The 144,179-nt window shown below is 46.7% G+C and overlaps 1 protein-coding gene across 2 annotated transcripts; it reads left to right on the plus strand.

Moving 5' to 3' along the window:
- The first annotated feature begins 6,703 nt into the window (after window positions 1-6,703).
- Window positions 6,704-110,620, plus strand: KLF7 (KLF transcription factor 7). 2 transcript variants are annotated; one of them, XM_075528955.1, is made up of 4 exons: window positions 6,704-7,269; window positions 56,014-56,635; window positions 95,495-95,618; window positions 105,043-110,620. In XM_075528955.1, the coding sequence occupies exons 1-4, from the start codon at window positions 7,168-7,170 to the stop codon at window positions 105,092-105,094; spliced, it is 900 nt and encodes a 299-aa protein (XP_075385070.1). In that variant the 5' UTR covers window positions 6,704-7,167; the 3' UTR covers window positions 105,095-110,620. The 2 variants fall into 2 exon arrangements, with proteins under 2 accessions (XP_075385070.1, XP_075385071.1); XM_075528956.1 differs by having other exon boundaries at window positions 6,707-7,269; window positions 56,014-56,632.
- Window positions 110,621-144,179: the final 33,559 nt, after the last annotated feature.

Genomic DNA, 144,179 nt, shown 5'->3' on the forward strand with positions numbered 1-144,179 from the left:
TGTTAAATCCATAAAACGTTTGCAATTGAATATCTCACTGGCTTTAAAATTGTATTTATATTTCTATCATTATGTAAAAAACAAAACATTGCCGTAGGATCAACTCAGAGTTACCCTATCTACAGATTCTGAGGCTATAAATCTTTCTGGGAGGAATGAGCCTCATCTTTCTCCTGTGGAGCAGCTGGTGACTTTGAACCACCGACTTTGTGGTTAGCAGTCTAGCACTTAACCCAACAGAGCCACCAGGGCTCCTTTATCATTATGTAGTTAAAGTAATTAATTATTTTGTTAAGTCATCAAAACGTTCACATTTTCTAGACCAGTCTCCTTCCCAATACCTTTTACGGAAATCCCTGCATAGTTTGTGAAATTAGCGAACCAGGCCCAGTCATGGAGACTTGTACCAGTGTCTTCTGGAATCATTGGAAGAAGTGGGTCTTTCTCTTGGAAGTAATATTATGGAGGGAAGCAATGGATTTGATGAAGGTTGGATAACCCACCCACCCACTGCCATGGCATTGATTCTATAGGGCAGAATAGAACACTTTCCTAGGGTTTATGAGGCTACTAATCTTACAGAAGGATACTGCCTCATATTTCACCCGCAGAACAGCGGTAGGTTCGAACTACTGACCTTACAGTTAGCAGCCTAATGTATAATCCACTACACCTGCATAGTTACTTGAAGATTGGACTAAATACAGATGAGTAGCTGTTATCACAATGTTGTTAAATGTAGGACAGAATAAGCATTTTAATAAACACTGAGTTTTATTTTCAAATAAAGTCCCTAGTGAACTTTTCTCTCTCTCACTAATTACTCTGCTATTTTGCCTCTGCTGTAAGTAGATTTATTTTGAGGGTTTTTAAAAAAAAGTAGTATCAGTCATACTTAGATACTGGGGATTTCCTGTACTAATGAAACAGAATTTTAAATTTGTAGGAACTGTCCGATGCTTTGGTTATATTTATTCACATATCAAAATTTTATTATATTCCTGTTAAAATAACTTCATTTCTAACTTGTTGGGGGTTACTTATTGCTGACTTTCAGGTATTTTCTACAGGATTACATCCAAAGTGTCCTGCTAGTAAAAATAACGTCACTGTCCCCTAAGACAATGCATGTGGTATTTCCCACATATGCATTCCTTCTCTTGTTCTCCTCAGACAAAACTTCTGTCTCAGCGCTCCTCGGGGGGTTCCCCACTCCTCCCCAAACACACACAACCACAAGAGCCACTGGAAGAGGAAGAGGAGGCCTTCACAACCAAATTAGAGAAAGACTTCTACTTCACTCCCATCTTGAGACACTTCAATAAAACCTACGGAAACCAGAACCTGTGTCACACCTGTCAGAGAAAGTCTGTCAGATGGAAGACTGAAAGGAGAGAAAAGTGGTCAGACTGCACCCTGTCAAAGGCAGAAAACTTGTGAGATCTCGCCTTATCTAAAGAGCCCTTCCTGGTGGCATTGCGGGCTGCTAACCAAAAACATGCTGGTTCAAACTCACCAGTGACTCCAAGAGAGAAAGCTGAAGCTAACTGCTCCTGTAAAGATCTGCAGCCTCAGAAACCTTGTTATCGGTTGCTATGAGTCAACTGTGAGGATGGCACAGGACCAGGAAGTATTTCCTTCGGTTATGCACAGGGCTGCTACGAGTCAGAATAGACTCAGCACCTAACACCACCACCACCAACAACAACATGACTTGGAATCCACTAAAATAAACGAAAATCTCACCATCATCCAGTGGATGCCAGCTCATGTGGGTTTCTGATGCTAGCTCTCCACAGGAGTTGGCAGCCTCATCTTTCTCCCATGAGGGTGGCTGATGGTTTCTAACTGCTGACCTCATGGTTGATAGCCCAATACATAACCACTGCACCACCAGGGCTCTGGCCAGTATTTTGTTTTGTTGTGCCTAGGGTTTCTATGAGTCAGCGCAGACTCAACAGCCCTTAACAACCAGCACCACCAGCACCGCCACCGCAGGAGTCAGAATTGACTGGGTGGCAGTGAGTTAATCCATCAGAAGTGAACCGGATCATCTCTTCCTTATTCCTACTCTGTTTCTCCTGTAAGCTCTCCTGAATCCTGTCCACCATGGGTGACCCTGCTGGTATTTGCATTACCATTCGAAATACCAGCGGCATCGCTTCCCGAATCATAGCAACAAGCAAGCTATGCTGGAAGCTATCCGTTAGTATTTTAAATCCCTGCAGGTCATCCATGATGAGCAGGTTTCAGTGGAGTTTCCAGACAGAGACCAGGAAGAAGAAAACGGCATGCCACTTCTGAGGTATTTACTCACTGCCATCAAGGCCATTGCCAACTCACAGGGATTCTAGGGCGGGGGGGGGGGGGGCAGGGGGTTTGACAGCTCGGTCTTTCTCCCTCGAAGCAGCTGGTGAGTTTGAAGGGGCAAACCTGCTGTCAGCAGTCCAATCCTTGCCCAACAGCACCACGGGCCTTACTGCTTGTAGTGGAGCTTGATTTGATGAAGTGGCAGAGCGTGGAGCCAAGTCTGATACAGTGGCAGCTCCTCACATGGGAAGGCACTGAGAATATGACTGACTGGGGAAGAGCTGCCCCTTCAAAGTACACTCAAGTTTCATGGCTTTGAGGGAACAAAGCTTTCAGGACCTTCATTTGCTGAGATGGCATGATACACAACAAAAAGAAACAGGTGGAAACATCCACTAGTACTCAGAACAGGCCATGTCTAAAGTCTAAGTATAGGGAACTAGAAAGTCATCAAAAATAACATGGGACACGAATAGTGACATCATAGGCATTGGTGAGCTGAAATGGATCAGCATTGGCCGTTTTGAATGAGATAACCAAATGGTTTACTCTGCCAAGATTAGCATATGGAAGAGGAATGGTATCACATGCATTAGTACAAGTGATATCCCAGGCTCTATCGTGATGCGCAGTGTTGTCTGTGATAGGATACTTTCTATGTGCCTTCAACGAAGTCCAGTTAATAAGACTATTATTCAAATTTATGTCAACTGCTAAAGTCAAAGATGAAGAAATCAAATAATTCTGCTAAATTCTGCAGTCTGTAATCGTTCATACCTGCAATCACGGTGAATGGGTAATTAACTACTGGTGAGTGGAATGCAAAAGTTGGGACTGAATAGGAAGGGTTGGTCGTTGGAAAATGTGGTCTTGGTGTCAGACGCGATGCTGAAGATCACATGAAAGAATTTTGTAAAACCATTGAGTTACTCATTGAAAATACCAGTTATGAACAATATCAACAGTAGGTAGCATGTGGACCTCACCAGTTAGACCGCCCAGAAACCAATGGACTATACCTCTGGAAGGAGCCCTGGTGAAGTAGTGGTTATGCTAACCACAAGGTTAGCACTTTGAAACTACCAGCCACTTCACAGGATAAAGATGGAGCTTTCCACTCCCATAAGGAGTTACAATCTTGGAAACTCACGTGGGGAAGTTCCTCTCTGTCCTATAGGATTTCTATGAGGCAGCATCTACTCAATGGCAGTGAGTGAATGTGTATGGGTGTGTGTGTAAAGAGATGATGGAGAAGCGCGACATCATCAAGAGAATAAGGCTAGAGGCTATATGGGGAACAGACCATTAATTGCTTTTATGCAAGTTCAACTTGAGGCTAAAGGAAATTAAAATCTAAGCCAAAATATGACATTGAGTATATCACCCCTGTTTAGAGACTATCTCACATTCAGATTTGCTGCACTGAGCACTAATAACCGAAGGCCAGAAGAGCTGTGGGATCACATCAAGAACATCCTACACGAAGAAAGCAAAATGGATGGCACAGGGGACTCTGAATCTTGCTCTTGTTATCTGAAGCCAGGAAACTATGTAGATTATAATAAACATCTGAAAACATTTTGAAGAATGGCAATTCTAGAACACGTATTTGTGCTCATGCAGACTGTCCAAAGACCAAGAGGCAGTTACTCAAACAGTACAAAGGGATATTGAGTGGTTAAAAATCCGGAGAGGTGTGTGTCTAGGCTGTGTATCCATTCGCCATCCTTACTCAATCTATATGCTGAGCATGTGATAGAAGAACCTGGCTATTTGAAGATTTTTGACAAATGGATTCGAGGAAGGCTTATTAACAATTTATGACATGCGGATAACAGAAAACCTTACTTGCAGAAAGCAAAGAGGACTTGAAGCACTTACTGAAGACCAAAGACTGTGGCTTTCAGTATGGATTACACCTCAACAAAAAGAAAACAAAGTTCTTGCAAATGAACTAATCGGCAACCTGATAAACACCATTAGAGAGGGAAGTTCTCAGGATTTAAGTTTATTTTCATGTACACTCAACACCCATGGAGCAGCAGCCCGATAAAGAAATGATGTACTGTATTAGGTAAACCTGCAAACCCAAAACTCACTGCCATTGAGTTGATTCCAGCTCATAGAAACCCTATAACACAGAGTAGAACTGCCCCTGTGGGTTTTTGAAATGGCAGGTGGGTTCGAACTTGTGGTTAGCAGCCCAACATTTGTCCACTGTTACTGTCAGTTGACTTAGACACTGCCCAGTCCTGTGCCATCTGCACAATTGTTTTTGAGCCCATTCATTATTGTAGTCATTGTGTCAATTCATCTCACCAAGGGCCTTTTCTTTTCTCCTGCCCCTCCACTTCACCAAGCACGATGTCCTTCTGTAGGGAGTGGTCTCTCCTGATAACCAGTTCAAAGTATGAAGTCTTGCCATCTCTGTCTCTAAGGAGCTTTCTGGCTGTACTTCTTTCAAAACAGATGTTTGTTCTTTTGTCAAGAGGGCTCCTTAAAGCTGCACAAAATCTCTTTAATGTGTTAAATAACAAAGATGTCCCTTTATAGACCCAAGATGTGACTGACCCAAGCCATGGTATTTTTAATTCCTTCATATGCATGCAAAAGCTGTAAATGAAAGGGAAGGCTTAAAAATGATCAACACACTTTAGTTATGGTGTTGGCTAAGGATATTGAAAGTACCATGAGCCACAGGAAGAACACAGCTGTCATGAAGTACAGCCAGAATGCTCCTTAGAAGTGAGGATAACAAGAGCCTGTCTTAGGTACTTTAGAATTGTTATCATGTGGACCAGTCGCTGAAGAACCCATGCTTGGTAGAGGGTCAATGAGAATATGGAAGACCTTCAGTTCAACCTTCCTAATGCCATGACCTTTTTAACACAGTTCCTCATGTTGTGGTGATGCCCCAACCACAAAATTATTTTTGTTGCTACTTCATAACTATAATTTTGCTGTTATGAATCAGGCGACCCTGTGAAAGGGTCTTTGGACCCACAGGCAGAGAACTGCTGAGTTAGCTGGATTGATGCAGTGGCTGTAACAACTGGCTGCAACACAGGGATGGTTGTGTGGATGGCACAGGACCAGGCCATGTTTTTCTGTTGTACAGAGGCAGTTATGAGTTGGAATTCTATGGCATTTAACAACAAAAACCACGTAAGGTCAAGCCAGTGACTAGTTTCGCAACATGTTGTGCAGGGCTTTCCTCTCAGAGCGAACAGGATTTCTATCCACATAGCTCCATGTCCGGTTGTGGAATACCATCCAGTTCTTGGGCATGCCCATAGCAAGTGTGCACCAAGGAAGGCACAGGGTGTGAGCCTCGCTGAAATTGAGGTGAACTGTCGGTCCAGGCTGGGCCCCAAATCTACTCATGCTCCTTCTATGCATTTTTATACCCAGGTTAAATGGTCCCTTCCAATCATCCCTAAAGGATACATGGACCCCTAGTTCCTAAGCTTTTCCAGCTCCGGAGGAGAGCGCTGGAGGCGGCGCGCACTGGGACGCGCGCCGCTGGGGCGGGGCGTGCGCTCCCCTTTGTTCTGCTCCATTGTGCGCTGGGTCCTCCTCCGGCGCAGCTTCTCCGCACCCATAGGGGCGGGAGGTGGGGGTTGTTGTTTCCCGAAAGCCTTACTGGTGTTTAATTTTTTTTCCTAGCCAGTTGGGACCTCCTTGGCCGTGCCTTTCCCTCGCCGTTCCTCGCCCGTGCTAAGGAGGGAGGCGGAGCGGAAAGCGCCCTTTTCCGCGCCTCTCCCGTCCCGCTCCTCCTCCAGGAGGCATCCTAACCCGGCCACTCGCACAGTCTCCTCCTGACAGCCTGCGCCGTCGCCGGGAGGGCCGCTCGCGAGCTCCAGCCTCCCGAGAGGGGGAGGCCCCGGCCGCCCGCGGCTCCGGCGAGACGCCAGGGCGAAGGTCGGAGCCGGCGCGTAGCCGGAGCCGAGCCCGAACCCGAGCTTCCTACCCCGGCATCCCGGGAGCCGAAGCGCGGCGGCCGAGCCCTCCCCGTCCCACAGCTCGCGCTCCCCGGCTGCTGCGCGACCGCCCCGGCCCCCTTATATAGCCCTCTAAAAATAGCTCGCCTCGCGCCGCCTTGTAAGGCAGCAGGGAGATCCACAGCGCGCCAATCGACGCCGGCTGCCAAGGCCAGGCCCCGCCCCAGGTCCCACTCCGCTCTCCCCATTGGTCCTCAGTGACTTCATGAGCCCCCTGTTTACCTTACATGGTCACACGCGGGCTAATGGATGCCCTCCTCCGAGATCCCACGGCTGCGCGGAGAACCGGGCAGAGGGAGGGAGTCTGGGGAGGGGGGAAGAGCAGGAGGAGGAGAAAAGGGGGGCGGGGAGGAGACTACAAACTAGCGAGGATGGGGTAGGGGGTGGGGAGGGAAGGGTGGGGGGAGAAGCGATCGCGAGAGGGAAAAAAAAATTGCAACCTCCCAAAATAAAGAGCAAAGATTGCATTAGGAGCGAACAGCGCTGCAGAAATAGATGGCAGCTTCGTGTCAGTGAGTTTGCGTCCCCCGTCCTGGTCCCCGAGCTGGAGTGATTAGCGCCTTGGAAGGAGATTGTTACTCCCGTGGAGAAGTCCCCCTTTCCTGGCAGCCGTCTGCACTGTACACGCTGGACGCCTCTCTCCATCCACGCCACTCAGCCTCTCCTCTCTCACCTCCTCGCTCCCTCTCTCCTGCATTGATTTTTTCCCCCATTTTTAGTTGACTGAAACAAACAAAACAAAAGGGCCACTGGATGTCTGCCTTCCTGGGGGGTGAGCCAGACAGACTGACAAACAAACAGACCCAACTGTGTTCAGGGGAGGGTTTCTCCTCCCGTTTTGCCCGGCAGCAGCAGCATGGACGTGTTGGCTAGTTATAGTATATTCCAGGAGCTACAACTTGTCCACGACACCGGCTACTTCTCAGCTTTGCCATCCCTGGAGGAGACCTGGCAGCAGGTGAATGATTTAAATTACTTGTGTAAATCGTGTGGTGGCGGCGGAGACGCAGGGGCTGCGTTGGTGTGGGGAATGGGCTGTATTTTCCCCCCTTTTTTTCTTTTTAGTTCCCTTCTTCTTTTTTTCTCCCTTTCTTGGCTGTTTGTTGTTGAAAATGTTTTCTGAAAACATGCGCTTACCTCTCTACCACCACAGCCTCTTACTGTGCGGAGCTCAGCAGTGGTTCCAGCTGCCTTGCGTTCACTCTCCAACACACACACCCTAGCGCTCACATTGTGGGGAGCACTGCCCCCCAGCAGAGACCCTGCATAACTTCTGGGGTTCAGAGGAACTGAGTAGGAAGCTGTTTATTTTTTTTTGTTGGGGGGGGGGGCAGGGGATGTTGGCTTTACCAGCGATTGCTGCCATGAAACTAGCAAGTCCCTTCATCCCTGAGTTCTACCTATTGGGTACCTGAAATCAGGTTCACTTCTTTCAACTGGTGCTGGAGATTGTCAGATGCTGGGGAGGCAAGCACAAAACGGAATCTTCCCAGTGATTATTTGCGAGTGTCAATAAAGAACAGGGGCTTGGTTTTGAGACTGCAAGGTGGGCCAAAGGGACAGGAGCCTAGTGACAAAAGACCCCCCCCCCTCCAGGAAATCAGCAAGGAGGTCAGGTAGGGGTTTCTTAGGCTGACAATACCTTGTAGGTTTCCCCTGTCAAATGGCTCCAGGAAGAAAACGCTTGGCTTGTGTCCTTGTTATTTCTTTTTGTTTGGGGTCCCTGGCCGCACAGCCTCCCACAAAGGAGTGGTCTGTGCTGGGATGCCCCCTGATTTTTGCTTGGCGGACTAGTTAAGAAACTTAAGCTGCTGAACTGAACAGCATGGATGCCAAGTTGGCTCAGCATTCCAGTGAGGGGGAGCCTGGCTGGTGACAAGTTCCCTGGGCTTTGTGAAGTGGAGTACAGAAAGTGCCGGTCAGTGGAAAGTGCTGGGTCGGCTACGGAAACAGTGGTGGTTTTTTCTTGGTTTTGTTTTGTTTTTCAGCAGCGATTAGGAGCTGCGGATGGGAACATTCTGCAAGAAAATGGTGGGTGGGGGTGGGGAGGGAACACCAGCTATTCTTGAAAAATTGGACCATGTGCACGGTGGAAAGTCTGACAGGCCGGTCTGGATTTGCACGTCCGAAGTGTGAACTTGTACAGTCGGTCCAGGAGAAAGGCACCCGGCTGCCCTTGGGGAGGGCTGTACAAGAGACTCGGTGTGTGGCTGCTCATGTAACTTCTCCTCTCTGTGACAGCAGCTTGTTAAGGCTAATGAACGGCTGAATGTCCTCTGCCAGGATCCAAAGCGGGGATTTGCCAGCTTGAGGCTGGGACGTAACAGTTGCTGCCTTAGCGAGTGAGATTTGATTTCTTGCTGTACAAGAAGCCCAGTGGCAAAGCACTCGCTGCCTGTACCTTTGTTACTGGGTCTTGTTATCCGCGTATTGGAGGTTGCAAGTTTTCCTCCAGGAAGGGGTTTCCAGTGTCGTGTGCACATTCCTGTCCAAGGATGCTGGCAGCCCCACCCCCTACCCCCCACCAGACTTTGTCTCCTAAGACACGCACATACCGTTCATACATTTTGATTTTTTTAGCCCAAAGCATTTCTTTGATGCCTCTTTCTCTCGTCCATAACCAGACTGTAGCATGAAGGAGTCTCACTGGGTAGTCTTCTGTTTATTACCCATATGCTAATTAAGCCAAACTGCTGTCAGCATGTCATCTGCTGAAATAGCCTTCGCTTCACACACCATGTCAGCCTACTGGCCTCAAAGAGGCTGTGTTTCAACAGCCCTCTATGCAGGCTAGGGAAGGGAATCTGCTGATTTAGTCAGCCAGCCCAGGGCAGCCCTGTTTGTGACTAACTGTTGCAGCAGTGTTGGAGGGAGGGAAGAAAGTTGGCTTTACTGGTTACAGCGTTCCCTCCTGATGAATCACACAACTTTGTTTTGGTTCAAGTCTTCCCGGTAGTAAAGCCTTCTTTGGGGAAAGACCTCTCCAGAGGAAATGGGCTTTTGGAGCTCTAGCTTCACTCGAGATCTGGGAAGTAGCATCACTGGGTTGACAATTAGAGACTGCATGGGAGCTATTGTTTCCCCTAAAGCCTTCTCTGCTTTTCCTTCTCCCCCCTCCCCCCTTTTCCTCCCCCTCTCCAAGGAACCTCTAGCTTAGTCTCTCTCCTACTAGTCCTCCTCCCTGCTTACCTTTCCAACTGCCGACCAGCCTCACCGTAAACCCCTTTGCCAAGCCATTTCAGAAGCATTCTCATTGTTCATAATGAACCATAACTCACGGGGAAACACTCGTTAAATACGTTATCGCTGCCAAGAGCTTTCTGCTCTGGATTCTGGGCACAATTGCTCCATGTAAAGTTGACCAAGACCCTCCTCTCGCAGGGATGACCGAGGCTGCAGCTCGGCCTCTCCCCTGCCCTGTTGCTGCTTCCCAGTGTAACAAAGTGGTTGGTGGTAGTGATATGCAACTGTTCCTTCAAACCAGCCATCAGACGCCTTTGCTCAGAGCAGCTCAAGAAGGTTCCTACAGAGAACCCCAGGCAGGAAGAAGCCTCCTGATGCTCTGTGCTAAGCAGGTTGTAGCGGTCAAATGGGGAGCAATTATTAGATGTTCGTTCTTAAAGTCAACCTGGCCTCAGAGAGAGGAGCAAATAATAATCCAATTTGGTTGGTAGAGAAAGAGGAGCTTCTCTGGCGAATCAAAGACTAGGTGGGCATTTGGAAATTGAAGATGGGCTCCAATGACTTGGGGAATTTATTTTAGATTTTAGCTTTCTTTGGGGTTAAGGATGAGGAGAAAGAGCCACTGTGCTTGCTCTGCTTCCTAGTCATGGGACCCAGTGACTGGCCTCGTGTCTTGGGGAACCATCATTCTGACATTGGGTTTTCAGCATCTCAACCTCAGTAACATACCGCTCCAACCCTGAAAATCACGGCCTGTGCAATTTTAAAATCCAGGTGGACATCTTACATTAGCGGTTCTTCATTCCTGGGCACTGACTGCATACTTAAGCACTTGGCCCAAGTCACATCATCTCTGCCTGTCATATAACTGTAAATTACACTGTGCTTATGTGGTCTATTATTTTATGGAATTCAGCTGACGCACAATTCTTAAGGCACCAGTCCTAAGCTCTTTGGAAACTTGCGGGAACATTCCCGAGAGCTTTTTGAGCAAAAGCAGGAAAGCGTCAAAGGTGGGGCAGAAGCTGGAGCTGTTTGTGGGTCCCACTTGATGGTGGAGAAAGGGAGACTCACTCATGACTTCTGTTGCCCATCACTGCTTTCTCTGGGCCCAGGGCTAACTTCAAAAGCAAAGATTGGCAAAGTTCTCCCAGGAGTTACAAATGGATTTTGGAATTTTGAACTATTCCTTTACCAGGTCTACTACTTGCTGGATGCAGGTCAGGTAGTGATGTGTCCTGAGTCTTATCTGGACTTGGCTCTGCGTCATGGTATGCTTGAGGGGCATGGTATGCTTACTTGGAAACTCTTAGGGAATCATGGAGATTCTTAATGCTGATTCATAATTGGCAGGTGGGGTCAGTTTCAGGCCTCCCTTATGCTCGGAGAAAATTTTCCATTGCTACTGGAAACAAATAAATAAATCATAGAGCATTCCTCCCCCTCATTGTTTTAAACTAATAGCGTACTTGGCTTCTGTAAGGACTGAAGTGTCCTCATAACGCTGTAATTTCATTTTTGTTTCAGGCACCCTGAAACATTTTTTACAAGGGCCTTTAGTACAAGGCATCTCTAGGGGACAGCTGATAGCAATGGTTGCCTTCCAAGAACAGCCTCATGGTTCAGGGATGGAGTATGGCCTGGGACGCCACCTTGGTTCTCCTCTCCAGGGTGAACTTGCCTTCCTTCAGCCTCGGCAGCCAGAAAGACAAAAGCAAACTCTAGTGTTTGTCCATCCGCAGGTTTGCCTCTGCCCCCAATTTGCAGAAAACCTGGTCATGAATCAGAATTTCTTGGCAACAGCACCACCCAGGGAAATGTGTAGACACAAAGGAGCCTTGCTAACCACACTGAAAGGATGAAATAGCTAGCTCTCTCTTTTCTTTCTGCATGTAATTTTGTGTACCCCTCAGTTACTCTAAGTCTTTCTTCATTCGAAAGAGGGATGAGGCAGATGAAAGAAATCAGAGCTACCCTCGTTATCTGGATTTGTTTCTTTATAAGGATACAATCAATAAAGGAATGTATCTTGAAAAATGGAAGCACATGGGCATGCCATCAATCACGCACTGAGCCGTTCTTGAATAGATTCACTCCCACCTTTCAGGAGACGAATCTCTGTGTAGATTCCGGGGCTCTCTGATGTTACCCTTCTGCCTACCTGGCCTCCGTTGGCCTCCTGTAATCAGTGAGTTTTCCCGTGCAGTTATTTTTACTGTATCTGCATGTAAGAGGGGAAGGAAAGCACTATTCTTTGTTCTCCATGAAGTTCCTACCCCCACCCCCGACTCCCTACTCTGAGGAGAAGGAGATGTTGGGGTCCAGTCCATTTAAAGGGCAGCACAGAAGAGGCATGTGACAGCCTTACCTTGACATGATTTATGTCTGGCTATGTCAGAGACCTTACGCGTTCAAGTGTGAGCTCTTGAACCTATTTTAACAGAAATGCCAATGGGAGCTATTTAGGTTTTCACTTACATGTGGATAGTCGTGAGAGAGGGTCCTGATATGGCTTTAAGTGATTGCTCTGATGGATCTTCAGGGTACTTCTCTTGTCCGTGTATCTGAACTTTCTGAGGACCAGAAGGCGTTGCAGCTGTCTTTAGGTCACGCAGTATTCCCATGGGGAAAGAGTATGATGGCTAGCCCCAACTGGCCCCCACTGACAGGAGCACTGCTCTGGTACCAGACCAATTGGTGGGCGGGCCCGGTGTCTCTCCTTTATGACCTTTCCTGGACCCCAGGCCTATGCAGAGGGAGATTCTGTGAGTCTGGTTCACCGCATGCCATCAGCTAGCATGTGGCTTGGAATTGTGAATTGCTGAAAGTTTAGGACAGCTCCCCAACTCCATGCCTGTGGTGCCTGAAGGTGAGGGGGAGAGAATTTAATTTCTTTCCAGATGCCTCTGTTTTCCCAAACCAGCCCCCACTCTTGCTTAGGCTAAGCAGGTGGGACTGTTTCACATCTGACCAAGTAGAGCAATTAGAAAGCTCTAAAGCTTCTAATGATGTGACGCTTGGTGGAACAAGTTGCAGTAGCAAATGATGTTACGTTGACAAGTTCAAAAACATTCGCTCTCACTCTCAGCATTACTTGGTAGACTCAGTTGAGAACAGTCCCCGGAGAAACAGCCCTCCTTATTCAATTTCGTGTGAGAGCTCCCCAAATAAGCAAAGCGCTGCCATTCCTCAGGCTTGCCTTCACCTACGGTTGTTCATGATTTTGCCTTGCCACGCCACTTTGCAGATTTGTGTCTACTGCCTGGAGTTCTTTTTGAACAAAATATTTCTGTGTAGCCCGAAGAACTCGGTCCAATGCTGTGCATCCTGTCGGTTCAAGCGTCTCAGAGTGAAGTGTCCAATTCCACCTACATGGTTGAAGTACAGACGCTTGGAGGTGACCTTGGGCTGTGGATCTCTGATCAGCCTGCTTGGGGTGGGGGTGGGGGTTGAGTGATGATACCATTCTTGAATGAGCTGGGAGATGGACTTCCTCACACCTGGTGGAATTTTCTTGATTTATATTAAAATATTCAAAATGTTCCACAGTAACTACTTTGTTTCTGAAGCCCTTGTTAAGAGCAAGCCACTATATTTGGGTAATGCAGAGTTAAATTGGATGAACGTCTATATTCGTTCCCTGAGGAACTGATGCTTGAGTGGAGGAGGGAAAGCATGCTCCAAATTAATACAGAAGAAAACAAAGTTGCCAAAGGGAGTGGGGGTAGGGTGCATGGGGAAGAGGCATGATTGCTCTGTGGCCACTTATTTTGAGCATTGATCTGTTCCGATCTGTATTTACCTACCTTGTTAGACCTTTGTTTATAAAATAGGCTCAAGATTGGCCAAATTCTATTCTGGACCTGATTTTAGCTAATGACCTGATGGGGGCTGGGTCCTTTCAGGCCAGATGAGTGGACAGTGTGCTTACACATGTCCGTAATGGCCAGGAAACATCATCCATGTCTGTGTCATTCGGAAATGATTAGAGGCAGTTAAAATAATTAATGTAGCACCATATGCGATATCCATTTCTAAATACGGGCACATTGACGTTTGCTGAGGGTCACATTGAAAGTCAGGCTAGGCCGTGCACCAAAGCTAGGAGCGTAGAATCTTAGAATTTCAAATCTTGAAAGCGCCTCGGCTGCCCCCTCTCTTACACACTAGGGTTGGGTCAGGTGACCTGAAAGACAGACAAGGCATCAAACCTTCCCAGGTCACGTAGTGCATTTCTAACCCCACGGTTCGGGGGTCCAGAACCTTCTAATGGCCAGATGACTCTGCTTACGTTCCATCACACTGCTGACACTACGAGTTTCTTGCTTGCTTCTTCCTTCTTCTCCTCCTCCACCTGCCCCCTTAAAGGGAGGGAAGAAAACCCACCCCTCTTTTTGTTTGAAAAGTATAAGCGCATGAGATTTTGGAATAGTGCGGGCCCTAAACCAAGCCATTAAATATCTTGGAGAAGACTTATTGGTGCAATTCAATCCCCTTCCCACTTTTAATGTTGTGGTCCTGGAAATGACACTGTGCTGGAAACAACAGGAAACGAAAACCCTCGATTCGAAGTGTACATGAAAGGACTGTCACTTAACAACAAACGGGCTAGGGGCAGGAAGGTGTGTGTCAGGGCTGGGTTGGAAGCTAGAACTGGGGCCCCATGTAGAAAGCGCCCAATGACGCGTTGGCAACAAAGGAGCCGTGTGAAACTTACAGCACTCCAGGTTTCACTGGATGAAAACCTCTTTCTCAAGTGCCGACTTTTATTTCTTACTCTTGAGAGGGGTGGATGGGCAGTGAAGGGGTACAACTTTACACATCTTTTCGATGGAGAAAGCAATAGTGCATTGTAATAAACACTTGGGAAGAAATTCATCCATTGTGAGGCCAAGAAAGGGGCGGTGGTGTGTGTGTGTGTGTGTGTGTGTGTATGTGTAAAGTCCTTTAAACTTGGAGGCTGAGCAGGTCTAATTTTCACAATGTCCCCGAGGGAGGAAATGCTAAAGGGAGAGATCTGTAGACTCCTTTGCTCCAGTTTCGTTCTGCCCTTTCTAACACCTCCCAGCCCCACCCCTCACTTTCCGAGAGTCCTGGTGAGAAGTCTCTTATGGAACATGACTCCACAGGGCTGCCTCCTTCCTCATCCCACTTTTTCTCCATAATCTGCAGCTCCAAATCCAGACCCGTTTCTGAGTTCCAGACACACATATCTGAATTGGAAAGACGGGATTTTCAACGAAGATTTCTGGGCTTGTCTCAAACCCTAATCTTGCCAACTTCTACTGTGGGTCTCTTCCCGGTCCCAACTTCACTAGCCCTTTGATGAACACAGTCCCTCTTCCTGTGCTGGATCTTTCCAGCCATTTTTGCTTCTTTTCTCCCCTCATGAATCTAATCCACTGATTGAGCTCCTATCACACTGTAGAACTGGTCTTCAACTTTTTTGGCTCCCTCTGGCTGTTGCCCCTTGTAGCCGCCATCATCCCTTCAGGACTTGTCTTTCAACTTCCTCCACCCAGCACAGAGGCTCTGCTTCCCAGCTGTCGATGGGTAATTACACACAGAAGGCCACCCGTCTGAGAGTCAGTGTTCCCAGATGGGGCCTGGGCAGTCTCCTCAAGTTTTCCTTCCTTTCAACATGTAGTAAATGCCGTCCAGAGTGGTGACTCACTGCATAGCTATTTTTCCTGCTTCTGTCTTTAGTTACACTCTTTCCTTCAACCCATGCCTCCTGCTCCCCCTGTAATTCTTTGTTTAGGTTCAACCCATTCTTTAGGTTCACCAGATGGTTTCTCGTGTTTTGAGAAAACCTCCTTTCTTTCCCTCAGCCAACAGTAATTGCTGCTAGTTCTGTATTCTTGTGTAGAACTGTTTAACATCCCGAAGACACTTTCCAGTTCTATGTTATAGAACAGATCCCAGCCCACCCTAGCTCCCTTCGTTCTGTTGTCTTATTTACCTCTTTAGTGCTGAGTCTATATCTTGCTTATTGTGTTATTCTGGGTAGACTAGAGAAATAAATCCAGGGAGACTCGTGTGTGTCTGTAAAAAGAGGTTTATGTACAAGAGCAGTTGAATATTGAGAAAACATCCCAGCCCAGTCCAGATCAAGTCTATAAGTCCGATATTAGCCCATGTGTTCGACACCAATCTATAAAGTCCTCTTCAGATTTGTGAAATACATGCAATGATGCTAAATGTAGGAGGATCACAGGCCAGTGGGTGGGAAGTCTTGTCGATCCAGTGGCATTGTGAGCATTGCAGGGGTTTCCAGGTCCAGGATGCTGGCTGCATCAGGGTAGGTCCACGTGGCTTCTCTTCAGGATGTCTCTCATGGAGTCAGCCTTGTCAGTAGAGAGTCTTCAAGGAAGTGAGCCAAGAGAGAAGTGCCTCTGCTGCCAAGGAGGAAAATTCAGATTTCCCAGAATTCTCAGGAGAAAGCCATGCCCATACAGAGGCCTCATTGGCTGTGATCCGATTGACAGACTAGACTCCACCCCTTCACTCTTAATCCTCTCTAGTCCCAAATTGACAGCAAATTATGTAACTACCACACATCATTTCAATAATATATTTTTAATGTATGACCCTTCAGCTTCTAAGAGAGCCTTTTGTACAAGAAACATTCAATTGATGTTTGGGAAGCGGATTAAGGTTTTACTATGTGTACAGCACTTGTTCTCAGCGGTGATCGTGCCTCAGACCAGTTAAGTTAGTATCCCTGTGGGTAGGACCAAGCGATCAGAGTTTCAAGACTGTCACGTGATACCGATAAGCTGCCAAGTCTGAGAGTTGGCTTCTAAAGAAGGATTTGGGATACAACAGAGTGTCAGGGGCTTCCTCCTTATACTGAAGGATTTCTTTTCCTGTCTGACTTGAAATCAAAGCATAATGGAGGGTTAGAATACCGACAGGGCAGTGTTGGTGGATGCATGGAATCCAGCAGCTGCCCTGCCATCGTTAAATCCTTCTTCTTTGTTTTCCTTGACTCAAACATGTCTACGGCAGCCCTGTTGGCTCACGTTTCCTCTGACCTACCAGAGGTTTGTCTAACCTGGCCAGGTTCCACTTCTGTTACCTCTGTGGTATTGGGCACTCAACTCTAGCCTTGCTGTGCTTCAAATGACTCATTCTCTAGACCTGTGGCCATGCTTTCCTGCTTACCTCAAGCTGCTCTGGTTTTAAGGGGCTGGATGCATCCACGGGCATCTGTCAGATGGGTGCCAGACAGGCGTTGGATAGCGGCTGTCCATATTTCTTACTGACCTCACTGTTTGGATGTAGACTCTGTTTATAAAGAATTTCAAAGGAAACATCTTTCTAGTAAGAGAAGCAAAAATAAACTGTGGAAGAATTGCTGCTGAGGGCATTCAGGCAACCTGGTGGCCTTCACCTCCATGGGAGGCTTAGTTCCTGTGGTAATGATCATGAACATGCGGTGATCTTACAAAGAAAACCTGAGACATGTCTCTTTTTCAAACTGTGATGTGTGCAAAATTGTATGTGCCCTAGCTCCTTCTTTTCATATCTAAACTGCCTTTGATGGGTGTATGGTTGGCAAGGGGGAACATCAGGAGAGGCGCTCAGAGCTCAGTGTTGAAGGATGTCTTTGGAAAGCTCAACCCAGCTGTGAAAATGGCAATTAGCTGTGGAACAATTGCCCTGCAAAAGGGTTGCCTGTCTGCTCCTGACCTCGCTCCAGTGTGGCCAATCTCACACTCACTTTCCTGAGCGGAGATAGCAGGAATTCAGTGGAGTTGGGGGTAGTGTTGGCTCTTAGATGTTTTTTTTTACAGGTGGAAAATTTGCTTAGTATACAAAGGAGTGGAAATAGATTGTCCCACCCTCAGCTTCTACCTTTTGAGCTATTAGTGTTTGTTCATCTGGCCACTGTGTTGTTCTGGCGTTGGCTCTGACTCACGCCAGCTTTATGGGCGAAAGAAGACAATGTTATGATAGGCCCTCACCATCTTTGGGAGCATTGATATGTTTGAGTGCATTGCTCCATTGTTATGACTAGTGTGTCAACCTATCACTGATGGTTTCACACATTTTTGTTGACCTGCTACTTTATCAGACACTGATGTCCGTGTCTAGAGATTGTTCTTTCTTAATGAAGTGTCCAAAGAATCAAACCAAAGTCTTGTCATACTTCCTTCCAAGAGGCATGGCTGTATTTCTTCTGAGACTCATTTGTTCGCTTCTCAGGCCTTTGCCCGTATAGTCCCTGTGACTAGAAGAGCTGAGGTCCTGCTTGTGGTGTTGAAGGATGCCTTTTGTGTGGAGGCCTCTATGCAGAACACATTTTCTGGTGAGCACCTTGAGTTGTACATTTTTTTCTCTTTATGTTTAGGGTCTTTTTTCCATTGTATGGATGAGCTACTTTTCCATCTCTTCTGGTGGGAACTTATGTTTTCTTTTGAGCATCTAACAAGCTTCCCTCTTGAGCTTTTGTTGTTGTTCTGAAGACATGGTGCTTTGCAAGTGGTCCCCCTTTCTTGTCACATTGTAAGCAGGGCCCAGGCAGGTATTACAGAATCCCCACTCGTGATGATAAAACTGGGGCAAGAAAGTTGCCTTAATACGACTGCAAAGCAAATGGCACTGCAAAACCACGGGTGGTACTCCCTTTCTTCTTCCCGATTGGCTCATCTTTCCATCGTAATAGACAAGGGGATATTACCTGTCGCTGTTGAGTCAGTTCCAAATCACAGTGACCCTATGTACAGCGAAGGAAACCCTGCCTGGCCCCGAGCCAGCCTCACACCTTTGCTCCACAGCCCCCATTGGTTCGCTTGAGCCTCTTGTGGTATTTCGGTGTCATTCAATCATTGAGGGTCTCCTGGTTTTCGCTCATCATTAGTTTTCCCAGCCCGATGTCTTTCTCTTGGGGCTGGTCCCTCGTGATAACATGTCCAAGGTTGGTGAGACCAAGTTTCATCATCTTTCATCTAACAACCCTCTTCATTATCCTTCTTTTGAGACAGATTTGCTTATTCTCTCGACAGTCCATAGTATGGATGTGGATAGTATTTTTCACCAACACCATCATTTCAAGGTATCAATTCTTTTCTGTTCTTCCTCATTCCTAGTGCATATTGCATATGGTTTGTTGAATAATTTTGGTATCTTTCAATTCCATTTTTCCAAGAACATCTCGAAGCCCCCTTGTATATTAAGTACTCCCTAAGGAGGCTTTCATTTGAGCACTTCACATATGTTATTCCATGGAATTCCCCCAACCAATCCTGTGTGATATGTGCTCTACTTATTCCATTTTACAGATTGAGAATTTTGAAACTTAGAGGTCGGAAGTGGTTGAGGCAGGATTCCAACCCAGCAGGATGCTCAACACTCTTTAATTTTTTATTGATCTTGTCTCCTGCTTAGAAGGCGGAACCACGGCCAAGCCCAAAGAGAGTAGATGGGCAATCAGTAGCCTTTATGGACTGAAATAGCACTCTAGTCTGTCTGCTTTCTGGGCCTGGGTTTTCTCATTTGTAAAAAGACTGGGCTTCGTTCAGTGCTCCTTAAGGCCACTGTGTATTTGTGGACCTGCTACATGGAGACTTGGCAGTCAGGCAGGTGGATGTTTTCCTAGCTGGGTGACTTCACATCAGTTAGCATCTCTGAGACTTATCATCTGTGGGTTGGGGTTAACCATTTCTCCCTATATAAGACTGTTGTAAAATTTTAGTAAGATCAGGTGTGTTGACTCTCTGCTCCTGTGCCTAGCAGCAGGCATCCACTCAGCAAATGCCCTTTCCTTCCCCATCTTCAACCATCTTTCCTCTCCTCCCTAGCAGAGCAAAGTAGCACAAACACTCTTATTTTTTTTCTTTCTTCCCTAACCCTAACCCTAACAAACACCCTTATTTTTTCTGAAATAGTATCACTGTATTCTCTAGATCCCAGTGAGTCTGGAGCGTCAAGTCTAAGAGTTGGTAAATGAGGGTAGGCAGAGGAGGCGAGAGTGTTGTGGACTGGCTTTGGTATTCTTACATCCATCCCACAGGAGGAGATCTCCTTCAGCAACGTGTGTTTGCTGTTGCTAGTGGCTGTGAAGCTGCCCCTTGACTCCTGGGGAAAATGTAAGATGGGCGGAAATGTTGCCTGCTCCGTTGTTATCCCCCAAATCCACTGTGAATGGGACTCTTGAGATCCATTGGTTTTCCACTGGCTGATTTTTGGAAGTAGATTTCCAGGCTTTTCTTCCTAGTCTGTCTAAGCCGGAAAGCCCCACAGAAACCTGCTCAGCATCATAGAAACACGCAAGCCTCTGCTGACATTTGGGTGCTGGTCGCAATTGAAGTCTTGGGCACGGAAAGTGGGAATTCTACCGTTGAATCTCACTGCCTCCAACTCAGACTTAGAACTGGGGGAACACTTGCTGTCCCCACTGATCTTGGACATTGGGTCTGGTTTAATACCCTTGGACGGTGCATGGCTGGCTCATGCAAGTATCCAACCTGCACCTGTTTTTCTTTCTTTCCAGCCTTACTGATGGTTTGCATCTCCTCACTTTTCTGCCATGAGAGGAGTACAAATTCTTTTAAGAGTCCAAATTAGGCAGTATAACACAATGCAGTCCTGGTTTCTACACCTGCCATTTCTGCCTTACCTGATGACTGAGCTTACAGCGGCTTATGAGAGTGAATCAGGTTTTTATGAGACCTATAAATATCTTGGATAGGATTTTTATTTCATTTTCCCCTTCAAATCAGACATAATGGAAGCACTCACATACACAAGGAATATTATTTCTGTGATAAAGTAGGGCATTTTTGAATTGGCCTCTGAAAAGCAATAATTTGATATGATGTTTGGTGTTTGGAGTTTGATGGGGGGGGGGTGGTGGGCAGAGAGGCGAAGCATGCATGCATGCATATTCAGTGATAACGCCTAAAGACACTATCCTTGTGTTTAAAGTGCAGCCCAGTACCTGTGGAGAGATTTGGTTCCAAAAGCTGGCCCTGGGCACACAGGGCAGCTCTCCTTCCAAACTCTCACTGGTGTGCAGTCCATGCTGACGCCTAGTGACTCCCTGTGGGTCTCTGAAGACGTAGCTATTTATAGGAGTAGAAAGCTCAGTCTTTTCTCCCGTGGTGACGTTGCTAGTGGTTTAGGATTGATCCAGCCATGCGATCGCAGCACCCGGAAGCACCATCCCTCCTTCCAGGGCACCTGTATTTGTGTTTCCTGAGACTGCCTGGAGACCAAGGGGAGGAAGGCTAGCACGAGGTGGGTTGGTGAAAGAACCTTTTGAATTTTTGTCCCGTCAGCTTTCAGCTGCCCAAAGAAGGTTGTTGTCACCCTTCGCCCCACTTCAAGGCTTTTCCCAGGAAGGGTTCTCACTGCTTAATCTAACTTGGTCAGGTTTCTGTTTCTGTTTTTCTCTCCTGGAATTATAATGAACAAAATAATGAACTCACCAAATTTCTTAATAGACACTAACCAATACTAAGACTAGAAAGGATACTTTTTTACTTTCCTCTTTAAGGGCATTTTAATAGGAACCCTGAACACATAAGTTAAAAAAGAAAAATAATGTATTAAGAAACAAAACAAAAACCATTGTGGTTTTTAGTGCCTCAACTTTTTCATCTGTAAAATAAAACACACAGATTCCAGGTACTACTTAGGGATTACTCAGGGCTGTTGTGATAAATGTATCTGCAGTTTTAACCAATGCTTCTGGAAATTCAAATTTCCGACACTCCTATTTAGTTTAGTACACACACACACACACACACACACACACACACACACACACACGGTAGAACAACTCCCCATGGATCTTCCCTGGGGTCTCAGTAGTTTGTCTTCAGTTAGATGATAATTTAATTCTTCCTAAAAAATAATTGACCCTGTGAATTTAGTACACCTGAACCCAAGCCAGGTGGGGGGCTGTGGCTTTAAAACCACGTGATTTTTTGATTCTCTTTGACATCATCTCAGGGTATAACACACACCTAAACAACTATGGTTCTGTTCCATGCAACAACTGTGCTGTGCTTATCATCAGATGGTGTGACTCTCCTAGTCCTCAGTTTCTTCTTGAATATTGCGGCGTGGGGTGGGGTGGGGATGTGGGGGTAGGGTGGGCATGGGGGGATGGAGGGATGGGGGTGGAATAGGCTTAGGAAGAGGTAGACTAGCAGAGACCATACATGGGAAGCTCCTAGGCTGATCTGGCTTGAAGATGTGCTTTATTTGGCCTGGACACAAATGTCTTTTTTTCTTTGTAATTTGCATGTTTTCAGACTGATCTTGCACTTGTCAGTTAACCTTGCCTCCCCCCCGCCCCCTCCCCCCGTTTCCACCTCACTTCATTTCTGAAATCCGAATGGCGTGAGATCATTGGGGTTTGTGACTCCCTGACTAGCAGTTCTCGAAGGCACCTCCCCCTCCGAAAATGATTGATTTGAGGGTGACTTTTACTTCTCTACGACCGTCTGAAACTGGCTTGAGCTCTCAGCTTCCTTCCGCTGGGAAGCTCTCTGGCTTACTGAAGGCCTTTGTTTGGGATGCTGTTTTACAAAGCAGCCTCCAAGATGCAGCTTCCCTCTCTGTCGCCCAGGTTCTGTTGTGGATGATGGGAATCTGGGAAGGAGAAGACCATCTGGTTCCCCCCTCCCCCCTGCCTGAGCTCGCGTTTGCTCCTCAGCATATTCAGGCTCTAGTGGTCTTGGCCATGGTTTCCAATTTGGAAGCTGACTTGAGTTTTCTGATCCTGCAGCTTCTCCTTAGTCAAACTGGGAGTGGAATGGGACAATACCAATTTTTTTTATCCCATCAGATGCTCCTCCCTGGTGAAAAGACTATCATTTCCATGGGGTTTTTTTTCTTCCTTTTTTTCTCTCATTCAAAGAGGCCCATTGAGCAGGGGTAGGAAAAACAAAATCCCTTTTTTTATTTGTGAAATCAAAGCATGCAACTAGTTGTACATTTTCTTAGTCTGATACATCAGCGTGTTGTACAGAATTCCATTAGATGCTTCTCACCCGGGCATATGTTTATTTTGGTAAATGTCCTTTATAGATTATCAGATGATCTATTCGACCAAGGAAGTGATACTTTTTGTGTGAAGAACTCCAGGGAGTAATAATCAAGCTCTGTTTCTTTCTTCATACCCTTGGCATTCAAATACTGCCAGCAAGGCTCTTGGCCTTGATGTTCTGTTGTTTTCAGGATGCTATTCTACATTAAAGCCACTGCCAAAGAGTCCATTCCAGTGCACAGTGGCCTGTATTGGATTCCTGAAACTGTAAATCTTTCCAGAGCAGACAGCTTCCTTTTGCTCCCGCAGAGCAGTGGCTGGTGGGTTTGAATTGGTGACCTTGCAGTTAATAGCCCAACACTTAACCCACTGTGCCAGAAGTAGTTAAAATCATTTATTCTATTATATTGGCTCCTTTACATGAATAAGGATATTATTTGAATAAGGATAATAATATGGTGATTTTCAGGATCATTATTTTCCTGCTTAAACAAAAAAAAGTCTTCCTTTGAATTCCGTGGTGCCGAAGGTTCTTTTTCTTCACTTCCTCTTTCTCTTCTTCTTCTTCTAATTCTTCTAATTCTAATTCTGAGTATTGCGTAAAGGCCCAGGGTTGGAGATACGCACATATACACACACAGGGGGATTAAATTCGTGGAAATTCGTGGAAACATCGAATTAAAGAATAATGGAAATTTCACCTGAACTTTTTGAAGGCTCCTCGTGTGTGGATCCATAAAATGTGTGTACACTGGCGCATACGTACATGTACACACACCCATCATGCGTAAACATATTGAAACAATAACTGCTTCCCTTCCCTTGCGGGTTTGCGACTGTTAAAATGCTTTAAGGAAAGGAGGGAAAGAAGCTAAGAAGCACAGTGGACCGCAGCTGTCCCACACGCACGGTTTTCCTCGTGGAAGAGAAGCAGAACGCAAACCATTTGTCCTCCGACCCAAGACATGTCTGCCTACTGCCGAGTCCAGCCTTTGCATCTGTGGTTTTTCTTTTTACACTGTACCCTTACAGACACAGAGCTGATTCTGACCCACCGGGACCCTGCAGGACAGGGTTCGAACCCGCCAGCTGCTGGGAGGCAGGAAGATGTAGCTATCTGCTTTTGGCAAGGCCTTCCCGTCTGGGAAACTCTGTGGGGCAGCTCGGCCCTGTCGGACTTGACTTGATGGAAATGTCTGTGCTTTGTTTGAAGACTCACTAATATGTTCAGTCCTCTCTTTTTAGTCCCCCATTTCCTTAATGAAGACCTAGGGTTTTTAACTGGAAAAACATCCAGCTGAAAATGAATATTGTCATTTTCGTTTTATTGTTTCTTCGATTGGTGGCCTTTTACAGGGAAAAAATAGTTTATATGACATGCAGTCTTTATGCATAATGTCTTAGTGAGTCAATTACAATGAAATAATACAGACAGGATTGTACAGCTGAAAGGCTGATTTGGTTAAAATTCAAGAAGGTGCAATTAAAATCAACATGGAGACACACTAATGGGTGGAGAGGAAAAGGGATCTAGTAGTGACTTATAAGTATAGACCAGGGCAAATTACTGAAAGGCATTTTCCCAACTGGGAAGTGGGCATTATAGTACTTGGATGGTTATTACCCAGTGGTCTATGGGGGTGGAAGTGATTGTGAATGGTTACATGGGACAGTGTTGTGTTGTGTCCTGTCCCGGGTGGGCCAGCTTTTTGTGTCCAGCTTGATACGTTGCCTTCTTGTGGTTTTCCTCCCTCCTTCTTGTGATTTCAATTCACGTCCCAAGTAGAAACTTCGTTGACTCTTATTTGTTCAGACTAAGCTCCTAGTTGTGCCTTTGAAAAATTCCCCCCTGATTGTCGGAAAATGGAGACCTAGAATTTCTTAATTTATTATGTGTATGTCCTAGGTGTTTTTCTTTTTTAGAAAAGAAGAAGTCTTAATAGTATATAATATCTCAAATTAAAACTGCCAGATAAAGATGAAATACATTTGTCTGACATGCTTATTGTTAAGATCGATATTTAATGATTGAATTTTTTCTCACTCATGAAATAATTGCGTGTCTCCTTGCAAGTGTGTGCGCTTGTTTGGTCCCCGGGGTTGAAGGAAAGCTTGGTTTTGGGTGGAAATGAGAACCGTGGGGACATATGTTCTGGAAAGTGGAATTCCGCGTGGCTACTGTGACTCATTTACTGGTACATTGTCATATGTTTTTAGATGATAAGAATATGGGGATTTACCTCGATAAGAAGTTCTGGACTTACCAGGGCTACTGAGCTTGACCTTCAGGGACACTTGCCAGTTTAGGGCATAGAAGTTTGGAGTGACAGAGCCTCCCTAATGTTCGCTAGGATGTGGGCTCCAAGACCGCCCTAGGAGGATGTAACTGGGGCTAGGAATGGAGACAAAGCTTTCTGTGAAATGAGGACATAATGCTGGCCAAGTCCCATAACCACGAACTCGTCAAAAGAGCTTGCTCTACAATCTTCTTCAGATGGCGCCATGTTGGTGAGGGCCTTGGGTCTCAAAGGTACCCTCCCATCCATTCACCCAGATCCTGCCGTGGTTGAGCTCAGGGAAGGATGCATCTGGCTCTGTCTATGAGAGGACCCTGCTGCCAGTAACCGTGGTATGCCTGCGGCATCCACCGTGAACGGGGCATAGGAGCAAAGAGCCAGCCAGGACGAATCATGAGCTACTTTATGGGCTACCTGCATCCTTTCTAATAGAGCAGACATGGGACAAGACTGAGAGGCAGGTTCAGGAAGCCATTAGTGTGTTATTCTGGCCCCTCGACTGAACCTCAGCTGTGGAAAATGCTAGAAAAAATGCGTTTATCTTAAATTTAATTTTAAAATAGGCACTGAAAAATTACAGAAATTTTGACCACAGTTGTGTGTGTGTGTGTGTGTGTGTGTGTTGGTACACTGAGGCTGACAAAAACAAGGCTCCTGGCAGTCAAGAGCAGAGCGTGCAGGAGTCTTGGTTGTGGTAGAGTGTTACTTTTGACAAATTCTGATTTTGTTTTCCCCTCCCTCTGAATCATTGAAGATCCATCTCCAGAAAGGAAAACACGCCAGTTACTTGCTCTTGACTACGAAATTAACCTCCCTGGTTGGCACTGGGGAAAAGACAGGGATTTGTGGGGTCCCTGGGGGCTGGATGGAAGCTGCCTATGGTAGATAGAACAAGGAGCTGGGTGTACGGAGGTAGCTCTTTGTTCTTCTGGTCTTGACCCAGAGGAAGGACCCTGGAGTGAGACTAGTGACTGGGTATTTTGACTTCGCCTGTCAAGTGCATCGCAAATCTTGAAAATGGGGAGGCAGTGGAGAGGATGGAGATCCCTCTGCCTGTAAAGCAGAGATTGACAAAGAGGCAGTGAGGATCATGGCTTGGCTAGGACGTCCCTACCTGGTCAGTTCTTGGTCTTACCATTCCAGGCAGAGTCAAGGGTCCCTGAGACCACCAGCTCCCGGCTTGATCTGGATCCAGATTTCCAAGGGGAAAAGAGGTGGAGAGGGTGGGCAGTGTCGACCTCTTGCTCCGCCGCTGGAGGCATTTGCGGGGACATAGCTCTGCTTCAACTTCTCCTATGAGAAAGGCGGTTCTGGGTCAGGAAGGCGACAGATGCTTGACTCTGCAGCAGGGTTTTGGCATCAGTGTGGTCTGTGGGGATGTGTGGCCCTAAAATGCTGAGATCAAGAACCCCATCTAGAGAGTGGTCACTTTCTCTGAAAAATTAAGTTTTTCGGTCATTGTACAGCTTAGCTTTTATTTCGGCAAAACAAGACGGAAACATGCTCAACTGTTTAAACAAAAAACAGTAACAACAAAGCAAGAAGGAAAACATGAAATGCTTTGGATCAGGTGGTAACATTCCCAGTCCACAACCAATAGTAGCTTTATTGGAAAGTCTTGTGTTTGTTCTTAAACTCATACACACCCCCAGAGCACTGCACGGACGGGCTGCTGTTACAGCCCCAGTCAGCGGGGCCTCGCAGAGCAGGGCTCAGGTTAGTGTTCACGTTACATTATCAGTTAGGGACATCCCTCTGCCCCACCCGCTCTGGTTAGAGTGCCTTCTCTGGGACGCTCCCATCAAACACTGACATTGCATTTAGGAAACGCTGTTTTTAAAATAATAATAATTGTCATGATCATAAAAGCTAGGAGCTGTTGAATTGACTCTGGCACACGGAGGCCTCGTGTGTGTCCGAGCGCTGTGGGGCCCCGGGTCTTTGGTGACCGCTCTTTGGGTACACATCGCCAGGTATTTCTTCTGAGTGCCTTTGGGCCGGCTCCAACCTCCCACTGCGGGGGTTCAACCAGTTGCACCATGGAACTTGAGAATAAATGGCGACTCAACATGAGTTCTAAGTACAATTCCAAAGTGTTCCATGAATCTTTCATCCAGCTTCCCTCCAAGGCGATATGGAATAATGCTCTTGGAGGACTTGCCTCATTACAAGGCACTTCTTGTGCAGGAGCTTTGCTGGGGCAAACAGTTAAGCACTTGGCAGCTAACAGAAAGGTTGGCGGATCCAAGCCAACTAGTGGTGCCATCGGATAAAGCTGTGGCTTCCATAGAAACCAGAGTCAAGGACACCGTGTGGGGCAGCCCTCTCTCACTCCAGGGTCAACTTGACAGCTCCTCCTAAGAAGAACCGCCAGGAGAAGGTGGGCTGGGCATGGTAAGGGTGGGGGGGGGGGGAGGGGCATGGTTAGCTAGGTAAGGTTACCAGAGGGAGAAAGGTGGGGCGAGAAGGCAGTCTGACCTCCCCCCCTCCAGCTTCTGCACACCTGGAGCCTTTCAGCGGTTAAAATGAAAAGCCAATTATGTGCTGTGCCAATGGGAGAACGAAAGGAGGGATGAAAGTATCTATTCTGTGTGCACATATGCTGAGCTGTGTGATGTTTTCAATAAAAGGGTCTGTAAGAACCTGTTGACACTCTGGGGGAAGGCGTGGCTGGCAGAGCTTGCTGGGAGTCAGGAAAAGGGAGGCTTAAGCTCTGACTACCTTTCCTGTTTTGTTTGAATGTCTTTGACCTTTATGCACATTCGCTACTTTTCAATGTCTCAAATGCAGCCAGTGGATGGAATTACAGGCTGTTGAGGTTTTTCTGGAATCCCAGGGTTCTGCAAATGGTTACCTGACGCACCTGGCAAGAAAGACCTGGACACTTACTTCTAAGTACCAGCTGCTGGGGACCCTGTGGGGCACATAGTTCCACCGTGACACATAGGCCACCATGAGCAGCAGTTGACGCGATGGCGACTGGCTTTATGTTTTCATTGTATTTTTCAAGCACACATGTCCTATCTGCTCATTTAAATGGTGTTAAGCTTCTTGAGAGAACTGATCAATCTGACTGCTAACACTATGAACAGGTGTCTATAAAGGTATGGCAGGACGACTAGTTTCAGCAGAAACAACAAAGTAACTTCCTTCTCCCCTCCCTAAACTGCTTGAGAAAATTGATACAGGAATCAGTCAGGGAGCAGTCACGTATCACCGTGACTACTGGTAAAACTGGATTCCGAGCCAGTTGAGAAGGTCCGTCTCAATGAGCCCCGTGGCCTTCTCTCTTAAAGGGCTACTGGATTCCTGTCTCCTGCCTGGGCCCCTGCCCCTGGCTGTGCCCTGGCCCCACCCGTATTTTCTCCACAGGAGGGACCAGAGTAGAGCTCCCCCGGGAAGGCCAGGGCGTGAGAGCTGAGTGGAGCTCTGCACTCTGTTTTCCCTTCTATTCGCTCTCTGGGGTAGGCGCTGATGAAGGGAGTCACAGGAAACCTGCAGGCTTTCCTTCCTTCAAAGGCCTTGACTTCTGGGAGTGGAGATCCTCAGGGAAATACAAAACCAGGGAAAGGCCCCAGCTTGGATGCAGAAGATGGACACTGCAGATGCTGAACCACTCAGGGAAGCAAAGGGACGGGGTTGGTGCAGGAGGATGGAGTGGGACAGGCCCTAGGGGCAGAGAACACAGCACCTGAGTGAACAGGCAAGGTGACTTAACCCCGTCACCTCTGAAACAGTCAGAAGGGGTTCTCACGCCTTGCTTTTACGGGCTTCCCTAAAATGTGCTTACTTTCCCCCTACCCTGAAAGTTTCCAGATATATCATTCGAAAGGCATCTACAGTGGAGCACATATTTGCAGACGCTCACAACCTTTAGACATCTGCTTTTCATTTATTACTAGTGTCTTGGTGGGTTTTAGAATTTCTCTTCTGTTTATCTAGCTGGGACTTTAATTTTGTAAAGCAATAAACTTGTCGCATGCCGTATCCTGTGCATATTGTTAGCGTTGAGTAATGCATCATTGTTTAAGGAGTTGTTGTTTCTAACCACAACTTACTTTCTCGTAGATTTATGTAAGTGTTCTACTGAAAGAAATGAGAGAATGAAGCAAAAGGCAAGGCAACGGATCTTTCCAGGTTAGCGTATGAGGCAAGACGTGTTGAATGAGCATATTGGTTAAGGTCTGGATGGTATATTACGGAAGAGTACTTCACATGTGTAAGCTAGCAGTTAGTTTATGGTCACCAAACAGTCATTGTTTGTTTTTAACATAGGTATAATGAGCTCTGCCCATGCTCTCTCTGGTGCGTTAACATGTCTGTCTCACTGTTGACAATGTTGAACAGCATAAATAAATCCATCAGGCTCTATTTGTCCGCTTCTGACTTGGAAAGTGGCTGAAAGAAGGAAACTTCCCAAGGAAGAGCAATGCTTCTCCAACAGCGAATGAATTCAAGTCCAGTTTGCAACGCAAACTCAACACGGGGTTTATTGGTTGCAGTTTTTCTATTTTCATATTAGGAGACCATTTTTATTCCAGTAAAAGCAAGCGGTTCAAGTAAGCCAGGAACCATGAAGCATATGGGGAGAAGAGGTGGGAGAAATATAGATTAAACCATCGGCTAATCTTAACTTGATAGATTTGAACCCTCATTTCTCCCCCCCCCCCATTGCTTAGGTCAACCGATGGCAGGTCACAAGTTGATCTCTGCCCCTCCAATCAGTCATATCTTTTGAAATTCAGGCTTGGTAAGCCTGGCTTCCAAGAAGAAAGAATGGATTTACAACTTTGGGGGAAAGAAAAGCTGCTGGTGGATTAATTTGGGCTGAGAATTTCTTTAAAGTGCCTGTTTGGTTTCAGGAGTCAGTAAGCCCCTCCAATTCAAAGGACGATGCCTGCCACCAGTTTTTCTCCGACAATATCTAGCTAACAACTTGCACGGAGTCTCTTTCATGTCAGCAAGTTTGCAGCTTCGCAATGACATTCTTGGCACTCCGGGAGGATGCTGGCAGGTCAGTGGAGGGACCCAGGCATATCTTCTCTACGAGAGGAAAGATTAAAGAACAGTTCATCGGGTGGGCATGAGACTTGGCGATAGAGGCAGTTGGGTTGAGTAGCATAATTCATGAGACGTACACGAGGGGCGAGCGAGGGCCCATGGCCAGCTAGGTGCACACCCACATGCTGGCTCCTGTGCCAGCTGAGAGACCTAGGAAAATCAGAAGAACACAAGCATTGGATGAGTGCTTCCATGCCATATAGCCACAGCAATGGCTCTTGTTCAGCTTTGGGAGTTCAGTGGGAGAATTCTCGCCTTCCACATGAGACATCTGGGTGCATGCCGAGGCAAAGCCCCTCCTGCCCAATCAGCACTCCTCTCTCAATGGCGGATTGCTTGTGGCTCGGACACTGAACAGGTTTCGGCTGAGCTTTCAGGCTGAGACAGACTTGGACACCATGCCTGGAGATCTTCTTTCAAAAGTCAGCTCAGGAAAACCCGACGGAGCACAGTGGTCCGATCCCCATTTGATCGCGGGGCAGGCGCAGGGCCGGAACACATTTGTCGCGATGTGCATGGGCCTGCCCGGGTTGGGGATGGACTCCGTGACAGTTAGCAACAACACAGCTAGAGTTCTGTAGTGTCCCTTGGCCCCCCAAATTAGAAAGCACCCATTTGTGGTACTTAAAGGTGGTTTGAAGAGACCTGATGGTGCAGTTGGGTAAGGACTAACTGTGAACCCCAAGGTTGGGGGTTCAAAACCACCAGGCGTCCTTCAGGAGAACGTGGACGTTTTCTGCTCCAAGAAAGCTTTACAGCTTTGGCAACCCCAGATTGGGTCCATAGGAGTTGGGCTTGATTTGATGGATTTTTATACATGATACATACCTCTCTCCTCCCTCAAAAAAAAAAAAAAGGTGGAAAATAAATGGCAATGGATGCTTAGATTCTTTTTTATTGAAAACCAGAGCTGGCCACATTGGGCCACATTCATGGTATGTATTTTCTCTATTGCCCCATCCCTGCTGCTGCATGACTTTATCCTCATTGGCATTTCGGAAGTTGATACCAAACAACTCATTACTACGTAGACCTTGCTTGGCCAAGCTGTCTCCCCCCCCGCCCCACCCCCCAACCTGCTCCTGTCCTGCTATGAAAACTCTTAGACCAGGGGCAAGATTTGTATGGGCGGCTGTCAACATTGGGTTCATCTGTGCAGCTCATGCGGCAGCCCTCCCCAGAGTTAAGACTTTAATGAAGCATCATTTCCCTTGGAGCCCGCCTGCCCCTCCCTCCCCCCTCCCCCCACAGCCCTCTCTTATGATATTGCAGAGTTAATAATGCTGCTCTATTGATTTCTCAAGACTCGCTGTCACGGGGGAGCGTGTGGGGGATGGGCCTACGCAGGCCTTGTGCCTGCTCCAACTCTCTTTCCAGACCCGGAGCTTTTGTTTTGAGTCTCTGGAAGCTTCAGAGCAGGGCCAGATTTCCAAAGGTCAAATGTGCCTGCACATTTTGTCCTTAATGAGTTAGCTGCGCCCCGGAGCCCTCGCTGGACTTGCCAGCGCTCAACCTGAGCAGCCTGGGCAGCTTCACAAGCAGATCCAATTGCTTGACACTCTGCCCTTGAGAAGTGCTTCAAGGAGCACGGAGGGTTACTGGCCAGGAGAATGTGGTCATAAATGCATGGGTGAGGTTTCCTCCTTGCTTAGAAAGCCAGAAAAACATCAACAGAGAAAACGCTACAAAGGAGAAAAACATACCGGGCCCAGAACCTTCGGACTCCTCATGGACCAAACACTGGATGATTTTCCAGGGGTGAATTTAGGTTTTGCGTTTTGAAGCAGAGGGTGGGAGGTGGACAAGTTGGGAAGGCAGGGTTGGGTTTGGGGTTTTTTTTTGCCCATTGGGGAAGGTGTTTCCTTCTTTTGTTCTTTCTTCTTCACGCCCTAGTGTTCTTCCTCCCCTCCACCACCACCCTTCCCGGCTTTTGGCTGGGACCATGGTGGGCACAGATGAGTTGATCTTGGAAGGACCCAGGTTTTTATTATTTATTTATTTCTATTGGATGCCGAGAATTTCTTAACTCACCTGGCCTGTTTGTTTTGGTGTGGTTTTTGCTTCGACTACCGGGCAGCTCACTCAGGGCTACAGTCTTTGCTATTGGCTCTTTAAGTTAGGAGACTAAATCCAAAATACAAAGCTCCTTACAGGATTTTAAAAATCAACAACTTGATCTCAGAACCATTATGACGTTGGCTGCTGGACCTCACTAGGACTCTCTGAGCTCTTAATCTTTCCCGGAGTCAGGAGACACCGCCATGGCCATTTAGTAAGGCGACAATTGGAGTGCAGCCTCGATCACACCAGCAATACGATCATCACCAGCAATATCGGGCATTTTCTCAGCCTTGAGACTGTAGCTCTCGCTGGCTCTTCCCATGCAGGGCTTCTTGGATCAGGATCCCTAGCTTATGCATCATCTAAAGACACAGTGAGCTCTCGTGCCTCTACACTGTGTCTCGTGTTGTGTGCCCTTTCTGAAATGTCATGCTTCCCTTTTAACTCGGACCTTGAATAAGAAGGGCCAATTTTTAAGGAGCAGTGTCCTTGAATTGTGGTACTGGCAAAGAATATTGAATATACCATAGACTGACAAAACATAATGAACAATCTGTCTTGGAAGCAGTACAGCCAGAGTGATCCTTAGATGTGAGGATGGCGAGATTTCATCTCTCGCATTACAAGAGACTGTTCCCTAATGAAGGGCATCATGCTTGAAGTAGAGGGTGTGTGGAAAAGAGCGAGACCATTAGTGAGATGGATCAACTTAGTGGCTCCAACAGTGGACTCGAACATAGCAAGGATTGTGAGGATGGTGTGGGACGGGGCAACGTTGTCCATTGGGTCACTGTGAGTTAGAACCTCACAGGCAGCACTTACCATAGATACTCGAATATAAGCCGACCCGAGTATAAGCCAAGGTACCTAATTATTACCTGGGAAACCAGAAAAACTGATTGACTCAAGTTTAAGCCTAGGGCAGAAAATGCAGAAGCTATTGGTGAGTTTCAGTAATCATAACAAATGAAAATAAAATTACTAAAAATTGAGACATCAGAAGGGTAATGTATTTAAATATTTATTTTAAATAAAAACATAAATAAAAGGACAACAAGTCACTTAACATTAGTAAACCAGCAGAGTAAGTGGAAAATAGGTTGAACAAAATCAATAAGGTATCAACAATGATACCTTAAGAGTACTATTCCCTGAGCTCAATCAGCGACCAAGCTAAACTGTAAAGAGTTAAAATCCTTCAAAACTGGGTTCCTCATCATCATCCGTATCCCAGTGCAGAGCTTCAGCTAGTGTGAGGTCATCATAGACGCTGTCCTCACTGAGATCGCCGTCATCACCATCACTGCTGTCATGTTCATACAAAGCGCAGTCTTCACTGCCATCTATAGCATTACTAATACTACATTTTTGGAAGGCACGTCACACCATGTCTTCTGGAATGTCTTCCCATGCATCTCGAACCCACTTTGCTATTAACTCTATGTCAGGCTTCATGAGATTTCTTCCTTTTGTTAGTCGGGCTTGACCAGATGACATCCATTCATGCCACATCCTTCGCACACGGTCTTCAAAAGGCTTATTCAAAGATGCACGCCATAGAACGGCTCTGATTGGTTAGATGTGAATAAACAAACATTCAAAGCCCTGCTGTGTCAGCGGGGCTTTGAATGAACAGCAGAGAAACGGTGCTCATCCCGTTACCTGGGGGGGGGGGGGGCAGTGAGATGTTACACTTCGCTGGAGTACCACTGACCCGTGTATAAGCCGAACCCCGGTTGTTCAGCACATTCTTTGTGCTGAAAAACTTGGCTTATACACGAGTATATATGGTAACTACAACTCAGCCAAAGCCCACTCATTTGTTTTTAGGTCTCTTTCAAATAGCATTTTGTCATCTGGCCTCCGTGACTCTATCCAGGAGAGTGTGTCAGTTCCTTCTCTGTCTCTCTCTCTCTCTCTCTGTCTCTGTATTAAAAGATCAAAAGATCATTTTATTGGAGGCTCTTACAACTCTTACAACAATCCACACTTCAATTGTATCAAGCATATTTGTACATAGGTTGCCATCATTCTTTCTAGATAATTACTTTCTCTTGAGCCCTTGGTATCAGCTCCTCTGCCCTCCTCCCTCTGCCATGTTAGCTGCTCTTACCTAACACCACACAGCTGGACTCTCACCGCAGTCATGGAAGCTCTTGCCTGAGAGATCTAGGAGGAGACGAGAGTTCTGACCAATAACAAAGAGCCACATATAGGGCCTTGCTTGTCTTAGTTATCACTCAGACATACACCATCTAGCCTTTAATTGTACGCATTCCTGTCCCTCTGTCTCCACTGACCATGAGTACCAAATAGGCAGACTCTAGGACTCCTGACGTCTCTAGCAGTGTCTAATATAAAGTGGGTCATCGGTAAATAACTGTGGAGTTAATGCAAAAGAAGTACTGGGGAGATTTCCCACCCCTGAGAAGCTAATGGTATTTGAAGAGGTCTCCCTCACCTGATGAACCCAGCAGAGGGGTTCTTCCCCCGTCGCTACTGGACAGATTTACCAAACTGGACCCGCCCCAGGCATCCCAGAGAGGAGCCATACAAAGAGAGGGAGAACAGTGGCATCTTCAATCAAGATTTAACTCAGAGCTTCAGAAGTATTTTTGAGCCCCTACACTGTGCTAAGTACAAGAGAAGTTGGAAAAGTGTTGCACCGGCCCTTCCCCTCCCCCCCCTCCCTGGCTAGGGAGCTTGGCCAGAGCTCTTGTCGCTTCCTCACTGACATTTCCGCCTCTCTGCAGGGCTCCCAGGGTTGTTTTGAGCTGCTTCCTGTGAGTAGTGAGTGGTGTGCTGTTAGGCATGAGTAGCTGAGCGACAGAAAGCGCTGCTAGATCATGAATCTCTCCTCAAGTGAAGAACTTCACAGGAAAGCCCTGTGCAGGGCTGTGGTTTCCCGGCTGTACCCTTCCCTAAGAACTGAATGTCCGCAAACATCCCTCACATCCTAATTTGGGTCCCTCAGGAGGAAAGAATTGCCCACATCTGCCTCTGTTTTTCCCTTTCCTTCTCTTTCCATTTGGAATAGAAATCACAAAAGGATAGCTGTGGGCCCGTCACTTGTCTTATAAATTGTCTCAAAAATTTTTTTAATAGTAGCTACCACGTTTTTAAAATTCAGGGGATTTCACCTAAACTTTTTGGATTTGGGGCTTCTATTAAAAAACTGCCAACTGCAGGTCTCCATCCCCTACATGATACTCATAACATGGAGTTATGTGGTATTTTCACCTTTTAGAGAGTGGCTGTTAGTGCCCGATCCTCACCACGAAGACCGAACAGTACACTCGGGTTCCAGGTCATATGTCAGCCGCCTTTTCCCACATCACATGTACTGAATGTGTCTCTTCCATCCGTGAGTGGCTGCAGACAAGCTCTCTAAGCGATACCTGCTTTGTTGCCACAGAACAGCAGTGGCTGCCGAGGGGATCAGCTGGGCAAGCCGAATTCAAGCCACGAGTGTCAGCTCAGCAGATTATAGTGGCTATTTCCTGGAATCCCCAAGGGGCAGTCTTGATAGGTTTCCTTGAAAAACACCAGGAGATCACAGGGGCTTCTTCAGAAGACGTTTTAGGAAATTTTTAAACTGCTCTGGGAACAGGAAGGACAGGAAAGTTAGACTAAGCAGTTTTCCCCCATTACAGCAGCACACCTCCTCCTCCTTCAAGGGTCGCAAGGGCTCCCTGTGAGAATTTCTTCAGAAAGCCATGCCCCATTCACCCACGGTCCTGATCTTGCCCCGTCAGATTTCTGTTTGTTCTGAAAACTCAAAGAATATGGAAAAGTTTGCTCTGAAAATTCCAAAAATATGGGAAAGGAACATGATTGTAGTGCCCCGAGCATGGCCCCCCTGCTGCTTGATATGGGTGAGTGACAGAATGGAAGACCTCACCAGTCTCCTGAGAAGGGCTAGAGTGACGGCAGCTCTACCTTCAGGTGAGCACAGACTAGCTAGGTAGGTGCATGTCAAGAAACAGTAGCTTCACGTTTTTATATTTTTGTCTAATAACGATTTCTATGATTTGTAGCAAATTTTAACTTACTTTTGTATTATTCCGTGACCACTTCACTAACACATATTACTTTCTTTGTCCACCCCCAACACACTGCCTTCCAGTAACTCTCCTCATAGTGACCCTGTCGGAAAGAGTAGAATTGTCCGTGTAGGTTTCCAAGGCTGTAATTCTTTATAGGAGTGGAAAGCCTCATGTCCCTCCCCCCAGGAGTGGCTGTTGGTTTTGAACTGCTGACATTGGTGGTAGAAGCCCGATGTGTACCCCACTGCATCACCCAGGGCTACTGTCCTCCATGTAGGCATTTGGATTTGTGAGTCATAGTTTAGATTTGTCAGAAAGGGCATCGTTAGTTTCTAAAGGAGAGCCTCTTCAGCAATAAGAGCAGCCGTTAATAACAAGGTCCTAAAGGAGCCCTTGTAGCACCAAGAGTCGGGGGTTGGGCTGCTAACCAGAAGGTCAGCAATTCAAACCCACTAGCTGCTCTGCAGTAGAAAAAGGAGGCCATTTTCTCTCATGAAGATTTGCAGTCTCTGAAATCCGCTGGAGGAGTTCTACTCAGTCTAATCTGGTTACTATCGGTCGGGATTGACTTGCTGGCATTGGCTTCGGTTTGGGGCTATACTCAGGAGCACTGGTGCTGGTTACTCATTGTGCTGCTAACCGCAAGGGTAGCAGTTCAAAGTCAGCAGCAACTCTGTGGGAGAAAGATGATGCCTTCTACTCCCATAAAGATTTGCAGTCTCAGAAAGACTTGCAGTCTCAGAAACTGACTGGGACAGTTAGTTCTATGCTATGAGTCAGAATTGACTCGGTGACAGTGAAATTTGTTTGTTTGTTTTTGAGGATTTGCAGTCTCAGAAACTGACTGGGACAGTTCTATGCTGAGTCAGAATTGGCTCGGTGACAGTGAAACTTGTTTGTTTTTGAGGACCTTGAAGAAGACCATATTGTGGGACTTTGTCTAACACTCTGGGAAAAAAATTATAGTCCAGAGTCTGAAATTGAGATAGCTGGAAACCACACAGTAGTTTCTTAGGCAGGAGAAGTCCTGCTTGCATAGTCTGTGGGTTAGGCAGAAGGTTCAAACTCCACTGGAGAAAGAAGAGGTAGCTTATCTCAGGAAAAGACGTACAGCCTTTGGATCCCTGTGGAGCAATTCTGTTCCCTATGGGGTTGCGGTAACTTGGGATCAACTCCACGGCAGTATGTTTGGTTTGCTTTTTTCCTTAGGCAAGCAAGATTTGGTGACAAGAAATTTACTGTATTCATAATTTCAGTGGTTTCACAGCGAGAGGAAGTGACTTGCAGAAGGTCGTATAACTAATTCTAGAGGAGGAGCTGGTGCATGTCTGCTCTGTGCTGATCCTGACTCCGCCTTGCTTTTGATTTCATATGGCTCTAAAACGTGAGCAATGACCGTGAGCGGGGCACAGGCCCCGGAGTGTTGCCTTCTGCCCCGCAGAGGGTCTCTGTGAGTCAGAACCAACTCGATGGCATCTCATCACAGTAACACAGAATGTCTGGGCACTGCTTTCCAGAGAGAGGAGTCCTGGTTGGCATAGTGGTTACTGCTTACGCGTTGTCCCGCTAACTGCAAGGTTAGCAGTTCAAAATCACCAACCACTATGAGGGAGAAAGACAGGGTTTTCTACTCCTATAATAAGTTCTCAGAAACCCACCCAGAGAGGTCTACCCTGTTCTATAGGGTCACTATTGAGTCAGCAACCACTTGATGGCAGCTGTAGAGGCCCAGTGAGATACTACATTATCTGATTAAAAAAAAATATTCTCCACCACTATATACTTCGGAATTGCTGTAACCATTCCTTACCAACGATCTTCCCGTGTTAACCTGTTACTGCCAGGCCATTACAGAGAAAAATATTGTAAAATTAATGTTTCAATTCCATAGAGCAGGTTCAAGTGTAAATTTTACCCTTGAGTTGATCTGCTGCCCAACGTTTGATGGGTTCCTTGGTGAGAGGTGTGTTACCTGTTAGGAGCTAGCTATCCAGGACTTTGCATAGGCATGAGATGTGTGCTATTAGTCTCTTTATTACCCACTGTTCTTCTTTTTCATTCTCTTCTTCCTGCTTCTATGTCTTGAATGTCCTTTTTTCCAGCGGAATTTTCTGTTTGAATCTTAAACAAAAAGGGTGGGTGATTAATACTACTGGTTTTGAAAATGAGCCAAGAACGATTATTTTGAAGGACACTGGTAAAAGGAGAAGTTGAATCTGCTTTAGTTAGATTTTAAAAAATGTATTAAAATTGAGAATTAAAAGAAAATGTCTGACAGTGGATTCCTATTCCTTCTTTTTAAAAAAGCATCTCTTTTCTAGTTTCTATGCAGTTGGCATGAGCCAAATAAAATAAGTTTCTCAGCAAACTGTGTATATAAGCTCTATTAGCTTCAATCTGGAAAAAAAAAGTTCTGTTTTCCTCTATCTCAACAATTACACTTGATGTTGACAGGTTAGAATGGCTGCGATCCCATTTACTTTTAACACTCTCACTCAGCCAGAGAAAGAATTTAGCAATCTTCTAAGAAAGGGTGTTGTCAAAACTGAGACTGTGTATCTCAGTCACCCACACCAGGAGAAGTGATGGTGGAGAAACCACAGAGAGTAAATGTAGCTTACAGAGTCTGTGGAAGGAAGCTTGAAGCCCGATGGTGTGTGTTGTGGGAAAGGGCTCCTCTCTTCACCAGCAATTGTTTCCCTCCAAGGTTTCTAAGGGTTGATGGCTTGTTGACTTCTTAGACTGTTTTAAGATCTTTGGATGCAGATTGAGAATGGAACCAGGGAAAACTTAATTTCTAGGAAGCAAGAAATTATTGGTTCTGTTCTTGGTCTTCCTGGTAGCATAACTCCAAGATTGTGGAAAGCCTAGTATTCTTTTTTAAAAATCATTTTACTGAGGTATCATACAACTCTTACCACAATCCATCCATCCATCCATTGTGTCAAGCACTTTTGTACATTTGTTTCCCTCATCATCCTCAAAACATTTGCTTTCTACATGAGCCCTTGGTATCAGCTCCTCATTTCCCCTTCTTTCCCTTCCCCCTCCCCCATGAACCCTTGATAATTTATAAATTAGTATTATTTTGTCATATCTTACACCGTCCAAGGTCACCCTTCACCACTTCTCCGCTGGCTGTCCCCCAGGGAGGAGGTTCTATGTAGATCCTTGTAATCGGTTCCGTCTTTTCCCCTCACCTTCCCTCCACCCTCCCGGTATCGCCACTCTCATCACTGGTCCTGAGGGGGTCATCTGTCCTGGATTCTGTGTTTCCAGTTCCTGTTTGTACCAGTGTACATCCTCTGGTCCAGCGGGGTTTATTATCAAAAGATATAGCGTCTGGAGTCCTATAGGCTGGAAGATAAACAAGAGGCCATCTAACTGAGAAACAACAGAACCCACATGGAAGAAGCACACCAGCCTGTGAGATCACAAGGTGTCGAAGGGATCAGGTATCAGGCATCAAAGAAAAAAAATCATAGCATTGTGAATGAGGGGGAGTGTGGAGTGGGGACCCAGGGCACCATCTGTGGGATATTGGACATCCCTTGCAGAAGGGCCGCAGGGAGGAGAGGAGCCAGTCAGGGTGCAGTGTAGCAATGATGAAACATACAATGTTACTTTAGTTCTTGAATACTTCCTCCCCCTCACTATCATGACCCCAATTCTACCTTACAAAGCCTTGTGTTTTTTACTGAGTCTGGTTCCCTGTAAATACTTTGGGTCTCACAGGGAGATGCCAAGATTGGTAAATGTTGCGAAGTGCTTTCACATTAGAGTTCTCTGACTAAAGTGGAAGCATTTTAGCTCATGGGTTGGAAAGTCCCAGTGTCACCTGGGCGCTACAGTTATGGCTTTGCTCCCAAGTCTCTCAGTCGGTTTAGCAGAGAAATTAGGGCAGGTCTGCAGACCTCCGACTCCGTGATCAGAGTGTGCCTTTAAGCAGCATGTGGCTAAAGCGCTCCTTCCATAGCTGACGGGAGCCTTTCATCCAGAGCATTGCTCACACGTCCCGTCCGCCTGGCTGGGATGCTATTTTCTTTTCCCAAAACGCCATGTGCAGAGAGGAACTGAAGTTATTGAAAGTGTAGCCAACCTGACCACAGTTCAAGGCCTCGCTCAGACCTAGACACAGACATCAAAATATCCTCTTAATTAAGGCAGTGGCTCTGCTGGGGCCCACATTCCAGGATTCTCAGTAGAGAAAACATGTTTTCTTTATAGGGGAGTTTTATTAGCAGCAATGTTCCGGTATGTGGTTCAGGTTAATTAATGATGTCGTCACGCTGGTGTCTTGCCATGAATTTATTCCAGTAAGTAGGGCGCTGGAAAATTGTATCGGCATATCCTGCCATGCCAAGAAGGACTCCTTAGTTTGGACTATTGAAACTTGTCACCGTGGTGGTCTGTCCACAAAGAGAGGGTACGCAATCTTAATGTGGACACTGCCTTAAACAGAGGCCATTCACCGTGGTCCTAAAGTCCAAACGGCAAAGGGCTTCAGTGACTCTATCCGGTTCTCGAATTCTTTGTTGCCTGGGATGATTGAGACTTCACAAGCCCAGACCACCCGCAAGCTCGACTGGAGGGGAGCTTCTTTGTGTGAGGAGATTTGTCTCAAGAACCACTTTTTCCCCAGGAGAGTTTATTTATTTAATATTATTATTAATTTTAAATCGCACTAGTGTTTTAAAACTTAATTCATGTTGTGCATATGTAGCAGCCTTCCTTGGAGGGTGAAACAACAAAGCCACTGGGTTGGAAATTAGATTTCCCCCTTTCTGCTGCTAATGTAGTTCCTCTTCCACTGGGATTTCCCCTTTGCACGGGCTGATGATTTCTTTGAAACTCTATGGAAATTGGTTGAGACAGGAACAAAGGGGAGAAGGGCTGGCAGTGATGATTCAAATTAGCGTCTCTTCTTCAATGAGTCTGGTGTGCTTGAAAGTGCATGTCATCTGATCGCAGCTGAGTCGCTTAAGGTAAAGCGGGGTGTCAGAGCTACGGGAATGCAAACTTTGGGCCCCATTGCTGGCCTCTGCCTTGTCCAGTTGGGTGGAATTGTTCATTTGAGACCTGCAGCATCTTCGTGTGGCTCCAAAGTGGGCCGCGCGCCTTCGCTCTTCATGACGTGGTGGCCACCATCTCTTCCGTCCTTCCTCCTTCATCTTTCCCAGCCAGCGTGTGTGAGATTCCACGGGCCTGACGTAGCGAGCAAGGAAGGGAACAGCTTTGTGGGGCTGGGAACCAAGGCAGGTTTGGAGAAAGGCATTTGAAATATGAAAAAAATCTACATTGCATTGTTTGTGGGCGGGCACACCTATGTAAACACACACGCACGCATGCACACACACTCATGCACTCCTAAGAACCCCGGATAGCTTACGGTCAATATTTCCACCCTTAGATCTGGTGTAGTTCAAACGCCATACCCTCTTAATTGGATTTTGGCTCACTTCCAGGTTCAGCGTCTGAGGGCTCAGTATCTGTGAAATAATGATTCTGAAATAAATAGCACCTCTCAGTAGAGATAGCTTTTTATGTAAAATTCTTAAAGGGAATGGAGAAATGCTTCTGTGGTTAGGAATTTGTGGGAGAGTCGCCGGAATGGGGCCACAGCAGGAATTCCGAAGGCCCTCACCTGCGTAAATGGAGCGTGGAGTGGTTGAGGTTGATTCTGACATCCCGGTCCTGGTGGTACCGTGGGGAAGCACTGTGCTGCTAACCGGTGAGGTGACAGTTCGAACCTCGCAGCCGCTTCACAGGAGAGGCCTGTGGCAGTGTGCTGCTGTCCTAAAGCACAGTCGTGGAGCCTCCTGGGGCCCTTCTACTGTGTCCAACTATGAGTTGTAATCTACTCCAGAGCAGTGGGGTGGGGGTTGGGGCACTGCTAGATGTGAGTGGACCCTTTCCTTTCAGAGGAGGAGGGCATGCTAACACGGTTGACCAACTTGCTACGGCCCTCAAGGACTTTGGAGACCAGTGGGCAGAGCTGTCTTTCTTAAGAAGACCCTCGTCAGCGATAGAAATGGGAGTAGGTGAGACAGAGTATGCCGACCCTTTGTCTTTAATCTAGTCCCTCTGGAAACCAGTTAATAAGCAGCTCGTGCAGAGGCCTGGAAAGGTGAGAATTTTGTTCTTCTGCGCGCACTCAGAGCACATGATGCAATTCAGACGGCTGGAAAGAAATGCCCTTCCGGCATCGTTTGAAATGGGAGGTGTGAGCGTCTTGGAGTCTTTGTCTGGAGAAGAGGCTCCATTTTACTCCTGCCTGATGCCTTTGATCAACAAGTGCTAAAATCTGCATGGGAGAGAGAAGAGGATGGAATCTTTTGACCTAAAAGTTGGTCATTTGAGCATAGATTTAGCAGCCGAAGAGTCCAGTTCAAGTCTTCCCTAGAATTCCAGGACTGGTAAATGGTTTCATTGATTCACTTAACTCATCCAACTAGTATGACCTAGATGCCCGCTTTTAGGTGCTGTGCTGAGTGCTTGGAATAACGGGCATAAGATCAAATCTCTGCTCCTTTGGAATTCACCTTCCAGTAGGGAGACAAAGACAATAAACATGCAAACAACGAAATTATTTTGATCTTTCCGGAACTTGGTAAGCAAACAAACAAGGCAGTTTAATAGCGAATGAATAGGATCTTTGGGCCAGTATTTACAGGCAAGTCAAGAAAGAGTCTCTGAATAGGTGGTGGTTATGCTGAAACCCAGTAGATTATAGGGAAGTTGGTATACAGTGATCTAGAGGGGGTGCATTCTAAAATTTAAAAACCACAGTCACATCACCTGAGAGCAGCGGTTCTCAAACTGTGGGCCATGACCCCTTAGGGGGTCCAACGACCCTTTCACAGCGGTCACCTAAGACCATCAGAAGACGCTTATTTGGTCTTAGGAACCGAGACACTGCTCCTCTATCCGTCTCCAGGTGGGTCCCCCCACATGCAGATACACCCACAGACGAGACACCCACATACGGGTACACAGTGTGAAGACTGGTAACCCATGCTACACGACAAAATTTCATGTATTTGTCATTAGAAATATCTCACAACATAGAAGTACATATTGTTTGTGTAATCAATCACTGTGCTTTGATTATGTTCAATTTGTAACAATGAAAATACATCCTGCCTATCAGATATTGACATACGGATTCATAACAGTAGCAAAACGACAGTTATGAAGTAGCAGCAAAAACGATTTTAGGTTGGGGTCCCCACCACATGAGGAACTGTCTGAAAGGGTGGCGGCACGAGGAAGGTGGAGAGAGGTCTGAGGGCTCTGGGTTTGCGGTCAGGCAGACCGTCCGGTGAGGCGGGTCTGACTGAGCAGAAGGGGCAGGGCTGTGGAACGGCAGGATCGTGCTGCCATGTCTGGTTTGCCAGGGTCATGAGAAAGGGTGCGGACAACCCACTCGGGAAGTACGGGCAGGACCCCGGGTCCGAACGGAGCCGTTGAGAGCGTGGCTCAGTAATTTTGCGAAGATGGCACCGATCCTGCTCTGGCTCCAGTAGGTTGGTGGGGAGATTGAGGGAGGCAGCGGAGAAAGGCGGGGAGACAAGGGTATGGAACCCAGTTCACAGGCCAGCATTCTCTTCCGCGATAAAAGAGATTGACAATAACGTGTCTGCTTGTCTTTATTGCTTCTCATGGTGGTTTCTGGAGGAGGAGTGAGGAGGAAGTGACAGAAAAGAGAGAAACGCTCTGTGGGCCAAGACTTTTCTTTCCAATACACGTGCACACTCTCAGGGCTGCCTGTGGCCTTTATAGACCTGAATGTGCCTGACTGTTTGGGTATTTGATCTGCCCCAGACGGTGGTATTTCCTCCAGTACCACTCCAATTTCCCCAATCAAAAAGGTAGAAGAGATAAAAACATATTTCGAGGAGGGGGCTTCAAAAAAGTTCATGAAAAAAAAATCCATTATGTTAGCATCTCGTTTTTCCATAAACCTCTTAAAGCCCCCTGGTATTTCAATCCTCAAGTGGTGATTTGGTGGAGAAGAAAGATTGGTGAGGAAGTAAGTGTGCATTCTTTAACTGCTCTTGTGAAGCTTTGGGCCTTCATCATCAACTTATATTTGGGCTCCTGTGATTATTTTATAGCATTCAATCATTTCAGATATCTCAGAAATCTAATGCCTCACAGGTGAGGCAACTGAGCCAGAAAGGCAAACGTCACTCGGGTACATACTCCTGTAGTCTGAGATGATCTTCCTGACTCCACCCCTGCTTACTTAACCTTTATGCCCAAAGAGTTACTGTGTTGGTGATTTATTTAGTATTCTGGATGTTCCGTGTCTGTGCCCTTGATAGGTTTATTTATTGTCTGCTTGGAAATGTAATGAAAAATGCCACTGGTTACGTAACAGCTACCACTTAGCCCGTGCTTCAGAGCTTGATGTACATCTGGTGATTGCTTCCTCAGAGCGTGGCTGTCCCCTTTTACAGCTGAGGAAACCGAGGCACAGGGGTTGGCTACATGTCAGCGGTGCAATCTGATTTTGAATGCAAGGAATCCAGCCCCATGGGGCCCTAATACTCAACAATACCCCTGCATTGTCCTGTCTCCCATCGGGCCCCAGGGTCACCCCGTCTCGTCAGTGGGGAGTGCCACACCACATCCACACGGTCACTGGATCTCATTTGGGAAATGCATTCCACGTATCTCAGATCCAGGGAAAGTTCAACCAGCTGCTGCCAGAAAAAGCCACCTGGGGTTGGGTCTCCCTATGTTTTGGGGACCCCTCTTTGGCAGTCTGAGCAGAACCAACACTCCTCTTAGCACCCTCACATTGGAGCCCCCAGTGTGGCGACCAGCTTCTCGTCTCCGTCCTATCTTGTATCTGACCCCGAGGACGCCGAGGGGACTGGGGCCTGTTGTTCTTGGGAAATCCAAGCTCCATGTGTGTGTACATGTGCACACGTGTGAAACTGTGTTTTGGAAGAAAAGCAGTTGTAGAAACATATGCATTTTAATGGATGTGTAGGGGAGAGTACATTCAACCAACCCCGCCAAGTAAGACTTAACAATGTTTTAGGAGGGAGTCAATGAAATGAACTTGCTTTAAAAGGAAAAAAATAATCCTTATTGCCCAAGTCAGTCTGTGCAAGTGATTTGGGAGAGGAAGGGGAGATGATGTCATGGGTTCAGCATGTTTCCATCTTGGCCTCTAAGTGCAAAGGGGCCCAGGGAGTTTGGGGGTGGGTGTTGGCTCTGTGTGTGTATGTGCACTCCAGAGTGCAGTGTTAACAGGAGGGGCTGCAGGGGGGGGGGCGGGCAGTGGTTGTAGAGTGGGCTGTAAGACAGGATTAATAACCCCTTGTCAGACCTTTCCCCGATGCTGTGTTTTTCAGTAATTTAGGATTGAATGCAGGCTCTCTAGCCCATTAATGTTTATTTATTTCCTTTGGCAAGACTTTGGGGGAAGGGGTGGAATCAGTGAGCTTCAATGTTGTTGTTTTGTTTTCCCATTATGGAAGAAGAGGCTAGTAATGTGCGTCTGGGTGTTCAGTGAAAGCTCCCTCCCCCTCACCTCCCTTTAGGAGGCGGGAGGCAAGACATGGCCAGCTGGTGCCTTGAACTGACACAGGTGCAGAGGCTGTGGGGGGTGGGGAGCCAAAAATAATGACAGGTTTCGGAAGCATCAGGCCCTGCTTGACACAAGCACTCGTGGAGAAGACTGCTCTTTATGGAAAATTGATGGTGAAGCTAAGAGCGCATCAGCGCCATTGTTGTTCATGGGAAGCCAGCCCTCCTCAGAGCGAGGCGTCCTCCAAAGTGCTGGTGTGTGAGAGCCTGGGGGAGACCCCCTCCTTCCCAAGTAAGGTCCAGTTGGCCCTGCGAAGGATCACCGTGAGTTGTTCCTTAAGAGTGTCTCTTCATTTTTTCCTTCTACGGTTCACGGTCAGCCCCGATTTCCAACACATCATAGGATTCTTTTTCCCGTGGACGTGGAGGCAGCAGAAGTTCCGTGGTAGAATGCTTTCCTTCTGTGCAGGAGATGCGGTGTGGGTGCCCGGACAGTGCACCTCGCGCACAGAGGAGCTGTGTTATGATAAGGGACCGGTGTCAGTGTCTTTCAGAAGAAGTCAGGTTAGGAAGAGAGGTCAAGGGTGTCCTTCTGAAAACCAGCCAGGGGATCACAGACACCCTATCCACAGTCGTTCATGGGAAGAGCCCAGGACCAGCAGGTCCTGATTCTAGGTGTGTAAGTAACCTGGTCACGAGTCATGGCACTCAATGGCAGCTGACATCATGAAGGTTTACATTTCATTTTTTTTCTCATCAAAGTGGAAGGACCAAAGCAGGGGCAGCTAATAAAGCTTATTTCCAAGTGACCAGTCAACATATGGGATTTTCTCCCATGTGTGTCAAACGAAACAGAGGTTTAGTTGGGGAGCTAAGGTGAGAGTGGGTCCACGCCTCGTAAAACGCTCCTCCTACATCACCAGCCGGCACTTGGCGTCAGTTACGGTAACAAGAGACTCTTCTCAAGGCTCATGGGGCAGCTGCAGAAGTGATGGGTAGAGATTAGAGGGATAGACTTCAAATCTGTCTGCTCAGGAAAGAAACATCTGGAAGAACAACACTGGCCCAAGTAGGAAAGCCGCTCTGGGCCTGGGCCATCCCGTCCATAGTGGGCACTGTTCATTTTGTGTGAGGAAAGCGCATTTCCAAGTTGTTGGAAGCATAGGGGCCCCAGGTGATATCCCTCAGAGGGAAAGAAGGCCTGGACCTCAAACCCCAACAGGACCCCGCTTATGTGACTTAAAAACTTGCTTTGACATTTCGTTCCTATTTAAGTTGCTTTCAGAATTTCTTTTATGAGTCACAACTCAGGGATCCTTGGAAGATGAAAGGGGTTGTTTGAAGCTGTTTTGCATCATGTGCTGTGGTGGGGGTGGGGTGGGGGAGTCATTTCAAAGACATCACCCTCTCCCCAGGCCTTTAATCTCAGCTGCCTTTTCCCCCACCTCTCAAAGGGAAATAATATATAAATACAAACAAATATTGCCTTTGTATGTGGAAGATAGTTTAGAATGGAGAAATGCCGAAGAGATTGTGACAGAAACTTCCCGACTTCCATGTTTGTTCAGAAAACAATCCATTTTCCACAGTGCTTTCGCTCAGAATGTACAAATTACTAGAGGGAAATATTTAATTTGGTTTCAGCTCCAGCAACCAGTTGATAAGAGAGACAGTGGAAAAGCATACGAACTTAGACTGGTAGGAGAACATGGTTATTTTGTGGCGTTCAGCAGATCTGACAGTAATGTGTAATGCTGTTGTACCTCTGGGGTGTGCTATTGATGTAAGCTTTTTTTTTTTTTTTGTAACCTAATAGCTAAGAAACGCAGTAAGGATTCTCGCTTGTATTTTCTATGTGTTTAAACTACATCTTGTAGATGAAATGCATGCTCTCCTAATTTTATACCCTAGTATTTTCCGGTAGTGTGAAAGTCAAGAAAGAGTGAACATTTGCTTAAAGTCGTAAGCCCTTCGTAGGCGCACAAGATTGAGTCTTGTCACGGATTCATCATTCCTCTTTGCCTTGAGATAAATTTAGTATTACAGTCCTTGTCCTCAGACCTATTTTTAGAGAAGACAACCAGAAAAACGGGAAAGTAGGCAGGGAAGTTCAAGTGCTTAGTGTCTGAGGTCTTCCCTGCACGTACTGAGTCAAGTAATCCCTGTTCCCCTTTCTCCTCCTCCACGCTCTGAGGGCCATGGAACCGGGACACCTGGGCCCATTGCTTGCCTCTGTCTTTTCCGTCGTCCTGCTGTGACTTGGTTTTCAAAGACTAGAAACGAACCACCACCATGACTGTTCAAGGGCGCAGACACTAAGAGTTCCAAGATCCAGAGGCATCATGTTTTTACTAAAACGTGGGAAGTGAAAGGTCGTCTAGTCCTGAGCTGGAAAGGAATGCGCACGTGAGCGCCCTCTTTCAAAGAATCAAAACGGAAAGGAAAACAGCGCCCAACAACCCTACCCGCTGTAGCTTGCTTTGTGTCACTTTGAACTTTCCATTCCGGGATGTGCGTGCAGATTTCAAAGCATGAGAGCCTAATTAAGCTTTGAGGTGCTCCCAGGAGAAGGGGAAGGCACTCGTTGCCCTGTTTCTATGCTGCAGACTCTTTGGGGACGGTGGCTCCATGGTTAGTAGCATGTGACCAACCCACACAGAATTAATGTCAGGATGGGCCTCCCACGGGCAGACGAGTGCTGCGCACCTGCGACCTGTGAGTATTCTTTCTGGGAACCAGAGTTCACCCCTTTCTCAGCAGAAACATCGTCATGAGGTCAAATGCTGATCTCTGAAGCGGCATGAATTTGCTTTGTCATGCCTGGGTGGCTCAGAGAATTAAGCACTTGACTACTGGTAAAAAGGTTGGTAGCTTGAACCTGCCCAAGGGTGACTCAGAAGAAAGGCCTGGCAATCACTTCCTAAAACTCACAGCCTTGAAAACTTGATGGCACCACTCTGTGTGCCCCACACAGGTCTCCAGGAGTCCAGATCAATTCGACGGCAGCCTACAAATGGCAATGATGTAAAGTTGAATTTCCCCATATTGTTCTCATTGGCCCTCTTTTCCTAATTTGTTGAATTTCTTTGTACTTTTAACTCTTGGCCGTCTTAGGCGAATTGAGCTCACTGAACTAACTGCCATTCAGCCAATTTAACTCCATGACCCTATCTAGGACGCAATAGTGCTGCTTGCTCCTTAGGGTTTCCAAGACCGTCTTTATAGAGCAGGCAGCTCTCTCTCTCTCTCCGAGCAGCTGGTGGGTTTGAATCTCTGAGCCTGTGGTTAGTGGCACAACACTTAACCTCCTGCACCACCAGGGTAGACTTATTGGGCATAAGGGGCCCAAAATGGCCCATAATGGAGTATACACATAGGTAGTAGTGGGTGACTTTTCATTTCTTGGGCCCTGTAGTATCTCAGAAAAGTTTAGTTGCAAAATGCAATTCTTTTAATTTTTTTAAGACTCTCGGTAAACACGCGGCTAAAGAATCCCAATTAATGACTCATAATGGCACCTTTACTGAGTGGTGGCAAAAATATTGCACCCATGTCGTTGTCTTATGCCCAGAAGACACATGTGTTAGGCTGGGCTGTCTCGAGGAACAAATCCAGTGTTGCTCATCTATGTATAAGAAAGGGCTTGATGTCAAGAAGTAGTTTTTGCTCAAGAAGCCATCCCAGCCCAGGCCAGCTAAGTCCTTAAGTCCTATGCTAGTTGCTAAGGCCCTCTTTAGACTCACAGTCACATGCTGGTGATGCAGAATGGCGATTGAGGAAGCAGGAAGATCACAGGCCGGTGGGTACAGAGTTAGGTGGAAACACGGCTGTGTGCCAGCAGTTCTCAGGGTCTACTGTTCCACATGGGACCACCCCTGGCTTCAGACACAGAGTCCCAGGGAAGTCCAGTGAAGAAGAAGGTGAAGAAGAAAGGCAGTTCTCAGATTCCCTCACTGTCATAGGCCACACCCCTAAGGAGGTGTCATCAGGTGACCACTTGATTGACAGGCTTGACCCTACCCCTAGCTAGGAGTGTCTAGTTGACATAAAATTGTCCAACTACCACAACACAGAAATAAAAACTACAACTGTTTCCAGTCTGAACACTTGGTTTGTAAAGAAGTGGCCTTGAGGACCTTGCACTAGAGCTACAAAACGGAACAAGGAGCAGTTATTGTGCAGGTGATGATGGATGGGGGCTGTGAGGCGATGTAGACATCTCTCTAGGTGTCGCTTGGCCGCTGATAGGACAGAGATGCAGGTTTAGATCCAAATGATTCAGTTTACTGTTTCAGACCCCACACGTTACAAGAAGTGGCGTCGCTGCTTTTAAGCCGCTCATCATCCAAACAAGCCAGGCAGGTGCTCCTCTCCCTGTGAGTCTATGGACCGGAGATACCCTTTGGTGATACTGTTTAATTGTCCGAGCATGAGGAGGGTGTCTATCCACCCTTTGCAGAAAACTGACTCTTTTGACTTCACTTCTTCTAGACCGGGCTTCCTGAAAGAGAGAGCGTTTGTGTGGAATTTCCAAAGTAAGGGTGATTTGTGAGAGGGAAGGTGAAAGATTGCTTCACACATATGGGCATGAGGGAAAATGAAGAAAGGAAGCATAGGTTTTGAAAAGAAAAATTAGTGAACTGTTAAATTGGTCTGGGAAATGGCAAAAGGGCCACGAAATGTTTGCAGTCCAAATGGGGAAATCCGGTGTCGTTTCTAATGGGAGAAGGACAGGTTGAAGGAAAGCCATTTGGTAACCCACCCCCCGCCCACTTGATTCTGTGAAAGTAAAGACTTCTTGCCAGCAGCAGGGAGATTTTGGTAAATGTAATTTGTGCTGTGAGATTTGGATAAACCTTTTTCTTTCAATTTCTGCCTATGGCCTCTTAGAGAAATAATAGGTGTGGAAATACAAGTTTTAAGCTTTTTAAAAACTGTTTAGCCAGATCTTGGATTATCACCTTCAACAGCATATTTCCTTAAGTCATAAGACTAAGAAAAAAAAGGAGACAGTATTTTGCAAAGGTTTCAGGGTAATCAGGTCAAAAAACAAATTCAGGTGGTATTTATTGGGAAAATTGGAGATGAAGAAATCATGCATTTCAAAGTTAAGCTTTCAGAAAGACTTCATAAAGCTCATTTGTGACTCATAAATATATAAGGAAATCACTTTGTGCTTGGGAACATTTCCTTTCTATTGCTGACTATAATGGGTTTTTGAAAGAGTCGGGGGGGGAGGGGTGATCCAATGGCTGAAACCTTAAGTTGTATTGTGAAGTAGACCAAGGGAGGCCTTCTATCGCCAAGGTGAAGGACCAGTCAGACATAATTTATGGAATTAAATTGACATCTGCTGACTCAGATATGGAGTTTACTGACGAGAGTGTCATTGAAACAAGTAAATCGGCTTCTGGTGGAACGAGCATTTGAACTCTGTGTCACATTCACCATGGAGACACCTCGCCTGCGGATGGCCGCGCTTGTTCTCTGTTTCTGCTCTCATTCTTGGAAATAACTTTTGACTTAAAGGAAATTGCAAAATCAGGACACACACCGAGTTCCTGTCGAAACATTGCCCAGCTTTCCCTCATGTTACATAACCGTAAGTCCATTTGTGAGAGTCAGAGAAGCATCGTTGGCACCGTACCATTAATCTATACGCTGCATTTACATTTTACCGCGTTCCTATCAATGTTCTTTTCCTGGTCCAAGATCAGGGCAGGATCGATTGCTTTTTTTTTTTTTTAAGTTGTCGTATCTGCTCAGTCGCCTGTAATCTGTGACAGCGTCTCAATCTTCCTTTATTTTTCACAAGCTCAGATTAAAAAAAAAAAATACACGAGCCAGTCATTTTGTAGAATGGACCTCGGTTTGGATGGGTTCAATGTTTTTCTCATGATTTGATTTAAGTTATACATTTCTGGCAGAGATTCCACGGGATAATCTACAGTGAATCACGTCAGGAAGAGATGATGCCAAGGTGTCTTATTACTGGGGAGGTTGACTTTGAGCACACCATTAAGGTTGTCTCGCCCAGTCTACTTTACAGAAGAGTTATTATCGCTATCTTTGTAGTTAGCAAAGATCTTGCAGGAGAGATACCTTGAGACAAAGCAAATATGTTTCATCTCATCATACTGTCATCTACTAATTTTAGCATCTACTGATGATCCTTGCCTACACTCATTGTTACTTTGTTGCTTGCCTGCCAGTGATTTTCTATTTCCATCATTTCTTGTCATTTGACTGTAAGGAAGTTGACCCTTCACGTCTTTACTTGGTCAGCAATTTAACTCTGTCAATAGGGACCTTCAGATATTTCTATGAGATAGAAATTTCTTCTCCTCCTCCACTCCCCTCTCCCTCCCCCTTCTTCTGGATCACATTGCCCAGATGCGTCTGTGGAGAGCCCTGTGCAAATTCTCAACTGAGTCTCATCAGATCATTGGCACTTCCTTATCTTCCAGGGCCATGAGGTGTTCCAGGTTCCACTTGGATTTCCTTTGCCCCAGCTCCCTTTGTCGAGTTTTTCTTGATATGTGAAAAAGACAACAGCTGTATGCTAGCTGTGTGCTCACTGCCACTGTGATGTCTTTGTCAGTCACCCCAGTGGACATAGCTAGGAAACAGATGTATGTAAGCTCATACATGCATACACAGTTACTCCTTTTTCTCTTCTGTGTGTGTGCATTAAGACCCATGAATAAACACCCAAACCTCAGACTCTTATGGCGGTTCTTGTAATCGTTTATATTTTCTTTCTCTTTGGGATGGAAATAATAAAATGTCATAACCCTCCTCTTCCTTAACATCTTATCTTCAGCATTCCACATGAGGAAATTAAGCCTCTTATCATTTTCCAATAGCCAACAACCACTCCATTTACAGTGACACTTTGGGGTAAGCTTTGGACTGATAACAGCAAGGTCAGTGGTTCAAACCCCCCAGCTGCTCCTTGGGGAAAAGATGAAGTTGTTTGCTCCCCTAGAGATGTATGGGAAACACTGTATAGGATTTCATGAGTCAGAACCCATGGCAGTGGATCGGTTGCATTGCCTGGAAGCTTCATCCTAAGCAGGCGTTATAAGAAGCAGATTCCTTGAGGAAAACAACCAACCAAACAAAAAGCCCCAGATTTCTTAAAAATTTCACAAGACTATCCACCATATCCTGGGTACTACTTTTCTCTAATTCTCAGATGGAAGCAATCTTGTCTTTCACCAGGACCTCTTCGTTAAAGAGGCCCACTTTTCCAACGGGCGGTATCAGGATCCTCCCATTATCTACACGACCCAGGTTCTCCTAGGATCCCAAAGGAAGCATCCTGGGCAGATTCTCTCCCTTTCCCTCTCACATGAACCTCATACTTGGTCAAGGGGAGGTCCGTGAAAAAGAAGACCCCAGTGAGATAGATGGGCACCATGGCTGCAACAGTGGGCTCAAACGTAACCATGGAGACGCTGGCTCAGGACCAGACAGGGGTTGGTTCTGATGGACACAGGGTCACTATGAGTCAGAACCGGCCCACAATATCTAACAACAATGGAAGATCACATGTGTTTAGAGCATACCAGCTCCTCAGTACTCAGAATAGACAGAGCTTTGAACCTCCTGAGTATTAACCACAGTTTTAGGAACTTTCAAATCTCTGAGCCAGAGAAATATATAAAGGCAGACACCTCCAAGCTCTACCTGTAGTTAGTGGTGCCTGGGTGGGAGAAATAGTCTTTGTATGAAGCAGGGTATCATCTGAAGAACATCTTTTTTAAAATCATTTTATTGGGGGCTCGTACCACAATCCATACATACATCCATTGTGTCAAGCACATTTGTCCATTTGTTTCCCTCATCAGAACATCTTTTAAACCATGATCCAGTTGATATTTAGAGTATATATGCTACATAAAAACCTGGATCTCTTTGGGGGGCAAAACTGGAGACGTCTTCCAGTTGTGTTCCTGAAGATATCACGTGAGGTCATTTCTAAGATGCCAGCCTTGACACAGTCCCGCATGGGGCGTCAGCAGATGACCTTGAAGAGTAGAGGAGATAGAGTGATGACAGTAATGCAGTAGCAAGTTCATTTGACATTTGGTTGACAGACCTGGAGGCCAGGCATCATGCTTGGTGGGTGATAGTCTAAAAGGGAGAAGGGAGGCTTGAGGAGTAGAATCCTGTGTTTCTTAAACATGTATTTAATTGTATTTTTTTGGTGGAAGTGCACACAGTACAACAAATCCTCAGTCTACAATTTCTACACATATTGTTCTGGTGATGGTGGGTTCATGGCTCACATTATATCAACAGTCTCAGTATTTCCCTTCTGGGTGGGCTTGCGCTCCCACAGCACCCCAGCCCTCCTTGGTGCGTTATGATAGGTGTTAACCATTTGGTCTCATGGTCTCATTCAAGGTGATACTCATTGCTCTATGGGTTAACTTGCTATCGGAGTAAAAGCTGACTTAAAAAGGTAGTCTCCATTCAAGGCTTCACCGAATAGCTCAGGATAACAGTGTTAGGGATTCCTCCCATCTCAGAAGACAAGAGTAGAATCTTACAGATCAGAGGGGAACTAAATAGTGTTCAGACGGAAAGTTTCCAAATTAGATAGAAGTAAATGATCATTTTGAGCATCTCCACAATTTTGAGTTGTGGAATTCATAAAAAGACAGAAGGTAATGTAGATGGGTGAGGGGGGTGGCCGGTGCAGATGTGTAGAAACTGAGAAGGTCATAGTATTGGTTTCTGATATCAAGTGAAGGGAGCTACTGAGCCAGAGCCATTATTTAGTCAATAAGTAAAATGGAATGAAAACTTAACTTTCTTCCCAATAAGTATTCATTGATTAATATAATGAAATAGAGAAGATTTAATCCATTGTCTGTTCATCTCCTCTCAACAGCACACATTATTTTATGTTCACTTTGTATCATGCTTTTCATAAATCCATATCATTTTCAGCTTGTGTTTCCTCACTGTACCCCCTTCACTGCATGGGCCTGGTATGCTTTCTTCTTAAGACACATATGGAGCCGTGCCCCTTACTGTGAACACAGGGGTTGAAGGCCCGCTTGAGACAGGAATGCTGAATGAAGATTGGAACCACTCATTGAACTGTACTACTAGATAGCAACTGTGAGAACCAAAGCTGATTCATAGTTGTAATCTGGTTTTCTTACTCAGTAATGCAGCGTTAACCAGACGGCAACTTAACCGTCAATCTTTTGAAGTATCTCCAAAATAAGATATTAAAAAAACCCAAAAACAACCCAACCTTTGACAGATACAACACAGCTAGGTGCAACCTTAAAAAAATCTTTTTAATCAAAGAAATGTCTAGAATCAGAAGCTGGGCTGAAAACAGAGAAGTTTTATGGAAGCAGTAAATTAGGAGCTAGTCAAAATTTAAATGTCCATTCAGTGCTTAGTCGTTGAAACCCGGAATACAGAGTAAATTGAGCTGATGGTGCAAGTTAGTACCATCATTTCATACAAGATTTTGGCTAGTAGGGTTTTTTAAGTGAGGAGAGCTTTTACGATACCAAAAAGAAATTCATAAGTATCTGCTTACAAAGTAGATACTTACAAAGATTTATGTTCTCCAGGGATAAAGACCTGTTGAGGTTCTTGGTGTCTTTGCTACTGCGTCACTAGGTGAACCATTTATGTTGCTATCCACTGGACTGTATGTTTCACAGGCCAAATGACCGTGATGCAACTTGTTATCCTGTAGGTAGAGACCTAGGTCTTTGCCACAAAGCATGGAGCAATGGTATTTTTAATAACCTGCTGCAGCCAACAGGGCTCTATCTTGTGCATCCAGGGCATGGCTCGCTGCCAGCTGAGCGTCGCTGTAGTTGCCAACCTCTGGGTGGATGAGGTTTGCCCTTCAGGGCCGATGGGAAAGCGGACTCACTTTGGTGACTCTGAGGTCACTTCTGAAAGATGATGCTGGACTCGTCTTGTCTTGGTTTGAGAACCCTGTCTGCTTCTACTCGCTTTTTGCTGAGGGACTCTTGGAGAATATGACCCGCTGGGTTGGACTTAGGAGCAGACCACATACCATCTTCTCATAGTCTCTGGGGACTTGCTGGTGTACGATGCGTCTTACGGGCCTCTACTTTTCTCGCAGTGACGGAAGTTGAGATCCATGTTGCTGTCTCTGGCCTGTGAGCTCGTACAGGACGGGACAAAATGTTGCCCGAACCTGCACCATGTTCGTGATGCTTGGTGTGTTTTCAGTTCGTGGTGTCTCTGTGTCAGTCCGTCTCGTGGTGAGCATCCCTCCTTGGCCTCTGCTTATCAAGACACCTCATGATGTGACCCTTATCGGGCTCCCAGATAAGAGTTAGCTAGGCCAGCCCTTCTCCACCAGAGACTTTTCCGGACCAGCCTCGCCAGCATTGTCGGCGTGTGTCTCATCCTGCTCTTGGTTCTGTCAGCATGTGGCGCCATGGTGTGCTTTGCTTCTGATGGCTGTCTCTCTCCCTCCCTCCTCCCCCCTGCAGACATGCCTTGAGTTGGAACGCTACCTGCAGACGGAGCCCAGGAGGATCTCGGAGACCTTCGGGGAGGACTTGGACTGCTTCCTGCACGCTTCGCCGCCCCCTTGCATCGAGGAGAGCTTCCGGCGCCTGGACCCCCTGCTGCTGCCCGTGGAGGCCACCCTCTGCGAGAAGAGCTCGGCAGTGGACATTCTGCTCTCTCGGGACAAGTTGCTCTCTGAGACCTGCCTCAGCCTCCAGCCAGCCAGCTCTTCCCTCGACAGCTACACGGCCGTCAACCAGGCCCAGCTCAACGCAGTGACCTCATTAACGCCCCCGTCGTCCCCGGAGCTCAGCCGCCATCTGGTCAAAACCTCACAGACTCTCTCCGCTGTGGACGGCACGGTGACGTTGAAACTGGTGGCCAAGAAGGCCGCGCTCAGCTCGGTCAAGGTGGGAGGGGTGGCCACAGCAGCAGCCGTGGCGACGGTGAAGAGCGCACAGAGCGACAGTGAGCAAGGAGGGGTCGGGGCCGAGGCATGCCCCGAAAACAAGAAGAGAGTTCATCGCTGTCAGTTTAACGGGTGCCGCAAAGTTTATACAAAAAGCTCCCACTTAAAGGCCCACCAGAGGACTCACACAGGTAGTGGTACAAGGTGGCCGCACGTGGTCCCCGCTTCTTTGTTTTCTCCCTTAGCGCCGCCTCGTTCTGAGAAGTGGCGTCCGTATTGAGTAGGCTGGGATCACGAGGCAGCAGGACCTGGGTGGGAACACAGAATGGCTCCCTTGCTCCCCTAAGATCTCGAGATGTCCTGAGCTCAGAGCAAGGGTTTGTCACTCTGCTGGCTTCCAGAGACCCTCCCAGGCAGAGCTAATCCCAGCGTAGGATCAAATGGTTGTGTGGCTGATGGGGGTGGGGGTGGGGGGGGGTCAGGAGGGGGAGGCTGGGGGTAGGGCGCTCTCTCTGGTAGTGTGAGCCACTGCGTACATGGTGCATGCACTGGTCACTCTCCTGACACTTTCCGCTGTTTTAGGAATGTAGCGCTCTGGTTTCCATCCACACGGGAAGCTGAGGGGGCGCGTTTGAAAGATTTCACAGTTAAACAAGGTAGCCAGGGTGTCCCTGTTCACTCTTCTCCCAGCATCCTGATTTTTCATCAAAGTCACCAACAGCAGGAGGGTTTCGGAGTTCATTAGATGTGATCATTGTATAATTAATTGACATCTCCTCTTTTGCATTGTTCTCTGGCGCGTGCTGTATGGAGAGATGGCAGAATTGCTTTTTAATGAGCTTGTTACTGAGAAGTTGCTGAAGTGATTACATTGCTATGTGTGTGGCAGAGGCAGGGAGGGGAGGCACGAGGACTGTGTCTTTTACCCGAGACTTTCGCGGGCACACCCAGCAACCATTTTGATGCGATGGGGCTTACACAGGAAAGAGGGAGATGGGCATTTCCTTGGCACCGGCCTTTGCTCTCTGAGCTGAGGTTGAAGCTGGTGATGGCCTATGCTCTTGATGTTCAGGTCCTATGGGAATCCTGATCCCTGGACCTCGCAGTGAGTCCCCAACAATGTATTACCTGTGTGTATGTGCTAGCCAAACTGAGCAGGGAAAAGCCCAGGCTTCCGTGGCGTGTCGAGAATGACATTCTGCAAGAGGAAGCACAGGAGTAGGGTCTGGTGAGCGCTCATTTCTCGGCTCACTGCGTGGCTGGAAAGTCAGGAAAGCCTGCACTCTAGTTCCTGGGGGGCACCGATAACTAAGTGCTCAACTACTAACGCGCAGTGTAGTGCTACCAACCAGATCAGGGAAGCGATGGAGTAAAGGCCTGGGGATCGGCCTCTGTAAAGATGGCAGCCAAGGAAACGGTGGGAGGCAGATCCACTGAGTACCACGTGGGGCTGCCGTAAGTGGAAATGATTTCACAGCCGTGGGTTTGGCTTCATTCTTCCATATCACTACCTACCTGAGTCACTTCCAGCATATCCTTCTACCATACCAGGCCTTGCTACCCCCAGGTAGCCAAAAGTGGACTCGCAAGACCCCTTTCTTTCAGCGCTACTGTTCTGGAGGCCTGTGAAATGGCACTGTGTGGTACAGAACACTCCCAAAGCACAGGTGAATAACACACAGCGAAGGAAATGGCTAGGTTGAAGCTCCAAGCTATTCCCATGGGAGGACGAGGTCTGACATTGCTTCCTTGCCGGCACAGGGGTTAGGCCTGCACTCCTCGCTTCTGAACTTAATTTCCCATGCCGCCCTTGGTGGGTCTGTGGATGGTCTCTCGCCTCCTCTTTGCACTTCGTGGATGGGGAGCAGAGTCCTGTGCATGGAGTGCTGGCAGAGTGTGGCTTTGACTTGTCTGCTTTACGCACTTACACCAAGGCTAACGCTTGTGGCTCTCTTCGTCTCCTTCCTTGGTGATGATGCTTGGAAGGTGGTTTGGGATTTTTGTATGTAGTCCTCTCTTTCTAAAACCTACTCTAGTGACTGAATGTGGCGGTGCTCCCAGGCTTCACAATATGGCTGTTGGCTCTCCTGAAGAAACCAGACAGAGCAAGATGAAGCACGCGTGTTGAATGGACTTGGAATGCATGGTTCTGGCCACCTTTCCAGATTACTGACACTGAGAGAGTGGACAAGGTGCTCCGAGGTTGACACTGAGAGAGTGGACAAGGCGCTCTGAGGTTGACACTGAGAGAGTGGACAAGGCGCTCCGAGGGGAGAGTGCGCAGTTCTGGGAATGCGGAGGCTTGTTTAAAGAGCTCCAGAGCACCCTTGTCTTTGTTCTCATCCTGCAGTTGGCATCATTGGCTGCGTTGTTTCTTGAAGGTTGCCACTTGGAGTACTACTGAGACAGAGTCCACCGCATCACCCAGCCCCCCACAACCCCTTGCTGTAAGGCCAACGAAAGTGAAATGCCTCCTTCCCTTAGGGAACTCCCTCTTGAAGGCGCCATGCTTTATTAGGAAGGCAACAATACAGGACGTTGCAGTCAGGTGAACTTGGGCTGGAGTCCTGGTGGTGCCTCTTGCTGGATGTGTGACATAGCCCCTAAGTCCCCAAATGGTTTGGAACTACTGCTCCTTTCCAGAAAAATAATCATAACGATTACTCTGTGCCCCCCGACAATTAAAAACATTTGTGCTGCAGCCCATAATCCCGGATAAATTGTGGTGTGTGCTTTGGCAGCCCCTGGTATCACCCCAGGGGCCCACAGGAGGTGGTGCCGCCCACTCTTGGAAATGCTAAAGACGCATTGCTCCCCTTCCCCAGTCTGGGTTTTTCCTTTACAACAGGCCAAGTGTCTCCCTCTGAACTTGTTTTGAAAATTAAATGAGCAAATACAAGGAAAGTAGATAGTCAGAGCCCATTATAGATAATAGTAGGGTTGGTTGTAATTAATGCTGTAGTGACTGTTGATAATGATTAGTGATGCAAAGTGTGTGTGTGTGGGGGGGGGTGTGGGCAAAGCTTTATTAAGCTAGAAATAAACTAAGAAGTCAGAGATAAATATGCCCCAAAGCAAACATGCTTCCAGTCTCCCTCTGACCATTGGGGCTATGATGCTCAAAGGCACCTGCTGTGGAGGTTGAGGCTGACATCATGCATGCGCGGTGCATTCACGAGCATTGTGCCTGGAGAACCCTTCCTTGGACACAGGGCTGGGAGCGAAAGTAGGTGCTGTAGGAGAGAGAGGCCGCCGGAGGGAGGGGTAGCAGGGCGGAGGCTGGGGAGAGGGGCTATGAATTCATTTGGATTAAATGGATGAGAAGCCGAGTATTTATTTGGAATTGGTGTGAATGGGGCCCATGGGGAACTGAAAACAAAGGTGATAATTTATGTGGTGTGGATGAACTCAGAATAATGAAAACAGCATGAAGGATGGAATCAAATTAAGTGCCAACATATAAAGGCGATGGCGGAGTAAAAGCTCCAGGCCAAAGGTCTATGGCGACGGGGATTCTGGTTGGAAGAGTTTGCTGATCTAAGCCCGAGACGCGCGGAGCACTGATCATGAAATGTGATGATGAACGCAAAAGGGTGCGCTGGGGGCCGTGGTTGGGTTCAGACAAAGCATTTCATCCCATGGAAACAGTTCCTCCTATTTTACTTACAGAAAAGCTGTGGAACAGGGAGAGAAAGCAAAAGCATCCCCAAGGAAAGAGAAGTCCTTGTTTTGTTCGTCAGGGTTTTGTCTGCGTGGCGTGTCTCTTCTCTGTGGTCCTGTATTTGCAAGTGGATACACTTACAAAAGGAAGCCAAACTGAAGTGAAATGAGCGAGTCTCCCATGTTCAGAAGCAGCGTGGTGCTGGCAACATGGGTGTGCTTGCATTGAGGAATTTTAAACCTGTTATTCATGTATTCATTATAGAGATAGAATGTACTGAACTGGAAAAGATGCGCATGCGTGTGCGCGCGCGCGCGCGCGCGCACACACACACACACACACACACACACACACTGCACCCCCCTTGCTGTGGCTGTGCTTTGAGGATGCTGTGAATCCTTCAAACTTTTTGCCCTGGAGGTTGCTTGGCAGTGAGTGGAATTTTGTGTGTGTGTGTTTTTTTTAAGGAGCAGATGTGCCAGTCAGTAGGTAGCTGGAGCACAGATACCGGTTGCCCTGTGAGGTGAAGTTAGGGATGGGGGAAGCAGCCCCGGGATGGAAGAATGTGAGGCAAGAATAGGGACAAAGGGACTGCTAGCAAGTGTCAGGACCTTCGTGAAGGGAAGTGCATGGAAATGGACCAATGGTTTATTCACCGCCCACAGGAGCACTTAGCACTGCTGGAACATAAACACCCCTTCAACCGCCAGGCCATTATAGGCTTTCCTCTCCCACTAGGCTTTCTGATCTTTGTATAAGACCTGTTGCTTCCTTCCTCCATATTCCAAGCATTGTGTCACAGTCTCCATCTTCTTCAAGCCAGCAGCGTCACCTCTACCTAGGTGCGAGGGAAACCTTCGCTTCTCGTGTTTAAGAAGTCTCTACGTTCTCATGTTCAGAATAAGAGTCAGTGTGTTAAAACTCTTGTGTTTCTATGCGAGGAAGTGAGCGTAAGGCCTCATGTTCCACAGCTCTTCCTGTCCACGTGGGAGGATAAAAGGGAAAGCTTGCGCTTTAATTGTTGCTTCGCTCACGAGGGCCATCGTCTAAAAAGCATGCCCATGGTTGTGTACTCTGAAGAGCGGGTCATGTTGGTGACCAGCGAGAGATGTGAGCAAGTGTGTTTTTTCCTGAGCTGTTGGGAGGGCGCTCCGTAGACTGCAACTGCTTGGACTTCCTGCCTGAGTGATGATAAGAACATTCCAGCTTCCACAGTGAAGCATGGAAGGGGTGCTTTACAGGTGGAAAGGTAAAACACGTGTGGGATTTACCGATTTTGCGTTTTCTTGGGGGGGGGGGGTTCTTTTTGAATCGGAGGAGTCCCTGGGGGCACAAATGGTTAACCCAGAAGCTGGTGGTGCACACCCACCCAGCAGTGCCTCTGAAGGATGTCCTGGTCATCCGTTTCTGACCAATCCAGTTCTAACATTCCTCTGGGGTGATCCCATTCTGCATGCAGGGAGCGATCACAAATCGCAATCCAGTCTACCTGGCAGTTGCAACTAACGCCAGCAACAAAACGCTACCATTGAAGAAGTGGTCAGGAATTAGGAGAAGAGTTTGTTTTCAATTGAAAAGATGGCCCAAAGTATCACCCACAGAAAGCCACGCTGCTAAGACACAGGTGATAGTTCTCATTGCCCACATGGACGGAAAGTTCTCCAGCATTTGGGTTAGTTTGTTTACTGACTCAACAGATGCCAATAAAGCACCATCTAGAAGTCAGGTGCTGTTTTATGTTCTTTCTCAAATATCCAGGCATCTCATTCTCATAATGACTCAGCGACATAGGCACTCCTGAGTACGTCCTACAGATGCGAGCCATGGGGCTTGCCGAGGCAGATGGCTTGCTCGGTAGGGCCTGGTTGGTCGCTGCCTGTACTGATCCTGGAACCAAATCAGTGTTGCTCCATCCGGTTCACGCTTTTAGCTTTTTGGCTACCACAATGGGGGAAGTCACAAACTCAAAACAGACAGACAAACACCAGATAGATGGGTATTTCTCTTCAGAACTCATTACTAAGAGAGAATGAAAACTTGCAGTTTAAATCTTAAAATCTTAAGTGTTCTTCTGAACAGGTAAACACAAAGAAGGAGCTTAACTGAAGGATAATGCTGTGTGAAGGGACTAAGACCCATGCCAGGAAATGAGAAAGGCGTGGTCTTCTCTTCCCTGGCCTGTTAGAGACTGCTGTCGTGGTCATGAAGAAGCCCTGGTGACATGATGGTTAAGTGCTCAAAAGGTTGACAGTTCAAACCCACCCGTCGCATGGCTGGAGAATGATGTAGCAGTCAGCTTCCTTAAACACGGCCACCTTGGAAACCACATGGGCTGTTCTCTGTCTGACGGGGTCGCTGTGAGTTGGAACTCTGTGGCAACTTACTTTATTTGTCTTATGATCGTTAATATCAACCCTTTGTTTTTGTAAACTTCAGGACGAAAGAGAGGCTTTCTTGTACTATTCTTCACGTACGCCTTAAAAGGACACAAGTTAATCCCCTATTGCTAAGAAGTAAGAATGGCAAGCAATGTTAGAGAGGAGGAACCCTCCCATATGGCGTAGTGGTGATGCGTGGGACACTGTGCTCTGGAAGGCTCAGAATTTGAAACCAGTGGCTGCGTCGTGGGAGAAAGATGGGCTCTCTACTTCCGTAAACAGTTAATAGTCTCAGAAACTTATGAGGCAGTTCTACCTTGCCCGATAGGGTCACTATGCACTATGAATTAGCTTTGACTTGATGGGAGTAAGTTGTTTTTATATATATGAAACTGAGGACACCTAAAAATAAGTCAGAATAAGACTTACCCAGGATATGATGTTTCCTGCCCCTCTTGGGCAATTGGAAAAGTGCAAACAGTTAGATACTAAACTCCTAATCAAAAGGAACCCTCCGCAGGGGCCTGTGAAGGCAGACTGGAGATTTCTTTAGAAAGATCCACCCACTGCCTGTAAGTCAGCTGTGACTTATAGCCACCTTATAGGGCCAAGGAGCCTGCTGGCACTGCTGGGTAAGAACTAGCCTGACCTTTGAGCATCTCCCATCAAGATTTATAGCTTTGAATACCCTGTAGAGGGTTGCTATGAATCTCATCCTCTGCAGATTGACAGCCCTGTATCAGGTCACTCTGAGGCACAATCAGATCAGTGACAGTGGGTTTAGCTTTCTAGGACAGAGAAGCAGACCCCCACATCTTTCTCCAGCAGAGCAGCTGGTAGATTTCGAGCACCCACCAAGTTGGTGAGTCATCAGGGACTTGTCCACAGTGCCACCAGGGCTCCTTCTCAAGGTCACCGCTCTAAAAACCCACTGGGCACTTCTCTGCACACGTGGGATCGCCATGGAGCAGAATCCACGCAATGGCGACGAACAGCCACGGCACTGGCCCTATCTAATGGAAGACCATCTTGCTTCATCTTGATCTGTTCAGTTATTATTACTCAGTTATTAACTGCCACACACAGGCATTCAGTGGCCAAAGATGTCAGCCACTGTGACACGGAGTGACCACCCAAGGGGGGCGGGCAGGTGTGGAGATAGGGCCACTGAAAGAAAGAGTGCTAGAGCCGACAGGACAGTAAGTCAGAGTTGGGGTTTGTGTCAGTAGTCAGAGGCAGTGTGAAAGATTCAGAGATAAAAACTTCTCTTTTCTCTTTCTGGACAGGGCACTTATTGATGCCATGCTTCTTTTAAAAGAATGCCAAATGCAATAATACACTAGTTTATACAAATAGAAGCCTTAATTCAAGGGCAAGGCATGGCAGAGGGATACAATTAAACACCTCAGGATGGAGCAGTAGGGGTCCAATCGACCACTTTCAACCTCTTCATCACCACAGATAAGAATTCTTTGAATTTATACAAATGGGGCCATTTTAAGACACTGAAGAGCCTTTAATATGCCGAGACACATGGATGGCTAATGAAGTTTATCCATATGTTGAGGCAGAAACTCATTAAACTCCGATTATGGAATGGACACTAGAACAAGGGTTAAATGCTTTGCTCACTAGGTGGAGAGTGTTTATTAGGGAGGAAGGTGAGCTGGTTTGGATTTAGAATGTTTTAGCGCTTAAGAGAAGTTTGAAAAGTGGGGACTTGAATGGGTGGGCAGCAATTGATGGGAGAAATGCATGGGTTCAGGAGAATCTTGGAGCGTCACTGCATGATAATCTAGCAATAAGCTAACCGTTAACAGGAGGATGCATTTTCATAAACAGCTATTGGGTAGAATGGCTTAAACTTAGCATGTACATAGCAGGCACATTTATGTTATCATTATTACATAACAAAAAAAATGTAGGCTTTGTGGGATGCCTATTCCCAAAGTCCTTTTACTGGATAACTGGTAGTCACAAAATAAGTAAATATGTTAAAATGAGAATGAAGGAGAAAGAAGAAAACAAAATTAATGGCTCTGTCATCATAAAGAATTAATTTTTTGATCATGTACAGTACCAGACACTCAATTCTTTCCTCCATCTCTGAAGAGCTTATGTTTTAATGTAAAAGCCAGATATGGGGTTGCATAAAATTGTTACCTTGGAACTTGGTCTCAAGAGACTGTAGCATGAATGGGAAGAGAAATCAGTAGCAAGGAAGGAAAGAAAAGAATCTCGCTCCAGAAAAAGCAGTGGATGTAATAGAATTTTATAAATTCTAGAATCTCAAGGTTCTGTCAGCTCCGCTTGGTAGAACAGGGTCCTGAGAAGCCTGTGCAAATAAAGGAATACATCGGCAAGACCAATTGCTACTGTCTTTAAAACCTGCTCCTTTGATTAAGTAGAGGAGCCCACGTGGCATAGTCGGTTTCACTTTGGGCTGCTAACCACCAGGTCAGCACTTCAAAACCACTACCCACCCAATGGGAGAAAGATGAGGCATTCTACTCCTGTAAAGAGTTACAGTTGCAGAATTCCACAGGGATAGTTCTACCTCGTCATATGGGGTCGCTATGAGTCGGAATTGTCTCAATGGACAGTGACATTTTACTACAATAAGTTAATTAATGACCATGATAATAATAGTTATCTTGTACATATTATCTTGAAAACTTGGAGCAAATTTAAATGGATCTTTGTAAACAACCAATGCTAAGATAATGTTAATTGTCGGTAGGAAATGTACATATTTTTAAAAATTGATAGAAAGGACAGATGAAAAGTGTTTGTTGCATGCTGTCTTTCTTTGGAAAAAAAAAATCATTCAAATTACAAGGCCTCGCTGAATGGGTTATCAGAAACAAACTTTTCATCCAAGGGAGTGAGGCTTGATAAATAATTGGAGCCTTTTGGAATACAATACCCCACCTCCACCCCCACCCCGTCCTGAGCGACATATTGTGGCTCATGGCACTGCCAGGTAACTCTGTCATCAAATGGAAAAACCGGGGCCCTTTGGGACCAGGCAATTTCTACTTGCCCCCATTCTAATGGTGGTAAATTAGGTGGCCCTAACCAAAAAACCAAACCCACGGCCATTGAGCCTACTCCTAGTGACCTGTGGGTTTCTGAGACTGTAAACCGTGACAGTCAAAAGATCTGTCTTTCTAAAGAGTGGCTGGTGGTTTCGAATTGCTGATCTTGTGGTTAGTAGCCCAACACATCACCACTGTGCCACCAGGCCTCCTCAGGTGGCCCTAGAGCAGTGGCTCCCAACCTCCCTAATGCCACGGCCCTTTAATATAGTTCCTTATATTGCGGTGACCCCCCAACCATAACATTATTTTGTGGCTACTTCATAACTGTCATTTTGCTATTGTTATGAATCGGGCGATCCCTGTAAAAAGGGTCTTTCGACCCCCAAAGGGGTCGTGACCTACTGAGAACCACTGCTCTAGAGAAATCTATTTCCTAAAATCTGAGTTCCACCTTCTGCATCGCCCATCCAACTCCCTAACCCGTGCCGCCTTCTCTCCTCTGTCGCTGCTTACATTCAGAGCCTCCTCCTTCCTTGGAAAGGATCGGGTAGCAAGACGCTGCTGACTGATGGCTCGTACATCCACCAAGCAGTGTGTCACTTCGTGTTTTTTTAAATCTCCATTTGTGGGAGACGACTCAGTGGGAGTCTACAGGCAAATGGGAAGCATCATGGGTGAGTTTTGGAAGTTGGGATTGTGCCCACCTTCCTTCTCTCCCCTCTTTCCTGTGAGTGGCTTCTTTCCAACTACTTTTAAAAGTAGAACGGTGTCATGAAACTGACTAAGATAAAGGTTAGTAGAAGCAAAACCATTCCAAATAGTCCCATATTGGTGAGTTTTGATTATTTAATGTGTTAGTTGTTTGGCCTGGTAATGATGGCGGCAACTACTCCCTCTTGCCATGTCCCCAACTTCAGTCTCCGGTGCTTGGACCTGACTAGCGTGCATAATGGAGGCCAACCCACTTGAATGATTGAAGAGTATCTGCAGTGGGCATAGGTTTTCCATGGTCTGAACCATGTTTCTGTTGACCTTGCCCTCTCCTTCACCTCCTGTGTTTATTGTGGAAGGTGAGCTGAGGACTGACCTTGCATGGAATCCCATAAAGCTGTCCGGAAGAGAAGACTAGGGAGCCCCATGACCAGTTCCTTTATTCTTAACCAGTCCTGGGTGGTAGACCTCTTTCTCTTTTCAACTCACCCTACATCTTTTCCATTTCCCTTTAAAATGGGTGTTGCTACCATGCTTGGGCTGTCACATTAATTCCAGTGAACCCCAGGTGTGCGATTGTTAAAGATTGGCCTGCTAACCAAAACTTCAGTGGTTCGAAGCCACCTCCATCTCCTGGGGAGAATAGACTCACCATCTAGCTCTAGTGCAGGTGTCAGCTGGGAGATCCCATGGGGTCAGTTCTACTCCATCCTGTAGTTTCTCTTTTCCTTTGTGAAATAAAGTGTATTTTTAAATTTAATGCTCTTTTTATATGGTCAGCCTCCCATCAGATCTTATAAGGTACACACTTATTCTTAGTATGTGTTTCTGCCTGAGAGTGCATCCTCTCTCCGTTGCCACAATTGGCTTTTAATTGATGGAAATCACTTAAAATAGAGCATGTGTTTTCAAGCAAATGATGTGAGATTAAAAACCAAAATCCCATCCAGCCAGGATAGCATAGGTTCAGTCGGTACACTGGGTGAGCTCAAGGTGACAGAGGCCATCAATCCCTCTGTCGTAGGCAGGGAGTCCTTTTCCTTCACCGCTAGGTGGGCCCAGGTAGATGTGTGGTTTTAAAAATCTTACTCTGGAGCCCTTGCTGTTTTCATCTCCAGAGACACTTTGTAAAATGTGTTATAGAGTGTTCTGCACATGAACAGGTGTTTGAGAGAGAAGTAAGAGGGCCCTAATGGATTCCCTATGAGTGCAGTGATAATGGTCTGGATCCTAAGGAAGGAAGGAAGGGGTTAACTCTGATATCTCTATCCTGTGTATAGATCAGAGAGGTATGGGAGGGAATCTTTTAGAGTACATGTGCAATACCAACCACTGCCATGGAGCTGATTCGGACTCATAGCAACGCTGGGCGGTAGAGTAGACCTGCTCTGAACGACTGCTGAGACTGCACATTGCTGAGCTGACAACTCCATTCTCCAGAGAGTAGCTGGTGTGTTTGTGCCCTCGACCTTGCAGTTAGCAGCCCAGCTATGACCCCATGCACCACCAGGGCCCCTCGACACGTGCAATCAAACAAAAAATTCACTGCCATCAAGTCAAGTGAGACTCAGGGCAACCCTGCAGGATAGAGTCGAACTGCCTCTGGGTTCCTGAGACTGTAACTCCTCCTGGAGTTACAGAGCCGTGCCCTGCTCCCGTGGAGCAGCTGGTGTTTCGAACTGCTGACCTTGCCCTTTCGTAACCACTGTGCTTGTGACCACTATGCCACCAGTGCTTGCATGTGTGCAGTAGTCATGTTTAAAGCCTTTGCATCGTCATTTGTGAGTTTCTGTACAACGGCACTTCCGTGAACTTAATTATCATCTGACGAACATACGACTTGGTGTAAGAACACCACTGGTCACCTGCATTCCATTCCCAAGGCAGAAAGACAACCAGTCTTCCTATTGAATTGTCGATTGACACGAGCCATTGAAAACACTCTGGGCATTTTTCAAAGAGCAACAAAAGCAACAACTCCTTTCTCTGATACAGGTAATAAGACATCTTGTGTTCCTACTGTTCAGGAGAAAGTGTGGGAAAATCAATATGAATAAATTCAAGTACACAGAGGATTCAGCCGCCTCAAAAATGCCGTGCACGGCAAAAGGATAGTAGGTATTGCTGGATCGCTTTGGACTGCACTCACATGTAAATAACCAGCCGGTAGAGCAGGCCCCATCGCTTCCTTACACCTTTAGGCACAGGGCGATTTGCTGCTGGTTTTGTTTGTTCCTGTTTGGTTTTTCGTTCTTTGTTGCTGTTGTTTAGTGTCTCAAGGCTTACAGCAAAACTGAATTTGAAATCAAATACTGTCATTACAGAAGATATTTTTTTTCCCTGAGTTTTTCCACTTTCTCCAGGGACAAAATAATGGCCAATTGAAGCAGTGGAGAAACAGTAATTAGGGCAAATAGTAAAACTGTGCACGATTGAGGAAAATGTGAAGAAGGGAGGGAGAAAATGCAACAGACAGACTTGTACAGCTTGTTACTAGGAAACCACATCAGCATTAAATACAGTGTGCTAATTGGCTATCCTGTTTCTGCCTGGGTACCAGCCTGGGCCTGCTACACAGCTGTTTCTGCTCTTTCTGGTTGCTAGGTAACTGCATCATTTCTCCTCCCCTCCCCCTTTGTATTCTGGAGGCTAATTGGCTACTTCTGCTCCTGGTGTTGCTGCTGGGTACCAGTCTGGGCCTGCTGCTCTGCTGTTTTCCGGAGGGATTTAAAGGAGGGGGGAATGGGGGAGGAAAAGGGAAAGGAAGATATGCTGGCAATTAATGGAGCATAAGTGCAAATTCTACACAATGTCTGGCACCTGCGGCCCCACATCCTGCTTTCTCAACTAAACCTTTAGCCATGAAAAGGGATTAGAATCTTGAAATTTTTCCTTTCTCTGAATACTTTATGAACATATGTAAAAGATGTAAGGCATCTGAAGGCTTATCACTTAAATTATGGACTTGGTCTTCTTAATAAAAAGCCAGCAAATCATTCCACATCTATTTGCTATAAGCACGAATAGAATTTGTTCAAACATTTAATATTTTGTGATCACGCAAAGCAGTATCTTTTCAACATTTTAAGCAAAGTGTCACCTTATTGCTTAACTGGACCACATTCTTTGGTAATCGTTCTTCCTGATGTCAAGCAGAGTCTAATGTAAGAAATAAAATGTCCTAAAAGCGATGACAGGACTTCCTTTAACCCTGTCATTCCTCGGGAAGGCATAAAGGGGAGCTTCTAGAGCCTTATGGCTTTCCATTACGCGTTTTCCCCTTGTGGCTTCCAGGGCATATGTATAGCCCGAGCACTCTCTTGATGATGCATTCCATTTACACGAAAATAATGCGTGTTCTGCACATTTTAAGTTTCCTTCCTTATGGGAGATGACCACATGTGCAAAGCAAATCTGAAATCAATTTCATAATTTTAAGATCGTGTCGAGTAATTAGTTCCCTTATCGCTGCCACCCCGTTTAAGTCGGCGCTTCCCTTTCATCATTATTGAAATTCTCACCGAAGGTGTTGGGAGGAGGATTCTTCAGAAGTGACATGACGCTCTGAAGAGGTTTTGCTTCAAATGGGAGAGAAAGTCGATGTAAATTCAACCCCTTGAAGAGGCAACTCTATTCCCCTGGGAAGGAGCTGTTTTATTGGGAAGACTCAGAGCATGTTGTGTGACTGTGCACAGAAATAGCAAAAGCAACTCTTATCCGACGCTAATGGCTGGGACTGGTTTCTCATACTAATGAGATCCGCCATTCTCTGTCGATGGGACCAGGGGGTCCCTGCTCTGAGTCACAAGCCCTTCCACTGCAGAGGTTAGATCAGACTCCCTGGAATCATTTTTGCTTCAACGTATCATTCAAATCACCAAAGGCCTCAAACTCGGCGAGGCACGGTGGAAAAAATGTTGCTGTGACATCGATCTTTCAGGAAGCCGCGAGCCAGTGGTAGTGTGCAGAGTATAAGAGAAGCAATCTGGTTATCAGAGGATAGCTGCAGAATACGTTCAGTGTGATTTGTATTGTCTCTATTAAAAGGAGCAACCATTATCACCGAGAAGCATGGGTCCAGTAATGAGCAAATGTCTTCATTAGCCCGTGGCTCACAAGGAGCCTTTTGAAGTAAGAATATTCCATCATCCCTTGGCTTTCCGACTCATGCCGTAGTTTTCCGTGGCTGAGCCTTTTCAGAAGTACCTCACCAGACCTTTCTTCTGAGATGTCTCTGGGGGGACTCCAACTTCCAACCTTGCATTTAATAACTGAACCCGTTAACCTTTTGCACCAGTCAGAGACTCCACCTGACTTTGGAAGGAGGTGGCTTTGCTTGTTTGACCGTTTTGCCTTCTGGGTGGCAGGTTGTCAGAATCACAACTTTGCACATATAGTAAGATTCCCTCCGTTAGACCTAAGCTGGGAACAGCAAGCTCAAAGTCGTCCTGGGTGGGGGCCTCACCCAGCCCCACCCTTCGCCAGTGAGGGTAGGGGTTACACAACCAATTTCAGGTTATAGCACGACCTGGGGGGAGCCCGAGATTGGCATTTGTGACGCTTGAGGAGTCCTCCTGGGGCGTGCTCAGGGATGAACCAGGGTCTATTCTATTGAGCTGTTCCTCTTTGTGCCCTTCAGAGGGGGGAGATCTATTTTTCTTCTGATGTTCCCATGTTTGGAGCAGCCGTGAGCTTGTAGGCACACAAGCAAGCACACTCAGGGAATGAAGGAAAGTGTCCACAGAGCTGCTTAAATTGTTTTAGTCTCCTCAGACCCCAAACTGGGCTTCTGTAATGCTCGTGGCCGTGCCAAGCTACAACTTGCATGAGGTAAGCCAGCTGGCCAACCTGGACAAGAGGACTCTGACAGATGTTAGCTCCCCAGTAGGGTTGCTGCTAAGCCCTACTGTATCTTTGTGTGGCTCAGAACAAGTACCTCTTCCAGATGCAGCCTTGTGCCGGGGTAGCAGAGCGGGGGTCGGGCCCTGCTTAGCTCGGTCACCACCTCCTTGCTAGCCCTGCTCACCTCAGGAGCGGGTCTCCTCAGGCAGGCCTGCTCTGGTCCTTTGAGAATGAGTCAGGCTAATGAATGGGTAGCAGGAACATGAGCGGGCCATCATCCTGCGTGTCCGTTGGGGGATGGGGTGTTGGGGCCTCTTCTCCATGGCCAAAGAGGCCATTATGTGTCAGAACAAACCTTTTAGCCCAGACATCTCCCCCTGCATGTGATGTGAGATCACTGGTTGTCTAATGCACTGGTTTTCCATTGGGACTGATTCTGTCCTCCAGGGGAAGACTTTGGAACTGCCTGGAACCATGTTTGGTTGTTGCATCTGGGGTGTGGCTATTAGCATCTAGTAAATGGAAGTCAGAGGTACTGCTAAAGGACCCACAGCACAGGGCAGAGCCCACAGCCAAGGCTTATGCAGGGCCTGACATCAACAGTGCTGAGGGGGAGAAACCTGGCGTCATGCCGCCTCAGTGGGGCCGCCCTGAACCTCATGTACGTATTTATTCTGCCAGGTCTGTCTGTCCCTTTCGTGGTCCTGACAAACAACATTGTACCACTTGCTGTTTCTGCCGACACTTAGCAGGTGTGGACTGGAGTGCTGACTTCCACCCGAGAACCAGAGGGCAACCTCGCCACCTCTGCTGGGTACTTCCCAGGGGCCATCGACCCAGCTGTGACTCAGCTGTGGTCGAGGAGAGCTGTGTTCCAGGCAGTTTTCAGTGACTGACTTTTGGAAAGCAAGATCGCCAGCCCTTCCTTCTGAGTGCCTTGGGTGGACTGGAACCGCTAACCTTCCACTTAGCAGCTGAGAACATGAGCCGGGGCTCACTACCCGAGGCCTCCTTCTGCTAGATGCTTAACTTTCTTGATTTAAGAGTCACGATTGCTGCTCTTCTGGGGCAAGGACCCCTTCCCTCCTGCCGAAGCCTCCTGACCTGTCATAATTTTGGATTTTGCTGAGGCAGGGATCCGAGTCCCGTGAGCTCTGAGGCTGCTGGGGCGGGGAGGAAGGAAGGAGGCCTAGCTGCTGGAGCAGTGTGACGCTGTCGTTCTGTTTGTCCGCTGCTGTACGACAGCCTCCCAGGTGTAGCCATTGTTACCATTGTGGCACACGCTTCCCCCAAACTGGATGAACTGTTCTGAGTCAGGGACCAGAGCTGCTTCTGGGAAGACGGCATCACCCTGGTCCTGACGAATGCAGGACCTACTTCTTGCGCCTCCATTACTCACTCTAATGCCAGCCCCATGAGGAAAGTACTGAGAAATGGGTTGCGTTCTGAGGCAGAAAGGTGCTATTTTAGGTAACAGGATTTAAATGGCAGCCTCTAATGGACACATATTTTAGGCCTGCGTTCTGTCAGGAGACGTGAATTATGCATCGACTCTTCCAGCTGCATTCACATGCATGGAAAATAACATTGTCAGACGTGTCATCCTGAGATACAATGGGCAGTATGCTATTATAATTGTATGGCGTTGTCCTTGGTGTTTGGAGATAATATTGCTGACATTGTTCCTCTCATACATGTGAATGTGGCCGGAGGGGAATACGTGACAGCTGTGTCTTTCACACAGATCAGCTCATCCCTGGTCACCTGGAGAGGTCGTGATTAGTGAGCTGGCCTCGTGGGGTCATGGTAAGTGCCATGGTTAGGCTCCCAATGGTTATCGGACCCTGGTTGGAGACCCGGTAGGGAATTAGTAATATTTACCTAGATGACCTTAAGATGCGATGGCTACCTAGTCCTGCTGTCCAGGACAGGAGCTAAAGAAAGGACAGGCTGAGACATTCCTGCTCGATTAGCTTTGGGAATAAGAAGACATTATGGCTTCTCCCAAGTAAGCAATAGTAATGTTGCCTGTATTGATCTGGACAGCTCTCAATAGCACCTTCTGCATATGGGAAGGGGGTTCAGAAGGCTTGTGGGAAAAATAACGGAATTTCTCCATGAACTATTTGGTGTCCTGTCACATAAATTCACCCAACCTACACCCTATGGCAGGGGTCCTCAAACTATAGCCCACATGCGGCCGGCCGAGGACATTTATCAGGCCCACGGGGTGTTTTTGCCCCGTTTGTTTTTTTATTTCAAAATAAGGTATGTGCAGTGTGCATAGGAATTTGTTCATAGTTGTTTTGTTTTTACACTATAGTTCGGGCCTCCAGCGGGTCTGAGGGACAGTGAACTGGCTCCTGTTTAAAAAGTGTGAGGCCCCTGCTCTAAGGGGCAAGTGTTCTCATCGTTCCCATTTTATAGATGAAGAAATGGGAGTTCAAAGAATGTGTCCCCAAAGTTTCACTGATGAACTGTGGCAGAACTGACTTTGCTCTGTTTTCCTTTTGGCAATCAGTTCCTCTTTTTTTGTAGGAGGAGGGGTACATGAAAATATGATATAAATGAATACTGTTTATGATTCAGGCAAGCAAATGGCTTCGTTCTCACGATCCTACATACCAGACACATCTACTAAGTAACGTGTGTCATCCTCTTATGTCACTAGCTCAGAGCCATCGAGGAAATGGAAGGATCTTCCTGGATATCCCGGCGTTTTGTCTATTTGGGTTCAAATGAGCCCTTACTCGTGTTTGTTTATACCTCTTTATAAGAAAATTATTTTGAAGATGTAAAAAGATTAAAAGCAAGGCACCAATTGCAATACTACCCCAGTAGTGATGTGTCTGCTTATTTTAGAATATTGGTACAGAAAGGGGAACAAGGTAAAACCTCGGAACCCTTCTCAAGACCTGACTGTAGGACGCGGGGAGAATAGGAACATCTCCCTGACTCGGTGGAAGGAACGGACCTTCTCACACAGCTCTGAGGCCTGAAATGGACAGCCTAAGATCGCGGTGTCCTGGACATTGTGGGGAAGCCATGGCTGATGGGAGCTTGGTCCAGAGGTCGTGTGTTCCTGTCTTTGTTCGCTCAGAACTCTGGTGGATGCGAGTGAACAAATCTCCCTTTCTCGCTCCCCCTCCCCCACCCCACCCCCGTCTCCTTCATATCATTAGTTCCACTTGGAGTTCAGGACAGTCTGTTTTCTCCCCACCCCCATCCCTTTGGGGAGGATGTGTACAGATGAGTTAAACTTTCATAAGGAAAAACGTCACTTGGAAAAGACAGAAACAAATTTTACTAGTGGACAGAGATCCCGAACTAGTTTATGATCGTGTGGACCTGCCCGCAGAGGTCTCTCTCAAAGAGCAGTTTCCTGTCTTTCTTTCAAAGGTTCTGCGTCTGAAGGACCCGCAGAGCTCTGGGCAAGTGCGTTGTCTTCCAGAGACTTGAAGGAAGAAAGGTTTAAACACCAAAAGGACAGATTCCTGGAAGGCAGCAGGAATGGCACGGAGGACACTGGGCACCCTGTGCTTTGAAGGATTGTTTGCCTGTAGATTGTGCGTGCGTGTCTGTGTGTGTGTGTGTGTGTCTGTGTGTGTTTGTCTGTGTGTCTGTGTCTGTATGTGTGTGTGTCTGTGTCTTTGTGTCTGTCTCTGTGTGTGTCTGTGTCTGTGTGTGTCTGTGTCTGTGTGTGTGTCTCTGTGTGCGCGTGTGTCTCTGTGTGCGCGCGTCTGTGTGTGCACGCGTGTCTGTGTGTGTGTCTGCGTGTGTGTCTCTGTGTGCGCGCGTGTCTGTGTGTGCACGCAGTTCTGTGTTCATGTATACTCTTGCATTTTCAAGGTCCCCCCCTACACACACACCTTTTCTCACCTGCAAAGGGAAGAAATGCCATTTGCGGAATTATAAAGTGTTATAACTGGCAGCACCGTCCTGGGTGCAGCCCTTTGATGGCTCAGAAGGTGCTCTTGAGCCTTTAGAATGTTTTCTAAGCTACCTGCTCGTCTCCCTTCTCCCCGCGTCCTACAGTCAGGTCTTGAGAAGGGTTTCCGTGGTTTTACCTTGCTTCCTTCGTGAACAAAGCCAGGGGCTGGAAATAATCCTCTCAGCTAGGGGAGAACCTTGCCTGCTGCCCTTCCCATTACTGTCGTAGCAGGGGCTAAGAGGACCACGGACACAAAGCTATGGGATCAATTACCAAGAGCCGGCTGTTAAACATTTAAAAAATCTGTTGTGAGAAGAATAAAGCAATAACTAAAATGAACTGAGCAGCTTTTGCTCTATTGAGGCGTTAAATCTCTGTGTCAACACAATTGCATTGTGCAAACACGGGCCTTTACAGGCGGGTGATTTAGACAGGGAAGCCACTGAAGTTTGGAGGTCTCGGGGTCAGGGCCCGTTTTGACGGGGTGTGAAAGGTCGCCTGCTCATTTGTGTCTCTGTTAGGCTGCAGGGAGGGCTGGGCGCAGGCCTGATCCCGCGGCCACCTGCTCAGCACACAGAGGAGCGGGCTGGTGTGGGGCAGATCTGGGTCTAGGATGGAGGAGCAAAGAGACGGAGCAGTGGAGAGTGCTGGGGCGCCTCTGGGGCTCCGGCAAGGAGACAGTGTGGACGTGCGGAAAACAGCAGTTATAAAATATAAATGTGTTTATTATTACACTGGGCCTGTGCTATATAATTTTACATGGGCTCATATTTGTGATTTATAGCCCCCGTTCCAAGTGGCGGAGAAGCTCGCTAATTTACCCAAATTGATAGGGAGGCTTCTGAAGATGATCGGATTGGAGGGAGCCCTAAGGAGGGGAGAAATGGGCTCCTGGAACAGCCCGGGGGGGGGGGTGGGGAGCGGGGGACGAGGCGGGGCGGAAAGTGGCTGCGATGTCAGGCATCCTTTGTTCATTTAGTCTGATAAGCAGAGTTGGCCTTTAATTATTCATGATAATGCTTGCCCCGCAAGGCATGTGACTCTCGTGTCACAGCGGCTGCAGGTTGGTGTTTGGGGTCTCTGTGGGGTGATGGCGGCGAAACCTCCCTGGCTGGGCTGGCCTGCCACCCCTTTGGGAGCGGGGAAGCAGGCAGGTATGGCCTGAGCTGGAGTAGAGGAAGGTAGAGAGTGAGACCAACCACAGCGCCATGGCCCTTGAGTGGCTTCCAACCAGTGGTGATCAGGGCATGCCAGAGTAGGGTCTTCTTGTCCGTCATCTCTGCAGAAGGACACCACCAGGCCTTTCTTCAGTGGTGTCGCCTGGTAGGTTTGCACCGCCAACTTTTAGGTAAAGTAGCCGAGCGCAAACCATTTATGCTACCCAGAGACCTATCGCTGCTGGATTATTTTATTTTACTGTGCACCCCTTGGGTATTAGGCAGTGCGCTGGTTGCTTTACACGGCGTTTCATGCAATTCTTGCAAGGTTGGTGGCGATTCCCCCACTGTGGGTGAGAAGGTAGGAGTGTAGACGAGGCCGGTGACGTCCAGCCAGTACGGGGCAGAGATGGCTTTCCAGTCTGGGTCTGCTGTCAGAGCCAACGTGTTCTGCAACCTTATGCTGGCATTTCCTCGGGAAGAAGTCAGCCAAGGCCCCACCTACTTCCACTGCAGCCCATCCCACTCAGCTCGTTTCCTTGTCTCCACATCTATTACCATCGTCATTTCCGAAAGCTTTCCAAAGCGTTTTTTTTTTTTTTTTTTGTCTTGGCAAGATCGTGTGTCCTATGTTCTGGGAATGCTCCAGAAGGGAGCATCCATGGTCCATGTCCCCCTCGGAGAAATTTTGTGCAGACAGGCCACTAGCAGCCACCCCAGGAGACCCTGCGGGACCATCTGCATGTAGGTGCCGTACTATCGTGGTGCGGATGGAATAGCGCACCCACTCTGTCCCTTGCAGAACCCTGGGAGGTATTCCGGATACACCTCTCCTCCCTTTTTCAACTGATTTCTAAGACTTGCTTTTCCATGGCCACGTCTCCCTTGACCAGCCCAGCTGTGAGCAGGGCAATGTCTTCCTCCTGGATGCTTGCAGGACCTCCTGGGTACCCCCCACCTGGCCCCCACCAATGTCAGCTCATTCCTTCCCTCTCCAGTCCAGGCTCCATTCTGAAGCCAGCGGGAGAGTTCAGACACTCGGCCTGGCCAGCATGTGTCTTCAGCTGCTCTTCTGAGGTCAGCATTCAAATTCTTGCATGTGGTTTACAAGAGCACTGTCCCATTGAAACAACATGTGAGCCACATGCCTAATTTTAAACATTCTAGAAACCACGCTTCAAAAGGAATTACTGGTATTCATTTGAATACTTCAGTACATTACTCAATATGATGTATATAAAATATTATCTTTTCAGCATGTAAACAACCCAAAACAGCAGTCACAAGCTATTTTGCATCCCTGTTTTCTTACCCAGTCTTTGAAATCCATTGATACTTGGAATGCATCAAAGTTCAGATTGCTCATGCTTCAAGCGCGCAGTAGTCTCACGTGGGCAGTGACTACGTGCTTGAGCCGCAGGGACTTCCTGTAAGGTACAGGCTCCCTCTCCTCCTCTTTGCCACACTACTGGGCTGGGTGTGGGTGGGGTGTGGCCGAGGATGAGAGCCTGTCTCTCGTGGGAAAGGCTAGCATGGAGCCACCTTCTCCCTCTGCCGGGCTTTGGGCAGTTGAGGCATGGGATAAGAATAAAGCTTTGGCTTCATTGTTGGCCTTGTGGGTTTCTATTTTTGGTTCCTCTAGCGCTGTGTCAGGCTGCACAGAGGCATATTGAGAAGGTAGAGGGGATGGAATAGAGGAATGCTGACCAACTTAATAATTCGGTCTTACTGTCTTTTGAGAAAACAAAAAACAAAGCTTGTCCCACACCCAGGCCCTGTGGCGAGTAGTATGGTTCTGTGAGGCACAGATGGGACCACAGGTCTGGGAGGAGGTGGAGGGGGGTGTTCACACTTCTGACTTCCACACCTCAGTCATTGGCTCACAGTCCTTTATTTGCTCTGGTTTTTTTTGTTTGTTTGTTTGTTTGTTTGTTTTTTCGGGGGGGAGGTTGTAGTTAGAATAGCTGTTCATGGAGCGCCTCTGAATCGCTTGGACATTCTTTCCAGTTGAAACATTCATTTCATCAGAAAATATTTCCAAGGCGAGTGTAAGCTTCTATTTGGTTTTCATTGTGGGCCTTTAATCCGAGGCAAAGCCGGGCAGGGGTTGAGCACGTGGACTCGAGAGGGGAGACTCGGGCTACAAATCAGTGGTGAACCCATGAAGCGGGCCTGTTGCCTTGGAGTCGGTCCCAGCTCATCTTTTGTTTTCCTCTTCAGAAGCACTGCTACCCCGGCTTGCTTCTGCCGGAGCAGCTGCGGGCTTTGAACTACTCACCTTCTGTGGGGCAGCCGAGGGCTTCAGCCCCGCATCACGGCTTGTAAGCTGGCTGGATGTGGCTAGCAGGGTAATTATATGACCCCCCTGTTTCCTCCTCAGGGAGGTGGGGAGGGGCAGGGATAGTGGTTTATGTCCTGTGGGGGCTACTGAGGGGCATAAAGCCTCCCGTGCGCTGCAGTGTTCAGCACAGCGTGAACGCTCACCGAAATCTAGCGCACTGCCACCTTCTTCACGGCCTTAGACGAGTCTCCTACCCCGGGAAGGGGAGAATTTAGTCACACCTTGTGGCTGAGTAGGTTCATTCAAGGTATTTTGTTTGTTTGCTTTCCCTGTAGGGATACATTATTGTCTCATTCATCTGTGTACATTGTTTGGTGTCTTTCCCCGCATCTATTTTTCTACTGTACGTGTGTCTCTGTAACTCAAGAACCTCACTGCCATCGGGTCAAGTTGGACTCATAGCAACCTTATAGGGCAGGGTGGAACTGCTCTGGTGGGTTTCTGAGACGGTCACTCTTGACGGGAGAAGACAGCCTCACCTTTCTCCTGCGGAGGGGTTGGTGGCTCCAAATTGCTGCCCTTGTGGTTAGCAGCCCAAGGCATAACCTACTATACATCCGTGTAGCTATGTGATCTGTGGGAGGAAAGACCAGGCAGCCATGTCATCAGGTTTGCTTCTGCCCTCCGTGTACCCAGTGTGCTTGAGAGGCGTCCTCAGGTCGCTTCTGACTCCCAGTGAACCTTTGTACGACAGACGGAAATGCTCCGGTCCTGCTCCATCGTGACAATTGTTACATTTGAGCCCATTGTTGCCTATCCCATAGGAAAGGCCGCACGGGGTCTGGGGGTGAGAACTTAGAGAAACACGGGGTTTGGGCTCTGTGGAGTTGGGTATGTGTTCGTGGTCCAGATCCTACTCAGTAGCACATTGCAAGTTGAGGGGTAGGCTAGGGATACCGTCCGACCGCTGAGTGAAACACCATCCTCCAGTCATGGTCTGTTTCAAACACCCTACTATTGATATCTTGTCATGGGAGAAGCACGGCCAGAGGATGAGGCTTCATCATGCATACTTCGGACATAGTGTTAGGGAGGCCAGTCCCTGGAGAAGGGCATTGTGCTTGGTCAAGTAGAGGGGCAGCACAAAAGAGGACGGCCCTCAAGGAGCTGGATTGACACCCTGGCTGCAGCAATGGGCTCAAGCACAGGAGCAATTGTGAGGATGGCCCAGGACCGCGCAGTGTTTCAAGGTGTTCCGTTCTGTTGTGCATATAAGGTCGCCATGAGTCGGAACCTACTGAATGGCACCTGAAACATCAACAACGTTGATATCTAACCATTTTAGCCAGAAAGAATCCATTGTAGACCTATTATTATAGCAGGATGGTTTTTCATGGCAATATGAGCCATGTTGCATAAAAGAAGATTGTTGTTGTTGTTGTTTTTGTTTGGGATATTTTCATAATCACCTTGTCTGGTAAGTTATTAAAATAGAGTATACAAAGCACGTACACAGACATCATCCCTCCCCATTCTTTACAATAGCCCTGTGAGGCCAAGATCAAAGAAGGAATTAGCTCTATATTACAGAGGAGGAAAGTTTGGCCCAAAAAGAATGAAACATGTAAATGGTAAGGACTTGAAATGGTTCTAGAGCCCAGGCCTCTTGACTTTGAGTCGTGAGTGCCTCTGTGTGATTCCCACTAAGCTGTTCTTCTGTGCAAGTGATACCATTTCCCGAAGCTCTGGCAACCTTTCCAGCGGAAAGAAATGAGATTAAGATTAAGTTTTTATACTGGACCTGTTGGCCATTGGAGCATGATTATTGGTTTCTGTTCCCTTAGCATTAATAGGACATAAATGAAGCCACTTGTGATGGGGCCCCCATGTCAGTGGAGGCATAAATCAAAATATATAGTTTTGGTTTCTAATAAAGCCCAGGCTCGTAGGCAGCTCTGTTATGAGAAGGTGTGGGGGGACATACCCCTTCCATCCATTGGTTTTCGAGAGTTCTAGCCTTCAAGTATTGCTCAGACCCATGTCTTTCAAGACGGCTGCCACCACACCTGCTTTTGAGCAACCTGGTTTTTGTACAGCTGTTTAGTCCGTGGCAAGGGGAGAAGATGCCCCAGCTTTGAAATATACTGGTTCAAAATTGCACTTGTTACTTCCACTCACATCTCATAAGCCAGACTTAGGTACGTGACACTCAGCCACAAAAGAATCTTGATTCGGCATCGCCATGAGCCTAGCTAAAACTGGGGGTTCTCTTAATGTAGAAGAGGAGCCCTAGTGGCTCTGTGGGTTGTGCATCAAACACCTACTGCAAAGTCCGCAGTTCAAACCCACCAGCCGCTCTGCAGAGGAGAGCTGTCTACTCCTGGAAAGGTTTACCACATCGGAAACCCTTTCTAAGGTTGTGAGGACTCGGGACTGACTCGAGTGTCACTATCAGAGAGAAGCGAGTGACAGCTGGCAGTGGCTGTGATGCTTTTATCCTTAAGAGCACCACCTCTTTAGTCTCACGGTACATACGTTTTAACATAAAACACAGAGTTCTGAAATTCCAGATCTTAAGAAAGTGAAGGGTCAAAGTCCGCATACAGTCTAGTTTGTAGCCCGTAATTGAGAAAAATTAAAACAACCGTGTTTCCATAGGGTATCAAAAATTCGGAGTGAAAACAATTTACCTGTTGCACTTATTGCACACACTTGTCTCGTGGAATAACAAGACGTGACTGGGCAATGAATCACTCAATGGAGCAAGTCTCAGAGGTCAAATGAACTGCACCTTAATATGACTTGCACCTTCCCCTGGCCCCCACCCCCAAGTATAAACTCAAATCACAGTTTTCCTCCCAGGATACCTTTCGTCCTCCGGTGGAAGAATGACGAGAAGGGGGTTGGCAGCAGTGGGTTAGTACAGGCATACGAAGGCTATATGACTGTATGAGGTCTGGGGAATATAGGTTGACAGACTGTGTGTTGGCATTCGTACACAGGTGGGTGTCAATATGTTTGTGCTGAACTGTTTGCAGATTTGGGGGGAAGTTGAAGTTTGTGTGTGTGCATGTGCATGTAGACTCCATGGGTAACTTCAATCACTGTGGTTTCTTCCTCATGATTCCTGTCAGGGAGCTGCGGGGAGCAAGTATAGGAGAATTTGGGCCCCAGTGCTTTCGGGAGGCTGGAAGAGAGGCTGGTAATGCAGGTAGACATTAGGTCAGTCAGGTTAATCACGGATGCTCCATGTGTCTCCTGCATTCTAAGTCTCGGGAGCACGATGGGGAATAGTATGCAGTCCGTGCTTTAAAGGGCCCATCACCATTGGTAATGGTGCTGTCAGTAGTTGTACGAGGCCCCAGCAGGTGAGTAGAGGACTCAAAGGATTTATCAGGGCGCCCTGGAGCACTGTTGAGTAAATGGTAGACTCCTAACTGTAAGTTCGTGGTTCCAAAAGGGGAGGCGATCAGCTCCCCGTGAAGCCTTAACACCTGGGAAACTATATAGGGCCACCATGAGTCAGAATTCATTTAGTGGCAATAGGTTTGGTTTTGAGTTTGTTTGTTTTCTTCTAGAGAAAGTTATAAGAGCAGAGAGGAAGGAGCGCCCCACTCCACCAGCGTCAGTCTAGAATCACTTCCCAGAGGACACTTTTCTCGCATGTACTGTGCGAGGCTCTGAGGATGCAGCTTTGCAAAGGTGGGGGTGGTTTGATGTCAGGGCCCCACAGGTCTGTCTTGCCACCTCGTAGCCCATTCTTGTACTCCTCAGGTTCTCTTCATGGTTTTATCTCCACTTCAGCTGTGGAACACCACTGTCTTTCTTCTCTGGGCCATTGCATGTACTGCTCCTTCTCCCCGGGGTGCCCTTGCCCTTGCCCATGGCAGCTTCGTGCATTAGTGAGGCCCTGGGACTCCTACCAAACCCTCTGGGGCCCACAGCCATCAAGTGGCTACTGACTCAAAAAGGAATTAGTATCCCACCAGGGAGCCCTTTCCCAGATGTCCAGTCACACATTTTTATCACACTTTGTAGGCAATTGCAAGGAAACCCCACTGCCACCCAGGCAGTTCCAACTCAGAGCGACCCTACATAGAGTTACTGAGACTGCAAATCTTCACTGGATTAAACAATCTCATTTTCTCCCTGCGGAGCGTCTGGTAGGTTTGAACCACCCACCTTATGGTCAGCAGCCTCATGCCGAACTCGTAGCAGAAGAATGTAAGTGAGATAGCATCTAGCCATGTACCTGGACACCCGCTAGATACCTAATCTGTATATATTGAATTGGAAGTTGAAGATGACTCAGTTTTAAAAGCACTTTCAAGCTAATGTGGGTGGGGGACGTAGAGCAGGAAAAGATAACTATCCACAGGAACAGTGACTACTGGACAAAACGATTGTTTTCTGATGAAGAGAAGTACACCAAGTGGCATGTGACAGACAAAACACATTCTGAAGGAGGCGAGGGAGTGAGGGAGTGAGTGAGCGAGCGAGTGAGGCTGGGACTGGCTGCTCAGGATTGTTGAAAAGAATGGAGGTTTTTCTCTAAGCCTTAGGGTCTCAGAGTCTATGGAGCCTCTGCATCACTGCTAGGCAATCCACTGTGACTCAGAGTGACCTGATGGGACAGGGCAGAACTGCCCCTGGGGCTTTCTGAGACTGTGACTCTTTATGGGAGTAGGAAGCCTCCTCTTTCTCCCTTGTATAGAGTGGTCATAAATGTCACAAAATAGGAGGCACGGCCTTGTAACATGAGTTCTTCAGGACACAGAAGGTGGTATGGGAATAACATTTGTCTTTGGTTATCATGTGTCAAAACAAGAAACAAAATTTCCTCTTGGTTTGATTATTTATTAGACTTTGTATTTGGTTTAGGTCTACATTTTAGGTTGCTTTAGATGATGGAAAAATTCAGTCTCTGAGTGGAAAAATGAATCATTTTAGAAGATTCCATTTTTTCCATGAACTTTTGCAAATCCTTTCGTATTTATGGTTTAAGTCTCAACTGATTGACCATTTGTCTCTAAAAATCTCTAGGGAACTGGTGCTGTGTCTACTCAACTTGTACCATCGCTGCATCATCTGTAGGCACATGATTCCATTTGGTTTTTGAGGATTTAGTTGCCCTTAAAAAAACTTTTAGGGCAGATGGCTTTATGAAATATCAGTGTGCATAGTCTACTTCTATGCCATGTGCATTTGTATAGTTAGGGGATAGCAATTAATGTGGACACTAACATAAGTAGATCAAATTGAGGATGCTAAAGCAAATCCATCTTTTGTTCATTTCCAAGAGAAGCCTGAAGAAGTCAAATGGCTCTCCAAGGCCACAGTGCTATTATTAAGTAAAGGCAGACAGAGCTAGTTCCTTCCTCCCGTCCACCCTCACGCCCCCACCGCTAGAGCAGTGCTTCGCAAAAGGGTCTTTGTACCAAAGTCATCAAGATCAGCTCTGAGGCGGTTAGAAATGCAGGTTCTTGGATCCTACTCCTAGTGCATCAGAAACCACTGAATCAGACCTGCTAAATCATAAACTCAGCGTGTGGGATTCAGAAATTTGTGTTTTAACAAGTTCTTCAAGGGATTCTGATGTAAGCTAAACTTGGAGAACCACTGTACAAGATTACTCCTGCTATGGCAAGAGGGGTGAATATAAACCCCAAGTCAAGCAGGTTTGGACTTACAGCGACCCTACAAGACAGATTAGAACTATCCCCATGAAGTTTCTGAGACTAATCCTTACAGAAACAGACTGCTGTGTCATTCTTGTGCAGGAGAGGCTAGCAGGTTTGACCCGCCAACCTTTCAGTTAGCAGCCAAGTACTTTCACCGTGGGACCACCAGGATTCCATTGAGGGCTATAAAAAACAAAACCCACTGCCATCTAGTCGATTCCAACTCATAGCAACCCTATAGGACAGAGTAGTGTTGCTCCTTGGGATTTCTGAGGCTGAAAAATGTTACAAGAGCAGAAAGCCTCCTTTTCTGTGGAGCCACAGGTCGATTTTCACTGTAGCTGCCCCAGCGTGTTACCCAGCACGCTTGTTGATGACCATGGGGGTGGAGAGTTAAAGATGAAAATAGGTTAGGTTTCTTATGGCACTTTATTGGTGACATCTGTAACTAGGAGTACTGACTAAACACCTGATCTTTAGAAACGTTTGTGCTGAACTCTGAAGATAGAGTGGAGAGTCAAATAAATTCAAATCCAGCCCTCCTGACGTTCACGTGCTCGCCAGGGAGAGAGAGCCCCAGCACCCCATTAAACTCATCTGGGGCTGGAGATCAGGGAGAGGGGATCTGAGAAGACGTCTTTGAGTCCTTTGGTATACTGAGATCATTATGCCATTGGCTCATTCTACTAAAGCTGGTTTACAAGCTCTAGGCTTTTTCCACTCTTGGGGCCTTTCCACATGCTGCTCTGTCAACCTGCAAAGTTTGGGCCTCTCTTGACTTAGGTAAGTCCTTCCCCTTCTGATCTTAGCTCAAACACCACTGTCAGGTTCCCAAACGTTCAGCCAGACAATCTGGAAATGGATTTTTTTTTTGTAATAGGAAGTCTGGGATGGGACCCAGGGACCTGTAGTTCCAACAAATGCTTCAGGTAGTCCTAGTGTGCAAACAGAGGGGCCGCCCCCAAAGGGGAAGTGCTGTTATTTCATTCAGCATAAGACGGGCCTGGAGTGACGCTGGTAGTGATTAGAGGAAAGGGGGTGGGGGTGGGCATGAGAGGTTCTACAAAGGTAGAAGCCCATAGCCAGGCATGGTTACTGGGTATTTCTCTCCCTTTAGCTTTCTCACACTTAAGAATATCTCCAAGATTTGGAGCCCGGCTTGGCACTTCTCCCGTGGGGAAATGAGAGCCAAACCCATTGCTGTCAAGTGGCTCCTGCCTCACAGTGACTCCATCAGGCAGATAGAATGACCCCTGGGAGGTCTTCCAGGCTGTGGTTTTTCATCAGCAGACTGCCAGATCTTTCTTGAACGTCCCACCTTTCATGTTGCACTTGAATGTTTAACCATTGTGCTCCACTGGGCTCCACAACCAGGGTTTGTTGTTGTTAGATGCTGTTGCATTGGCTGTGACTCATAGAGACACTGAGCTCAACAGAATGAAACACTGCCCATTCAGTGCCATCTTCCACAATTATAATTACTGGGTAAATGAAAAATCATCAACTACTGCAAATATATATATATACACACACACACACACACACACACACACACACACACACACACACCCTGGAAACTTAATCTGGATGCTGATCTGTCTTTTTATAATCAGCTATGGTTGATGCAAATACTGCCCCCTCATGATAGTTGCAGTTAGGAAGTAGCAACGAAAGTAATTTTATGGCTGGGAGTCACCATCACATGAGGAGCTGTATTAAAGGGTCGTGGCCTTAGGAAGGTTGAGAACCACTGACTTAAGGGATGTCTCAATCCATATGCTACACTTCATATAGTCAGATCTAAAGCAATATCACGAACAGATAAACATGTGAAATGCTTTTTATCAATTTTTAAATTTAAATTAATTAGAATTCAATAAAACTAAAAATTCATGTCCCGTTTACCTTAGTCATATCCTAAGTGTTCAACAGCCACTGAATGTGGCTAGTGGCTGATTTATTAGCGAGTGTCCTGAACAGTCCTAGAATTCCACCAGAACTGTGTCTTACCTCTGCCTACACCCTGACGTAGCAGCAGTAGCTCATTGAGGATGTGGTTTACGTCTCAGGTTGCCGATTTAAGAACCAGTTTAAGGTGGTACTCTAGGCACCGAGGAGTTGATTTCATTTAAACCAGCTATTCTTTATTGTTTGTTTTAATGATAACAAGAATAATGGAAATAGAGTAAATGTTTGTGTGTATACCTGTTGCTCTGTAAAGTGATTGGTGCTTTGGGTAAATTCAGTAACTTCATTTCTAACACCTAGTAGGTCCTCCATTGAGCAAGTCGTGAATGTGTGGGGAAAATCCATATGAAATACAAAGAGATGAGTAAGCTTCTTTATATAGTAATTACTATAAAAGCTTTGAAGTTCTGGGAAATAAAGTCCTTGGCTTGTTTTCCATCAATCCTTTAATCTACCTACAGAGAAAAACAATCTATTAAAGAGTTAAATGAATTCTAAGAGGAATTCTGAGAGACAGTTTTCCAAACCAGAGTCAAGAACTTGGGTTCTGTAGTTGGGGCACCTAACACGTTTGGGATGGCCAACTCAGAGAGCCTCTTTACTGGCTCATCTTTCCCGTGCTCAGAAAGCACAGTGGCATTTTCTCTCCTTGCTGTTTCTCCCCCCAGCGGGCTGACATTCTCTAGCGGTCCCAATGAAGATCTGAAAGCATCGATGTGTCTTTTCTGTTTCCTCTAGCTGTACCTCAGTGGTTATGTAAACCCCAAACAAATGCTTCTTCCTCGGTTTCATTTTGCATTTCATCACATTTGCTCGGAACTCACAGAACTCAGAAGCCACTTGTTCAACTCCGAAATCTAGCCGTTGTAAGCTCGCCGCCTCCTGACACGTAGGTTGCTGTGGTGTTGGCAGCTACTGAGGTAACTCATGGCAATCCATGTGCAGTGGGACTAGGCGATCGTGATCTGTGGGATTCGATTGGCTGATTTTTCAGAAGTAGATCCCTAGGCCTTTCCTCCTAGTCTGTTTTAGTCTGGAAGCGCCACTGAAAGCTGGCCATCATGGGAGCCGCATGCCAGGCTGCATTGACGTAGGGGTAGTTGGCCTGCTGCACATGTGCTGACCTGGCATTGAGCCCTCATCTCCTTCGTGGGGTTCAATCTCCACTCTCTCTGCAACTTGGATTAGGACCTTGACAGTTCGCACATCAACATAGATGCAGAAAATTGGAGTTAGCTCTCTGTCTTTTCAAAGGATGTTAAAATCTTGCATACAAGGTTCTGTCCCATGTATCTTTAAGGCAAATGTCTAGCACAGTGTGTTTGACTTGCCACTCGCGCTTTCCCAAATTTATCTTTAGGGAGAAATTTTATAAGTGAGTTCCATCAAATGACACACTTGGTTTCCCAGAGTTGCTCAGCAGGCTGTGGTCTTGTAAGCATTGATGGTTGCAGGCAGATTCTCAGGATACTTTTCTTTGAGTCTCTGGGAGATGCGGAAGAAGTAGTTGAAGTGATTTTGATGGTGAAGGAGTACGTTCTCCATTGCAGACGACCACTTAATAGTCCCTGCAAAAGTGTGGCCAGGTTTAGACAAACCTTTTCTACTTTTAACCCAGATGAGTCCATAGAAAGGGAGGCATTGGCTGTACCACTCAGGCTGTACTGTTCCTCTGGCTCTACTCGGATCTTTGGTGCAAACCAGGATGCTTTATGTATTTCCTCAGTGTATTTAGCAGGACTGAGCAGCTACCATGTGCCAGACAGTGCTTTGGTGCTGCTGGTTTCCCAGTGAACAGAAAGGGTGTCTTCATGAAGTCTGTGGTTTCACAGGAGAAGACAATAACCAAATGCATGCCAATAATGCAAAACCCAATTTCAGAGTGATTCAGTGCTGTGACGAAAAGTTAATTAGGATAAGGGGGGTGGGGTGGAGGCAGTGTGAGCATCTGCTGTTTTAAAAAGAATGGTCAGCGTAGATCTCTCCAAGAAGAGACATGGAAGCAAGGGCTCAGAGGACGTGGTTCCCAGCAAGTGCAAAGGCCCGAGGAAAGAGCCTGCTGCTCAGGGTAGGGCTGTGGCGAGGGCGAAGGAGATGCCATTGCAGAAGCAGCCAGGGACCAGACTGTGTCAACTGTAGAGCCTTATTGGATTTTGACATTTATTCTGAGAGTGATAGAAGTCCATTGGAGCATTTACACTTTAATTTGTTCTTAACCTTTGGGGGGTCGTGGACTTCTTTGGCAGCCTGGTGAGGTCTGTAGAGCCCTTTGCAGAATAATGTTTTTAAATGCAGAAAATAAAACCGCTGAATGTCAAAGAAATCAATTATATGGAAATACATAGATTGAGGTCCCCTGTAAGGGACACACACATGCTCTGATTTACATTTCCAAAGAGTTGCTCTCTGCTACCGCGGAGAGAATAGCTGGGGTGGAGGTGGGGGGGTGTTGGGCAAAAAAGGAGGCAGAGTCCAGGAAGCTGGTGCGGTAGCTAGTAAGAACATTTTCATGTATTCTATAAGGCCATGGTCAATAAAGTAGAGTTGTGCGTGACAACATTTTTGAAGGCAAGAAGGATATATATGTAATATATAATAATGGATATATATGTATATATAATTATATAATGGATGTGTGTATATATATTTCCATTTAAATAACTTACCATTGTTGCTTAAGTGTTAGACCTAATGTCAGTAGTTCAAACTCACCAGCTGATCTGCAGGCTACCTGCTCCCTTTAAGATTTACAGCTTCACAAGCCCTCGCGAGGGTCACTGTAAGTCATAATCGACTCGATGGCAGAGGCTGGGTTTTACAATCTTCTGAAATCTAAGGGGGGGGGGGAATATCGCTTTTATTTACATTTTATTTGTCCTCTTTTTTCTTTTCATTTCTACAGACAATATATGTTTTATAATATTATAATCTATTGGCACACCAATCAACCCCCAAACCCCAAATCACTGCCATTGAGTCAGTTAGTAGATTAATAACGTTCCTGCAAACTTTACTTAATAATTACGAGAGTGCTTATCTTTCCTTTTTTATCGGTCTCATCTTTGCTGTGATTAAATACTGACCTTTTGAATTCATATAGATTTTTTTTTTGCTAAGGAGGGCCATAATCTAGTGGGTAATGAGTTTTTAATTTTTTGTTTTGTGTTTCAGCTCTGCTTTTTCTGTTAAAAACATTAAAGACAAAACACAACAACAACAAAAAAAAAACCCACGGCACTGGTGTAGAGCACATTCCATTTCAGAGACCATTTTGTGTGAGAGGATAGTCTTTCCCTCGCCCCATGCTGCTAAGTGCCAATCATGTTCATCAAACACCCTACGCTTTCTTCAAGTGCCTCCATGTAGCATCACATCTATTTATACCCAATTAGACCTCTCCGGTGACATGTCACTCCTCCAGGGACACGCATGTCCTGGGGTTAATGCCAGGCAGGAAAAGGAGTTCTTCATGCTCAAGTCCAGGGTTCTAAAGAACATCTTCCATGTCCAGAATTTTGAGCTGGGCAAACACAGGCATGCTCCCTGGCTGTCTTCTGGGGGAGCTGGTCACCCCTTAGAGTTGAATCTAAAGTTTGCTACACTTGATTTCCCCACACAGGGAGCCCCAGAATGTATTACAATCCTGCAATGGTTCATTTGTGGAAGCTTCAAAAAGTTCATGGAAAAATTGAATGAATAAACAATGAAATCTTTCCATGAATTTTTGTAGCCCCTTAATGTTATGTTTTGGGGGAAAGTTTAACCAGCGTGTTAGGCGTCCCTTTGACACCTCCCCACAAGTTGGGCAGCGCTGGTAGTTCCATTTTTCACGCTGTGGCAACATTCTGTCTTTATGCCTGGGTTGTTCCATCCCTGTTACTGTTCTGGAATCTCTGCCCCCTTACCGTCTCATCTTTGTTGTGATTAAATACTGACCTTTTGAATTCATATAGAATTTTTTTTTGCTAAGGAGGGCCCTAATCTAATAGGTAGTGAGTTTTTAATTTTGTGTGTCAGCTCTGCTTTTTCTTTAAAAAGTGATTTCGGGGTTTGGGGTTCAAGGTTTGCAGAGTAGTTCAGGGCAGTATGCCCAGGAAGTCCTCTGATGTAGTTAATCTGGCCATTTTTGTGAACTTCAGTGTGTTGTATATTTTTCCCTATGCTAACCCGGATCACCTATTGTGGCTCTGATCAGATCCGTCAGTGGTGGCAGCCTGGCGCCATTTTGCCCTTCTGATTGCTGGATAGTGTACACCATCAACCTGACAGACTCATTTCTTCTCTGGATTTTGATTTCCTTCTTAGACTCGTTGGCTCCTGAGAAGTAGAGACCAATAGTTGTGTCTTATGTGGCTGCTCACAGGCTCTTACGCCCTTAGCTGCTACTTATTTCATTAGGATGCTGAACGTGAACTTCATGAACTGTTTTATGGTAAGTGCCTGCGTTGTGCCATGGGACTAAGATCCCAAGCTTTCAGACCTAGAAAGCTACTCTCCCAATGTGTGTGGTTGTATCTGTGAAGTATCTTTACAATTATGACTTCTAGGGCACCCTAGACCTTATACATGTACATACAACCCAACCCATTGCCATCAAGCCAATTCCGACTCATAGTAACCCTACGTACTATAGGGTTTCTGAGACTATAAATCTTTATGGAAGTCACAGCTTCATCTTTCTCCCACGGGGTGGCTAGTAGGTTCAAACCACTTACCTAGCAATGCTATGCTTACCTGACAACATTTCTAACCACTGTTAGCAATTCCATGTTTACCTGACAGTTCTACTAGGACCCTTTCCATCAGCAGTTCTCAACATGTGGGTCACGACCCCTTTGGGGGTTGAACGACCCTTTCACAGGGGTCACTGTGAGACCATTGGAAAACACATAAATATTTCGCAATATATAATTACATATTGGCTTGTGATTAATCACTATGCTTTAATATGTTCAATTTGAAACAATGGAAATATATCCTGCATATCAGATATTTATATGATGATACATAACAATAGCAAAATGACAGTTATGAAGTAGAAATGAAAATAATTTTATGGTTGGGGTCACCACAACACGAGGAACTGTATTAAAGGGTCACAGCATTAGGAATGTTGAGAACCCCTGCTTTGCATGCAAATATATACATATATTCATGTACAGATACTTCTATATGTGCACCTCTATTTGTATACTATGTATCCATATGCCCACACACTTCCATATGTGACCATACACTCAATTTTTGACCATCGCTGATATTTTTGCCAAATGAGATTTGTCACTTTTGAGTGAGAGCATTCTTTTCACCGGAGTCCTGATGTTGTCAGACTGTCTTGCCCTCTCTGACTCTCTCAGCTCTCCCGCGAGGGCCTCTCTAGATCCTTGTTGCTCATTGCTGAGGTGCAGTACGCCACAAAAGTACCTTGTTCAGGCGTGGGTATGGCACAGGGTCATGCCAGCACCCAGACCTTTCTGTCTTGTCTCTAATACCCAGTAGGAGTATCTGGACAGGAGGAAGAAGAAAAGGATGGATGCCAAGGAAGGGAAAACGAGGGAGATTAGCTGGTTTTGCACCAGTTATACTGAAATGCCCCTCCCCACCCCCCTTTTTTTAAAGGGACCCATGCAGAAATCTTCAGGTAGGCTGCCGTGATAAAAACAAGCACATTGTGGCTAGGACGTTGGTTGTTGCTGTGGGAGGAGAAGCAACCTTGACACGCTGATAGAACGGGCCAAAGACCTGCTTTGTGAGGTGCATGTGGCTTATGGAAGCGGGCATAAAACCCAGAAATGAGGCCAGCCCAGCCTCCTGTCCCTATGTCCTAAATATGAAGTCACGTTGTGAATTCCACATGTTTCTCTGCTCCTCTGATTTCTGAACTCAGCCTGTTTGGGAAGCTGCTCCTTCATCTGGCTGAGTTCTTTCTTGGTTATTTTTAATTTCTTGTTCGTGATGTGGCAAGTTGTAGTTAAATTAATCAAGCAACGAAAAGGAAAACAAAATAGCTTAATGAATCACTAAGCCATAACTTGGCTAAAATGTCATCAGGGCTCAGAGTGACCTGTGCTGTGTTTTTCTGGCTAGCGTCTTGCTGGAAGCAGGAAGCGGAGCCCAATCAGACTCTCTGCAAGCGTGTCTGCAGAGACAGCGGCAAAAGGGACCCAGACGTGTCTGGTAGCACAGGCACTGGACGGACACAAAATTAACTATTGGATTTTGTTGTGTGTCTCCAAGGCAGTTCAGACTCATAGTGACCCTAGATGATGTCGTAGGACAGGGTTTCCTGGCTGAATGATCTTTCTGGGAGCACATTGCCAGGTCTTCTCTCCCTCAGAGCAGCCGGTGGGTTCAAACTGCCAATCACTTGGTTAGAAAGAGAGCAATTAGCCATTGAGTCATCTGGACACCTTTACTAATAAGATCGTTACCATCTATACCCTTGACTGAGAAATAACGAAAGCTTTGACATTTTATTTGTCAACATGAAACAAAACAAAGCTAGTAAAAAAAAAATTAAGCAAGGAGAAAAAGGAACCATTTGAAATTTAAAAAATGCTCAAAGACATCCACTTTAATCTATCTCCTTTATTTTCTCTGTATCCTTCCTGTGTCCTTTAGCATGTGGTTGCCTGTGACAGCCGGGTCAGTTCGATTGCGGGATTGATTCTTGGGGCTGGATGTCTTGGCTTGTGGTTGTAGAGTTTCACAGGGTTTCCTCACGGTCTTGAGTGTGGGGTGTGTTTAAGTCCCGAGGCTCCTAGGAAAACCTCTCTTTGGGTTGCCTTTGAAGGCCTTGGAAGGTAGAGGGCATTTTGAATTTCTGAAGTCCAGTGTCTTAGGCCTCCTTTGTTTGGTTTTTTCCCACTCTGCCCTGCGGGGTGACTGTGTCCCCGTGGCCTTGGGGGCCCCAGCAACATTCTGAGATCGGTTTAGATCATAAAAAGCCTCTGTTTTCCAATATCTCCGTTGCCCACATGACTCCACACTTGCTTGTCAGGAGCAGTGACCTCTGGGCTTGTATTGTCACCAGTTAGGCCTTTGCCCTTCGCGAACAGCCCTGGCAAGTACAGCGAGTGGGAGGAGCAAAAAATACACACACCCCTCTGCCATCAGGTCGACTCCAATCCTCCTGATCACATAGGACAGGGAAGAACAGCTTGGAGATCCTTACAGAAGCAGACTGCCTCATCTTTCTCCCTAGGCGTAGCTGGTGGGTTCAAACCACTGACCTTCGGGTTAGGTCAGAGCACTTAATCACTGTGCCCCAGGGCTCCCTGAGAGGAGGACTGGGAGTTTACGTTAGTTGGATGCATATTCGTGTGGCAGGCCCCAGGAATGTGTCGAATGTAGGAGAACCCATGTTACCTCACAGTCAGCATGGGAAACACATCCCCACTTAGCAGATAAGAATGCTGAGGCCTTGAGTTGACGTGAGTGAGCTCCATCGATGGCAGTGGGTCTGCATGCCTGTTTGTCTTGGCTTTGGTTTTGCATCTGTAATGCACTCAGAGGGAGCTGTAGGGACACCCCTGTTCTGCAGAGATGGGGGCATCTGCGAGGACACGCTGGCAGTAAGGACCCAGGAGGCAAGCATTGATGCTGCTCGGTGATTCTTTTTCATTTTTCAGTCTCCCAGATGGAAGCACGGCCAGCCCTCCTTCATGCCCTCCTGGCTCCCTTGAAGAGAGAGACCTGCCTGTGTTTCTCAGTCTTCTCTCTGGGTCTTTCTGACCGAGCCGTGACTCACCAGGGCACCGATTTAATGAAATGACATTTTCAACCATGTTTGGTTTGATTCTGGATGATAGAAAGAAAGCATTGTAAATGCTTTGTAGCCAGGTTTCCAGGGGAGGGGAAGGGTGGAAAGAAGAAAGTGGGTCACATGTAGATCTGGGTCATGTCTCCTCGTGGACTACCAATGGGGGGGATCGTAGGGCAATGGATTTTACCTTAAGGGGAACAGAGGTTTGGCAGTGCTGGATCCTGAAATTCTGAGGTTGGTAGGCAGTAGAAACTGCCAACGCTGCTGTTGTTGTTGTGTTTTGCCGAGTCAGTTCTGATTTACCAGGACCTTAGAGTCCGACTGCCCTGCCAAGTTTTTCCTGGACCATAATCTTTACAGAAGACTGCCATGCCTTCCTCTGGTGGAGCCACTGATGGACTCGAACCACCGACCTTTCTGTTAGCCTCAGAGCCAGTGCTCAATGGTTCTGCCATCAGGGCGCCATCAATATGTATTGCATGTGCATGGGAATGCCCCCTCTCCAAACCTTCCGTGGTTTATACTGTTATCACCTGCATCTTACAGACAAGGAAATAGAGGCCCAGCAAGCTCTATTGGCTTGTGTGAGGTTGGACCAATCAGGGAAGAATGGAAGGTATGTCGGCAAGACAAGTGACTGCAGAGCTTGGGGCTAGTCGGCCAGCCTGCCTCAGGAATAAGAGCTCAGGAATCTAAGCTCTCCCAGGCCACCAAAGACTATGGATATTCTTCATAAAATCAGCCCACTGTGTGATTGGAAGGATCCATGATCGTGGTGTTTGGTGACAGGCTCATGGGTTGGTTAGAAAAAGGTCTAAAAGAAAACTCCCGTATCTTCTTTGACATATTCCCCCATCTGCATTTACTGTCTGAAAAGCTCACTTTAGTACAGGTGCTCGCCTTTCCTGCTTGTAAGCAGCATCATTGTGGCTACAGCCTTGCTCCACAAATGGACTTTTAAAATATTTCCTAAGAACGAAGCCCTCTCTCTTATATGAACACTCTCTAGTCATTATGCAATGGGCGTCCTAAGTAGGATTTTTAAGTGGGGCATGTTACAGAAATGCCAGGAACCCTCAAGTGATTTTTGTTTTTCTCTGCCTCCAACTGCAGTTCCTTCTCATCCCTCACATTTACTGGGAGGCACGTGTCTGTCAGCCACCTGGCTACAAGTTTGTGGTAGGAGGCAAGGGGAGAGAGGAGGCTCAGATGCCCAAAATGGTAAATTACTGTAGGTTCTGGAGAAACATAGAATTAGAAGCATTTGTGGTCTAATGAAAATAGCACATTTCCTTTCTGCTTGGACAGTGGCGGGGGGGGGGGGCGTCAAAGTCCTCCAGGGATTAGAAAAACAAATAAAAATTGATCCCTCACCAGTAGAAGGAGATTCCCAAACTCTGGGCCCTGAAATGATTAGCTCCAGGTTTAAAGGCCTGATAAAATCCATTTCAAGGGGAGCTGAGGGGAAGACCAGGAGACTGAAATGTTTCTGCCAGGAAATTTCATCTTTCAAGAATGGTTTTCCACCACCAGCCCCCACCCCCTTGCAAGACCAGCCACCAGCCAGCAGAAACTGAGCAGGTGTGTACCCATTTGGTTCCCATTGCTGACCACGGTGCTTGCATCTCTTTCTGCAGGTGAGAAGCCTTACAAGTGCTCCTGGGAAGGGTGTGAGTGGCGTTTTGCGCGAAGCGATGAGCTCACGAGGCACTACAGGAAACACACAGGTGCAAAGCCCTTTAAATGCAACCACTGCGACAGGTAAGGAGGCTTGGTTGCTGCCGGGCCTGGGCGAGTGACGTGGAAATGGGTTGCTGGTTAGGGCGGCTGGTGCCTGGGGATGCCTTTTCCTTGTTCACTGAGAGGAAGGTGCCCCCTTGCCTGGCATCCAGAAGGACCATGAACAATGGATGAATTCCTTGGTGGAGTTCCACAAGTGTGCACAGAGCACCGACATTGGGCGAGGAGGCAGCTCTGCCTTCATCGATCACTCCCCAGGATACAGGAATCCCAAAGACAGTTTCCATCTCCAAGAAGGTGATCGCAGCAGACTTGGGAAAAAAGGAGTAACAGTAATTATCAACCGACTCAGGGGCCACATCGTGGATTCCAGTGCCTAAGGTCACCGGGTGTGTCCATCGGACTGTGCGCCCTAGCATTTCCCCGGCCTGGTTTTCTGGAAGCAGGTTGCCAGTCCTTTTTTCTGAGGTGGCGCAGAGCCGAGTGGAGCCTCCTGCTTTTTGTGTTAGCAGCCAGGGCAGCCAAGGTGACCATTGGCAGCGCCCAGAGGCTCCCAATTAGTACAGTGTGAAAACCAAAAAGGATAGAAAGGGGTCACCTGCAGCTGATTTGTTAGGTTTCTTTATTAACATCAGTGCCCTGTCCCCTCATCCTTAGTAGGAGAAGAGAGGCAAAAGTCTGCTTAACAGCCCAAAGGGTGAGTTGCACACCCTCTCTCCTAATGTTATTCGAAGGAAAGAACTCCCCTTCTTTGTTGTTCTGAGCCATTCGTCCCCCCTTAAGAACCAGGTACAAAGGTCCCCCAAATGGCAAGGCTTGGGGAACGTATCCCATAATTCAATTCCAAACCTTCAGCATTCGAGATGGGAAGAAAGAGCATGTAGCAACAGAAACTGCCCAAGTAATAGTATCTGACAGCCCTGGCATTATCAACCAATGAACCCCAAATGGAGACTGTGCAGGCCAAGGTGAAGGCAGGATTAGGTTTAGACATAATCAAATAATGGGCCTGCATCTGAGCGTGTTATCCTTCTAATCCTATTTCTGTGTTTAAAAGGAAGCTTAAGAAAATTAACCATCTTTTTAATGCCATACTAAAGGTCTCGGTTATGATGAGAAAAATGCTTCTAATACCATAAAAGCCCCTGAACGCCTCAGGGGTCCCCAGCTTGGTCAGCAGCAAATGGGGCAGCAGAGGGGTGTGCAGGATGTCAGCAGAGGCCTGGCAGCAGCCAGCCACCCCTGTGGGTCGGTTGCGGTGTTCCTGACACCCAGGCCCTCCTTGCCTGCCATCCGCTGCTCTGGAGTGAGTTTGCATCGAGAGGGCCTCTTGAGGCGCCTGAGCAGTCAGCCTGGACCTCACAGAGATGCTTACACAGGAGCATGGATGGTTTTCCTTGGTGTTTTTTTTTTTTTCCTTCTTCCTGAAGAGGCTATTTTCCTCTTATCTTCATTCTAAAGAGCTAAATAAAGACCCAGGCCTCCTGGACCACAGAGATAACCTCCCCCCCCCCGCCCCCCCCCCCCCCCCCCCCGGGCTGAGGAAGTAGGCATCAAAAAGCTATTGTCTCTTTTTCCATTGGGGCTCAGCTATCCCAGAACCGCAGCTCCAGGCCGCTGCCAGGAAGTCTCTGAATCCTACCTGATGCTGCAGATATCAGCAGCTTGTCTCCTGCATGTTGTGCTTCAGGAAAAATCCCTATGGCCATGGACTTGACTACAACACTTGGCGACCCACTGCGCCCAGAGCAGAAACAGCCGGACTCCAGAGGGCTTTCAACGACTGATTTTTTTTTTTTGCAGTAGACTGCCAGCCCTTTCTTCTGAGCTGCCTCTGGGTGGACTGGGCCTCCAGCCTTTTGGTTAGCCAGTGGAGAGCACATGACTTGTTTGCACCACCCCAAATCCAACTCAACTCACTGTCAGTGAGTCAAAGCTGACAGAGTAGAACCGCCCTGTGGATTTCCCAGACTCTTAACAATTCTCGTGAGGAGAGCGCCTCTTTTTCCTCTTTCCGAGCAGCTGGTGTTTACAAACTGCCCACCTTGTGGTTAGCAGCTCAGTGAGAACTCACTCCATCACCAGGGTTCCTTTTGCACTACCCAGAACCCAAGTCTTCTCTTGATTCTCATGTTGAGTGCTGGGTCCAGGCTCCCTTGAGTCTCATGTTGAGTGCTGGGTCCAGGCTCCCTTGAGTCTCATTTTGAGTGCTGGGTCTAGGCTCCCTTGATTCTCATGTTGAGTGTTGGGTCCAGGCTCTGTTGAGTCTCATGTTGAGTGCTGGGTCCAGGTTTTCTTGAGTCTCATGTTGAGTGCTGGGTCCAGGCTCTCTTGAGTCTCATGTTGAGTGCTGGTCCAGGTTTTCTTGAGTCTCATGTTGAGTGCTGGATCTAGCCTCCCTTGACTCTCATGTTGATTACTGGGTCCAGGCTCTGTAGCCCCCGCTGCTCTTAAAGAAGCGACACAGCAGGTGATTCTTCCCACAAAGCCCCGGGAGGCTGTTTCCTAAGCTCGTGAAGCTTGAGCATCTCTGAGGTGTAAAGTACACTGGTATGCACAGCTATACATGGTAGCAACAGGAGATGCGAAGCATGTGGAGAGGGAGTGAGACCATGTGAATGCTGTCAAGCTGCTTAAGGTATGCTGATGGTGTAGTGGGTTTCGTGTTAGGCTGCATGATTTATGTGTTTAAATATTTCAAACTTCCTGGAACTTTCCATGAAAAGCCTGGCAGAGACAGATAACTTGATAGTCTCTTGCCTTGTTTTCCTTTGATAAAATACGCTTTGGTGTGCGGAGCGAGAGATTGGCTGAGCAAATGGTTCCAGCGGGATGATGTCAGATCGACTGAGTGGAGCAGCCTCCTGAGGCTGGGCCAGGAACAGGTGCATTTCGGCAGCTTTGGAAACACGGGGCAGCAGTCTGCTGGCATGCAGGCAGGCAGCACCTTGCGCTTTCCTTGCGGTGATGGTGCTAAGAATAGAGCAGGTCTGGGAGGTGGCAGCAGGGATTGGAGTGGCCCCGATGCAGATGAAAGGCAAGCCTGGAATGGCCTGGGAGTTGGCATAGCTTAGAAGACCTTTACCTTCAGAAACAGAGGGCATCTGTAGTCCTTAGCAGGATGCTGTCTCCTCTTGGTCCTGTGCCAATGAGCACAAGAAAACCTCCTTGTTGCCTCTATACGCTTCAGCATTCAGCTCATCTAGGTATGTCAAGCATGACCCACGTCTGTCATTGTTATTTTTTTGCTTATTAATAAGTAAAAAATACATGTGTTTGGTTTTTTTTAGGGGTCGGGCTGGCAAGTTTTAATCTGTTAGTTGTTACACGAAATTCTTTATTTCTGGATTTATCTGAAAAAAACTAGATCTTACCACTGTGGGTTCACATTCCCATGTGGTTATATTTATTGGAGCTCGATGACAATGATGACCCATTTCCATTGGCCCTGTGATCACTAATTTCCCCAGGTTCCCATCATTCCTTGCTGTGTCATCCTGCTTACTCTGTTATTTCTTCTAAGTCCAAAGTCAAACCCACTGTCACTGAGTCAATTCCAATTCATAGTAACCCTATAGGGCAGAATAGAGCCACTCCACAGGGTTTCCAAGCCTGTGAACCTGTACTGCGAATCTCTACAGGAACAGGCAATTTCTTCCTTCTCTTGCTGATGGGTTTGATCTACCAACCACATGGTTCATGGCCCAGAACGTAGCCCACTTTGCCACCAGGGCAACTTCCTCTTATAAAACTCACTGCCCTCCAGTCAATTCTGGCTTCTAACGACCCAATAGGGTAGAATACAGCTGCCCCTGTGAGTTTTCAAGACTGGGATTCTTCTTGGGAGCAAAAAGCCTCATCTTTCTGCTGAGACATCCTCCTAGAGGAGAGCCACATCTGTCCATATCGTTGCCTTCATCAAGGATGGGAACCGATCACTCGGGATGCCTGAATTTCTTCCACACAGCCCACTTCATGCACTGGACTTTCCTGCCTAGATGCTGCAGACGGTGGGTTTTGTGACCTCTAACTTCAGGATTGGTTGGGAGAAGAAAGTGATGGAGTGGCTATACCATTTCCCCGACTAGCCCACCCACTGACCAGCTGCCTGAAGCATTCAGGAGTTGTGTCTCTACCCGGAAGAGCATGAGGCTGCCAGTGGTGGTAACTAGGGCTTTGTTGCATTGTGTCCACTGACTCAGCACAATTATAAACCAGGGGTGAGGTGGGGCGGGGCTAAGAGTGGGAGTGTAGTGCCTGCTACTGGGATAATACACCTCCAAATTCTTAGGCATCTTGGAGGAAAGGGAGTATATTTTGATCTTTAGCTCAGTCCACTTAGAAGTAGCAAGAAATACTCACCAGCATCTATTCCTTTAAGGAACCCTGGTAGGGTAGTGAGTTACATGTTGGGCTGCTAACTGCAAGGTCAGCAGTTCGAAACCACCAGCCTCTCTGCAGGAGAAAAATGAGGTTTTCTGTCCCTGTTCCATGGCAGTGAGAGCGTGTCCTCTTGTCTCCTGGAGGTTTGTTGCTGGCTTTGACAGTCATGGGCCTTACTTAAGACCCACAAGACAATAGTGTGCCTTTTCCATCACGCTGAGAAGTGACTGTGGGGGTGTAGCTAGCTCTCTGAGTCCATCCATTTCAATCATGAAAGACCTTGTTATTTAAGGTCATCTCACTGCTGTATAGTTATAAAGACCCTCTGGGGTTATATTACCCTTAGAATGAATTGATTCTGCATTTCTCAATGCTGAGTTTATCTATCACCCACCTTTTACTATTCCTATGCGGAGCTCAGCAAGTATAAATTAATAAATACAAATTAATCATGACCAAGGCGCTGGCTGGTGGATTGAATTTAAATAAAAACCCCAATGTTGAAGGCCCTGGTCTAATTCTAAGCATCTTCATAGAATTTGAGCGAATGATGATGCCGATGTGATCCAGCATGGGTACTTCATACTAGATTGTATTGTATTTCAAACCAGACTAAAGATGTGATGTATTTTTCATCTTGCCCTAAACCCCTCTCTACCCCTGAACATGAATAGTGAAGGCAGAGGCTTGCCCATATATTACCAGATACTTAGCCCGACGTCAGCAGTTGCTAGAAGCAGACGAAAGAGCTGGAACACAGAGGCAGCAAAGGCCGTGAGGGCCAGAATGCAATGAGGTGGCCTCTGTTGTTGGGTCTCAAAAGTTTTCTGCTTTTAACAGAGCGCCCAAACTCAAAGCCATGCTTACTGCCATCACATCAGTTCCATCGCAGAGATATTGATTCACTGCCATTAGGTCATCCCAGAAGCCTGCCCCTGTAAGGCAGAGTAGAACTGCCCCTTTGGAGATTCAAAGCTGTAAATCTGTAGGGGAACATCTTTCTCCTTGGAAGCAGCTGGTAGGTTCGAACCACTGACCTTATAGTTTTGACTTTGTAGGATTTGCTCTCCACTTTTTCAATCCCTTTCTACCTCTGGTGGCAAAGCGGTTGCCTGATGGACTTGTAACCTCAAAATAGGCCGTTCAAAACCAGCACCCAATCCTCTGGAGAAAAAAGAGGTTTTCTACTCCCGTAAAGAGTTAGTCTTGGAAACCCGCAAGAGCAGTTCTACCCCGACCTAGCATGTCGCTCTGGGTTGTGTGAGCTGGAAACCTCTGAGTTTCTTCTGGACACCTTATACTGTTTGTAGCTTTGGTAGGTGTGCCATATTATCAGAAGGTTGCTCACAAAGGAAATTCCCTATCAAGCGTATTATTTCCCTTCCAGTTCCCAGTCTGTGGAAAGGAATAGAAAGGTGACGGTGCCCTGCCAGGCCTCAGCTCTTCCCACCTCTTGAATAGCAGCCCTGCCTGCTGCTGTCAGCTCTGAGCAGGCAGGGTCCTCGGTGCCACCCCTCTGCCTTCTCAGAAGTCCTCGCCACACCTCACCTGAGGCCTCTCTGGGTTGGCTTTCGCTTTGCTTCTGTTAGAAATGACCAGAAAGCCAGCTGATTGAAACAACACCGAGTTACAGTATGACCAGTCTTTAAGCTAAAATTCCAACCTGGGCCTCACTGAGCTAAAATCTAGGAGTTGGCCAAGCTGCATTCTTTCCTGGAGACCCTAGGGGACAATTGGTTTCTTTGCCCTTTCCAGCGTCCAGGGGCCATCTGCGTTCCTTGGCCTGCTGCCCTCTTCCTGCATCTTCCCAGCCAGCACTTCTGGACCAAGTCCTTCTTACACTGCTGTCTCTCTGCACTGCTCTTTCACGTCCCCTTCCCTTTTCAAGGACTCTAGTGATTACATTGGGCCTGCCCAGAAACTCCAGCATGACCATCCTCTCTTCCTATGGTTACTCGCCACCGATCTGACTCACAGCGGCCACATAGGGCCGAGTAGAACTACCCTACAGGGATTGCTGGTTGAAATTTTTACAGGAGCACATACCTAGTCAGGTCTTCTCTCCCACAGAGCAGCTGGTAGGGTCCAGCTGCTGACCTTCCAGTTCAAAACAGAGCACATGGCCATTGCAAACCAGGGTTCCATCGATGACCTTGACTCCCCTTCTGTAATCTAACATAGTCCAAGTCTTGAGGAATAGGATATCAGCATTTTGAGGGGCCACTGTTCTGCCTGCCACAGTCCACTGAAGTGAATAGCTCAGATCTCCAATTCTCTCAGTGTCAAAAGTATGTGCGGCCAAGGGGATGGGCTCTGAAGTCAAGCTGCCAGTAGGACTCGTGGCTGCTGACTTAAGTCAGAAGAGCCAGTCACCCGCGCTCCCTGGGGTTTCCACTGGCTGGTGTTTCGGAAGGAGATGTTCAGGGCTTTCTTCCGATGCACATCTGGGTGGACCGCCCACCTTTTGGGGAGCAATCAAGCAGGTCGCTGTTGGCATTTCTCAGACTTTGCCTTGAGACTTCCTGGGCTCAAATCTTGTCTTAAATTTTTTTTTCCCCTTCCTTCTGGTGACTGTTTCATCTGATAATCAGGGTAAGAGTAAAATCTGCTTTCTGGGGTTCTTGGAATTATGTTAGCTAAAAAAGAAAAGAAGGAACAATAAACAAATGAACACACTTAGAAAAAAAATAACATCCAACCTTTCCCAGCTTGGCTCTTCTTTCCCTAGGCTGTTGGGTTGAGGGCAAGCAGAAGCGAAGTGGGGAGCAGGCAGGAGGGAGGCAACAAGAGGAGCGAGGAGAGAGAAAAAGGAACAACCCTTGGGTAATATTGAGCTGTGTCCCAAGGGCTGGACAGTTACACAAGTTCAATGTTAAATTCCCGGCAGGCAGCAGTGCTTTCTCTACGTATGCCTCACATGAAGCACTTGCTTTTGTAGAGAATTTATCACTGTTTCGCAGCAAATCAAACCTTTCGAGGGAGCTCAAAGGGATGATCCAAATACGGTCATACCAAATCTGAGCCTGAAAGAAGCGGGCATCAACGTGCTCTTGGATTGAATGGTTGTACGTGGCCCTTCTCCCATTCTTGTGTCTTTCGTTTTGCCTCTATTCCATTTGACTGATTTTCTTCTGATTCTACCCTGCCTGTACTCCCCCATTTAAGACGTGGACACTGACGGAGGGTGTGGCGCATGCTGGGTTGAGGGGAAGGGTGGGTTCCTTGTTTGTTTGATGAATGAACAGACACAGGAAAGTGCTGCACCGAACAGGAAGCCCTGCTGACCTGAACGGGGTGGCCTGCTGCCACCCTACAGGAGTTGGGCACTGTGAGGATATCTCAGGCCTCAGGGTTGCCTGGGAACTTTCTCGTCGGTTGTAGAGTGGCTCGTTTTAAGAGAAGAATCCTGAGGGAAAGCACACACGAAGATCTAAAATCAATTGCCGTCTTACTTATCTGCTGACTTTACTGGGATTCTCGCCAGAACTGTAGATTGTAGGCTACAGGGATATGGAAATGTCCACTCTGGGGGTTAGAAGGTACAGAAACCTAACTCAGACTGGCATTAGCTTCAAACACCACTTACTAAGCTCAGGTAACTAAGAAGAACAGAATTAGGCTTGTCTTTAGACTTGGCTGGATCCAAGATTCGGGGGATGGCCACCTGAACGCCTCACTCTTGCCATCCCCTGGCTCTGCTTTTTCTCTGTGGACTTTGTCCCCAAGTAGGCTCTCTCTCACTGTGGCAATAGGGACTCCAGCAACATGAGGCTTATTGTATTTTAATAGCTTAGCAGACCCCAGGGAAGACGAGCACTTCTTCTAGTCTTGCTTCAGTAGTGGTCCCAGAGCGGGTGCTCCTTGACCGTTCCAGGTTACCGGCCTCTTCTCTATCAGATCATGGTGGGCATACCTGCAGTCCTTGGAGGAGGGTCATGCCATCAAGAACACAGGGGCACTGCCATCCCACAGAAAAGCAAGGAAGGAAGGCAGCGGTTGCAGCCAGGGTGAAGCTGAGGAAGCTCTTCATGACTGGTCCTTAGAGGCCAGGAAATGGTTCACAGGTGTGGGTTTAGCAGAACTGCCTGGAGCCTGATCCCAAATCTGCTACTCTTTAACTATGTGAATTAGCCTGTGTTTCCTTCAGGCACTGTGAACACACGCACACTCGTGTGCAAGGTGCGCATCCTTGAATTCTTACTGTAGAATGCTGGTGAGGCTGTAATTAGGGGGAATCTGGGATGCACTAACACAACGTCTGCATATACTCCCGTATTCCGTAAATAGGCGCTCCTGCCGCCATTCTTTGTCCTGTCTTGAATGCAGAGTGCCGATGTAGGCCAGTAAGTGTTCCAGGCAGCATTTCTGGGATCACATTGTAAAAGTCAAGACTGGAATCTGGATCCTGAAACTTGAACTGTTTCAGCTTCAAGGACCCTGGATGATGTTTTGGTTGCTTGTTTAACTCTGGGTGCAGTATACGAGTAGGATGGGTGCAGTTTCCAAATCACTTTCACGTTTATCTCTTCTTGAGTTACAACGATGCGGACAATCCTGATATTGATTGAGACTTCACTGTGTGCCCTTTGTACTGGGGAAGAATTAAGGCACAAACAGGTTAGCGTGTTCAGAGTCACCCCGCTACTAGAAGAACGGGGATCCGCACCCAGACAGTCAGACCCCAGAGCTGGGCTTCCTCCTAATACACTGTCGATCCGTACACACGTCCTGATCCTCTTTAGAGTTGAGTTGACCATTTTCTAGCTCTGGTGACACACGCCACGAGGGGTTGGCCTACTAGCTGAAAGTCTCTCTGTTGAGGCCCAATCAGAGGCATAGCGAAAGAAAAGCCTGACTCTCTACTTACAAAAAACAGCTCTGACCACCTCATGCAGCACAATTTTACCACCATACGCAGGGGGGGGGGGTCTCTGTGAGTGGGGACTGAATTGACAGCTACTGTGCAGTATGATTTGGGGTTTGGATCATCTCCTACGGGGTGGTGGAAGCCGAGTTCTTCCTCTCGAACCTCTCTCATATCCATGTTGTTTGTATTTCCTAGGTGTTTTTCCAGGTCGGATCACCTGGCCCTCCATATGAAGAGACATATCTGAAGACCGACAGGCCAGAATCGTCATGACTTCAGCTGCTGTCTGAAGGAAAGGCCGTGAGGCAGGGGGCTGGACTTCAGGCGGGGCCCCATTGCCTCGCAGAAGAAAGTTCTCACTTATAAACCTCTGTGTACACACACATACACACACACACTCACACAGATACACGCACATCCCCACTGTCATACACTCAGCTATATCTAACATATATGCGTCTATTCTCTACGCCTTGCCCGAGCCAGATGGTAGAAGATGGAGACAAGGCAAGCAGGTGAACTCGGCAGGGCAGGCTGGCTGCCTCCTCAGCACTATTGGAACCACTCCCCGTTGTTGCCAATGGAAATCAAAGAAATCGGATGTGCTGTCTCGGCAGTCAGAGGGGCTAATTCCATGCACGCTCGGCGCAGCCGGATGGGAGGACACACGTCATAAAGTTGCGTGTGTGTTGCAGTTAACGTTTCTTTTGAAATAGTTGAGGGAAACATGACCTAGAAAAACCAAATTGCAGTTTGGTAGCCAAAATGAACTCTTGGTTTATTTGTCCTTTGTGTGGGAAGCGCCCTGCTGCTCCGTGCGTCAGACGTCCTCATGGGACTCTTGATCGGTTTGGTTCTTAGCACTCTCGAGACCCTTCGAGTCGATTCCAACGGCCTTAATGGCGGCAGACTCTGGAATGACACCTAACACCTTTCTGGCCTGCATTTCTCTAGACTTCGCTCTAAAGGGAGGAGTTGGTTTTTTTTATTATTCTTATTTCTGTTTTTTCTTACTTTTTTGACTCTTGCACACCATATGCACTAGGGATTCCGGAAACTTCTAGCATGACTGCAGAGTGGCCAAGAGGATAAAGTCCTGGATGATAAATGACAGTATGTCCCTTGAGCCTCACCTTTATTGCCAGTGCTAGATTTTTTCTTTTTAATCTCTCTGTTTTTTGCTAACGAAAACTTGAAAAGCTGATTTGGAAGCTTAAACGTTTTACCTTTTCTCCATGGACTAACCTTCTCCGGGACCGTCTCGGCACCTGGAGGCCCAGCTCTCGAAGCAGCCGATCAGATGGGACATCGCCATTCTCATCCTCCTTGCGGCCCGGTGACCTCAGCTCAGAGTCATCGACCACTGTGTTGTGTGTCATTACGACCCTAAAACCAGGTCCCGCATAGATGTCGCTAGTCTCTAAGGGCAGCTGCACATATAACCTAACTTTGGGTTACCACCTGACAAAAGCCAAAAATATGACTCTTTCCAGGAGTGGGGGAAACGGAGGATGCCGCCCAAGTCTAGGGGCTTCACAAGAACATCATCCAAACGTCCTCTCTCCTCTCTCACATGACCCACTGAGCTCATATGACCCTACCTGTTAAAATGCACACCTCAACAAGGCCATGGTGGGAAGGAAGGGTAGACCTTTCAGGAAAGGGTTGAGGCGTCTCTCTCGGGCAAACAGAAGAGACATCTTTCTAGAACATTTTGGCGGGGTCCACCGTGACTTGTGATTCAGGACACCCAGGACCAACAGAGGGCTCACTTTCGCTCGGCAAGCTGACTCCAAGGGGTTGACCTTGCTCACTTTCCATCCCGCTCCCGCCCCCACCCCCATGTCGGTATCTATCTACCCTCGTTCTTAGCGAGCTGGCTCTGGCCTCAACTCCAAAGACTGCCTTTAGGACCATCCAATGGCCTATGCAAGCAAGCGGGGTGGTTATTAGGACAGATTGTATATTTTGTATATTCTGGGACCATCCCTTCAAGACCTGTCTAAAACACACAGATGGCATCTGGTCCGCCCATGGTTGCTGCTGCTCCTCCCAGCTGGCTTCCCTCCTGTCTGACTCATGGACTGTTACAATGCCGCCCCGTGTACGTTGGGGACGCAAAACAGAAGTCATTGAAAAGAAACCCATACTATAAGAAACACAAACCCATACACGACAGCAACCTTCAAGATCCTTGGCATTGGGTTCTTCAGCTTTCTGCATCCTTTGATTTCTCTGAAATGTTGAAACCGCTCATCTGAGGGTAAAGAAGCCTCTTGATCACAAATGCTGTACATAACCAGTTGGACATCTGCGGCAGTTTGAGGTCTGGCCCTTAGACTCGTCTTTCCTTGTTTTCTTTTGTCAATTCAGACCAAAAAAAAAAAAGGAAAAAGAAATGAATAAAAACACCCACCCTAAAACACACAAAATCTACCCACTTGCCGGAGGCAATTTCCTATATGTTAGTTGGAAGGTATTAAAAGGAAATCAGTTTTATTCCAAAGATTAAAAAACCTAGACATAGAAATAATTTCTGGAGCACTGCTTGCTGACAATCTCGTAGCTATCAACTGCATTTGAGTGCATTTAGTGGCCATGCGGGCGTCCCATATTTGAATGTGTGGTACCTCCTTTCTGGATGAAGGGATGGGAGGCGCTGGAACCTCAGCCGTATTAACCCGCAGCCCTCCAGTCTGCACTAGATGAAACTTTAGACGAACTAGATTGTGTCGGCTCTTTTGTTTTCCTCTCCGGAGCAGTCTCCAGTGTGAATGCACGCACACCAGTGATGGTCTTTCTTGGCCATGACTGCCAAGGCTTAAAAACGTTCTCTCCAGGGCTGGAGCTGCTCTTGTTAACCTTTTAGAATACTTAAGTTGATTTTTGAACTGATCAATGCAAGGATGTATGACAAGGAAAGTTTTTTGGGGGTAAAAAAAAGTGAGAGAGTGCAAAAGAGTTATTACTGCTTGTTTGCTGCCCGTTGGTCTTGACAAGACATCATTTGAACGGGTGCAGGACAAAGGCCCTTTGGTCCTCAGTGTCTGACATGTGTGGTAACTTCTCTCGCCTCAGTGAGGTCCTTTGTAATCGGCCCCAGTCTTCCTCAGAGCAGGGGGAGCCGATGGTGGTGCTTGCTGGCTTCGGGGTCACTTGTTGACTTTTTGAATTGGCCGGAGAATTTGGTGGGTGCTAAGTGGATGGACTCTTGTGAATGATTACCTGTTCTACCCAAGCTCCTCCTCCTCCTCTTCCTCCGCCTCCTCCTCCTCTTCCTCCACCTCCTCCTCCCTTACAAAAGGATTTGGGATAAAATGGCATCAGCTGTGAGACGGCAGACAAAATGGGGGGCCAGATCTGCACTAGAATTAACAGAGCATTCCAAGAGCTTGCCTGAGAATGTTTTGCTCCCCAAAGGACTGCCTGGTTATTGGAAACTGTTTTCATGGACTTTCGAAGCCCAAGCCCCTCTCTCATTGCAATCATTATCTCCTGACATCCTAGGGGACCCCCAGTTTGAAAGGAAAACCCTGACCTGGTGTTTCTGGTGGCCGTCCTCTTCAAAAGCACGCTTTACTCCAGGGTTGAAGAGTTTGGTGTGGCGAAAAAGAGTGTTTGTTTCTAAGCCATGGACAGTTTTGTTGATTTCAAGTTTCTCTTTTATCTCTGACCACGTGGCTGTCCGTGCAAGACGTGGACGCCTGAAAGTATCATGCTGCTCTCAGCTACTGGAGAACTGCCCAGCTGAATGCCTGGCGGTGATGAGTATTATGTCCAGAAAAAGAGCTGTTTGCATTCCCTGACAAAGCTTCATTTTATAAAACATTGGAGACTGCCCCCTCTAAATGAACTTCATGCTGACCATTTTTCCTCTGTGCACTGTCCCTGGCAGAGCCCTTCAACCCCCCTTCCCTGGATGCCACCGCCTCCCATCCTCCACCTCCTGTGCCCTTAAGACGTTGACTGCCTGATTCTAACAGGGTAAGAAGACAGCTAGCCTCATGCATGATCAGCAACACGGATTCCTGTTAACACAAACATTTTTGAATCAATTCTTTGTAGGCAAAGCCCCCACACACACCCACACACATACACACTAAGGATTTGAATTGGGGATAAACGTCCAGATTGTCCATCTCTGTTCAAATGAAAGAGAAAAATACATGGGACTTTCTGGGTGGTCCATCTATACTTTCAGAACGTGTTCCTGTAGCCACCCCACCCACCCCCATTTCTGAGTTTTGTGGCAAAGACAAAAGAAATGGCCCTGTTCAACTTCTAAGGACAGCAAAGCCAGGCAATTTGTTTTCATGGTTCAAAGTTATCCCCTCTGGGGCAGCCACTTGATACAATGTCACCCATCGCAGGAAGCAGGTGTCTTCTGTTGGCGCTTGGACTGGAGGAGCAAGAAGAAGGCAGGCAGGTTAGCATTAGCGAGACGCAGCACTTAAGCACGCGGACCAGACTTCTTGTGTCTTTCCTTCGGCTTTGAACCTTAAAGGACCAGCTTTTTGGGCCACAGTTTTTGCCCCCAGATCTTTGCCAAAGTTGAACATTCCGTAAGTAGATGTGGTAGAAATGTTCTTGTTTGTGAAAGGAAACTTTCCCTGGTGTTTCCTGGAAGTGGCTGCCTGCCAAGTGCGGGGTTTGGGACTGGGTGTCTGGGTTCGATTTCGGTAAACACGGTGATGATCTCAGTTTGCAAGCCAGAGGGCTGGCGTGGGTACACACGGACACCTCTTGGTTGGCCTGCTTTCCTCGATAAGTATCTTTGGGAATACTTGATATGGAGCAATGAAAATGTGTCCAAGAAAGCAAAACCGGCTTATAAATAATGTGGCACCCACGACTCACTGCCTGGGCTTCAGGGTTTTCTCTCCTGCTTTTAACCCTCTCTTAACCCTCCTCTGTTGGTTTCTATGGATCTGGGAAAATGAACTTTCTTACGCGCATCCTTCCAATAGCGTACTGCATTCTTCAGGTGTTTTGCGTTTCACTTTAGCCCTCCTGGGGAAACAGGTGTCGGAATGGAGAAAGAAAACTGAACTAGGCCGTCAGTTCACCAGTATCCTGAACAAAGCGACTTTTTTCAAAAAGCACTCCCTCTCAGTGGCAACGAGGGAAGGTTGAGAATGTTCTTTGTTAGGGACATTTTTGTTGTCGTTTTCTTTTTGCAAATGTGAGCTTTGGAATTGTAAATTGCTTTGACTCCAGCTTCTGTCTACTGCCGTAGAATGGACCCCACATCAGAACGAGGAAGGAGGTGCACACACACGTAGGCATGCGTGCGTCCGTCCCTGGGACCGTCACAGAGGGAAGGAAGACAGGCTGCTGACGTTTAAGAGGAGTAGCCACCAGTGCCTAATATCTTTTTTTTGGGGGGGGGGGGGAGAATAGATGCTTGTAATTGCCAGTATATTGAGATCACCCTGGGAGTTCCACACAGAGCAGGTGGAGAATGGACACGTTAATCCTAGGCCTTGGGACTGGAGGCAAACTGATTTCTGCATGTCTAGGTCCTGAAAGGCTTTGGGGCTCTTTGGCTGGTTCCCAGCATTTTCTTTCTTTCTTTCTTTCTTTCTTTCTTTCTTTCTTTTTTCCTTCCGTCCCAGCATGCACTTCCTATCTAAACCTCTCTAAACGTCGTTTAATTTCTTTATCTTTCACTTCTGCTTCATTCCAAGGAGGGAGAATGCACCTGGTATGGCCAAGATCTTCTAACTAACACAGAGGCAAAATTAAATGTTTCATGTTGTAGAAGCCTTCCCTGCCTTTCTACACGCCCCACCCCTCGTCGTGCCTCCACTCGTCGCCCACTTCCACACTCAGCTGCCCCCTCCCTCCCGCCCCCCATCTGTTAGCCTGGTAACAGTTGCTTGAAGAAATTTGTGTTTGCACTATTCATTTTCATTTTGCCGGATGTGTCTAGCAAGTGTGCTTTGGAGAGACCTCCTCCCAACCTCCTCTCCTCACCCACCTCCCCGGTCACACTCTCTCAGGCCTTCTCTGGTATTTAAAATATATCACAGAAGTACCCAGTCTTATAGCCCCCGGTTATGCCTTTTTTTGACATTTTATTTTTTTTAAGCTTTTTATATATATATATATATATATATTACTTTGTCAAGTTTTTTTGCTGTACAAAAGTCTTAAGATTTAAAACTATTATTTGTATTATATGATGGTGGTATGTTAATGTTACAAAATTATTAATGAAGAAAAATTTATTTTTGTTACTGGTCTGTTTCATAATTCTTTTTTAAATTGGTATATTGTAAGATATCTATGCAAAAAATGTTATGTGACGCATTTTTATTTAAGAATGTACTATGTGTAATAAACAGTAGAATGTGTTTGGTCTTGGAACGCCTTACTGTCTTTCTCCCTAGCTTATTTCGCTGAGGGGTGGGTCAGGGGAATGGACCTAAAACCAAACTCAAAGAGCAGAGGCACTGCCCCCAAGTCCATGCTGATGCCCAGGGACCCTATCGGACAGGTGGGACTCCCCCTGTGTGTGCCTGAGATGCTTTATGGGCATAAGAAACTTTGGAAAGAGTCACAAATGGGTCCTTTTATGGACCCAGGAGGGTTATACTTTCTCATATGAACATACAAAGAGGAGGGAAAAGGTTGTATTAAGTCACGGTTGGTTGGTTGGTTGGTTGGTTGAGTGTGCTGTGCGGGGTCAGTTGGCCACTGATAGAGCTCATATCAGAAGGGATGCCGAAGACAGTGTACTTGTCCGAGGAGGAGGGAGGGTTATGAAAAGCAATATTTCAGGAGGAGGTGGAGTAGGAAATGCTATTTGCTTAAAGGATACAGAGGAGCTCGCTGACCACAGTTTATCTGATGTGTTTGGGGAAGGTGGGGGTGGTGGTAATAAAATTACATTTGGAAATGAAAACATGAAGCCATTTGTGGAGGCGGGAAGAAGGGAAAGGTCAACGGAAATATTTTAGGCAGTAGCTCCAGCCAGTGAATTAGCAGCAGGCGATCATTCCTAACCCAAAGGGGTACTGTGGTACTGTGGAGTTAGTGTGTGGCCGCTAACCTCAAAGGGAGCGGTTCAAACCCAGGGGCCACTTCAAGGGAGAAAGACGAGGTGAACTGCTCCCATAAGGATGTGCAATCTCAGAAACCCCAAGGAGTGGTTCTGTCCTGCCGGGTCACTGAGTCAGAATCGACTTGATGGAAGTAGGTGGGCTGGCTCCATAACAAGCAGGGAGGAGGCAGCTAACTAGAGAAAGAGAAATGGGCGAGGGGGGCGCTGTATGGAGCACAAAGAACAGGCACAGAAGAGCAGCCTTAGCCACAGAAAAATGAGGGTGAGGTGAGACCTAAAGGGAAAAGCAGATCACATCAACATTTCTCCCACAGCGACGTCCAGAAACGGTGGAAAGGTGACCGTCCAAATGGTGTGATTACCCCATGTCTTTTGCTCAGAGATCCCAAGAAAAGCGGTCATTCGCTAGAAACAGTCAACACACGTCACCTACATAAGCGACACCACCCCCGAGGGAGATTTCCACCTTGTGGAAGCAGGTGCAAGAGTGTGGCGTGGGTAGTCCGATTAATCTGATGAGAGGTCTTTCATTAAGTGTTCATGGTAGCAGTCGTGATTACTGAACTGGTTGTGTGGGCACCAGAGATTGCTTAATCTCTGCCCAGGAAAAGAGGTCAAGAAGGTGTTGCAGTGGATTGGAACTCGCCGTCAGGGAAGGAGAATGAGAGACGTTTCAGGCGCCTAGCAAGTGTTTTTGAAAATTGTCAATATCTGTTGTCACACCATCTGAGCAGCTAAGCTGGTCTGGCACACAGTATCCCACGACTGACAAGCAGCTTTGAGAGCCACTGACCCTGGTCACCGAGCAGTCCGATAGCTAGATGAGTAGTGGAATTCAGATCACTAAAAGACTTGGACCTAGACACTTCTTTGAGAAGGATAAGGTAGATCATATAGCCTTGAAATGTTACTTAAAACAAAGCCTATTCGTCTGCTTCCCTGACTTGTTAAAGGCTAGTAAATTGGACATTTCAGACGGAGGGGGGCAATCTGAGCTGAAATGTAGAGAAGAAAATGGTGAGTCTAGTCATTTTGGCATAAGAAATCCTATATTTAGAGACATCAATTTTGCTTAAAATGTGTCTAGAATTATACTACCAATTTTACAACCTTTTGTGAGCATCTGTTATAATAAAATTCCGGGCTCCGGGCTGAGGGGAGGTGCTTGTTCCCACCTAAGATTGGTTGCCCTCACTTTATATTGGATGGGGACTTCTATTTAGAAGTTGCTATATCTTGATACCCGCCTCTTGCGAGCAATATTTATCTCCATGCCATCTAACCGATCAAATAAGCCTGGTAACGGAGCAGGTATAAAAATACCCATAATTCAAATTCAGCAGACCGTTTGTCTGAGTGTAAACTGACTATCCTAGGGGAATAAAGTGCACCAACCTTGTGACAGCTGTACTCTGGGGCTGCCTATCCAGTTGGGAATGCTGGGCCAATCCAAAGGAAGGTCATAAAACAACAATATCAACAACAACAACACACCCAGAGTTCAGGGGGGTTGATAAAAGTATTTCTAACTCATCTTCACCTAGAGCTTTTGAGGTTCCTGGTAGATGATGAGTGTACGGGTCCTCTGCCATGAGATTTATATGATAGCTTCACAACATTAGGCACTTCATCAGAATTACGAAAAACGATCAATGTTATGCTAATCAATAAGGACTTATGTGATGACAAAGTTACTAGTGGGCACGAGGGTGACGTGTGCATAGATTGTCAGTTCGCAGACACTGCATTTGAGCCGTCCACCAACACAAAGCGGTAATGAGATATTAATTATTAGGTTTCATTGAGTGCATTTTTCACTCATACTGGTCCCACCCATATGACTGAAGACCCTCTTTTGAGCAAATAGCTCACCCAGATAAATCATGTGCACACAGATATTTGGACAGAAATGACTAACTATATTTAAAAGTTCTGGCTAAGCATACAACTCTCTAAGTCACATGACATTTCTGGAAGTGAGTGTAGTGTGAACATGCTACTTTGGAATCATATTTTTATCAGCCATGGATTAAGTTTGATAGGATCTCCGTCACTGTCAAACAAACAATCGAAACTACGTTTGCCCCGGCACGGTTCTCGCCAGGCCTGCCAGTGCGGGAGTTCCTGGTAGCCGATTTGGGCCAGAGACGGGGGAGGGTTGAATGAAGAATGTGCAAGGCAGATGGGGGTCGTTTTCCACATATACCTGGGTCCCATGTGAAGGAAGAGGGCAGGATGCATGGGTGTGGGCATGTCCCAAGCGGGGTGTCCCAAGCGGCCACTTGGACCTGTCTTGTCCAAGGGAGGGGTGTTAGGTCCTTCTGGTCTGCAGAGCAGAGAAGAAACCTTAAGAGGAGCTGCTTTAGACACTCGAGGGTCTGCTCTGGGCACCAACCCACCGCATCGACCAGCACCCAAAGGAAGACTAAACACAAAATCCCGTAGACCCCAGAACACCTCACCGTCTAGTCAGTTCCGACTCAGAGAGACCCTAGAGGGCAGGCTAGCACCGCCCCCTGTGACTGCCCACACGGTACCTCTTTACCGGTTTAGAAGGCCCGGTCTTTCTCCAGAGGAGCGGCTGGTGGTTTCAAACTGTGGACTTTGTAGACAGTATCCCCACACAAAACCACTTTGCCACCAGTAGCCAGAGAATGGAATTGAGGTCATCAACATGCCAAGAAAAATGGTAAGGCCCCTTCTGAAATCAGCACGCAGTGTGCTCTCGTTCTTTGTGTAAACATGTGGTTGGACTGACTGCTCCATAGGGTTCCTTGGCTTTACTGATGAGAACAGAGTGTGACGTCTTTCTGCAGCAAAGTTGCTGGGTGGGTTGGAACCTCTAGCCTTTTGATTAAGTAGCTGAATGGTTAGCCGCTGTGCATAATACTGGAATGATCTCTGTGGCCCTTTGTCCTCACAAATGGTGGTAGACGACTTTGTGAGGTAGAAGGTACCCAGGATGTGGCGAAACTAGCATAGAGGCCCTGACTCCTAACCCCAGGACCTGTCCACTCCACCTCACAGTTTCTCAATAGCCAGGAATGAACTTCAAGTCTACGTGTGTCTCCAGCCTTGGCATCACAGTGAGCAACACTGACTTGATCTCCCTCTTTTTGTCCCAGGAGCCACAGAACGTTTACAGCACAGAATCACCACCTGTGAGAACCGGAAGGGACTTTGGAGGTCTCCTGCCATACTACCTTTACACGTTAGTCAACTGAGTCTCAGGGGCCCGGGCTGCTTGCTTCAGTCAACACACATGCCATTTGTTGGCCAAGGAGTCTTCCTTTGCTATGGTGTTCTACTGACTTTGCAGGTATTCCGGAAGCTGTAGTCACTTGAGCACAACTTTTGAGATTCTTGTGATATCCCGGCAGTATTCATGTTTTTCTTTAAATTGACCCACTTCTTAACATCTTAACTACCTGCTTTAGCTTTGCTCTAAACAAATATATTCTAGAAGTCACTACTTTGATAAATAAGCTCTTTTCCTTCGAATACAAGTTAAAGTAAATAACCACTACTATGGAGTCAATTCTGATTCATAGTTTCTGAGGCTGTAAATTTATAAAGAAGTAGGCAGATAGATATAGATATATATTTGTATAGATATAGATAGCTATATATATGTCCACTACTCCAAAGAAACCATATCATAATATTTATTTATTTATATATGTAGCTGTCTATATATAGATTTCTACGTAGAAATCTATGTAGATTCTACGTAGAAATCTATGTAGATTCTACGTAGAAATTTATATATAGACAGCTACATATATATATCAATATTTTCAATGCTGACATGATTTATTTGGTGTAGTGGTTACCACGTTTGCCTCACAAAATAAAGACTCTTCTTGTGGTATACTAAGACCCCCAGTTACCAGCGGGTGGGACTAGAGAGGCACAGTTCTGTGACAGTCTCTTAAATCTATGCTCTGCTATTTTTCTTGAGTTAATTACTTAGACCTTATGATGCTCCTTGGAGCACATTTCCAATTGGATCTAGAACTAAGTGCATGTGAAAATTTAATAAAGACTCGTTTGAGGATGAGGAAGTTACTTAGAGGACATACAGTCCTCTTAGGAGGAAGGAAATGGCATGCCTCTGAGCCAAGTGAGTGGCGTAGTCCCTTTCCCATCCTCAAAACACCCCTCTTCCCTCTGAAAAAAGCATCCTCTGTGGATGAGCTGCTGCCCAGGTCAGGCCATGACTCCAGGGCCGCCGCCTGAGCATTTGGCAGCCGCTGAACCAAGGAAGTCTAACCCTTTCCTTGCATTCTCCAACCCCATTAAGGCCCAGAGTGGAGCTGAAAATGGGTTGACCTATGTTTTTTGGTGATTAATGAAATCGACATGATCACACTTCAGCTCAGCCCCTGAAATATGCTTCTAATCATCTTTTAGACACCTAGCAGTCGTTAATAAATATTTGGTTGTGTAGCTGAATGCTTCCTTATTTCCAAGTTAGAACAAACCAACAAGGGGTAACTAGTCCTTATCCGTGAAGTGTGTCAGTTATGACTCACAGAGACCCCACAGAGCAGAGGTTTCTCAGCCATGGTCTTTACCGGAGCACAATGCTAGGTCTCTGCTCCTACAGAGCGTCTGGTGCGTTTGAACCACAAACCATTCAATTCGCTGCTAAGTCCTTAACCCTTCCACTGGCTTTCTTTTATTCACCCAAATTCCTTCAGTATACTAGTGTTTATTCCATCCTTTCATATGAGGAAGTTTTGAGTACAAAGAAGATGAGAGATAAGGATTTATGGGCAGGAAAAATATATAGCATGTATTCAACTTTGGAACTCAGGGCAGAAATGGGTGGGCAATGAGGCTAACTACCCACCACTAGGTTAGTCCAAAAAAACAAACAAACAAAAAAAACCTCCCCACCATGGAGTTGATTCCAATTCACAATGACACTATAAGGCAGAGCAGAATTGTCCTTGTGGGTTTCTGAAATGGTAACTCTTTATGGGAGTTGAAATCCTCCTTTTTCTCCCACAGAGCAGCTGGTGGTTTTGAACTGCTGACCTTTGTGGTTAGCATCCCAACCTGCTATACCACTAATCAAATGACTCCGTCAAGAGGCTGGCGAAATATTTAAAACAAACAAATTCACTGCTACCTACTGGTTTTGACTCATGGCAACCCTATAGGAGAGGATAGAATTGCCCCTTTGGGTTTCTAATATTTTAAGTCTTTACAGGAGTAGACAGCCTCATTCTACTCTTGTGGGCAGCTGATGGATCCGAACTACTGAGCTTGCAGCTAGCAACTGAGTGAGTAACCCACTCTGCCCCCAGCACTGCCTGGCAAAATCTCCATATGATCATAATGAATCTAAGCATTTACCATATGAAACAGTCCCCACCAATGAGTGACTTCTAGTCAGATGCTAATTAATGATAAAGGTCAATCTGGAATAGCTAGACTTGATTCTATGCCTTGAAGTAACAACTTCCGAGATCATGGTAAAAAAAAAAAAAAGCAGAAACTCACGGGTGGGGTGGGTTCTTTATAAAGGAGAAGCTGTAGTTGATTCACTGCGTATAGATTTAAAGAATCATTTGTAGACTCCAAGTATCATCGCCAAAGCAAGGATGATCTCTTTCCTGCAGTCAACAACACGCTGCGTTCTAGGGTGAAGTTTGCAGACTGGTCTAGGAAGACCGTGAGCGGGGGTGGGGGGTGAGGGGGGTGTCATAGGATCGGATTTGTTTGCTCTGCTGAGCTCAGGAAAACAGCAAGAGATTTGTCACGCAAAATAGTAAACGAGTTGACTCAGTGTCAAATTTCTGGAAAAATTATTTCCTGTTTCTGCTTAAAAATAGCTAATTATCCTCCAATGTGCATAGTATATGATAATGATGTTAATGGGTGGTCAAAGTTTGAGTCTTGTCATTGGTTCTGGTACCTTTCACACCTTCCAGTTCCCAGTCTTTTTTTCTTTTGTCTTCCCATCTATTCTCTTCTTCCATTATCCTCTGCCTTATTGACCTCCTGCTCCCCTCTCTGCCCCCTAACATCTGCAAAAACGTCCTCTTGGTGTCCGTCCATCGTCCAATATGCTTCTTCTCTGGCTTCCTGTCCTCCTCTGTACCGTATAGTGCTGTTTTCCAATTGCAGGGTGCTGGGCATCATGGAGAATGACGCTAGGAAAATGTTTTGGATTGTTTTCCCGGTTTCCTGAGGGACAGCTAGAAATAGGAAGCTGAAAAATGACATGGAGAATTCCAACACATCTTAATTTGTTAAACACTGCAATGTGCCAGGCAGTACCAGCCACTTGAAAGGCATGTTGTACACGATGTGTCAGTCGCATACACAGTGCGTTCCTGATGGTGCTTAGCAAGGTTCATGAGAAACAATAACATAATAAGATCACTATTTGACGAATTTTACAGAGTTGGGAGTATAAAACACCAATAGATGGTGTGTTCTTAGTTCACAGACTTGTTCCTTGCAGTAAAGGTGGACTTTGATTTCTATAATACAATTATTCCCCAAATGGCAATGAATTTCTGTTTAAATGCCTGCAAAAGGCTACTTTGCACAGTGTTGCCCAGGATCTGGGCCCACAATTATATATATCATATTTTGGGTCTCTTCTAGACCTGAAGCAAGTTCTCTAGGTGTAGGGACCTGGATAGCTTATTATAAGGGATCTCCCAAAATCATTTCAGAGCACTGCAGAATCTGGGGAACATTATATAATTTGTATGACATAATATGCATGGCTACCTATATACTTGAGGAGAAGCCAACCCGAATATCAGCCGAGGCACCTAATTTTACCACAAAAACTGCATAAACAATGTGCTGAAAACTAGGCTTATTCATAAGTATATATGGTATTTATGCAAAACTAAGCAACATTTTAATAAAGCCAATAAGCCCGTGAGCCCGATGGTGTAGCGGGTATGCGCTGGGCTGTGGTCTGCAAGGTCAGTGTGAAACTACTGGTCACTGCAGGAGAACGACTGGGCTTTCTGCTCCCATAGAGTTACCGTCTCAGAAACACACACAGGCAGTTCTGCCTTGTCCCGTGGAGTCACTGTGAGTCAGCACTGATTCAATAACAGTGAGTTTTGAGGAAAATGCCCATTTCACAAAAATATAAAATTTCAAACATGTGTTCTCTTGATTTGCTTGAAATGTGGTGTGTCTCTTCAGCCAACTTCAGATGGTAGGCATTTGTCACAATAAGAATTGTCCTATCACCCGTCGCCACAGGGTGACCTCCAGGGAGACAGCTGTTCAGGTAAAGTCCCCCAAAGGAACCACTCCCCCAAAGTATGCAGCAGAAGACTTTCTCTGGATCTTTTCTTGGCCAAGAACTTCTAGAAGAGAGTGAATTTTTCTTTTGTTGATTTTGCTTCAATCCCCTTGTTCAAACTTCTCAGCTCATGAAAATGTGATGGCTTCTAACACCGCCGTCTTGGAACACCAGCCCGTGACCCAGGCTGACGAAGAAGCCACCAGCTGTGGGGCCGCCTGCCACAGTCTTTCTGAGAAACCTCTACCTGTCCAGTCCGACTTGTCTTCTGAACCTTGGTCTCCTACTTCACCGCCACCTGTGCCGCTGGGGCTCGTCTTCCTCTTTTTAACATTCTATTGTGATTTGAGTGAAAGTATATAGAAAAAATGGATTTTCCATACAATAATTCATACACACTAGGATTTGGGCCATAGATCGCAAGAGTCACAATGTGGTCACATGCTCCCATGACTTCTTTGTGTTTGCCGTTTCCATTCGTCCTTCCCACCTCTTCCTTCCTGCCTCCTTTGCTTTATCCCTGATCAAGTGCTGCTTTTGTCCTCTTGTACCGTTGATTATCCCAAGGAGCGCATACCTACTTGTTATCCTTGTTGACTGTATAGACCGGTCTCATTTGGCTGAAAGTTGAGCCAATGGGTGATTCAGTTCCAGGCTTGAAGGTGTCTAAGGGCCCTTGTCTCTAAGGGTTCTACCAGTCTCTATCAGACCAAGAAGCCTAATATATTTTTTAAATTATTTTGTTCCACATTTTTCTTCCACTCTATCCAAGACTGAGGTCTGGAGGTGCAGTGGTTAAGCATTGAGCTGCTAATCACAGGTCAGCAGTTCGAAAACACCAGCCCAATTCTCCTCCAGTCAAGAATTACAGTTTGGGAAATCCACAGGGGCAGTCCCACTCTGACTTATGGGGTGCTGTACTGACTTGAAGAGAGTGAGCTAGTTTCTGTTGGTTTGTTGTATCCAGGCCTTCCAGAGAAGTCGGCAGCGATAGCCAGACTCCAGATAGCTTTCCTGGTTTCAAAGTCCTCTAGGCTGGCACCACATGACCCATTACTCCTTTAGATGAATTGTTTTCTTACATCTTTGATTTTCTTCATTCTCTTTTGCTCTGGACGCAGAGCGCCCAATCGGTCCACTTTCAATGGCCACTCACAAACTTTACAGACCCCAGTTGCTACTCACCAACTCACTCACTGCCATTGAGTTCATTCTGACCCCACACAACAGAGCGGTTCTCCCCTTTGGGGTTTCTTAGGCTGTAGATCCGCAGAGAGCCAAAAACTTCATCTTTCTCCTATGAAGCGGCTGATTGATTTGAACTGCTGACATTGTGATCAGCAGCCCAACAAGCTACTCACCAAAGTTGGATGTGTGTCATCGTCTTTGTGGACTGTGTTAGGCCAATAAAGCTCATCTTTAAGCAAAAGATTCCTGTGACTGAAGCTTGGGGGAACCCGCGGGAGTGTGATAGCAGGCAACTGAGGATTCAAGTTAAACCCCGTTTTGTTTCTTGGATTTGGGTTTTTAAGATTTCAACTCATGGGTAGGAATTTGGACAGAGATTGTCTGGGTGATGGCTCTCCATCATATATTGCCTGGGGGATACTTCGTATTCCCTACTGTCTGGTGTTTTCTAGAAGGGTGAAAGATGACAGCTGGAAGGCTGTGCGCATTTGACCCCTCTTGTGAGCTTAGTCTGGCTTTCCATTCCGATTTTACTCAAGAAGGTGAGAGGAGGGGATTCACCTGGCAGTCTGGGACTTCAGAGTATGAACGCTATTCTAAAAATATCGGAGTGGAAGACCTAGCGGGGAAACATCTGAGCGAAAGAGGAATTCTCAGACAATTGGGAAATCTTTTCCTGAAAATATTCACGGAAAGATTCCTGCTTATAATCTGCCTCCTACCCATAGCTCCCTGCTCCCAAGAGATGACGTGGTTGGCTCCGGGAACAGGAAGGGTAGTGCCATAAATCAGAGCTAATTGCTAAAGGAAAGAATGAAGCAGATACCCAGCAATCAATAGAAAGACGTCTTGTTTTGTGGCAAATGTTTACTGGCTCTCTTGCTGGAATGTAAGCCCTGCTTCAGCTGAGCATGGGCCATTAGGGGTGAAAGGAGTTCACCTAATGGCCTTCTTGTGTAATTGGCATGCATTACTCCTGGGTGGACAGGAGTCCAAAGTCCCTTGCTTCCACCTGGAGAAAAGCTTTTCTATGATTCTTTACATCCTCTTTACCTTTTTATGACTTTGTGATTCCCAAAGGCAGAGGGGGAAATGACCGATCTCTTTTCCCTTAGCCCAAGCTTGTGGGATGCGATGTACAAATGCCACTTAACGGTTCGTTCCACTGCTGAGAGCGCTGCTGGGGGAGCAAGCCAGGCCAGGAAACCACAATGCGAACAGGGACTCAATTGTTCCTTCGCTCACCAAGCTGAGGGAGGGAGGCATTGCTCAGCCACGGAGTAGGGAAAGGAGCTGAGCGCGTGTTTCCTTGTCATGGGAAGGAGAGGGGATAAAAAACTGCTTTGACTGAAAAGTGAGTGCACTAATTGATTGTTAATGACTATGCAGGCCTAAATGTCTGGAATTTGGTTTAGATTCAATGTAATTTGACATTTGCCAACCATTATTAAATCCCATGGATGCTTTCCCCCGGCGGCGGTGGAGAGGAGCAGCTGATTGGCTCTGGGGGATGGAAATGAGTGTGACTGGGCACTGTGTCAATGGGACGTCTGGAAGGCAGCCATTGTCACCCTCCGTCATTGTCGCCCATGCTGCCACGCTCCCAGAGCCCGGGTCTTCTGGGCTTCCCTTCCCTGGCTCTGCAGGCGGTCTTTTCTCCTCTTTGCCTTCCCAAACCAGCGCACCTGCCTCTACCGCAAACCATTGTCTCTGTTTTATGGGCTTCTTTAACTCAGCAGTCAGCATCTCTTGCAATGATCAAACATGTACTACAATTTCATCCAAAAGTTTCTTTAAAGAGTCATACAAAAGAGCCAAGGGGGTTTCATGAAACCCAATGGCAGGGAACTGTGATTCTTGTAGGACTTTAAGAATCATCGGTGCTCACAAGCACTCTCTTGCTCATTTTTCATTCTGGCTTTTTCCCCACTGTGAATGGACCTATCTTTCTACACAAGCAAGCTTCTTTGTTTCTTCAGCCACCACATATGGACCAGCATAACTGCCACCCTGAACCAGTTAACCAGAAGCTGTCAAGTTGGCACTGATGCTGGGGACCACATACATGCCAGAGCAGAGCTGAGCTCCCTAGGGTGGCCAGTGACTGGTTGTTCCAATGTAGAGATTACCAGGCTGTGTTAGTCTGGGTAGATTAGATAAACAAGTCAGGGATAATCATATGTGTATAAGAAGGAGGTTTACATACAAGAGCAATTGAATATTGAGAAAAGATCCCAGCCCAGTCCTGATCAAGTTCACAAGTCTGATATTAGCCATATGTCCAATACCAATCTATAAAGTCCTCTTCAGATTCACAAAACACAGGCAAGGAGGCTGAATGCAGGAAGATCACAGGCCAGTGGGTGGGAGGTCTTGTGGGTTCAGTGGCGTTGTAAGCATCTCAGTGCTAACAGGAGTCTCTATGTGGTTCCTTCTGCTCTGAAACTCTGATTGCCACAGGGTAGCTTCATGCGGCTTCTCCTCAGAAATTTCTCGCAGGAAGTGAGTCTGGCCAGTAGAAAGTCTCTAAGTGAATAAGCAGAGAGAGAGAGAGAGAGAGTCTCCCACCTCTAAGGAAGAAATATAGGAGTTTCCAGAATCCTCAGAAGAAGGCCATGCCCACACAGAGGCCTCATTGGCTATATCCTGATTGACAGGCTGGACTCCACCCCTTCACTCTTAATCCTCATCTTGACACCAGATTATGTAAATACCACACGGGTCTCTCTTCTAAGGCGCTTCTGTGTGGACTTGACCTCTGATGAGCAGCCAAGAGTGAATAGTTGGCATCTCGCAGCAACTGTACTTCTACCTGAGCTCCCCCTAAACAATGACCTCGTTTAGCCCTCCTATCACCAGGCTCAGAACCCCAAGTCCAGTTTCCTGGGGAAAGGAGGAGGTCGGGAGGGGTGGAGGAGGGTGCAGAATTTAATAGGACCAGCAACACCTAGTCGAATGGCGGGCGAACCAGCGCTCAGTAGGCACACACAGAGAGGGACCGAAAGGTGAGCGGCTCAGGTGGGCTTCCTCTGGGAATGTAGGGGAGCCGACCTCTCTGGAAGTGGAGCTTCCAGAAAGTGAATGTTCTTTTGCGGTTCCACTGATGGCTTGAACCTCCAATCTTGTAGTTAGCTCTGCTGAGTGTGTTAACCACGTGCACCAAACGGGACCCCAGACATAGTCATAGTTCTTGGGAAAACAGGCAGATAGTTTATGCGCCCCCCGCCCCCCCTTGGGGCTAAGAGTAAGGCTAAAGGAGTGGAGCCCATACCAGTCAGGGAAGTCTCTCTTTTCTCTCCTCACCCGGGTCGAGTGCCCCAGGCCTCTCTCCAAACCTCCGTGTAGATTGTGACCCACCGCACCCGCCCCGCCCCCACCCCACCCCCCCGAGTGGCGTGTAGGGGTGCCCTCTATGGGGTCTTCCCTCGCTGTGACCATTTGGGAACCGACCACCAAGATTTTCATCCAAGACTCCTCTGGGCGAGTTCCCAGAGGCGACCTCCCTTCAGTAAGGTGACTGCTTGGCCTTGGTGGTCCAGGGTCTCCCTCCTGGGCCTCCGGCACTGAGACGCCGCTCTGCTGTCCACCCTGCTCTTGGGCCAGAGTCTGCGCCTGTCCCAGGAACGTGCCTCCGTGAGCTCTGGGAGCACAGGGCCCCGCTGGAAAAGTTGGCCGTTGTCTCTGCACAGACTTATTTTTTCCATATTCGAGGTCTGATTTCCTGCAATTCTTGGAGAGTAGCGGCCGGAAGAAGGGTCAGGAAGCTAAGCACAGAGGGAAGCCGTGATTAAGCGCCCAGCTTCCTTGCGCCCCTTGCCTTCCCTAGGCCAGGAAGGGGGCTCTCGTCGGGGTCCGGCTTGGCTATTTTTGTGTTGCGAGAGCACTGCGGGACACCTCCTCGATGGCAGGAGCGGACGATGTCTGGTGCTCCCAGCAGCGCCGTCTCCCGGGCCCTGGAAGGAGACGGTGCTTGGTTTGTTAAAGGGGTGGGATTGCCTTTCAAATAAATGTCAAGCGAGTCTAACATACCGTGATTATCATAAAACTTCCTGGGAAGTGGGTGAGAGGGGAGGAAAAGAGAAGGAAGCCTGGACAAAGGAAACCCACAGGAAGGATGTTGCAGGAGATCATCTCGGCCCTCCTTTCTGTTCCCTTGCTGCTCCGGAGGAACTCGGTACCCGTTTCCCGGCCACTTGCAGGCAGTAGCGCGTATAAGGGCTAGGCAGAGATCACAGTGTAGGATTTGATTGATTTTATTCTTATGCTTAATAGCAGTACTCCACAAGTAAGGAGAATTTATCCGACGATTCATGAGTAATAGCATGAGATAATAGTGAAAATTAGATTCTTCATCAATTATTGTTTTAACCAATCGCCCAAGATCTTTATTATTATACTTAACCTCCACCAATACACCTATGAAGGAGGTGAGCAGATGTTATCCAAGCCCAACTTCCGGCCCTCTCTTTGCTTCTTGAAAGAAGAAATGGACGCCCAGAGAGGGCTAGCAACTCTCCCAAAGCCACAAAGGTCCTTAGCTACGGCGCTAAGGTCTACTGATTATTCCATTGCATCTTTCGTCTATTGGCCCGCTTCCTGTCTACTAGGCGCTGACGCAAATTTTATTAAGCAAAATTGCCATGATGGGATGTCCAGAGATTTGATTATCCTAAGAGTTGTTTGAAGGAACCCACCTCTGATCCACGGGAGAAAGATGAGGCTCTCCATCTGTGGAGATTTACAGGCTTGAGAACTTGATGCAGAAGCTCTATTCTGTCCCATGAACCGGGATCAATTTGAGGGCAATGAGTTTAATAGCTATATATGTTTATAATTAAGGTAGTATAACAGTCTGAAGGTTTGGTCAAGAAGAGGTAAGTTTCAATATATTTTTTTTAGAGTAACTAGCTTGTTTTTCAGAGTTAAAAACACAACCTTATTATGTTTGATGATTTACAAGATCAGGAGTTTCAGGTTAGTGCTGTGAAAACTTATGACACAGGCATTAAAATAAGGATTAATTAACTCAATAATTTACTTAATGAGTATGGTAAACTAAAGATTGTGTTAAACATTGGGGATTCAAAGATGTGCAAGGTAATTTATATTTGTTCGGACTGTTGGTCTATATTACTTAGTTTGGGTGGTGACAGAAACTCAGCTTGACGTGGCCTTTGCACATAAGGGAATTCATTATAAGCATTCCAGAGTATAATTCATTATTGGGATACTGGGGTGTCTTTGTGGAAACCCTGGAAATGTAGTATGGCTTCTGGACTGCTAGAACTGAAGGTTCAAGGACTCAGGACTCCCTGTCTTCGCTTTTTTCAGATCTTCTACAATTTATTAGTATTATTCTTTGCTCTCATATCAAGAAAAAAAAAAGGTTGCTAACAGCTCTGAAATGAAGCAACCATTTCAATCAGGAGAAACGAAGTTCCATTTCTCGGGTTTCAATGCCCAAACCCCCAGGGACATGACTTTACAGGCTTCAGAAACCCCTCTAATACCAAGAGCCCTGCCTTGAAGGGATTCTCTGCTTTGGGGGTCCCTCCACCAGCCATCTGCTGGGACAAGGGGTGGCCTTACACTAGACTAGCATAGTGGATCTTTTCAAAGCCATGTGGATTAAAAAGAAACGGTCACTGGAAGAGAGATGTGACAAAGACAATCCATGAATGCTAGACAGTCCCTACCCTCATGAAGCTCTCAATCTAGAAGTACCCAAGGGGCTCTTGGTGGCGCAGATGGTTAAGTGTTCCACTGTAGATGAAAAGGCAGCCATTTAAACACATCCAGAGGTGTTTCAGAAGATAGGCCTGGGAATCTGCTTCTAAATACCTCACACTCTTAAAACTGCATATATGGGGTCGCCAGGAGTCAAGATCCGCTGGGCACCAACTAGTAACGATATAGTGGCATGAGTTAAATTAGGGACTGGCCCATGGTTGTGGAGTTGACTCCATTCATGGTGTAAGACTAGAACAGTGTTCCACAGGTTTGCAATGGCTGAATCTCAGCAATAGACCGCCAGGTCAAGGCAGCAGCGGAATGCATGCATTCCCTGCTGGTATAGCTCACTCGGGGACTCCTCCTCTAGAGAGAAGTCTACCGCGTTGCTCTAAAAGCACAGAAGATGAGCACTTACTCTGCCTGGAAAGAAGGGAGGGGTCAAGTAGGCTATGTTGAAAAAGTAAGGCTCAACCGGCACCTTAAATTTTAAAACATATCCTCAATGAGGAAAGAGCATTCCAGACAGAGGCAACTGGTCTGGAGATTGCGTGGTATGAAATCCTGGCACGGAGGAGTGAAATGGATGTGAGGCTGGGAAGATGAATAGCAGGCTGCCGTCCCCATCCGAGGGCAAATGGAATCATGAAGTGATGGAATGCTTTACCTACCGTGTTTGACTTCCAGACACTTTTGCATAAACCGTGTCCGTAGAATCAGGCAATCATGCTATGCTGTAGGTAAAACAAACATGACACCCCGCCCCCTACACACACACAAACACCCCTGACATCTTATTGGTGTAAGAAGAAAAACCGTGACGATTATGACTTGGTTAGGACTCGTTAGGGATAGAACTGGGACAGGACCTACCTCATGTTTTGAGTCCCCAAGTCTCTGTTTTTTACTCCTTTTCTATTGGTTCTGCAAAGATGCCAATTGAAAGGCCCTTATCTGGGTTACTAACATCATCTCTCTCTTTTTTGACAAAACCACTTGGATGATCCCAAATGAGTTATAGAGTGTTGCTTGTAGATGTCGTCGAGTCAGTTCCAATTCGTAGGAACCCGTGCGTGATAGAGCATAGCATTTGCCCATCCTGTGCCATCCTCACGAGTGTGCTTATGTTTGATCCCATTGTGGTACATATACACACATATGCATATGCTGTGTGTTTCTATATGTGGTGTATATTACATATATTTCAGAGCAGTTATAAAATATTGTGAAACCTCTACCCACCAAATTCTCTGAAAGATGAGATTTTCATCAACCTCAACCTGGAGGGGGATGACAAGAGACAAAAGAAGACCTACCAGGAACTCATGTCTTCCTTTGATTCTTTTGCTAAAACCAGTGTGTTCAGATTTAAGCAAATCACATAGATTTTTAAGATGTATAAATCTATACACATTGTTTGTACACATCAGTTTTCATTTTACCAAACAGTTACCTGCTACATTTTAGGCTGCACGAAGATAGGGATTAGATCGCATGGTGAACTTCCCAATGAGCAAGGTAAGCATAGACTGACTTGCATTTACTTCTTAATCTGGAGTGAACAATTCCACATGGGGTCATAAACGAATGAAAGAATATATGACATGTTCACTACAGATTAATAAGTAAGCCCTTGTAAGCCTGCACTTATCTTGCTTCCTGGGTCAGCAATTATTCATTTGAAGAGGCTTTGGTTTAGTAGGAAGGTGCTAGGGTTGGGGGAAAAACAGATGCCACCCATACTGAGAAGCAGAATCTTTGATGGGGGGGGGGGGTGAAATTATTCATTGCAGATTAGTAAGCAAGCACAAGTAAGCCTGTGCTTGCCTTGCTCATTGGGTTTTCGACACTGTGTCACATATTTTAAGGGCCTAGAATTTGTCAGAATTGACTCATTGGCAGTGAGTTTGACTTTGATATTAAATCTGGCTTTGCCTTGCACTTTGACAGCCTCAATTACTCAATTAGTATTTAATGAATAAATGAGCCCTCGGGAATTAAACAACAACAACAACAACCAAAATGGATACGGCATAAACCAGTGATGGAGAGTCAGTGGTATTGTTAGATATCTTCGGAATTGATTTTTGGTCACACCACCGACTCAATGTGAAACTCTTGGTAACTTAGTCGTGAAGGCTTCTCTTCTTTAGTGGCGAGATTAAATGAATAATAGTACTTCCCTGAAAGGTTGGTTGGTTACCAAATAAATATTCATGGACCTCTGACCATGGGCCAGGCTCTGTGCAAGGTGCAGGGGGCTATCTCACGAACAAGGTGATGGGGACCCCAGATGATCCACCAGGAAAGAATCAGTGGGGAAGTGACTCTCAGCTCTGATGCTCAGCTACAAAGGATGCAAACAGGGTGGTGGTGTCCATGGAGCCCCTCAGGGTGGATGCTGGCGCTAATTTACATAGGACAGTTAGAAAAGACTTTTCTGAGGGGATGGTGTTTGAACGAAGACCTGGGAAAAAGAGAGATGACACCCATGGGCCGAGTTAGGGGAGAGCTTGCTGGAAGGGAGGCAACAGCAATATCCAGGGAGGGGAGGGGATTGAATAGCTGGGAGAGCAGAAAGGAGGTCCCAGGTGTCAGAGCACAGGAGCAAAGGGGACCAGGCTGGGGAGCAGCCAGAGCTCATGTGCTGAGGAGTTGGAGCTTTGTTCTAAGAGAAATGGGAGCCATTGAAGAACTTGAGCCGCTTGTTTCTATTGTTTAAGTGCTTTACATTGATGTATTTAAATGTATTAGCATTCATATGTACTTGAACCCTGGAGGCATGATGGGTACATGTTGGGCTGCTAACATCAAGGTCAGCAGTTCAAGACCACCAGCCACTCTTCAGAGAAAAGATGAGGCTTTCTACTCCTGTAAAGACTTACAGTCTCTGAAACCCACATGGGCAGTTCTACTCTGCCTTTAAAGTCAACAGGGGTCAGAATCACTTGATGGTTGTGAGTGCTTATGGGGAAAAAACTGCAGCCCTTCTTTCTTCCACAGGGTTTCCTCTCCCTTCCTAGTCACAAACTCGGTGAATTCTCCCTAAAGTACACCCCAGCGTCTGAATTTTTCCCTATCTCATCTAAAACTACCTTCATCTGACTCACCATCTCTTGTTTAGGCCGCTGCAGTATTGGCTTAGACCCTGTACATTTGAGAACGTATTAGTCTTTCAAAGGGAGGTCATATAGACAGTTGGACATCCATGTTTTAAAGCTCGTGCTGGGGTCCCTGCGATAATTCATATAAAACACCTTATGCACAATAGAGCAAAGTGCTGCCGGATCCTGCACGATCTTCACAGTCATTCTTATGTTTGAGCTCATGGTGCCTCCGCTGTGTCAATTCATATCCTTGGTAATCTCCCTCAATTTTCCTGACCTTCTACTTCATCACGCATGATATCCTCCTCTGGATCTTGCCATCTTCGCCTCTAAGGAGCATTTTGGCTGTACTTCTTTCAAGACACTTGTTTGGACTTCTGGCAGACCATGGTACTTTCAATATTCTCTGCCAACACAATAATTCAAGTGCATTGGTTTTCCTGCCATCTTCCTTATGTCCAACTTTCATATGCATATGAGGCAATGGAGAATAATGGGACTTGGGTCAGGTGCAATGAAGACGTCCAAGTGATAGTCTTTTTCTTCAATATTTCATCCACTTGTTGAAACATTTCCGTTGATGGGCTCTCAATTCTTGGAACCTCGTTATTTGCTACTGCCATCAGAGCAGCTTTGGCTTCTTCCTTCAGTGTCATCGGTTCTTGATCAGATGCTACTTTTGGACAGGGTTACAGGTTGAAGAGTTTTTTCTGGTACAGAGGTTCTGTGTATTTTCTTTTGTTGCTTCCTGCATCATTCCATATTTCCCCCCATAGAATGCTTTAGGATTTCAATTGGAGGCTTGACTTTTCCTTCACCTCTTTCATCTTGAGCTATACCAAGTGCCTCCTTCTCTTCCTCCTCCTCCTCCTCCTCTTCCTCTCCCTCTTCTTGTCATTCTAACTCCAAGACTTTGGATATTTCAGTATAATACTCTATATTTTCCTCCCAAGGTGTCCCTTGAAAATGTCTGTTTGGCTCTTTTACTTTATCGTTTCTTCCTCCTGCTTTAGCTACGTAAGTTTCAGCGTCTCCTTTCGACGTTAATTCTGATCCTTTCTTTTTTCCTGCCTCTTTAATGACTATTCGTTTTCTTCCTGTATGATGTTCTTGATGTCGTCCCACAGCTAATCAAGTCTTCTGTCTCTAATGTGCAATGTGTCAAATTTGTTCGTGAGATGTTCTCAAAATTCAGGTGGGTTATCCTCAAAGTCCTATCTTGGCTCTTGTGAACTGGTTTCAATTTTCTTCAACTTCATCCTGAACTTAGATATGAGCAATCAATGATTTGCTCCACAGTCCTCTGCTGGCCCCATTCTGGCTGTTTCTATTGAGCTTCTCTACCATCTCTTCCCACAGATGTCACCAATCTTATTTCTGTGCATTTCATCTGGAGAAATCCAGGTGGTCAGTTGCCATTGAGGTTGCTGAAATAAGGTAGTTACAATGAACATCTCGTTGGTCTTGCAACATTCCGACATATGATCTCCAGCATCCTTTCGATCACCTGGGCCATAGCTTCCCACGACTGTTCCTTCCTTTCTGTTTTCTCATTTCACATTCCACCTGCCAATAATTACAATGCGTCTTCGTTCCTAAACCTCTTTGTTTAAGCTCAAAGCAATTAATTTATCAATAAGAGGAAAGACTTCAGAATAATGACAGTATGTTCTCAAGCAAAAATCAGTCCTGAGAAATTAAATACTAAAATACATTCTCCTGAGAATTATATTTTGGTATCGAGTGGGCTACTTCTTCCAAAGTTAACATTCTCTATTTCTGATTAAGAAAAATCCTGAGGGAAAAATATTTGGAATTGATTAAGCAAACTGATGACTGCAAGAGGGACGGTGTGTAAGAGGCTGACAGCCATGAGGTCACAGAGGGTTTCATGATGAAGCTGGTACTCAGCCCTAGGACTGGATACTTAGAAGCAGACAGAGAAATTGACAGAAAAGGAAGGCACCATAATTGAACTGTTTGGGGGAAGAAAGATGAGCACAGCAGATCAGAAACCCAAGACAAGAGCAGGGACAAGAGATGCGAGATCACACGAAGTGAGAAAAGCTTTGAAAGGGAGGAATGGACACAAAACTGAAATGAAGAAGAGCGAGAGGGAACAGATTGAGGTGGGCGGGATGGAGAACACAGAAGAAAATTCCAGATCCCTTTGTGAAACACACCAGGAGCTGAGCCTGCCTGTGGGGGAGAAAAATATGGAGGCAAAAATGAGAAGACCAGACCCCCCCCTCCCCCCAAAAAAAAACGTTGGAAAGAGAGATAGTGACAAGGTAGTGAAGACAAGGAGGGACAGCTGTCATCTCATTTTAATTAAGGAATTATTAATGGAACAGACGGGGCAGCCACAATGAGCCCTCAGTGATGAGATGCTAGTAAAATCCCAGATAATAACAGTGGATTGCAGAGAAGTTACTGAGAACAGAAGTGGCAAGAATGCTAATTTAATTGATAATAACATTATACTTAGCACAATACTTAAAAATCACACTTTTAATAAATTTAAATTACTCTGGTTATCATCTAATTATGGTTGTTTAAATAATATAATGTAATCAAATGCTTAATAAAAAAAACCCTAACACTTTTACGTGATCACTATTCTTGATTCTCCTTTGAAGCAGCTAATAGTCAACTCTCCAGTCCTTAGGGAGGTAACTGCGCCCCGATGGCCGCATCGTACCCAGATGTACACAGTTGTTGCTTGAAGAAGATAAATGGCAAGCTCAGCTCCTATAGGTTTCCTTTTCCTTCTCCATAACCCTGCTTTTCCGGGACCGAAACAGCTAGCTTCTCGCCTAAAATGGTAGTCCCAGGGCAGTGCAAAAGGTCAGCACACTCAGCAGTGAACATTAAAGTCGGAGGTCTGTACCCACCAAGAGGCTGCTTGGGAGAGCGATCTACTTCTGATTGATCAGCCTCTGGAAACCCTTTAAGCATAGTTCTACTCTCTAGACACATCTCCCTCCGTCACATTCAGTTGAAGTCAACTCAATGGCATCTGATTGCTCTGTTGACTCCAAAGACAACAACTTTGTCTCTTTCTCCACTCTCCTTGCACCAAAAAGCCATTTAAAAAAAGCCTGGCATCGACTCTGGGGTGTTGTACTTCAAAGAAGTCATGTAGGAGTTCTCCCACGCAAGTTCCCCTAACTAAAAACTCTTTAGATTGCAGAACTAAGAGCCAGGAACCAGACATAGGGAGTGACTAGATTACTGACTACAGTTTGAGGAGAGAAAGGTAACATGTTGCTCACCTAACTCCTCCAGAGGCAGTTGAACATAACATTGTTTTCTCATTCTGGGTAGTGGTCCCAGGGTGGGTGGAAAACAGACAAAGCAACAGATTGACTTGAAAAACATTTCCCCCCACTAATACATGAGTGTTGTAAAAACAAACAAACAGAAAATAAGATCATAACTCTTATCTGAAGGCAATTACTCTCAAGAATTTAATGCATCGCTTTAAAGAAATAAACACTGCATCACCTCAACAAGGTCTTACCTATGCCCTTTTTCTCATTAGTGACCACATGTCTAGCTATACTTCCTCACTGACTAGAAGAAATCTGCAATTGTAGGATTGCTGAGCACATCTAAGAAGGATCGAAAGTAAGCATATTCTCTAGACTATAAGATGCACCCTAATTCAAATATGTTTAAATCTCATAAACAAAGCACAGTATTTTATATAAGACATTATATCAACTTTTTGACACCTGCATGGTATCCATGTGCATGACTCTATTTTTATGATATCCCTTAATGTGCATCTTTGCACACTGCTATTATTTCCCCAGGCTGAATTGATAGCCAGGCATGATTCCTGAAACAGGCATGTTGGTCCTACTTACACTGGCTGAAACTGCTTTACAGTCTCACCGGTTGGGCCTAATTCCTCATCAACTTTAGCCAAACGTGCACCTCAAATAACCAGAACTCCAAAGCCATGCACCTCGTTGTTCATCCATTCTCATTCTTGTCTTTCCTCTTGTATTTTCAATATTCAAGAAAATTCAGCCACCAGAGATGAGGATGGCTGTGGTGGTTATATAATTGTTCATTTGAGAGGATTATGAGTGAAGGGGTCGAGTCTAGTCTGTCAACCAGATCATAGCAAATGAGGCTTCTGTGTGGGCATGGCCTTCTCCTGAGAATTCTGGGAAGCCTGGTACATCCTCCTTGGAGGTGGGAGACTCTCTGCTCACAACCTGGGAGACATAGCAGCTGACAAGATACATGGACCCACCCTGATGCAGAGACCCCTGCCAGCTCTGAGATGTTTCCAATGACACTGGATCCAAGGACTTTCGATCCACTGGCCTGTGATTGTCTACATTCAGCATCATTACATATGTTTCATGAGTCTGAAGAGGATTTTATAGATTGGTATTGGACATATGGGCTAATATCGGACTTATGGACTTGATCTGAACTGGGCTAGGATGTGTTCTCAAAGTTCTATTGTATATAATCTTGTATATAAATCTCTTTCTTATACACATATGTTTGTCCATGGATTTGTTTCTCTAGTCAACCCAGACTAACACAATGGCCAGTCCTCAACCGCAGACAAAGCCCAGATCAGTTTATTTGCACAGGGTTTCTCTTCATAAGTGGAGCCCTGGTAGCCCAGTGGGTTACATGCTGGGCTGCTGACCCCCGGTTCAGCCATTTGAAGCCACCAGCCACTCCACAGGAAAAAGATGAGGCTTTCTACTCCTGTAGAGATTTATAGTCTTGGAACCCACAGGGGGCGATTCTATCCTGTTGTATAAGTTCACTGTGTTAGGCCGGGTTGACGAGAGAAACAAATCTAGGGACCTCATATTTGTGTAAGAGAGCTTATATTAAAGAGCAATTTCATATTGAGAAAACGTCCCAATCCAGTCCAGATCAAGTCTATAAGTCCAACTAGTTCATAAATTCCTCATCAGACTCACACAGCCACTTGCATGCTGCCACATGCAAAAAGATCACAGGCTGGTGGGTGAAAGTCTTATGGATCCAGTGGTAGTGGAAGCATCTCAGTACTGGCTCCGGTGTCCACGTGGCTCATCCAGATCTCTGAGTGTGGATTCTCGACACGGCTTCATGGGGCTTGTCAACAGGACGGTGAGAGCAGAGAGAGAGAGAGAGAGAGAGAGAGAGGCCTACCTCTTCTGATGGTAGAATCAAGAGAGGAGAAGTTCCCAGAATCCTCGTGAGAGAGCCACGCCCACAAGGAGGCATCATCAGGCTGTGACCTGACTGATAGGCTAGACTCTACCCCTATACTAACTTATCACGTTAACATGAAACGATGTAATTACACAATCACTATGAGTCAGAATGAACTTGGTGGCAGTGAACTGAGTTGACCCTTCACAACAAGAATTCAGTCAAAGATCAGTTGTATTACTTTTTACCTTTCTGGCAATTAAGGGCCATGCCTGGGATGACCCTTTAGATATGACTTAATATTAATTGGAGCAGTAACTAGGAATTCAATTCGCATTACTTTCCTAAACTCTTTATTATTTTGTATGAATCGACAAAGCACACACTAGGCTGGTTCACCAGGCAGTGAGGTCACAAAGATGAACAACTCGTCCTTTCTGCCTGAGGAACTGACAGTCTAGTAGAAGAGATGAGATACACTCCCTCAAAAGGGTACAGAAAATAGAAGACCAGATCATTGATCGCAAGAGACAGGCTATGCCTTAAAGTACAGAATTTGAATGAGCTGTGGAAACTGAATGCCCAGACCTTCTGAGAGGCAGCAAGACCAGCGTTAATGTGCTGCAGTCTTCCGGAAGTGCAAAGTTGACACATGGTCCATCCATTTATAGTAGCATCTGTGTCCTGTGCCAGTCCCCCGGGGGTCAGAGGCACATCAACACATGCTCAGCCTTTTCCTGGAGCAAGAGGCACAGATGGACTGGTGTCCTCTGTGTCCTGGAGGGGAGGTGCAGGGCTTCTGGCCTTCAGTCCCTCCTCAGCTGGGCATCTTGAGAGTGAGAGCAGAGATCTTGGATTCTGGAAGCACAAACTCTAAATAGGAGCTCACTGGTCATGTTTTCACACACAGCGACAACGTAGGATCCGAGGGCCTGCTCATGAATCAAGTTTCCCAGTTAATCAGCAATACACGTTTTGGGGACATCAGCCTCTCTGGCCAGATGTCATTAGAAACAGACAGACAGACATGGCTCTTCTTTTAGTTTCTGAAGCCAGACGCCCATGGTTTTTAGGAGGTTCCATGGTGTTGCTCTGCTGCAGGGCTTTGAATTATTAAAAATGGCAAGAAATAAACAACTCCCTCACTGATGTTGAAAGAGCATGAATGTGTCTGTCCGAGGGCCTCCCAGTGAGGGTAAATATGTGTCAATGACGTGCAGGCTGTGAGCTGGTGGGAGCATCAGGAGAGACACTGGGTGTATCAGTGGGTCTTAATCAGGCTGTGGATCAGAAAATCTGGTAGATTTTCAGAACAGACGTCTGTTATGGACACACCCCAGGCCTCCTGGAACACAATCTTGGGGGTAGGAGGAAGTCTTGTTTTTTAAGAAGATATTCCCCTGTGATTCAGATGGGTACCTTCAGTAAAGAATCGCTGAGCTAGATAATCTCTAACCAGGGATACTCAGAGATCAAGGGAAGGGTACACGAGGCCTAGGTCTGACATTGTCAGGCTCTTATATAAGTAAAAAGGTGAAGAAAAGTCAAAGTGGGATTTAAAAATGTAAATAGGTAAGCACACTTTGAATTCCATAACCTGTGTTTACCTTTCACCTAATAAGATTGCAATGCAATTTAATCTTGCAAACAGTTTAAGGGATTTACTTTAAAATATTAATTTGGGGCCAACCATAGGCCATATGATTCAAAGTAAAAGCACAGAGCTCAATAATCATTGTTTGATAATTGATTTTTTACACTCCTGACCGGACCTTTCTGCAACTGAAGACGTCACCTCATATGGTAACGTGACTGAAGTATAGACGTGACCCTCTTCATTAATAGGAAGCCCAGAATCAATGGTGGTCCTCCCTCCTACACCTGTTTGTCACCAAGCATCTTGTCATGAAATTCTTGGCCTTCAACTTCAGCCATCAGTGACCCCTTTGATCTCATTCAGCTCCACAAGGGAGAAAACAATTCAGTTCCATATCAACCACCTGCCGATTCTCATGAGGCAGAGGTCAGACCTGACTCCACCCCAGAACTTCCTTTACCTTATTCTGACATCAGCTGTCCCTCCCATGGCCGGCTATTTCTCTGCTGGGTTCAATGGCCCAGTGGCATGGTTACACAGAACTCACAAACAACATTCATGATTATGTGATTGTCTTAGGCTGAGTTCTCTTGAGAGGCAAAGCCAGAGAAGCTTATATATCATATCATCAATATAATATATAAAATACTATAAATATTTTATTTTACATACACAAATTTACATCAAGAAATGGCTCACATAGTTGCAGAAACAGGCAAGTCCAAATCTGAGCAGATTCTAAGTCAATAGGTTAAGTACTAGGCTGAACGTTTCTCCTGAGTCTCCCAGCTGAGAGGGCTGATGAACACAAGAATGACAGGAAGATTACAGGCTGGTGGTTATAGAAGTGACCGAATCTAAGGTCAGCAGGTCAGGCTTGTGGTTGCAGAGGCGAATGAATCCAAGTTTAGTAGATCAAATGGCAGACTCCCAAGATCTACAGGCAATGTGGCAGGTCATTGACTACAATACAAAGAACTGGGGAGGTTAATGCAGTATCCAGACTCAGCAAAAAGCAAGTAAGCTTTTCCACAGCACACTCTTATTTTGGAAGCAGGCTACATTCCTAAAGAAGTGTGTTCTCAATTGATTGCATCAGGGCTGTGATCTGAGTGAGAGTGTTACATCCACTCTACTCTGTCTACAACTGATTGGCTGCTCTTAGCTGCCAAATCACTGATAATCCTGGCCCAGCCAAGCTGACACAAACCCTAACTATCACAGGGGTTTAGTAGAGACGCTAACAAGTTAGAAAACAGTGAGGATACGGTCCTTTTGGTCCCAGCAGGCCCCTCTGCTAGTGATGCATGCAGGTACATCTCTTTGGTCTTCAGCCTCTTGACCCTGCTTGGGCAAGTGTTACAAAGTTCTTTTTAGCACTGGTCCATGATCAAAGAGCAGACCACTCTGCAATCAGTCTCCTGCCTCAAGGTACTTAAATCAACGCAGTCTCATCCCCAGCTGGGGAGCCTGCCACTCTCTTTCCTTGTCTCGGTGCTCCGGCTTCTGGTGCTTCTGCTGACACCGCCTCTTGACATTCATACATGCTCCTGGTGACTCTGCTTTTTCGGTGGTCATTGGGTTCTCTCTGTTCTTGCTTCTGAAATGGCTCACTTTATACTCAGAGGAATGTTGAAACTACCCAATTCCCTCCTTAGGGTTTTCTACACCTTATTTGTATGTCCCACCTGGGCATTTCAAACACTTTGGCTAGAAGAGTCAGACCAACTAATTCAACTTCACTGCACGCGTGAAGCGCAGTTTCACTCTGCCATTCGTGGGGTCACCATGAGTCTGAATGGTGTGGGTAGCATTGGGCTTGATACACAGGAGCCTCCCATTGAAAAAGGGAACAAGAGGACGATGGGAGAATTTCTGTGTAGACAGCCTGGATGGTGAATCTTATGCTCCTGGAGTCAAATCTCTGCCACTATTCTGCAGACAGGCACCTTTCTTCCACCCTTCTTGTCCTCCTTTCTTGTTGGCTCATGTGGACGTGTCCCCTGTGCACACACATGAAGCCTAGAACCCACGTCCTTCCCAAAGCCTCTTCCAGAGAGGTTCGGTCTTCACTCCTTCTCTGGTCGCCTGCTTCCGGAGGGCCCTCCTCTGTGCACCCATGTGCATTCAAGGCTCAAAGCAGAACAGCCTTCTCTTTGATCTTCAGCTCTCTGTAGCCACCGACATAGCCTTCGACTTTTTTTTAACCAAACTATCTTTGTTTGTTTGTTTGTTTGTAAGAGGATTCTACAGTTCCTGCCTCCACATGCTTGTCATGCCACCAGTGTGAAATCTGGTGGTTACTCCCACTGCGCTCCTGAAATAGCCCTCCGGATATCTCCACTGACCTCTGCTCTGTCAGATCCACTGATGTGCTGCTTATTTAGACAACCCACGAGCCTGGGAGTGTGGGGCGAGGAAGGCACCGCGGACACAGGGTTTGTTCAGAAGTCGTCCTCCCAGCCTCTCGCTTTTATCAGCCTGCCTGACGCCAGAACACTATCCACCCACTCTGCACAAACGCCCCCAGTAGCTACACAGCACACCCTCAACCTGCTTCTAAATGAGCTCCACTTTCACCAACCACCTTCGGACATTTTCAACCTGACGTTTTTCATTTTTGTTTTTAACTACAATATACAGGTTTAAAAACACACACACAAAAAAACAACCTAATATGTCAGAGTTTCCCACTTCCCAGGCTCAAGACATCCGTTTCTCCATAATTCCATATTTCCATGGATTTCTTAATATATGAACATTTAATTTTTTTTAATCTAAAACTCCTTGGGGGTGATTCTAAATCTCCAGGGATGGGAAAGAAGTGAGTACTGTGCTACCTGCTGTCCAGGTAGATAAAAAAAAATATCTACCATTTTTAATAAAAGATATCTAAGATACTCTTAAGTACTGACACCCCTACGGTGGCAGGAGGGAAAGGACATTGAGAATCTTATATGGAAGATTTTACTGGCCAGGTCCAGGAATGGCATGTGGGCACATAATTTTGTCCACAAGTCATTGGTTAGAACTTGGTCACATGACTCCATTCATTAAAGCTTGACCATGTGACCTAACTGCAAAGGAGCCTGGTAATATCATCTAGCTTTGGGTTGAGGAGGCAGGTTTTGGTGACTAGATGGCTGTTTAACCCTCCGATGTCTCCACTGACCTCTGCTTCTGTAGCCTGAATTCAAAGTCTTAAGAAAGCATTTCTGATTTCATTTCCTTCCCATTTCCTTCCCAATTTCAGCGCGGCACAGGGTCATGTTGGTGATTCCTCTACGGTGAGACTTATCACGCCCAGCTTGTCTCTTGAACCCCCTGTGCCACCAGCTTGGAGCTCTGGTGGTGCTGTTGTGTAAGTGTTGGACTGCTAACCACAAGTTAGGAGGTTCAAATCCACCAGCCACTCCATGGAGCAAAGAGAAGGCTATCTACTCCTGCAGGGATTTACAAATGAAGAGTGTCAGCACCTTTGAAGTTTTAAAGGGCTTGGCAGTCCCATAGAAGTCACTATGAGTCTGCATTAACTCAGTGGCAGTGGGTTTGATGCCACCCTCTTAGTCTAGACCCTTATATAGGAGTTCTAGCTGGGTGATGATAATAGTCTTCTAATTCAAGTCTTTCCCCTTTCTACTTTCTCCTTAAGTCAACAAGTATGTATTTACAATGATATGGATATGCCAGGTATGCATTATGGTTCAGTGGTAGAATTCTCACCTTCTTGGTGCCAAGGAGCCAGGTGATATAGTGTGTAACCTATTGAACGGCTAACTAAAAGGTTGGCAGTTCTAAACCACCAGCTTCTGATGATGAGAAAGATGGGGGGCAGTTCCACTGTGTCTTTGGGGTTGCCATCAGTCAGAGTTAGTTGATGGCAATGACTTTATGTGAGAACACCAGGTTCCAACCCCAGCCAGTGCAGCCACTACCCAACTCTCAGTGGAGGCTTGTCTGTTACTCTGATACTAGGAAGAAAGGCCTGGAAACCTACGTCCCAAGATGGAAACAACCCTTTCCCTGTCCTCTAGCCTTCCCTTCTGCTTTGTTTCCACCACAGCCTTCTGGGAATTGAGCACACACCTGTGTGTGTGTATTTACTCACTCACCAAGAAGAGCAACCAGGGCTCGCCGGTCAACACCACACCCGCAGGGACTGGGGCAGCTGTGGCACCTGGGGGAAAGGAACAGGTGGATTTGTAGTAGAGGAAGTGACCGCGAGGATAATGCCTGAAGTTCACCAGGTCTTCTGCTTGTCGGGAGGCAGGTTGGGGGTGGGCGGAGTAAGAGTTCCAGACAGGTTCAAAGTGCGGAGAATAACGCGCGGTGAAGATTCCGAGTCAGGGAACGAGGAGGAATGGGGCTGGAGGTGTGAATTTAACTTTGTAAACCGTGTGTCCCCCAGGTTCTTAGTGTGGCTATCGCATAAATAGCAGGAGGGGGGCTGATTTAAAGAGCAGGCATCTGTTTTCTCACAAGTCAAGAGTCTGAAAGTTCAAATTCAGGACACTGGTTCGAGGGAAAGGCCCCCTCTCTTTTGTCTCTGTGGAAAGATAATTAACTTCTGTAAAAAACAAAAACAAACCAAAACCCCCAACCAAACCAAACCCACAGTCATCCTGTCAATTCTGACACATGAAGACCTCATACAGGTTTCCAGAGCTGTCAATCTTCACAGGAACAGATAGCCTCGTCTTTCTTTCATGGAGAAGCTGGTGGGTTTGAACCTGCTACTTTTCTAAGAGCAGTTCAGGGCTTACTTGACTGCACCACCAAAGCTCATTTCAGTAACCAAAAAAAAAAAAATCAAAAACCTAATTTATTGCCATCAAATCAATGCCAAATGGTAGTGACCATATAGGAGAGGGCAGAACTGCCCCCTATGAGCTCCCCAGACAGTAACCCCGCCTTACAGCAGTAGAAAGCCCCAACTTTCTCTGTTACAAGAGCATTCCTCAGTTCCCTGAAGGCTTCCAAAAGGTACCTATCCATCCCCCAAGTGCTTCCTCAGTGCCCAGTCCGCTCCTTGTATGTCTGGAAGGTGATCATCTGTTCTGTAAACCTTAATCCAATTCACAATGATAAGGTAAGAAAATGAAAGAAAACTAAGGCACAGAGAAATGTACAAATTCACCCTGTGATATTGAGTCACTTCCGACCAATAATGACCCTAAAAGACAGGGCAGAATTGCCCCCTGAGACTGGAAAGCATTATGGGAGTAGAGAACAGCTCTCTTCAGGGACAAGATGAGGTTTTCTACTCCTGAAAAGAGTTCCAGACTCAGACCTACCGAGGGCAGCGCTACCCTTTCCCGTTGGGTTGCCTGCCGTTAGAATTGACTTGATGGCAGTGAGTTTGGTTTTGGAGTTTGGCAACCATCTATAAAATAGGCCAAAAGAGGACAGGCCCCAATCCAGGACCTCTGGTGTGGATCCAGGGAAAGAACCTGGAAGCAGAAGATGAAAGAATGCCAGTGTATTACAGACAACCATATCAAGGCCACCAGGAGAGACTCCTGCCTGGGGGAGGACATCCTGCTAGGTAGAGAAGGGGGGGCGGTGCGAAAGAGGAAGGCTCTCGACAAGATGGAGTGACACAGTGGTTGAACGGTGGGCTCAGCAGAGGAACCACTGGGAGGGTGGAGCAGGACCTGGTAGGGTTTGTCCCGTGGAAGATGGGGTCACCGTGAGTCAGTGCCGACTACCACGCCTAACAACAATAACATGAGCGAACATCACAGCAAGCCCTCAGAGAAAAGTCTCCAAAACACGAACACTGAAAACACAGAGATTGTGATGTCTGTCCCTTACGTTTCACCTTCCCTTCCTGCTGAGCCCTTTCGCCTCTTTGAAGCTTTTAATGATTTAGCCCTGTTCTAACTTGGAGAATTTCATGTTGCTGCAGATGGGGTAATAGTACCGTTTCCTACACTTCCGCAGTCGCAACCCCCATTCTCAGGCTGCCCCGATGGACTGTCGGCATCTTAAAATAAAGACCCCTGCACGGTATTTCTTCCCAGTGTGCTCAGACATCATGGCACACGGCCGTGGGAGGTTTCTCCAGTGGCTCTTGGCTTCGCGTGAGAAAGGATTCACACCGAAGCCTATTTGTAATCCAAGTGGGCTTTTATGAAGAATTGGAGACGTTTCAGGTTTTACAGTCCCAAAAGGGTACCCGCTATTGCAGGGAAGTGTGCCAGGCCGCACAGAAGACGCGCTGAGGTGCACCAGCGGCTATGAGCACCTGAGTGGAACTGTGCACCACATGCGGTGAACTGAGGCCAGAGAGAGTGCCTGGCACAGCACGGGCAGGCGCAGGGGGGAGAGTCAGTGAGGAGAGTCCCCGTCGACCTACCCCTGCTCGGGAGCAAGGTGAAAGAGGACGGTCTCCCTGCTGCCAGGGTGTTTCTAACATCTGCCTGGGCTGGCGTGGTTGAAGGTGTTGGTTGACCTCATTGGTTGCATTAAGCCTACCTGGGCCTAGTTTGCTCCCCCCTCCCCCCAGGTGTACCGCTAGCTGGCTAGGGGTTGAATTGGAGCATGCTCAGTTAAAGGATCCTCATTGGTGCTTATTGCTCCCCTGATTCCTTCCCAGCCTCCTTGATGGGGTCCTGTACAGGCATGGGGGGGACAGCCCCCGTCCCTGAAGGGCACAGGTAACATGGACATAGATTTCCACGCATAAAAACTTCCAGCATTAGAGATGTGCAGGAATGTACTCGGAGCAACGCAGTTCATACCGATGGTCACTGAGGATGGCGGCTTCTACCTAAAGAGACATGCAGGGATAAATTGCTGTTGGATTGATCTCAAGCCATGGAGGCCCCACGTGCAGCAGAGTAGAACTTTTCTGCACAGGGCTTTTCAGTGGCTGGTTTTTCCAGTCCTTTCTTCCAATGTACCCGCGAGTGGACCCTGACCTTGTTAGTCATTTGTGCCACCGGGGATTCTACTATGTTCCTAGAATCTTAAAGCAGGAGGGAGAGTTCTTGAACCCAGGGCTGTGGAGATGATGCCGAATCACCTCTAGAGGAGAGAGTAGAACCCCCTTCCCAGCCCGCGAACCCCTGATAGGGTTGTTTTGCCATCTTTATTAGAACAGATGGTCACATCTCTCTCCCGCAGGGTGGCTGGTCGGTTCGAACTGCTGACCTTTATGCTAACAGCCAAGCACTTAAGCACTGCACCACCAGGCATCTTTAAAAGAGGAGAAGGTTCTTTAGGGATAGAGCAATTTGGGGCCCAGTCTTTCTGCAACCATATCCCCGTAGGGTGTTCCAAAGCGCAAATATGACCCATTTATCTCAATACTATAAACCAATCTCTGAAGATTTTTACGTGGAGATGCTGCAGATCCTACCCTGCAGATCCTGCCTCCTCATATCCCTGAGGCCAGCGGGGCCAGCACCTTCCTGGGGATCCATTTGCAAGTCTCCGCTGCCTCAGATGCTGCCCTGGAGACCCAAGGTGGGTCAGAACCGCACGTGGTCCTTTGTCTGGGCCTTTTGTTGATGGGTGGACCTAGAGGAAGAGGTTTTCATTTCAGGGGATGTTGGAGCTCCGCCCAACTCTGAAAGGCAGAGCACCCGGAGAGGCAGCCTTTCTCCTCCTATTTCTGGCTGACTTGAGATTCAGAGGAAGGAGAGAGTGCTGGTGGAGGGCCCAGTGGGGTTTTTATGTCTTAAGTGCTTGTACTGTAAAGGGGGTTGGGGGGGGGGGGTCGAAGGAGGATGTAGAGTAATTGTCACCTGGGAGCCAGTTATTCACTAACCCCAGGAGTGGAAATGCAAACGCTCTTTGCCATCAACCCCTCTGTCCCCTGTCAGGCCCATGACTGGTGCTAATTGCTGCGGAGGGGAGCATCTCTAGGACTGAAGGCATCCTTCACTTGCCATTCCTTTGTCTTCTTCCGCTTTCAGCAGCTGTTAGCTTGGTTTTCTTCCTCTTCTTTCTTTTAAAAACTAAGAATTAAGAAAGCAGCACTGCTTTCTTAGAGGCCATCCGTTTAGCTTGGCTTGGCTTTCTTTATCCCCCACCCTCATGTCATTCTGTTTCTATGAAAATGCCCCTTTTCATCAAAACTGCATTTCTGATGGCTCTGGTGATGGCAGGGTTAAATCATCATGGCATTTGCTGGCTTGCAGTGGGAGGGGATGGGATGTGCCTGTCCCCTAC

This window comes from Tenrec ecaudatus, chromosome 13, assembly GCF_050624435.1.
Source record: "Tenrec ecaudatus isolate mTenEca1 chromosome 13, mTenEca1.hap1, whole genome shotgun sequence".
In the NCBI taxonomy this organism is placed as follows: domain Eukaryota; kingdom Metazoa; phylum Chordata; class Mammalia; order Afrosoricida; family Tenrecidae; genus Tenrec; species Tenrec ecaudatus.

Excerpts from the sequence above, each read along its gene's own strand:
- KLF7 (XM_075528955.1), top strand. The coding sequence starts at position 7,168 with ATGGACGTGTTGGCTAGTTATAGTATATTCCAGGAGCTACAACTTGTC. Across the intron at positions 7,270-56,013 it reads TGGAGGAGACCTGGCAGCAG|ACATGCCTTGAGTTGGAACG; the intron begins GTGAATGATTTA and ends TCCCCCCTGCAG. Across the intron at positions 56,636-95,494 it reads CCAGAGGACTCACACAGGTA|GTGAGAAGCCTTACAAGTGC; the intron begins GTGGTACAAGGT and ends CTCTTTCTGCAG.